Genomic DNA, 139,191 nt, shown 5'->3' on the forward strand with positions numbered 1-139,191 from the left:
AAATCCTGCATAACTGTCCTTTATAAAAATTGCCAAACTTATAGGGGACCCATGCTTTTTGTTTTTTCCCTGCCTATCAGGGTGTTGTGTCTGTTCTTCTACATTTATAAGGTCTTGAAAGTTAAAAAGCCCGAACTACATGCCAATGGGAGCTCGTCCCTCTCACAGAAAACACTGCTCTTGAAATGCCATATCAGTAGGCCCGCCTTAAATTCTAAATTGCTTCTTGACATCACTGCATCACAATATCACACATCTGGATGGTTGGTTCAGGCGTGTGTGAGCTGACCAATCAGAGGATACTGGGTACTTGGGAGGGGGGCCTTAAAGACACAGGTGCTAAAACAGAGCATCTTAGACTGATGGGGAATACAGTTCTCCAGTTTAAGACATTACTGCTACATTATCTGAATATAAAAGCGTGTAAAACTATTGTAGTAGTAAAACAAATTAAAACTATAAACTTGTAAATGAACATAATACGTCTCCCTTAAAATAGAGGTGTTAGCATACAGGCTACTGATTTAGCTTCCAACACAGTCATGTAATTTATTTAGGCTGTTTGTACTTTTAATGCTCCTGTTTGTACATAATTTCCGTGCTTGACAATTGATATATTGATTAATTTTATGTAGACTTAGATAGAGCGTGCCCTCGGAATCGATAACATAAAAATAAGGTTAACCTAAATTTACAAGTCCTGTCATATGCAGCATAATAATTCAATTAGAGAGCAGAGTTAAAGCACAAAAATGACTTCTTTGTTCTTTTGATCTCACTGTTTTGTCACATGTATCTGTGTTGGAAATGTTCAAGAAGCCATCAAAAAACAGAAAAGAGAAGAAATGGAGGGCAAAGACAACACACCCCTGCCACTACCTCATGTGGAAATCATACAAAGCATCCTGCAGGCAGCAGGTTCATTTTATAGCTTCATCTATTACCGCACTGTCATTGTTAATTGTCTTCTTTTTACCTCTGCAGGATTCTCCAAATTGGTCCTATCGAATGTGACAGGAGGAAGAGCATTAAGCATCTGACAAGATGATATCTAAGTTCAATTTCCTACTCCTCACCTGATTTATACCTGCAGCAGATCATTTTCCTTTCTGTCATAAAGACCTCTATAAATCAGTGGTGCTTATGGAAGCACTACAGAACAGGGTCTCTGGATTTGTATCCCCTGTGTTTGCTATTAGGAAGCCATTACAGCCACATTTTCCTCCTTCAAACAAAAATGATCAAATCTAATACTGGCAAGATTAGAGAGATAAAGAGAGAAAGCGCTGGCAGAGCTGTTCAACACAGTCCCCTATCTAAACAATATGCTCTAAACTCAATAAAAACAGGGCTTTTTGCTGGTGACACCATTATCCATCTGTTTGGACAAAATTGCTGTATCATGGTATAAATCTGCGATACAAGTGACATATCCTCTAAAATAAAAGGGAACATTAACTGCTCTATCTTCTAGAGGCCATGGGACTAGCTGGCTATAAGCTCAGTCAAGTGTGATGGCAGTTATACTGTGTTTTACTAGACTGCAGACAATTATACTTTGCTCCTCTCCCCTAAGAAGACAAACTGCCATGGCTTCAGCTGAAATGATTTCAAATAGATTTTCCAAAATGTCTGTCGCCAGATTGCTTCCATACATTATTTCACTTAAATGGAGGGAAAAAAAGAGGGAGCAAATCCACAAATCAATCACACCAGCCCACTTTACCAGATGGAAAGACGAGAGCTTTCAGTGGGTGCGTGCGTGTGTGAGTGTGCGTGTGTGTCGAAGACCTGCAGAGAAGGACAGTTATAGGATGTGCTCAGTCCTGTCTCTGCTATGTGTCTCACTCATCTTGAAGGATGACATGGAGTATGTACTTTCAGCGGTGAGCTGGCAGTGCTGTAAAAGTGGAATAATGTATAATGAACTGACCCGCTGACTTCTGGCTAGTTCAACAACTACTTCATTCAACCAATCATGTGTAAATGTCCGTTCAAATTAAAGGGGAAATACAATTATGTACACAGGAGGCATCACACTCCTATGATAAAAAGTAGGCTGTATACAGTCTGTGTTCAGAGTTGAATACTTCCTTTTAATTTTGTTTTTAACATATGAATATGCACAAAATAGATCCAGGTATCCAGTTACAGAAAAGAAGGCTTAAAATGTGTTTACATAACACTAAATATGGCAGTTAGAAACAGAAACTGAGCGAAGATGATTTAAACAGCTTTGACATCTAGTTATAAAAGCATATAAACTATTATTCATATACACACACACATACATAATTATTTTTAATAGGTATTTGTCCACAGTACCTCAGCATCTATATAAATATAAACAAGCCTTCATTTAGTATCAGCCAATGGGAACGCTGGATTTCAGTCAGTATTACATCCAATCAGGGCTGGACTTTCTCCGCACTCACGCAAATATGCATTAACGCTAAAGTCTATGACTGTGCTGTGGTCATGTCTTAATTTCATTGGAGAAGCTAGCTTGCTAACGTGTCTTAAATGTAGTAATATATACCATAGTGGAGTTTAAAAAAAAACAACCCGTCAGCCATACCTGTGACGTGGTTTAAGAGGAGATAAGGTTCTACTGGAGGAAAACAGCCTTATTTTTAAGTTAGCTAGCAGCTAACTTGCTCGAAATTGCTAATGCTAGCTAGCTTAACAGGTAGAGAGGAGACGCTTCAGTGAGTTTCACCCGATGGAAACAAGTTAAATGGTAACTTGACGTAATATATGTGAAGTTACCATGTGAACTTAAGTTGTACTTACTCTGGGTGAACACATTATCTTCATGTGTCCCTTTAGGAGCACCCATCAATGTATCTACAGCAGCAAGCAGCTACCGCACTGTGTCAGGGGACCATCTGCAGATCAGAGTAAGGTGCCTCCATCAAGGGCAGGGGCAAAAGTAAGTAAACATAGGTTTCTAAGGTCTATCCACACGAAAACGCTCTTTTGTGTTTCCGTGCAAAAACGCGCTTGTATTGCATCGCTTTGGCCGACCGTCCACACGGATCCTGAAAACGCACCTTTTTGAAAACGGGTCTCAGGGTGGAAAAATCAGCCCTCGGCTCCCGTTCTCGTGTGGACGGCGAATCCGAATACTTTCCGAAACGATGACGCCATCGCCATATCCCTCGAACTCTAGCCTTCGACCCCTGAACCCCGCGACGTCTCACAACAACAACAACAATGGCGGACTACTGTTTGTGTTCGTGTTTCTTGCAACTTACTTGCCTTGTAGTCGAGTGTGAGTCGCAGCAGCAGTTCGACCTCATTATCGCTCCACAGAAACGCCTCTGGTTTCCTTGCACTAGCCATTTTCGTCTTCTTCTTCTTGTTTTCGGATTCTCCTTTTACTGTCTATTTGTTTACAGCGCGCAAGCTTAATGCGCATGCTCAGTCTCTTCTTCTCCGTCTTTGGTTAATTTGAAGCGCTACCTATAGGGCTGGAATATGAACTACAGCATTGGAAAAAAGATCGTTTTGGTGCATGTGGACAAGGTCTAAAAGCAGTAGATTGTGTGTGACCAAATTTATCACCATGCTATCTGTGCAAAAGTTGCCAAGCTGAGATTTCGCACCTAATATAGCCTGTAGTCCTATAAACAATGTACATGCACTGGTTATTAAGCAAAAGAGGCCCACACTAAAACGGTGTTCATATTTTAGACCTAGAAACATGTAAAATAAATGCACAGCTCCTCATTCATTGTAAGGCCACTGGATTGATGCTGCAGATGTGCCACCAGAATAGAGCTGCAATGATGAGTTAATCGGATTTTTTTTTTTTTTAATTGCCAACTATTTTGATAATCGCATCATTTTTCACACAAAACTAGTAAACATTTGTGTCTTAAATGTAAAGACTCCACTGTGGGATCTGGGAAATTGTGATGACCATTTTTCACATTTTCTTTTACATTCTGTAAACCAAGAGATTAATTGTTCAATTGTGAAATGAAAAAAATAAGTTGGTTTCAGTGTTACAACACAAGGTGTCATCCACTAAAGTGCTGTGTCAAATTTAATCTCCTTTCCCGCACCCGGCACAACACAACAGAACAATTAGCAATTTTTAATGCAGTGCTGAGATTGGTATGAATGCTTGCTGAAACTTGCTGGCCAAAAGAGAAGAGTCTGTCACTGATAGGTTCAGTTAGCCTTCTGGGTCCCACTCTTCCTTAGAACTGCAACTGTGTGTTGAGCGAATACCCTCAATATCAAACGTGCTCAGTGTTTGCGTCGCTGACTCTGTCTGTATACAACACCATTTCAGTTGTGTGCAAGAGATGAATATAATCATGCATGCTCATTTAATTGTAGCTGCTAATTTTACCAGTCTTAGCAAATAAGAAACTAAAATGCAGACCGGATAAAGTAGATTTGGTTTGTTTATTTCGGATGTTTTGTTTGTGCACTTGTACGTTCCATTCAGTTCACAATTCAATTCAGATACTTTGTCCGTCCCCTGGGTGGCAATTTGAGGCAAGCTGGGTTGCAAGCAAAAGACAGACAAAATAATTCATGCACACAACTAAAAACAATTCAAAAAACCCCCCAAAATATAATCATGTAATGATAGAAGTATAATAAAAGGAAAGTTCAGAGACAAAATAATTAAAACCAGTGGATGATCCACAGCACACTAAGAGTGTTCAATACTAGAGACACATGCCAAAAGATCTTAAGTGCATCAATCAATATAGTAATTTGACTTTCCCTTTTAACTTGGCAGTTCACAAGTCTTATGACATATGGATTAAAACAACATGTATATTTTGACTTGCCGGCTATATGAATATAAATATGTATATATATGTGTATATATATGTATATATATATATATATATATATATATATATATATATATATATGTATATGTATATGTATATATTTATATATATATATATATATATATATATATGTGTGTGTGTGTGTGTGTGTGTATATGTATATATATGTGTGTGTGTGTGTGTGTATATGTATATATTTTAGAGATCGTACATACGCCACACTGTACATGATTTATGACCAAAGAAACCATACTTTACCACCAGTATGAAGACAGCAATCAAACCTTTACAGATGGCCTACAATGTCTGAAAAATTAAATTATGTGGAAATACTTGTGTGTGAAAATCCTGATGCCATGAGGTCTGCAAGTATTCCACCTTCTTTGCTGTTTTCTACAATATAAAGAAATTAAATAATGACATGAAATAAAATAATAACATTTTTTAATTCCTGGATTAATATGATAACTTCTTTAAGGTAACAGCATTTTACTGGCATCTGTTGTTGAATACATACAGTATGTTTACATGCAAGGAAAAAATGGTGTTTAATATATGATCTTTATAGTTTGTACATTTTAGAAAAAATTGCCTGACCAAAGCATTATGGGATCGACTCCATCAACCTGTAACTCTGATGAAAAAAGGTTTGTGTAAAGAAAATTAATGAAACAATTGTGAAAATTCCCAAAGGACATGTAGCCATTTCAGTTTTTGTGTGCTGTTGTCCTCAACAAATCTAAATGAGAAGAAATTATAGATTTTGAATAAACCACTGTGCACGCAGATGCACACCCAAATTGCACACACTGAATTAATCGTTACTCCTGACTAGAAAGTGTTCAAACTGACATACATCTCAGTCTCAATGACATGTAACCTGACACAGACCGTATCACACATAGGGACATGCTATGTGCTCAAAACAAGTAACTTTATACTCAATTAAAAGACCTGCACATCCCTGTTTTGTCTTCCAACCCATAAGGAAACAGTCACATACATTAAGAATCTACTGCAATTCAGCATTATAGTCATGCACATTTATTACATTTGCTCTGTATAGCTCAAACAGCCATGCATGACTCAATCCATCTCTGTTTTGTGCTTATAGAGTTGTATGTGAGATGAATATTTGCAAAAACTGCCACAAATGTGCAAAAAACCAAAATGTGCTGAATTGGAACAACAGATTAAAGAGCTGCTTCGCTGATTTCCATTTTCTAAATGAAAGAATTACTGCCTCTCATGGTTCTTTATCATCATTTTGACTTTCTCTGCATTCCTCCCATAATGTTTCTATTTTAGTGTTATGTCTCATTGAACATGTACCTTTGTCTGAACCAATATGTGATTGTCCCTTAGTTATTGCAAAGATTTTAAAACTGAAATGAACCTTAGAATTAGGTCAAAACAGCGCAAAGGAATATGACGATTTAAGCCTCAAAAACTGTATATGTGTAAATTTGGCAAAATGAAGGTACTGGAGAAAATGTTGAATGCTTTGTTTAAGGGATATGGCTGTGAGAAATTAGATACGTAAGATAAGTAAGTTGCAGGTGACAGTACACAGGGTTTATTTTCTGTGTACATAATTGTAACTCAGAAATGAGAGTGGTCATTTGCCATCATGTAAACCACTCTCTGTAAAACTCTACTAAACATGGTCAAACCAGCAGAATCTGTGCTGACTTTTGACCCCTTCTTACAAGAGATACTGTAGTATCTCTACAGTTGTGGTCTTGCGTAATTATGTCTTTCTTCTCACTGGTGTTTCTGTGCCTCATGCTATGATCTGATTTTCTTTTGTGACCCTGACATAAATTCAACAGTTAACACAGAAATGAAAGTCCCTAAAGTTATGAATTAATGATTCAAATTCTCAAACAGAATCAAAATACATACAAACACATATATTTAAAGTTCAGTTGTCTACCAATCATTATTGTTGATTCTTTACTTTAAATTATTTGTTTAGATTTTCTTATCCTTGTTCTTAGCCATTGACTTCACTGTGTAGGTCATGTAAATAAAATATTCCAAGATAAAATGACAGACCCAGGATTTTTTCTTTAAAATCGCAAGAGGTGAGGGTGTTTTATCAACATTTATGTTAGTTTCTCATGGAAGAACGCATGGTTGATGAAAAAAAAACATGGATATTTAGGTAGCTGGTATCTATGAACAAGTACAATTTGATGCAGATCCTAGATCTGGTGGTCTTAGATTGTGGTTATGCAGTTATGGGTGGTTTGCAATTTAGAGTGATACAGGGCTTTTAAATCTGATATTGGATTAGGCTTGATTGAGCTAAAGGGAACTGTTGGGCCTTGGCGGAGGTATGCACTCTACTGAGTGCCGTTCTAATTCAGGTTTAGATTGTAGCTGTATGATAGGACTGCTGCTCTGAACATGTACATTAGCAGTCGATCCACTCTTTGCAGGTGTTTAATCTTTAAGCAGAAATTTCTTTAGAAACCACAGAAATGCCAACAGTGATTGTTCCCTTGGTGTTTTAACTTGTGAATGTTCGCCATAAGAAAGTCTTAAGCATCTGTACATTATAGAGTGATTATAGAGCATATTTCCTAAAAAATCTCTCTGGGCCCTCTTTGAGTCGGAGGGAAAAAAAACAAAACAAAAACAAAACATCTGTGAGGATCGAGGGTGGCAGAACAGAGCGTGAAGATGGCAGTTCAAAACAGCTTTTAACAAAATTTAAATACAGTTTTGCAGTGTTTATTACATCACCAACAGTTTGACAGCCCCCAGACAACATTCATGAAAGTAATTATCTCAATAAAGCCAAGGTACAAAAACAATCCATGACTCTTCTTTGTGGACATTAGCCTGTTGGCACCGCTGTGCCGTGACTGTGCACCAGATAGTCTTTTACAGGGATATTCCCTGTTGCCAACCATAATTAATTGCTTTACAGTCTTCGAGGCCATAATGCTCATCAGTTATTAATTAGAAATTCATTTCACTGAATAAATAATGCTCATGATTGATGATGAAACTTGTAATTAGGTTCTTGGAGTAATGCACAGGGGAGAAAGCCTTTACACTTGGAACCAGGCTATTAAATACTGCTCATTTAAGGGACCGCTATACCTCTTGTCATAAACCTTGGCTGGCACATCTGGACTTGGGGAGCGGCAGCATAAGTTGTTATACACATAGGTTATATTAGACTACCTGCTTCAGCAACAGCTCTTGATCTTTCATGCTGCAGAGCTTTTGTTCTTGAAAACTAAAGCATTCATTCCCAAAGCACCAGGTTGGAGCAGCAATAACCTGCTTAGTTCAAAACAACAAAACAGATTAGGCTATTACTAATCTGTGTCCTTTCAAACATATAGCATTGTTGCTACATTACAAAAATCTCATGGGTCCTTCCAAGCATCATATAGCCTACAGTCTTTTTAAGTGACGAGAGAGAACTGTGAAAACTCAAGCCATCTATGGCTCACTATTGATTTTACACAGAAGACCCAACCATTGTTGATAGCCTTTTTGATATATTTTCTTGCAACCACCAGTCCCTTTGGAGTTCTGTGGAAAATAAACCAGTCAATATACACCTATTAGGATTTCTTGATCTGAGCCCATAAACCTATGGTGCACAGTGTTTCCGATGCTCATCGCATCATAATAGCACAGAGACCAAAAGCTATTACTTTTGGAGGGCGAACGATTAACAATTTAATGGCCTTCTTTGATATTCTGCTTTGTGGCCAATTAACATGATTGACCAGCAGTAGGGAGGAAGGTGCACCATGATACCCCTCAACATAAAGAAAAAAAAAAACAGCTGCTCATGATGGTGTAGCCTCATCAAGAAAGAGTACTACTGGTCCCTTTCACCTGTCATCACAGATGGGAGTGAGCAATGGTTACCCCCTCCATTCCCTCTCCCTTTGGCTAACCAGTATCTGCCCTATTAGCAATTTATAATGGAGATCAAGAAGTAGTCAGTGGAGAATGAAGACAACTGTCTGCACCCATTCCTAATTGGCTTTATGTTCTCTTTCTGATAAATGGCTCGCAGCTACTATAGAGTCCCGTGGATTTTATTGCCCTAATAGGACTCCGGAACTGGATTTACTAACAGATAGTGGGTCAAAAAGGACATAGAGAGCAAAAATGTTAATTAATATCAATAATGGCCAATTATTAGTTTGACAGAGGGATCCAAGCTAGCTGTGTGCTCTAATGACTCTGAGCTAACTTGAAGGGAAACACTGGCGAATTAGCATAACTGTGTATGCGCACTCCATGGAGGTGCCCAGCAAACATCTGTTATGTTAGAAATTCAAATAGAATTCCTATTAGTAACCCTCGCTGTGGTTGCATAATCAGTCATTCTTCTCTGGCCATTTTTGAGGCACTAACAATGCCCCTGTGACTGGTGGAACTCCTCCCTTTGGGCTTTCCAATCAAATCTGGCCCCATGTGGACGAGGTCCTAACAACAGACGAGGCAGTGTGGACTTGTGAGGGGAGCTTTGTGCTCTGACAGGAGCTCAATCTATCCACCCATGACACATGACTAAAGAAAGGAAAACTGTTATTTATTTGAATACCGAAGATACCAGTTAAGGAATTAATGTAGAAATATAGCTTTCTGACTTGCTGGGGTGCAGCTACTTATTCCCCTGTGCCTTTTGTGTTTTTGACTCACATGCAAAGTGTATTTGGAGGCACTAAATTGTTTGCAAGTTGTGTTTATGTCATGGATTCTTGTTCAATTCTGAATAAATACAGCACCAAAGAAGATTTATTAATTTATACTGAGGTCATCTGAAGATAGCAGCTTCTTTTGGATATTGAAAACAGAAAATATTCTACTGTGGAATTGATTTTCTATTTGGAGCCAGTAATGTTATTTCTCTGTGCCTTGTGGGAATTACTGCACACTACTGTATGGATGCTAGCGAGCATCTCACATTTGCTGTTGAACTATCTTAGTAATCAATGGCCGCTGTTATGCAGAATAAATGCACTCAAAGACAAAAATCATCAACATCCAAGATCCATCCTAGATATTTGTATACAGTGGCATAAAATCAAAATGAAATCCAGGCGGCTTGGCTGATCTTCACATTCCATACTGACACTTTAAGGTAGGAAAAGCTGGGATAATGAGGGCTGGACATTGGACTTTTCTTCAGTTCAAGACCTCAATAATACAATTTAATAGCATTGTTAGGTTTTTGAACATTATTAACACATCTAACTACATTTTGAATGTTAGATCCTAGGAAATGTTAATGTGCACACTGTTCACTGTAAGCACACATTAATTACCCAGTTTCCCCTCTACTCAGTAATGAACTAACATCACTTCAAATATTTTGAGATTGAGATTTTTGAGAAGTACAAGACAATTCTTGGTTTACCTACTGTCATTTCTAATTTGTTTACTTCTCATTTATATGCTTTTATGTGGCTCAACATATAATATGTGTTTGACCTTTATTGTCCTTGGCACCCACCCATTTCATGTAAAAAATGAAGATGTAGCAATAAGCTGATTAATCAGTTATGTTTAAATTATTGAATTAATTACCAACAATTTTCATAATTGTTTTGAGTATTTTTTTTTTTTTTTTTTCGAAAAAAGTCCCAAATTCTGTCATTTCAGCTTCTTAATTGTGAATATTTTCTGGTTTCTTTACTCCTCTTTGGGAGAGTAAATAACTTTTGGCATCACCTTGGGCTTTGGGAAACATTCATTGACATTTCTCACTATTTCCACACATTTTCTAGACGGATAATTGACAGATTAATGGCCTATGAAAATAATCATTATTTGCAGCCCTAGTAAAGATACATTCTGTATACTCTAGATATTTCCATCCAACCTTAAATTCCCAGCCTGCCTGATGAGGGTCGGAAAATTGTATTGTGCTCCGTTTAATGTCACCGCATTAATTCTTAAAGTAATATTAGCCCTCACTAGCTGCAGAGTAGTGTGAGACTGCTGTCATGACTTACAACTCGGCGTGACCTTCTCTGTTATAATCTGAGCATGTAATTCCCTCTAGTGTAATGTCATGTTTGATCAGAGGAGCTACCAGTGTCCTGATCTCTGCAGTGCACAGCGGGAGGTGTGGCGAGTCAAATGGACAACCAGAGGTTCCCCTTAAGGGCAAAATTGACTCTGTTTGCATATTCTCCTCTTGGTGAGGTAATGTTTTGAATTTTCGAGTCATCAGTAGTTTGTTATTTGAAGGTAAATAAGTGCCATAATAATGACTGATTCTTTAATTTACACTGATAATTAGGGGGTCCTCCTGAAATCTAAATTGAAGTTAGTGTTTGGAGGAAAAAAATAGCAACCGCCTATAATCAGTCCCTTTATTTTCCTGAGCAGATTACCTATTAATTCATATGGCTTTAGACTTCTTTGCTTTAACTGTTTTGCCTCGTTTGAAATAATATCTGTGTGCTGAATGATTATCAATGTGCTAATAAAAAAAACAACATATGTTTGGTGCACAGTGCTGCATCCAACAGATTTGGGTGCAGTATACATGACTGGGCGACTCCATGGTTGTATATATGAAATAGCTTCAGCTTTACGCTCCTCTCCATTCCAGGGCCTCCGGTGTATAAATTTAGTTGATGGTTTTCGTTTCTCTTTCTTAATTCATTGCAGTCGGATTCCTCTTTGATGCAGTTCTGTTGTCCCCCAAACAATTGAAGTGGAGACAATGGAGGCATAATGATAGATCCGTGTACCCACCATCTGTAAGAGCAGCTGCTCCCTTGCATCTGTACAATATGCTGGAGCGGGGAGCCTCAGTAATCTGCATAATAAGGAGAGGGCTTATCTCAGTCTAGTTAATAATCACAAGCAATCGATGCACTTCATTCCCTCACTCTTGACTGATGAAAAAAAAGCAACAAAGTTTTGGTATGTTCGCCGTATCCTCGAGATAGGCAGGGGTCACGGCGTAATGCCAAGCTGTTGATTTTGCCTGGAGCTACAGATTTAGTCTGCACTCTATTTCATCTTTTCATGAATACCATAATTACAGCAGGACGCTCTGAGTTATCATACTGCCTCTCCCCTCCTCTCTCCCTTATAGGGTTTACAGCCTCTGTAGCAACGCTGGAGCTCATATCAGAACTGGGCGCATGACTCAAAGTCTGTGATAAACACATAGCTTGTGGAGTGTTGATAAGAGTTGCACCTTATGAGCAATACTCTCAGACTGCTGAGAAGATTGGCCCCGTAAAACACTAAAGAAATTCATTGGAAATGTAACCTCCTGTCTGAAATGCCTTCTTAGACACTTCTGCTTCTGTGCAAGAGGCCATAACATTGCTATAGTAAGTCGTTTTCTGCTGGGCATCATATCAAAGCTCAAGGCAACATTTATCTCTGAATCCAGGATAGTTTTCGCTGGCCGCAATCTTACACGTTTTAACTTTAAACTTAATCAATTATCAGTCAGTCATCATTTCATTTTCCAACCACTTGCTGTGTTTGGGAAGTGCAGAAATGTTTCACTTACTTTCATCTATTTATACAAGGACAATGCACATTAATCAACATTTCTGTGTCAATATTAGCCAGCTGGCTCATATTCAAAAGTGATCCTTTGGTGAAATGTTTTAACAACTATAAAGTGATAACATCTAGACAACTAAGATGCTGTAAAGACAGCATCTAAACAAAACAAGAATGCTCAAGACAGAGTCCAAGCCATGCAGAAACAGTTAAACATCAATAAAATATTACAGTATCAATTAACATCACTTCGAAACAAACAGCAGTGCAAGGACAACACACAGCGAAGCAATGCAGACCAAAACCATCTTTTAACACATGCAGACATGCAGCTCAGCAGTAAACTGTAGACAAAAATAAAAACCATCAATCACTTTGTTGATCTTGATAAAATGTTAAAGGATGCAGTTCCAGGATAGTAAAAAGTTAAAAAAAAACAAAAAACACATAAGACATGCAACACAGCAATGTAAGACACAGCTATAGAATAGCGTACTGGATTTTTGATAAAATACAAACAAATATTCCACCCATACTGAAGCACTCAACCAAGGATTTTTTAAAACTTGGAATAATCAATATATAAAGAACTGATTTGGCTTTAAACATTTATGATACTTGATCATACTTTTGCTGAAATTATATTCCACTGGAGGATTTTAAAATCGATATCTGGCTTAAATGCTTGTTGACAGTCTGGGAGGACACGATCTATCCATTGAATGGCCTTTTTGTGTTTTGGCCCTATATGACATCGAACATTTCGTCATGCAATTTAATAAATGCCTCAGGGGTTTGTGAATCAGTATATTATTATTTTCTTAAACAAACCCTGTATTTATTACACTTGGTAATAGCCGCTAAGGAGACACTAAATTGATTGGATAGAAAGTATACTATAATATTGATCAACAGAGTCTCCCCTTGGTGTTCTCTTGTTAAATATGCTCATTAAATCAAGTCTATTTAATACTCCGCAGTGTGAAAGTAGACTCAGCTTTAATTGTTCATGTTCTTTGTTTAATAACTGTGAGAAGAATTCCCATCTTAGAATAGACTCAGTGCTGTTTGAGAAAAGCATAATACATACAGTATTTTCTAACAGCGGCATTTTAATTTATGCTGGAAGAGATCATTTATAATTCTTCTTTTAATACATCCTCTTTATTTATAAATCAGGTGCAGAAATGAAATCATACTGTTTTTACTTGCTGATGCTATACAAATGAATGGATTGTCATACAGCCAGGAATATATACTGTGTATTAAATATTGCCAACCACTTCCCATGGTTCCTGAACCTCCTAATTAAGCATGCATGATGTTTCTCTCCCAGCTGCTAGGCTTCTGAAATGCACTTGGCAGGTGTATTGAGCCCCCCAGTGAGGCCCGAGAATGAGAGCGGTATACGTAGAAGTGCAGGTGTGACATGTTAGGAGGAGTCCAGGTGCTTATTGAGTTATCAGAGGCAGCCACAGCACGTTTGATTTATCATCTGGGGTTTCGCATTGCCATATTTGTGTGGCAATATATCAGACAACAAAATAAAATGTTCAGAAAATTACCCGCCGGAGCGCTGTAGTCGTGATAACTTACGTGTAGCGCACTGTCGGATGTAGTGCGGCAGCCGCTGACACTTCATGTGAAAAATTGACAATGCTTATTGAATCTGTGTAGTGACAACACATACTAAATCATGAATGCAAAGCCTTTAGCCAAGCCAAAGATTCACCTTGAATTCACCCTTTAAGTGTTATGATTTGTCACTGATTTGTGGTTTATGGCTTGTTTGTCTGCACTAGAATCAAACAGTTAAGTTACTGCCATGCTGGTCTCACTGAGAGGGCATTACCAGATAGACCAATTAGAATATCTCATAAACCACATCCATTAGAACTAGTCTTCAGGTACTCATCGTACAACGTGCGCTCTTTGACATCAATGCCATGCTTACCTCTGCATTCCTCAGTGCCTTAAACTCAGAATGAGCCAGCCAGTCTCCATGAACACATAAAAGGTACCCAGATTTATGGGGAGGTTTTTATCCTAGACTCAGGCACCATCTGATAAACAAGCACTCTTTGCTTGAGGCTAAATAATACTCTTTGAGGTCCTGATTTACAATGCTGTGAAGGACCCATTTGTGGTTCAGCTCTGAGGCACGCACCTCTGTGATTGGTCATCCGTAAGCTAAAAATTTGGGCTCAGATCTACAGCTCACGAGCTTGAGGATTTCTAAATGGACAAATGCATAAGTGATGGTAGGTTTTTATTCAGAGTTAATAGATGAAGAGAAATGAACTTTTCAGACATGTGAAAGGCTCTTAGATTTAACAAAATCCTCCACAATTCCCTCTGATTGAAGCTAAAACTGAGGCAGCGTGCAGCCAATCTAATATTCCTGGCTTTTTAAAAGAGAACTCATTGGGGTATTGGTCCACTACATGGACTCCTAAGAGATCTGATTAAAGGGAAATCCCTCAATGTTTTACCCTCACCTTCTCCATAATAAATCAGATGCACATTGCAAATGCCTAAATTCATTTCACACTGCCTTCGTTGACATAGGAGAAAAGAAATTTCCAGTGAAAGGGATAGATGCTCAAAAATACTAATGGTGCTTTGCCCTTTTATAAAATCTAACACGCAACTATTTTTTTGTGTGACTGGAAATATAGTAGATAACAACTGACATTTGTTCAGCCATTTTCTGATACCATCTGTAGTGCTCAGTCTGAATGTATATTTCTTCTTGACACGTGAAAAGGCACTCTGTTTAAATATGGGAACCATTAGTTCTGGACTGGGAAAACTCCATAAAAGTTCCAACAGCTTGAAAAGTCAACAAGTACCACCATGTGCTGACTTTTACGTCATGTGTTTATGCACTGACATAGCGGATGAAAGGGAATATTTGGTTAATGGTAAGAAATTTTTATATTATTTCACTCATTGCATCTCATTTGTTTGCTCAGAATATTGTTTTGGCTTTAGATTTTGTTACATAATCGGCAGTCTTTGCTGTCATATATGGAGACACATGGTGAATTAAAGTAAATAACTGATGATGATGGTATTACATAGAACTGTTTGTAAACTCTTCATTAATTCATGTATTGCACAATTGCCTGTTCACATGTAATTTGTGCTATGGTAACAGGTTGGCATCCAATTAATTGTTTCTACATTGTGTGTCAAAAGAACGACTTCTCATAAGTCCCTTTCATATGATGTGGAGCATATTTGAAGTATTTGTTAGGGATGCAGGCTATGGTTTGGCAACGTTAACCAATGATTACCCACGGACACATAAGAAACCCCAATATTTCAAAATGTCTTATTTTTAAAATAAGTGTCTAACCAGTAGATTATGCACACCTTCCGGTAAGAAAAGGGCTAATATGTAGTGAACAGACCTTTTCCCCCCTCTCTGAGTAGCGGACTGTGTTCTGCTTTAAGGTGCGTAGTGTGTAGATGCTGTGTTTCTTAAGTGCGTTGAAGCTATTTGGTTTAATTCTTGTCTATGATTATGGGTTATGACTTCATCCCTCTGATAATACACATAATGTTACAAATTATATATATTGTAAGTCTCGAGTAATATATATTCTTTGCCGCATAACCTGCCAGTGTTTGAAATAAGATTATAGGACTTAGCGGTGAGCATCTCAACTAATTATCTGCTGAAGCAAATGGACCCAGGGTTACAACAGGAGCTCAGTTGCACTTAGTTTCTCCATTGCTGACATGCACTGGATTGTGTGTTTACAAGTTCTTGGTGCATGACAGAAAGTTCTGAGGCTTGGATATTAACCAGTGAGTTAACTGCTAATGATAGCATCAAGTATCATTAATGAAAAAAAATCACAGATCATTTGCCTCATGTGGATTGCCTATAAAGAGACACAAATGAGGATCTGATCTCATCAGATTTAATTCATAATGTTTCTCTCTTTATTGTACTGACGTTAAACATATTCATATTCATGCGATGAGGATTTGCTGGTAAACATGTTTTGTGCATTGTAAGCCGTATAGCCCAACCTATATTTATCACAGTCCTCATCTCATGTTGCAGCCTATACATCAGACCCTTCATTTACAGACCTTAACTTTAAAACCTCACACACTCTCTGAGGTATATTTATCCTCATATCAAATGTCACTAACACAGCTCCCCTCATTTTAACCTGCCTCGTTTCTGAGCTGCAGTTGTTAAAGAAAGCTCAACACCTGAGAAAAACAACTAACTAGACGATTTTGCTTGTTTGGTTGGTGGTTTTATAGAAATTTAAACACTGTCATTGTGGTTCAAGTATGTCTATTTTAAGCCTTGTCTTTTATGTGATGTTTATGGGGTTGTGAGAAGGCCATGACATTGTTGGGTCATATTTTGACACATTAATTGGACTACGGGCTTTTCATCACAGCTGTTGGGAAATTAAGAGGAGATTGAAAGCCCCTGATGTCTTGTAATTACTGTTTCATGTTGTGTAGCCTCACTTACGAACAGCAGCGCTCTCTGATAAATTGGCAGTAAAAGCAATAATAGAGCAACTACCATACATTAAGAGGGAAACGTCAAAAGTTTTGATAAGAAAAGAAAAATTATACTTGCATCATTTAAAAATTAATACAAAGTAATATGTTCATAATCCATCCAATCCATTAAAAGGCAAGTGAGAATAGAATTATGTGGTTAATTCTACTGTGATTACAATCAAGTAGTAGCACACAATTAACAACACAATTTTGGCTGTGTAGCTGCGTGCTCGGCAAAGGAAGTGTTTCGCCCAGTGTGTTTGTGGCCATTTTCCAGAGGGGGTGGGGGCTACATTCAAAACAAATCGCTGTCCTTGATATCAGCTGGTTAATCCTCTCCTTTTAGTGGCTTTATTGGTTCATTCAAGAGGGTCTGTTGACATTCCCCCTGCCCTGTTAAAAGGCGACTGCATCTCAAGTGAAATCTGGAGTGTTCTTTACACAGGCGGGGAGCCCCATGTGGCTCCTGCCTCCCAGTGGGCCTGTGATTTTCCTGCTTTAAGTGTCTACTGTCAACACTAATTTGTCCCACTCCTCCTCCGCCCCCTCCAGAGGGGGACGCTCTCCTAAAGTTTTAATAAAAGATCAGCTATAACTCGCTGTTTTCTGGGGGTGAGACAAGAGCTTTAAAAGCCACAGAGGCAATAAGATGCCAGGTAATGATTACAAGGCTTGACCAGAAGCAGTTACCAATACCACATGCTGTTTTACAAAGCACACTGAAAGTGTGTGCTTAAGCTAAAGGCTGTCTCCCTTACAGGAGTCATGACCAAATCTGAGATGTAGTCACAACATGAAATGATTGGAAATGAAAAGTAAAGTTCTAGTTTTCTTACAGTGTTGACAACAGACAGTGGTTTAAAGACATGATATAGATGTAACATTTTTGCATGAAAATGTCATAAAGAACTTGAACTTTGAAGTATATTTTGGTGAGTGTTGTGCTTATACCAAATGTTTTGAACAATGTTTATGATTTAGACTAATCCTAACTTATATAGAACTTTATACAGTCCAACAACTCAACTCTACTTGACAAAATAATCATTTTTTAAAATTTTTTGTTTAGTAACACACTGCACATAACACATTGAGATAACTTACTGTGTGTTTGAAATCTGGATTGTTGCATTGTTGCTATTCTGTGTTTTTCTTCCCTGCCAAAAATCTGCAGTGTCAACATCCTTCTCGTTAGATAGAGGAATCATTTTGTACCACAGTGTGCTCAAATACATATCGGTAACAACTTATTTCTTGAAGCATTTAAAATAATGAGTCAAACCCAATTCTCAAATGATGTTTGTGAAAAACATTGTTTAAAAGTAAGACTTTAATACTTCATTTTATTTACAATGTGTAACTGCGTGTGTCTCTGGCCACCATTGTGGCCTAATACAAACTGAAAATGTGCTGCGGCCCAGTAAATCCCTTCGTGGGCCTTCATTTATCCATTTTTCCTGTGGATTAATAAGAGCAACATGATTGCAAATAATAGTTTCTGACATGTTTTGCTTGAATACCATCTCAGAGCTCAACAAAGTAAATTGCTCCATTTCATTTGTCTGCTTTTGATGTCTAAAGGAAAATCAATGAGAAAAGTAATTTCTCTCCTGCCATTTAACCAAATTCCCATCTACCTGAATGATAGGTCCCAGGGAAAGCAGTCAGGAGACTTTTCTTTTCAATTATCCCTGACTTGTTTACATAGTGTTTTGTTCACTGGACTCAATGTTAACATACAAATCTCATATGGGTTTGGTTGTTATTGAGGAAGCTTAATACAATTTCACTTCTAAGGTGGGCAAGAACCATGTAGGAAATTGTTCAATATCTCAGTCGAAGCCCAATTTTCACTGCATTGTTTTGTCGCACAGTGTATTGTAGGGTTATGGTAATGTAATATGCATAATTCATACACCTTGGGCCCCCTCCTCATTTTTGATTCTGCTGTCCTGCCTGTTCATCTGAAGCTGAATTAATGCTACATTGTCCATTAGGCGGCCATAACACAGGGCAATGCTGTCACACACTGTGGTTGAACTGAAATTCCCTTGAGGCAAATGGTATTCTTCATTTTTCCATTTTTGTATATGGGCTATACAGGAATTGCTTTGCAAAACACCACATTTCTCAATTTGGGTCAAGACTGATGTTTTAGATGCCGAGATAATAATTCTCCAAAGTGATAGGAAACACCATTGTCACAAGGAACCAAATATGTTTTTTGAACCACTCCGAGATAGAAATTTGCTTTGTGCTAACTGTATTTTTGCTACTACTATTCTCAGGTGGATTAGTGGCTGTGAGAACACAAAGAGTGAGCGTTAGATGTGGCTTGTTATCCTCTCCAGGGTTCACTTAGAGAGCCCCAGACTGCTGCAGTTGTGACCTTCATAAGGCACTGTCTCCCTGCTGGGAACACACACACACACACTCTCACCAAGCACATCCACTCCACAGCCGGCACTCATTGGGTCATGATGGGGCTAAGCAGCCCCATTACAGCATGCTCATCTAGACTGGGATCACGTGCACAAAGCGTAGAGATGGACTCTAGCCAAGAGGTCTCGGGCCCATGGTTTCTAGCTCCTCAGCCCGAGTGTACTGTACTTAATGCTGCAGGAGGGAGTGTTCCAGTTGTAAGATACAATAGATTAATGCTCTTCTCTGTATTCTATATCTGTGTCATCTTTTCCTCATGATACCATTCTCGTGATGTTTCTGGCTGAGCTCACTGTATTATAAATCCATTTTTTGGACATGCCGTGGTCAGTTTAATGATCATTATGTGGCTCCGATGGAAAAACAAGGGAATAAGGTGAATCAATGATCGATTTTACAATGTGACTTGATTCATGGGCAGAGCTGTGATAAATGGCCATCTTATCGAGCCTCAGGGTAACTGTTGTGAAATAAATTTGTATGTTGTGAGAGTGAACTTATAAGAAATGCCTTTTGGCTTTGGTTTTTCATTACTTGACAAGTCTTAATAACATATAACATCTCTACTGTTCAAGAGAAAATAGTGCATTAGCTAAGGAAATACTGGCATTTAAAGTTGAAACAGACTAGTTGACTAGTCTTAAAGTAAGAATCAGAACGCATTAATATTTGATAACAATATAATCCATCAGTTCAAGCACTGTCTGAAAAAGGACCCGTTAAAACTAGTTTTAGAAATAGTAAACAGGTCTGCTTACAACAGCATTTTATTGGGTAAACACAACAGTAAAGTGGTGTTGCTTACATATGTAATTCATTTTTTTTAGAAAACAACATATGACTAGGAAAACATGACATTTCAATGGAAACTATGTCAACTTGTCGTCTAAATGTGTAGATTTATAAAACGAATAATATTACAATTTTAAAAAAAGCTTTGACAACTAATATTTTTGGTGCCAAGCAATGTTTAATCGACTAGTCAGCTAATAGCGCACCTCTTTGGTGTTAGCTTAAAACTACAGATTACAAAGCAGCATATAGTTTAAAGGTGACAATGAGACATTTCACGGATATATATGGAACTGCAGCTGTGCCTTCCAAAATCATTTGAGATCCAGATTTTAATTCCTCAAGCAGCACATCACCCAATGTGTTGTTTCCTCCCATTTCTATTGAATTAGTCAAATGAGATACAGAATTGCCTTTCTCATGAGGTATGTAGCCTCTGTGCCAGCTCTGTAAGAACACGGGCATGTATAATATCAAGCGGAGGATCTGTCTTTGATTCGAACTGATGGGAGGGCGAGCTTCACCTAAAGGTACTGAAGCAAAGAAATAATGGTATACTACACTGCTTGTGAAAAGCAATAGGAGAACGGAGGGGGGTTCACATTAAAAGTGTCTCTCTAGGTAGCTGACATGACGCGACTAGTCAGACGTAAATAATGACAGACGGAAACTATCATGAGGTCTGTGAAGCATCCGCGTGCTGCCATCATTTTCTGTCTAACCTTGCATTGCCAGCAGCTCACCAGCTCCAGAGATCATTTAAAAAGCGGACTAACGATGCTGCCAGACTTAACACCAGTCACAAGGATTTGCATGCGTTTAGATCAGCTAAATAGATTTTTATTTCAGCTAAAGGTGATGATGCCCACATGGCAACATTTTACCATCTTTTGAATTCAAATATAATTTTCAATAATTCATGCAAAATATGTTTTTTAATCACATCATTTTAAAGGGATTTCCTGTAGCTGTTTTTAACGAAACATGTGTCCATGCTGCTTTTCAGTTACATGTATGTTTGCCAAACTATTGCTGATGAGGAAAATAGGGTTCATTTTTCTCTTTAAGTGGATGTGTCACTTTTTGAGTGAGGCTAAAATGATGATACAAGAGGACTAAAAGTTAATATCAATTCATTGAATGACCCGGTATCGCCATGGTTTGGCTTTTTAATTATATTCTGCTCATATGACATACAGCTGCTTTACTACCTGTAAATCAAATTTAAATCAGGTACCACGAAGGGTACAATTGAGAAAGATGGGCCTAATTCTAAAATGTTTATTTTTGCATTGCATTGCAAGAGATGAGCAAAGTCATTTAGTTTGGGCAGAAGGCTTTTCTTCACACTGATGCACCGACCCAAGACACGTCTGAAATAACATTCATATAATTGCTTTATGGCTGTAATACCTTTATGGTGTTTTCATATTTCTGATTAGGTCATTCATTGCTTGCTTCAACCAGTAAGCACATGCACATATTTCATGCAGAAACTATGTGCGAGATATGTTGCATTTAAGTGATATGAAAAATAATTTGAATATCCGCATAGCCTCTCATTTATTGTCCCAGTTCACCCGTTCCTTACCAGAAGACAATAACAATGCAAAACAAGAGCCCATTCTGCTATATAATTAAAATCATCTTTGGGGACATGCTTTGCTCTGCACACAAAATTTGAAACTTAAAAAATGGCATAGTAATGTATTTGCATAATATAACAATGAGTCCCACTCAACAAATTTATTAGTCTAGATTCTGAAAAAGCCATGGCAAAGCAACTTGCGTACTATAATTGGCATCTTGTGGTTTGCTTTCCTGAGGAGAAAGTGAATTTTATATGCTTTTATAATAAATAGCATATTTAAGCACCCAGGAAATCACTGCAAGACATCCATCCTGCATCGTTTCATTTATTCTAGTGTGTTTAATTAAAGCTCGGAAACTACATGCAATTTGTGTCTGAACAGTGTCTAATGTCTGAGACTGGTTATTAGATATTAAATTGATGCATAATTCAGGCAATTAAGAAAGTAATCACACAAAGTAATGTAATGGAAGTTAATTATTACTGCATAAGCAAACAGTTCATCAATGCTAGTTAACGCTGTGACTGCATCCCTAATATGCTCACCGAGCACGGAAATTCCTCTCCCTCAATGTTTTGATGTGCTGATTAAACATTGTAGAGGCAGATTAGTGAAGAAAAGAAGCAGGGCCCTCTCACCTCCGCTGTTCCTGAGCGACAGGGTTCAGTGTGTTGTCGCAGCAGGGGGGTGGGATGACGGTGTGTGGGGGTGTGGGGGGACGTATTCTTGCCCGACTGCTCTTTAAGCGCCAGAAATGACGAGGAAGGTTGTTTCAGTGCAGCCAAGTCCATTCTACAGTCATGTCACAGGTAGCATGACTGTCGCGTCCTTTTTTTTTTTTTTTTTGTATTGAAACATGTTTTTCTTATATTCTCACATTCTTGTTTTGCACACTATGTACTGCATGAATGAACAGGGTGGACAGGAACACCTTACAAAATGATAATATAGTATGAAATTCAACACCATCTTTTATATATCTGTCTGTCTGTCTGTCTGTCTATCTGTCCATTTTCAAGGGGCACTGATTTTACATGCATTTATAGTGAAGTTTTCTGCTTCAGTTTTCAGTTTATTTTTAAACTTCAAAATATCCTGCTTCCATTATGTATCTTTTGTCAGTGTTTGATTTGAGGGTATGTGTATATTTATATATACTAGTATATTGGTATATTGGCACCAGAATTTGTTTTTCTACCTAATATCGGTATCAACATCTAGATGACTCTAAACTTGACCCAAACAAGAGACTAAATTCAGCATATTTCTGCCTCTACTCCCTAAATTGCTGGAGTAACTGTTTAATGAACACATAATCAACACATAATTAATTGCTAATTATTTTATATTATTTCTTCAAGCAAAAATACCAATACAATAGACCAAATCACTGACATCTATCTATCTATCTATCTATCTATCTATCTGTTTTTTTTGCAGTTTGCTCTTTTACCAGCGCAACCTTGTGTACCTGTCATTTTTACTTGTGCAGAAAAAAGCTCAGTGACAACACAGCAGCTTTCCTGTGTGGGTTCAAAGACCCAAAATCACGTAAAACCAACAATTGGGCAGCCAGACACACTCTCCCTCTCTCCCTCTCTTTTGAAGACATCCGATAAAACAAGACCTTCCAGCCTCGGGTTGTTTTCCTGAGTAAACATGCATGTCACAGTTGACCTTTCTCGGGGTCAGGCTGCTTTTATATTGGCTGACATGTTTCCAACTTAATAGAACTGTTTAGCGGAGATCCCCTGGGCCCCTATATTTATTAAGCTGCAATGAGTTGCATCTGTCTGGTTGAATCAAGAGGACCAATCAGCTGAGGTCAGACACATAGTAACAGAGAAATATAGACATATAGTGACACACAAACATATTCTTAATATGGGCACCCGCACCCACACATCCACACACACACACAAAGATGCAAACGTGTGCAGGTTTGCAGCATGTGCACACATGCAGACTCTAATTGTATTAGTTTATTTCTCACTCAGACAAATGATTATTTAAGCTCCTTGTAGTATATGTGTAGCATGGAGTAATACATGTAGTAGTAGCTGTTAGCAGAACAGCATGTGGCCTAGTGTGACAGTCTTTTGTCCTGTTTTCTAAGCAGTTTTCTGAGGTGTATTGATTTATCTTTGTTCAGCCTTTGTACAACATCCCATAATGCCGGTCATTTTCTTAGACTGATTTTAAACCCCTGTCTGGTAATCAGGGATAATTGTCAATTATCACAAGGAACCATCAGATCAATTACTACAAAATCAATGCAGTGCCACTTGGCTTGTACTGCCTCTTTTCTTCCAGCAGAACTACCACCTGGAGTGGTAAACAAAGCTTGTAAATCTAAAGATGCATATAAAACTGCTAAAATATGAAGTTTTTTAGGGTTGCTTTGTGTTGCTGGAGAATCATTGCGGGGTGACTTTTTACAGTCATGTTCTGAGATAGCGAGGCACCAGATGCATCTCTTGTTGCTGTTGTTTTATAACACCTAATGGAGACGAAACTATTGTTACCTCTTAAACTGAAGGCTGTGTATTATATCTTTTTCCTTTTTATGAGCGAGCTGGAGAGGAGCCTCTATTTCTGGTGGGTGAGATGACTTTTGTGATGAAAGTTAATGTCGGGGAGTCCTGATGTCCTTATTTTCCTCTCAGAGGCAAGATTCCACTTTCACCTCATGAAGGAAAGACACCATCCGCTGAATGGCTTCCGCTGTGTATGGAAACAAATGTGCTGCTGTAATGGAATAGCCCGGTCAGCAGCCTAATGTATTATCTCCTCCTCAACGTATTTATTTACACTCAACTACTCCACAAATTGTCTTGTCATCTTAATGGGTGAGGATTAATCTGTTGCCATGCAGGCTAAGGTGAACGAAAGAGATTTACTTTTTCCAAACTTTGTTTGGCACCCGAAAGGGTGAGTTAACGCTTTAAAGTTCATGCTTTGAAATGCTGTACACTCAGATTTGTTCCGTTGTATTCTGTGTCTCTGATTTAAATAGAAAGTAATCCTCAATGTGTAAATCATAAATCAGCTACTTATGTATTTGATTATAATTAACATGTAATCATAAGTCACAGGCTTGCACTATATAGACTTTACACGTTCCCTTTTTCATTACACCCATAGAGTGTTGTGTTCAAGGGCATACCTTACGTTTCACTACAGAGGAAGGACAAGCTATATCAAGACAAATGGTAAGGTCATCATTAAATCTATCGCAGTATCTGTAATGTTTAATACAGAGTATATTGTGTCTACATATTAGATATTGAATCCTTGTTTAAGACTGCTGCCAGAATCATGTTGTCCATTTCGATATATGTCAATTGTATTATAATCATTTTCAGTGAATCTAGCAGAGATTGTCATTTACCCAGTGTCCAAACTGCTCATATTTCATCCCCACCTGAAAGAGGCTGCCATTGAATATAATCACATACACACCTACTGCATCAGACCAAGAGAAAACAGAGTGTGCACTTTGTGCACAGCTATTTATATCAATAAGTCCCGTGCTGAGAGGCACAAAATGAGCGTTTAAGCTGCAGGGCCCAGAGAGCTCAGTAGCAGGTGGGCAGGCTTCTTTGAGGTGCCTGGGCTGAGGGGGTACTCGCTCTTTTACAGGTGTTGCCCATCTCGCTGTGCCTCCGCGGCTCTGGGAAGGTTTAGGTTTGGGAGGGAGCGGGACAGCTGGAGCAGCAGGCATTGGGGAGACAGAGAAAGAGCCTCCTCTCACTGTCGGGGCCTCCGCAGGTCAGTGCTTCTACCCAAAGGGATGGCGGAGCGAAACGCCATCAATTCACAAACAAAGGAGCCACTTCACCCGCCACAAAGGAAACATATGTGATAGAGCTGACTCCCGAGCCGCAGCTCACTTTAACATGTCAGGCTCCCCTAATTAGCTTTGTTAACTCCCTCTGCTGTCTGCCCAACTGAGGCCCAGTCACATGTGGCTTTGTGTTTACAAGGGCAAATGCTTGGACTCGCTCCCAAAACAGACATTTTGCTTTAACTTGATACGCTGGTTTGTTTAATCGTCCTAGAATGGGAATTATCCCCCAACAATTTCCCAATTATAGGTGGATTTTATTGACACAGTATTGATGTATGATGTATATTGATTTCTGTTTTGCTAACAGCTTAAACCTTACAGCCCCCCTATTTGTTTTCTTTAAAAAGGTTTTTTGCTGCAGAGCTTCACAATGCTTTTTATCCACTGCATGTGCACGTCTGTGTTTTAGATGAAAACAGCTGCCCTTCAATCTTTATCGGGATGTTTTGGAGTCATTACTGGCCAGCCTTCAGACTGTGGTCTGCCATGCGTTACATGTTGCAGTCCACACTGAGCCTCATGTGACCCCTGCTGCTTACCCACTGGCAGTGCAATTTAACCAGGCTGATGACATGCAGCATGACATCCCTCGGAGAAGTGTCCCGCTCACAGCCTCATTGGGGGGTTTGGACAGGGGGGATGTGTGAACTGCAGGAGCCCTCAGTGACCTCTCTGGAGCACAAATCAAATTGGCCTGTGATTCAGGATGGGTGTGTTTGCTTTGTGTAATTTTCATAAAACTGAAGTCATGCGTTGCAGATTTTCTTATTTGAAGGTAGGAAGGAACCAAACCAGAAACTTCCTCTCAACTTAGCAAAATGAAGGAGGCTTCCTGTATACATACAGTAGATCTTGCTGTGAATGAATCTCATTATCATAAGTCAACCTCAGTTAGAATTCAGCCATAACTAGATGTCTCGGGTCTGAACACTAGGTGGGTCTGACAACTGACACGGCTGAAATATTTATAGCCTCTATGTTTACGATTTGCTTCACTCTGTTTACCTCCCAACAGTGGCAGTAGATTTTTTTTTTTTTTTTGAATTTCGATGAAAAATAGCATGCAGCGAGGCCTTGATGTATTCGTACATAGTTTCATGTACGCTGCAGTACAGCAGGCGGATTCCATTGGACTTGTATTTAACTATACTATGTGAAATTCAGCCTCTGGCCCTGCTGGCTGCCAGACAGTCCAGCACTTGAGAAGCACCCGGCCCAGAGCTGTGTGACTGCTGCTGACTGAGTGTCATGATCCCAAGATCTCTGCTTTCTCTTTGACAGGAGGGTTTGAAATTCCTGGGTTAAAAGTTCTCTGAGATGATATCTCAGAAGGCTTTTGTGATGATGGTTCATGACAGGTATTGCTTTCAAGTGGATGAAGGAATTCTGCTGAATGTCTTTCCTGCGGAGAACTTCAGAGAATTGCATTAAGGACATAAAAATATGGACAATTAATATTACTCAAATATTTTTTTATTTATTTGATTGGATTCACTGATTGATTCAAGTTGAGGTTTATTTTTGTGTAAATGTTTCCAGACTGCACTCAATAAAATCTACATTTACATTACAGTATCAATAAATGTCAGGACATTAGAAATGCATTTCCCTTTCTCTGAAATAATGATTGTCCTGCTCTTAAGGGATCCATGAAAAAGAAAGCATATCGCAGTGACCTTATGTACCATGTCTGTTTATCTTCTGCCACTTATATCAGCAAGTAATACATAAATATGCATTCATTAGATAATACAGTGATGGGCCATATTGCATTTATACAGAAAATTCCCATTCTTTACGTTTACTTTTAAATGACAGATTAGTGTCAGTGTATTTTCAGCTACTGCAGTCTACCCATATTTTAAAGCACAAGAATATTTACCAAGCAAATGTGTATCAAAATATGGCATTATTCCCTGATAGGTGAAGCATACATACTTTGACATGCCTCAGCAACTCAATGTATTCTACACACTCACTGCCAGCCATGACAGCAGAGTCCTTTTTGTTCCTTTTCTCCTCTTTTTCCTGAACACTTAGAATAAAAATCACAAGTACTGTTGTGGAGAAATACCAAGGTAACAGTCTGGAGATGTCTGGCCAAAAGGGATTTGTCCCTCTAGGTACAAGGTAGGGAACGGTATGCCCTGCTATTTTGCATTTTCTGAATTGCTTAGCTGCCCAAGCATGCTTTATGTGGGCCAGGCTCTTGAAGTGTGTCATAGCATCATATGACCGCTGTACGGGAGGCTTGCTGTTGGACTTTACCCAACAAATATGGATTATGTTAAAATGGGCTGTGAATTGACGAGGATATGCTAATACGTCCCAGATGGCTATGTGAGAAGCGGACGGCGGGGACATGCAGACAGTATATGGCAGAGGCAGTGTTTGGCAGGTCCATCATTCCGTCATTAAAGGCCACATTATTACTTACAACAAGGCTTGCATGACAATTGCTGGAAAAAATGCAGTCCCTCAGAGAGTAGCCTGTTGTGTCCTTCAGTTCCTCTTTGCTTTTTCCTTTTTTTTTCTTGTTTGCTTCTTCCTTGCAAATCTGTTCTCAGCTGCTGATGCCGTAGATCTCTGTGCTGTGTAAGGGGGTTTGTGCTTACCTTGTTCAAACATCAATAAGACAGGCTATTACTAGCTGAGGCCATTCATTAATATAATGAGATGGGTTTTTTTTTTTGCTTTAATTGATAACCGATCGGTGTTGATGAGACATTATGCACTTGTGGATACAATATTTTGTTGCATTTTTTCCGAAGTTGAACTGAAGCACCTGCATATTTGTTTAAGAGAGGCAGGACTCTGGAGCTATTATTCTGTTGTACCACTGGGCTACCAACGAGCTGTCCCCTCTGCATTATTATTGAACTAAGGTATTAGGTTTTCAGCTGCACAAGCAGAAAGATAATGGTGGCTTATGTGTAAGTGTGCATTTGGGACAGCCTCTGTCCTTTTGATATAAACAGCCATATAAATGACAGGATTAAAGACAAAAGCTAAATGATGAGAAGTGTATTTCGCCTTGACTCCTAAAAGTGTAGTTACTCATCTTTATAGTATGCGGAAATGGCAGACACTATTTTAAAACTTACATGTAGAGCTAAAATGATTAATCTGGTAACCAATTAGTTGATAGTAGAGCTGCAGCAATTAGCTGATTAATTGATTAGTAACCTGAAAATTAACTGATTATTAAGATAGTTGAGAATTAATTGAATAGTTGGCAAGCAATTGATAAATTGACTTACCGCTGCATTGAATTATCAAGCCATTAAAAAAAAAATACTAGTTCCAACTTCTCAAATGGGAATATTTGCTAGTTTTCTGCTTCTTCTATAATAGTAAATGATTAATTGAGTGAATGAAAATAGTTGTCATCTGCAGCCCTGCTTTCAACTACGTTCTGTTTGAATTTATTGATAACGTGAAGCAAAATGTCTTCTTCAAAGGACTTGTGAGTGCCACAAGCCTGTGTAAAGATGTACTTCAGTACGCTACAAATGACTACTGACACCACATCCAAGCACATCAAGGATTATCATCACAAAAATGACAGAATTAAAGATGTCAAGATTGGCTTTGAACCCCTCTCTGGAGACGTGGCTGGGTGGGTGGAGAACGAGGGGGTGGGGAGGTGGTGTTAACATTTGTTATAGATCTCTACACTCTGTATTTGCTGGGGGCATTGTTAGCACACACCGCCTCCAGCCCAGGACTTAGGCAGGGCCCCCAGCAGATGCAGACAGCCCTGTACACACACACAGACACACTCCCTTACTACCACCACCCCACCCCTGGAAGAGAAAGAATAGATGCCCTGGGGCAATTCAGCTAGTGTGGATCAGTTCAGATGAGGCACATTAAGTGGCTAGTGATAAATTTGGCATGACAATTGCAAACACCATCGCTTTTGTCTGTAATTAATTCCAGTGGTGCCTGAGGCCTTCCCCGTGTTGCTACTGGTGTGGGCCAGCAGTGCTCTCCTAACGAGGGCACATTACAGCCAGGATTATAGCCCAGATAAAGGTGCTCTTAGAGGGAGGTTAGTGAGATGTATTTCTGTTGTGTTGAGCTATAGGCGAAGATCTGGAAGTAATTTTTAGAACTCCTGATGCAGGAGCAGGCACAATAAGACCAAACTAGGGCAAAACAGCCACTTGGAACTGGTTTTTAATTTAACTCAGTAGATTATTTACAGACAAGTTCACACAAGAGTCTTCAGTATCTTAAAAGCAGCCTAATTACATTCTCTTCCACCATACATAACAATAAGAGGTGAACAAATACAGTAATTTAAATCCTTACTGAGGACAGACTCTAAAATAGAATGATGTGCAGTGCAGTAATCAAAGTTTCACAATACTGGTATAACTGAAATGATGAATTGGCACAGAGCAGTGGAAATTATGAGCCCACAGATTGCACCTTTAATATTTGGTCCAATGGGTCCTACAACTCAGTTAGTCTCATTCACTGGTAATGTGGAGGCATTAATTAACGGCTTGTACTTCTGAGTAGTTTTATTACGGCTAATGTCCCTCATTAAGTGAAATATAGTTACTCAAGGACATAAAAGAATCCCTCAGCAGCACCATTAATCTTGATTTCACTTGTGAGAGTACTTGGATATCTTCTGCAACTCGCTCTCTGATGTGGTATCTCTGGCTATGGCGCGGGGCAGTCTTGTGTGTTCACCACCTCCTCCGTTGTCTCCAGCAGGGGGAGGCTGAACACACCACCAATCTGTGTCATTACTCTGTCATTGCATCAAATCACATGATTAGCTTCATGGGGCAGTGGAGGAGGCCTGCTTTGGTGCGGCTGGCCGTTGCAGTCCCTGGGTAATGGTCCGGTGGCACTGTGATGGAGGGTTGTGTGCTGTCCTCCATGCAGGGCCAAGGATGCACCATCATTCAGCCTGCCGGAGATGGCCTTAGGGTGAATCGTGTTCTTTACTGCTCAGATGTTAGAGTGTAGCACTGCAGTTTCCTTTGAGGAAATATTGCTTATTGGAAGCACTTTCTTTCCTGGCCATGCTATCATAAACATGGGAAGTGAGTTGTTTGGAAATGGGCTGTACTGCGGATCATTTGTCACACTCTTGGAGCTTGGATCTGTCACATATGTGTGGGTAGAAAGACAGGGGTCTTTACAGTGGATGTTAGAAAAAATTACCAAACCATTAAATGGAATAAGGAGTAGCCCATGCAGCCGTACCTAACAGGGCCTCTGTAGAAGGCCAATCCGACAGTTTGTCGATGCAGCCTTTTATAATGCAAAGGCTTATAATTATCTCACACTCGCTCATTTCACACTGACATATCGCTTTCCTAAATGTCAGTAGGAACAGCCAGTGCACTTCTCTTCCCCCAGCTCAGTAGAGCCCCTGCTGCACCCTGCACACAGCTATGATGATGGCAGTGCTTTAGCCCTGAACGTGTAGCCCCCCGCCGGGGAATAGCGGTTCAGGCATCACCGATCGTTGACCTGGCTATTGTTGTTTGTGATACTTACTGGTAAACTTTTGCAATCAATACAACATCAGCCAGCAGAGCCCCTGGGAATGAAAACCTGAAACAGCGCACTTAATCTTGGAGCCGGCCCCTGCTCCCTGCTCTGCCGCTAAACTAGGTAGTTGGCCTACTTGATGCGGCATTATTGCCGCAGAGGTCAGATGTGAGCTGTCTTGCACGGCGCCTGATGAATGGCTGTTTTTGATAAAGCGCCTCTCCCATCCAACAAGAGACATTTAATAATGATGGACCATAACTGCACACAAAAAAATCCTTGTAGAAGAAAGGAAAAAAAATCCCTCCTGCCTGCCTTTCCACATCTCAGACAGTGAGCAGCTAGCCATACTCAGTGCACATGTGGTTGTTCATACAGAGAAACCATACCTCTGTGGGGTATGCAATCACTGCTCAGTTGAAATCTTACAGCCAGGTATGCACAGGTAGGTAATTTTTAAAAAATGTTTATCCTTATCTAGAGGTTTAACCCATTCAAAAATAAACAGAAATTGTGCAAATAGTAAAACAGGTAATTATGAACTGCACTAATGATTCCAAACTACGCTTTTATTGAATATCTTGATACATTTTTATTACCCAAATTTTTCCTTTTCCTCCCAAATACTCCATTTTACTGAAAACTGCAGGTTGACAGTGCTAGAGCACAGTTTACGCCTATACACTGTTTTAAATTGGAAAGTATTCACAAAGGTAACAATGTTAAATGATAGCATTATGTCCACAGTAATGCAATTTAGCATCCACTCAGACTGCAGAACCCTCCTCTCAACACCCATCTCAGGAGGCGCCCATAAGATAATTGAATGTCTTTTAAACTGCGGATGATCATTTAACTAGCTCAGTGGTCAAGGCAACAGGCAGCAATTTTGCAATCTGCCATTGTGATGAGCAATCAAATCAGCATGTATTTAGCTTAAGCGGCCCTAAATGAAATGCACACCTTTTAAATGAGTATAGTTACGAAAGTATACGGTGAAATTAAATGCCATTCTCCAGAAAACAAAACCCAGAGCGCGGTGACAGGTTTGACATAGACAATGGCTTTAGTGACAGGAATAACAAATTAATTGGAACCATAACACATTCTCTCTAAAGGTGAAGTAAACACACCTGACTGTATATTTTTCACCATCAGTTAAATCTCAATTGGATCTAAAAATAAACCCCAAGACATTGAACAGTTTAATGGATTTTGACGTCTCTGCATTATGCTGTCACTCCAGTATAAATGAATCATAACTTTGCTCTGCACCAAGGAATTACCATGCATTTTGAGAAAATGCATTGTGCGCCAAGCTGTGAATTATGATGCGAGATCAAAATAAATGTGTAATGACTTTGGAGATGCCCAGAATAATTTATTGGGTGGAGATAGTTCCATATTGAAAAGAGAGCCTAAGTGGGATACAGAAGCTCTGTGCACTGACACTGCCCTGAATGTGTTTGAATTCTGAAATGTCAGCGTTAGATAGGCAAAGAGCCCAGCCTGTTTACTGAAGCTTGGTAAATGAGGGCTTCATTTGGGATGCAGCAGTATTCAATTATATGGTTATTTATTGATCAGAAACAATATATGTCTGTCTGCGGCATGTAAAGATGAATTCAGAGGATAAAAAGAAAGTGTCAGGGAAATTGGCCGATGAAGGATTGCATTTGATCTGGGTGGGAATTCAAGAATGGAGACAGAATACCCTTGTGTTAAAAAATGGGCCAGAAGTGTATTTGCAATTAAGGTTTTCCACAAAGAACTGTCAAGTGGGATTTCAAATGAGAAGGGGAAAAAAAAAAAAGTGTAACAATACTGAAATAAACCAGTGGGAAAAAATATGTTTCTAATAAAAGTTAGAAAAAAACCCAACCTATTTACTGTAACCCATGTTTGTCTTGTTAAGACTAGAAGTAACAGAATAATTTATAATAATTATGATCTGACATTTTTTTTTTTTTTTGTACTTTCTGCTCCTCTGTGCTTAAACTGGAGTACGTTTTTACATTTTATTTGTAACTAAGTATTTCTTCACTTTGGCATTGCAGTGTTAACTTTTGTAAGAGATGTGTGTACTTCTTCCACCACTGTCTCACTAAAGTTCAATATGTTCTCAAGTTGCATAGTTTTTTTTTCTTTTTTTTCCTACGCATTAATGTGATTATAATTTGTAGCTTGTTCATTTGAAACTCATGATAATACGATTTGTTTCTCCTGTCAATATGCTTCATAGGCACAAGTTAGCTAACATTTAACTAGAGTTTAAACAACAATAGACAGGCAATTGATCAGTGCTTTTTGAAGTTGTCATTTTTTGCTTGTACAAATTAGGAAATGTTTGATGGATTTCACAGACCAAACGATCTATCAGTTAATCAAGAAAATAATTGACAGATTGATTTATAATGAGAATTGAATGGTAAGAATAAAGGAATAATAATGATTATAATAATAAAAAAATAATCAAAAAAATGTCTTCTCCCCTGTGGTGGTCATCTTTGACCGTCATAGAGCTTTTTGAAGAATAAGGTGTGAAACTTTACATCTTCTGGCCCTCTGTTAGCTCATTTACAGGGCTCAGCTGAAGTGTGCTGGGGTGTGTGATGCACCAGCGCACTCACTTTACATCCCCACTGTAAACACTGTCTATTATATTATTCACAACAGTGTCCTCTAGAGAGATGGATCCCGGTGAGGCCCCTCTGAATATGGAACACCAACTATTGTGCTTACCTGCTGCCCCATATCAGCGTGGCTCACAGTGGCCCTCGTTCAGATCTCTTTAGCTGGGCTGGAGGGTAATCCCTGGGCAGCCGGGGCTTCTCTGTTGTCTCCTGGTTGTTTTCTGTGTAGTTCATAAATTATAGATGGGCCATGTCGAGGGCCATCATGCTGCCTGATCCCTGTCTGTGCTGACAGCTGTATGATGCGCACTGAGTGCAGCAGATTGGGAGCTCAGAGTTTCATCAATAAATATCACTCTGACCCTCACACTTGGCCTCGTGTCAGCGGTCAAGGTAATGGCTTTTTATTATCGTGAAGGGCAGCCCAGCGTGGGGTAGTCTTAAGGTTGCTCGTCCATCTCAGGTCCGGAGACACAAAGACAGACAGAGAGGGAGAGAAAGAGAGAGAGAGAGAGAGAGAGAGAGAGGAGAGGAGTAGCTGGTCTAAAGTTTAAATGGACTGGGATGTTATTATGTGAAGCCTGAGGATGAGTGTGGATGTGTTGTGTGTTTGACAGTGAACAGCAGGGAGCTTTTGTGTGCTGCTCCAGAGGAAGTAGTGATTTTCATGGGCACATTATTGGATTAAATTAACCTTATTAACCAGCTGTGATGAATTCTATTGAGCTCACTGCTTCACACACATCTCTAAAGAAATTGTGCGAGTGTGTGAAAGCGTGCCGGCTGTTTCTATTTTTGTGCATTTGTGTTTGATTGTAGAGCTTATCTGTCTGTCTCTGTCTGTCTGTGAATGTGTGTGTGTGTGCGTGTGTGTGTGTGTGTGTGTGTGTGTGTGTGCGCGTGTGTGTGTTGGCTGATGGTTAGCTCTAACTGCCTTGGCTCACAGATGACAGGGCTTGAAATGCCATGATTGTGTACTGAAAGCTCAGGCAGCTGTACATGCTGCATGATGTCTTCAGAATACAGGTTTTTAGACAAAACAATATAGAACAGAACAGCATTTTGTCTAAAGTTCATTCATCAAAAAGCTGCATATTTTGAAAAGGGTAAAAGCCCCACACAACCCTGTCAGGGAAGCGCAAAGGCTAGATACTATAGATTACTTTAATCCCCTGCCAGATATAAAAAGGATAATTACATATTTGTGGTGGAGGCTGTGTGGTGAAAAAATCAATACAGCCTTTTTTTGTATGACACTTCATTAGTGTGAAAAAATCTTGGAGCTGAGAAGAACTGCACTGCAATTAAATGGTTCTGCTACCTTAGACTTTGTAATGGCTCTATATTATTATCCAGTTTATTTGAAATAGTGGTTGCACTTGTGGAGTAATTGGAAACCATTGATTATGTACTTTTATGTCTACACTCTTGCACATCATTATGGAGAGAAGCAATAGTTAGTTAGCCTCTCTAATGAAGCACTAATTGCACTAAGTAGGTTAAGATGTTAGTCAAACTGCACTCAACTGAAATGACAGCACAAAGACTTTCAATTAATCTGCATGCACTGACTAGCAGATGTTGTTTTGGACTGTATATCTCGCAGATTTTATTTGCTTTGTGTCTGATCCTGGTGCGTAAATGGAAATTGTGTTTGTATCAGTGCATTGGCAGCAGATGAAATTGATTGGAAAGAGGGGAAATAAGAGGCAGCGGGGGAAAAAAAATCTAAGGTGATGGAATATAAAGTGGCCACTTTGCTGCTGTTTTCAAAAGGAGGACCATTTGTAACGTAGGTTCCCCTCCTGATAATGTCAGCGGTGTAACACTGGCTGGTAATTGTGCAGGGATGTCTGTTAACTCATACCACTGTGTTAACATTTATTTAAGGGTGTGAAGACCTTGCGCTTAGTTTAGCCTCTGACATGACTCCAATGTGTCCAGTTGTAATGAATGTAACACAGTAAGGACACTGGAGATGATGTAATTTGTGTCATTTTATCAGTGTAGGAGAATATCACAGGATAGTGAGGTTAGACAGAGAGAAAGCAGGAACGACACACAACATGAGCCAAAAGCCAGACCTGAAACCACAACATCACAAAGCACATGGTGTGTCCCCTAATAGTCCACTGAGCCGTGCAAATGTTTGCTTAAATAATTTCACTATTAACATCCTCAACCTCCAGTATTTCCAGTGTCTTTTGTGGTGACCAGTGTGGTTCCTTTAGAAATGTAATAGGTAGCACTGTCACAGTAACTACTTTTTTTTTTTGTAAAGAAAAAAGTCATAAGTCTCCGATTCCAGCTTCTTAAAATGAATATTTTAGTTTCTTCACTTCTCTATGGCACTGAATCAAATATCATTGGGCTGTAGACAAGACAAGACATTTGAGGACATTGTCATGGGCTTTTTGGAGACATTTCATCAACATTTATCATTTTGTAGACCAAACAACTAATAGATTAATCATGACAGTGAAACTTACTGAATTAATCGACAATGACAAAAAGTTCGAGCCCAACTTGAACAGTACTTCTTGACAGGCCTAGTAATAAGTTACAAATTATTAATAACCCTGTTTGTCATATAAATAATGTAATCATCTGAAATATTTGTAATGTATTTTCCAACATTATATGAGTTTTAAGTTTTAAAATCTGGACCATAAAGGTAGAAAGTTCAATAGAGCCAAATGTAAGTGTAAAGATTTTTAGCGCATACTGCCCAATAAATACATCTTGACTAGACCTAGAGACATCTCGGTTTACGCCATCCTACCCTTGATAGTGTCGCACTCACATTTGCTTACCTGCGTTGTCCGTAATTATGCGGAAAGTAGGTATTCTCTCACAGCGGAGAGATACAAAGCAAGAGAATGTAGCTGAAAAGAATATATTCACATATAATCCTATTTAAACTCCCAATATTTAGTTAGTAACTCTAATTTAGTTAAAATCCTTAGTAACTGTAACAAATCACAATTACATTTCTTTTGTATAATGTAACGCTGTTACATGATGACTGTATAATGTAATCTGTTGCTGTTAGATTTACTAATTATTCAAATACAATGTACCGCTTGCTCTTTTGATGAATTATATGTTAATTCACAGATACATGAATCTTCCATTTATGATAATTTACATTACATTTTTTTACCCTCAGATGAAGCTATTAAAGAACTGCATCAACGTGGTCTCTTACTAAATATCACTTATAGAAATTAGTGTGCATTGCTATTGATTTCCTTTTGAAAATACCCAATTATCTTTCAGGAATGTGTTGAAAACAAACCATTCAGCCCGGTGCAGAATTCGTTGTCTGCAAAAATGTGATGGATTGTCCATTTGTGCAAATGAATTACCCTGTCCAGATATTAGTGTAGCACATTACCCACTGAGGTCATTATGTGAGATGCAGGCTGCGTCCACCTCTGCAGAGTGGAGGATATGGTGTGTGTGTTGTGGGGGTGGGGGTCCACGTGGACTGGCCGAACACTGTCCCCCATCATGGTTCTCTGTGGAGAGAGTGATGCTGACAGTACACTCCTGGCAATCAGTCAGCTCGCCACCCACCACTATGCGCTATCCGAGATGTGGAGAGCAGGGTCTGCGCTGGTTACAGCTTAAACCCAGCAGCAGCAGGAGGACTTGCCGCCTTTGATCTTTTTTCTTTCAAAGGGCTCAAATGCTCACGCTTTTGTACGCTTGAGAGACACTTCAGCCTTCACTACCCAGGAAAAAAAAATTTGAAAAGTGCCGTCCGCTTGTTACAGATACGGAACAATTTAAATCAAAAGTAAAATGTTTAAATCAAATTAAATCTCAGAACATTGTTGACTGGTGTAATGAGAGTCATCTGTTGAGCACGTTGAGCAGGCTAAGTTGGTGTAAACTAGAGTATTAAATGCAGGGTGGAGACCTCTATCAGGACCTCTTATTAACAGAAGCATGTTCTTGGTGGGATCTTAAGAAATCTCCTGGCTTTTATATGGCTGTCTGGGGAGAGGGTCAGACCCTGTAAGCTGTCATTGCACATGAAAGGATTAATGTCATCTTATAAGAAGGGGGGAAAAGCCGTCTTATAGTTATTTATTCTGTTTCATTCACATTCTGCTGGCTCTGTAAAAGAAAAAAGGCTAATGTCTGGTCTAATTTGTAGCCCTTTAAATTCCAGACAGAGATTCTTTACATATCTCTGGAGCTCATGGCTCCTCTCGGCGCAGCCCCTCTCCTCCTCTCCTTCTGGGATTCCTCTTAAACCCGACCAATTTACTATCTGAAGCAAAGTGAAGATTTACATGAGTTTGTACTTGAATGGCTCCAACTCTAGCTTCATGCACTAAACACTCCCACTGTAATTACCATACGTGGATCCTGCTCTCTGATACCTCTCTCTCTCTCCTCTGTACCTAGGCCAATTGAAGGGGAGAGAAAAGGAAAATACTTATTCCCCAATGCTGATTCTTAGTGCTCCTTGTTCAGGATCTGTAATTGGATCTGTGTTTTCGACTCCCTGCTAATAAGCAGCTTACTTTGGCTCCCTCTAGACTTGACCCACCACATTTTTGTTTTATGAATTTTACAAGGAGATTTTAATAGATGCTTTAGGCTATGCAAAACATAGGCTGAAGGGGAGGCATAATGTGGGAGCCTTGACACAGAGTACGCCTGAGTGGCTGCTTATCATTGCGGACAGGTCTCATAACTTTCATTAAGATTGATGTAGGACAAAAGGGAATGCGCGAGAAGAGGGACATGAGAGAATATTAACCTGTGCTCCTGTAACTAACTATAATTGTTTTGCATTCGGTCTCTCCTCAGGCAGCCGCCCTCATTATCTTTACCCGTACATGACGGTGCAGCTGATTTTTAGTAGCCGGGCTTGTTAGAGGAGATTGGAGGTCAGGGCAAACTGTAATCTGCCTTTGGTTATTTTTATGGTAGAATCCGACGGCCAGGGGCTGAAGTGGTGTATCAGTGTATTTTACAAACATAACACCTCATTTCCTTTCATTTTACATCCGTGTAATTGTTTCTGAAGTTGGCTGCTCAGGGCGGTTGGAATTTGGATCAGGTAAAGAATCTGTTATTTTAATATCAAGATTGTTTTCTATACCTTTTTATAGGTTTGGGTCAAATTAAATCATATTTAATATGAAACTGAATCTGCCTTTCATTCCATCTTTTAGCTGGAAAGCTGAGCAAACAATTGGATGGGGATTTCCATGTCAGTTGGCTCTTATGTAGAGTCTCCAGCTAGTCCGGAGCTCATTTAAAAGATGGCAGAATTCCGGTGTCATCCTTACGGGGTCACTGAAATGAGAGAGATGAGAAATGTAAAGACAAGTGCTGACCCGTAACCTGCCCACAGCTTCCTCAATCATTAAAATACTTCCAGAAACCATGGACAATTCCATAATTCATTATAGGTTCTAGTATCTAAGTGATTTTTCTTATCATGCCTGTCTACATCCCCACATTAGGGTGGTTCATTTGTCTTAAAAAGAAAGAGAAATTAAGGAACATTTCCAACATTTCTTCAGATGAATGAGACAGGTGCAGTCATAGAGGTGAATATTCAGCGAAGATGGAGCTTTGCTCAACGGTACTAACTAAGACACTCTGTTGGGTATAGGAACACTAATGACCAACACAATCACCTATCTTGACATGAATACCAAAGATAACAAGGAGAGGTGGGAATAGGTGTAATGCTCTCTCTTTCATCCTCTCTCTCTGCTTCCTTCTCTCTCTATGGGAATCTACCGAGCACGCTTTACTTCATCACAAAGCTAACGTGGCATAGAACTTTTAAAACCCGCCTCGGCTTTTGTATCTTCCTCACCCCCTCTCCCTCCATCCCTCTCCTCTCCTCTCTCTCTTCTGGTTGGTAATTCTCCCATCTGGAGGATGTTTGAGAGAAACAAAGAAACAATAAGAGGAAGTTGGGAGAGGGGGTGTCAGGCTGTCAGTAATCTGACAGCTATGGTAACTACCCTCTAATCCAGACGGCTCCAGCCACGCTCCGGCCTGACACCCGCGCCTCTGACTGACAGCTGAAGACCGGGCACATTCCACAGGCAGAAGTGACATCCAGTCTATTAAGGCAGACAAGCACAAAGCAGAGATTTGCCCTGACTGCCTGGTACTGAAGCCTACTATGGAGGGGGTGATTGGAGAGGTCCTGGAGAAGGTGTCAGACTCAAGCTCAGATGATAACCATATTGTAATGATGCTGCTGGACAATGAAGTGCCATGATTGCCCATGCTGACAGCGGAAGTTTATGTCTGGATATCCCCCCATCCCCTCCCCCGTCTGCATTCGCAGGCAGCTCACAACACACACACAGTCTCCAGGTCCCAACTGCCAGTCAAAAGCCTGGCCGCAAACGGGTGCACTTCTTATTCCAGCACAAGAGTGCACCAAACAGTGATCTCTAATGGACTGACCCGAGGCATGCTGTGCTGACAGGGAGAGCAGTATAATTGTTGTTTATCTTCTTCCTCTTTAGATATCTCTCTGAGCATAAAGAGACTTCTCAGCGTTCATTTGTTGCTACAGAATAGCCCAGAATCCTCCACTTAGTTTCTTTATCAGCAAAACATACTGGAGAAAGCTATACATGATTGCTTTTGGAGGCGTTTCACGATGGCAGAAAAGTATGTAATTGGTTTCACTTAAGGTTAATTATTTGCACTGGCAGGTCGCATTGTTGTAAGCCGTTCATTAGAATACACATCCAACACACGGAGCAAATGAGATGAGCTGGCTGTGCTTTATTTTAGGGGTTACTTTAAAAGAGCTCCCCAAAACTGAGCCAGACCTTAATGATACTCTCAGCAGCCTATATAATGGAACAAGTTTACATAAATTAGACCACAGATCTGCAGTGGCATCAGACAGGCTTGACTGTTTGTATTTGACTGCTTTGGCTAATTAGAAGTTCAGAAAAAGTGGACTCAAAATATATATACTCTGCTTTGAATTCAGTCCTAAATCTGTACTGCATACATAAAACATTTTCCCCTCGCTTTCCTGTATCAAATGCGTTTGGATTCAACTTTATTTTTGTATGAAGCCTGATGGTTTAAGACGTAGATGATTTGATTTCCTCTGCTTGTGCTGTAGTTTGCAATGCCAATGCATGGCAGGAGATTTAAAAAGGGAAAAGATGAGCTAGAATAGGGATTTTCCTGTGAATGCTTCAAGTGCGAAGTAAATCCCTCAAACAGCACATACCCTAACATTCCTACAATAGAAATTATATTAAGTGTGTAAAAGACACACGCTCTGTATCCTCTCACCCTTAGCACAACATTCAAATAAGTCGGAGAGATTTTGGTTCCAGGCGAGTTCACCAAAGGTGGCATTTCCCGTCTTCTTTCCAGCCAAAGCCTGCTCGTCTTCCATCTTACTTAGCTCGTCTTGATGGAGACTCAGGGTGCATGCCTTGCTAAGTGACAGGGAGTTAAGTATACATTCACACCATCCTGGGCTGCTAGTTAAGTTGACAGAGAGGCTCTGCAACCAGTCGGTCAACATGAAGCTCATTCGCACTCCAATCAGACCAATGATAGAGAAGAGGGCTGTTTCAGGATCTCATTTAGAATTTTGTATTAAAGTGTTTGATTCCTTAACAATGATTTTGGTTGCCTTTATGTTTTCTCACACATCAAAATGATCAGCCTCATGATAAATGTCCTTTGCTACACATTTATGCATCTTGCCATGACTTAAGTAATAACAATTAGCCATTGATTTCTATCAACTTCAAGCTAAATGTCGGGATGCTCTATAAAGATTTCTTTCAACGGTTACCAATAACCAATAATGATGGGCTTCTCATGACTGATATCAATAAGATAACTGATTTTTTCACATTTTTGTAATTTATAAAGATGTTCAAAACCTGGAGTTTAAGCTCACCAGACAGTATGAGGCTAAGTAATGAGCAAAGGTGGATGATTTAATATTCCACATTCTAATAAGATTTGTTGTTGAAATTTTCAGACTTTTACCCCCTTTAGGAACTCTTGCGGAACATGATTTGCAAATTGAAGTTGGGCTGTTTATGTCTCAGAATGTGAAAACATCCACACTGTTGACGACGTGAGCGCGAAAAATGTGTGCTGTAGCTGTTTTTCTTCATCTGTTAATGGGCAGATTGCGAACCAACATGAAAGGTGCATACTGCCACCTGTGGTATTGTAAGTGTAAAAGTGTAGATTTTGCACTTGTTAAACCAGTGAAAGTGATTTGGCCTCATATTATTGGTTCTGTTTATTGGCTATAATTTACTTGTTCATCACCATCTATGGAACTACCTGCAAGAGGTCCTCCGACTGGCTACATCAATTTCTTACTTTATCTGGTGTTTACTTTTTATGTTTATTTTATTCTTGTTTGAGCGACACTATTCTTTATTCTGGACATTGCACTTAAGTCATGAAGTGCTCTTTTTTTATATACCTATTGTTTCTACCTTTTATTCTTAGTGTTTCTATGGTTTCATTCGTTGTAAAGAATTTGATTCCTCTTTAATACGTCATGCCAGCCTGTTTATCTTTACATTACTATATATTCTATTGTCTTGATTTGTGTGCTTGTTGCAAAGCACATTGTAACACTGTTTTTGATAAGTGCAGTTCAAACAAACTAATAATGATAAATAATGATGATTATTTATTGTTCCAATATAGTTTATATTGTGCATCCCAGCTTAAATGTAAATATGAAACGTCAACATGTAAAAAAGAAAAAAAGAAAAAATCAATAGAAACTTGTTTTTGTTTCTCATCTTCTCTCTGCTCTTTGTACATGCAGGCCAGCATAGCCATAATGAGATAGATAATTGAGGATATTTTTTATTCAATGGCTAGTTAATTGGTTGCCACCAGTGTCCCAGGAAAGGTTAAATTTATGGTTGCGTGTCACCAATTACAATCCCAGCTGGCTTTGTTCATCTGGAAATATTTATGGCAAAAAGTCAATGTTTTGGGCGACAAATGACAGGTCGGACGTGAACACATTGCACAACCGCGAGCCGATTGTTGCATTCTCTCACAGCAGCTCACAGTCTGGGCTGTGCATAATCTTTCATTTTTGAGCGCAGAATCAATGTGTGCATAATCAAATTCCTATTGACAGCACTCATATCCTTCTCCCTGTGGCAGAAAAGAAGATCTTGAAGTGGGGAAGGATGAATGCATTAACATCCTTTCAGTCAGTCTAGCAGATAACAAAGCTCCCTGCCTCAGTGTTAACACTGCAGATTAGGTCAAGTTTTTACCCCTCTGAGTTTCTCTCCTGTAAATGACGAGTTTTGATGTGAAACAAGCAACATGTCAAGGCGAGTTGAAAGATGTAGGCATTTTCTGCCATGTCACAATGACAGGCCGCTGAATATTTGGGCCATTAGGGGCTTATTAGTGAATAAATGACCAGATGGTTCAGTGATGCACAGAGATGGACAGAACTGGATGCTACTAATCAGCAGTGTCTGTAGCTCGGTGTCAAATCACACGACATGGTAACCCATGGCAACGGAATAAAAGTTAACATTAGCAAGTCAATTTGAGATCTGGGGTGGTGTAAACAGGGCTTCGAATAGCCCTGCATTTCTCGCTTGAAAACAGAGAATGTCTGTGTTTCCAGGGAGTAAATTCAATTTGAAACAGCTCAGATGTTTTCTTTTTGCACTTTTAAATCACACGTTTCTACATGTTTATATTTAATCCCTTATAATTAGATCTTTGATAGTCTTTGGATATAACTGACCTTAAATTACAGTCTTGTTATTAGCATATCCAGAAGGAATACCCCAATAATCCAACAGGAAGCCCCCTCAGTGTTGAATTTTTAAATGCTTCAAAAAGCATACCAATTTTTTAAAGCCTAATTTACCCACATTTACAAACACAAAGACAGTAGGATGTCTCACAACACCTCACACTTGTTTATTTCAACAGCACCTCACTTTTGTGATTGTCAATACATTCATTCAGATTCTACTTTTGAGGTGCTTTGATTAGTTTGATTCCGAGATGCCCCACCATCCTCTTTACAGGAGGTAACCAACAAATTTGAAAAACGTCCGTGTTTGTGCTTCAGTATAATTGGTGATGGGTTGTTTTGTGACAGATGTGAAAAATAAAAAAAAAACATAGTGTGGGTTGCATTACACCAAACACAATACAAGATGCTCCATGTTGGAGCTGCATATGAATGTGTGTGCGTAAACATGCGGGGTCTCTTTAATTGTATGGTTTTCTTCCAGACCCACAGCTGACACAAACAGGCAGCCTGTTTAATGGATGAGAAGAGCCGTTTGAAGACGGTCTGTCACTTCTGATTGCTTTGCCTCTCTTCTAAGCATATCACTTGTCTACTAATACCCCTCCATTTAATTCCAGTTCTCACTGTCATTAACTTTAATAGATTTATTTATAAATTAGGGATATAGGTAAGATCTGAAGAGGGCTAAAGAAGCCTCATTATTAGCCCATTTAGTCAGTAAGGTAGATATATAGATTTCTCTGCATACCATTGGACTCAAAGGCTATAACATGATAGTGGTAGGTCACAATGCTTTCATATGTTTTTCACATTAAAAATTAGATTAACAAGCTCTAGCTCTCAGAAATATGTAAAAACTACCTCCGGCATCATTGAGCATGATTAAACTGCAGTCAGGCTTTGTGCATATTAAGCACCTTGACTTATTGATGTATTGTAATAGTGATATTTCACAATAAACATATTAATTTGAATAATTTATGTACACGTGCAGCATCCCACTCCATTATACCTTTGAACAACCGAGTGGGCAATAAAACATAGATATTGTGGGCTTTATGTAGGGTTGAAACAGTGGGATTCCATGTTATTATCCTACCCCCCATTACATGGAATGGGAGTGCATTGTTATTATTTGTCATCATATGCTAATTACACATCATTAATGTTAGACCTTAATGGCCCCAAGAGTGGGTAATAGGCTGTAAGGCTGAGCTGGCTGCTTGCAGGGAATCTGAATCTGGGGGGAGAGAACACATGCTAATGAAGCTGAGACCTTTTATCTTTGCAGATTAAAAGGGAAAAGATCACAACCCTCAAAATAAGCGTTTTGACATCTGTAATTGGAAGAGACAACAAGCTTTTGTTCTATTATAGGGAGCAGGAGACATCAGGCTGGGTGTATAAATCTCTCCAGCGAGCTTTACTCCCTCAGTGCCTTCAGTCAGTTAGCCAAATGAAATCTCACTGCTGCTTTCATGCTTTTAGCTGCAGTTAGACAGAAGATGGAGTGCTGCTGCTTCCAAAGCAGCGCCAAGTCTGTGATCTGGGTGCGTACATGTGTGAGCATGGTAGCTTAGCCTTTTCAAATTAATGGATGCCCTTGTATGCTGAATGGGGAACACAGAACAGTGACCCTGCCAATTATTGGGGGAATATGGAGGAACTGTTTGCACACTTTCTGTGCTGTTGTGCAGACAGTCAAAGTTGGATTTTCTTTCTTTTTTTTTTCTTAGTGTTGCCCACTTTACCGCAATGATTTCGGCAAAATAATGCCAAAGCACTGAGGTCAGATGGTGAGACCCATGTTGCTGTAAGCTGTGGAAGAGTGACTGAGTGTGCGCATCTGGTCCTCTCCAGCGGGCCTGGCTCAGAGCTGGGGCGAACAGCAAAGCGACAGCTGGTCCTGCATGGCTCCATGTTTGACCCTCAGCACCATGTGTAGTCCTGGGCGGCCAGCGGCACTCCATACCCTGAAGACATGTATGCCATCCCGAACACCTGGTGGGAGGGAGCCCACCTCAGAGCCTAGGGTCTAGTTGTGCTTACACCAGGTTAGGGATAGTGTTTGAGGTGTGTGTGGCTAGATTTCAGGGTCCATGACCCTCTCAGCCCCTGACACCTCAGCAACCCCAAAGGCTCAGAAAGCAGGGGGCCCGCTGACTGCCCATTTGCTCTGTCTCTGAGGTCCAAGCCCAGAGGTCCTGTCATCACAGAGCAGCTCAGCTGGAGGCCATAGGTGTAACGACCTACATCTATCCATATATAACAATATGTACGTTATCATCAGGCTGTTTATCTGGCTTGACCTCTACCAACTGTACTCGCATTTCATAGCTCAACTGCACACTCTGTTCTCGTGAATATCCAAAAGATTTTCTCAGATAAACTTTGCAAGCTGCTGTGTGACAACACAGCTGGAGGGATGGTGTTGAGAAATCATCTTGCTGCAATTTATTAAATCCTGACTTTGATAGTCTCCATGACTTCCCTCCTTGTATCTGTTTATGATGAATGTTTTATGCATGAAAGCAGAAAATGTTGATCAGGGAAATTGTATGGAATTTGTCTCCATTATGCATGCTTATCATAATCACGGCAAGATTATGCAGTAACAGAGTAGAGCTGGTAATACAATAAGTCTCCTTGATAACGCAAAACATCTAAGAGAGGAAATGATGGTATACTTAGTCAGTATGTGATAGGCACATAGCCTCTAGGTTCCTCATAATTCATATCTTTCCCTCTAAAATGAACTCACTCACAAAAATACGCCTCTTATCATTCTGCTCTGCAATGCCAAAGATGAGAAATAATAGGGAAAATGGTGGTGCAAAAATGTCAGTTTGTTTAATTATTGCTAGTTATGACAATTACCTTCTCTTTGACTTTAGCATGTATGTAATAAGAATGTTCCTTAGTGCCTCAGAGAAATGTGAAAGGTCAGATGTCAGTTTTAATATGACTAGAGCACCTCTAATGAAACACTGTTGCAATATGTGTTGAATACGAATGCATTAATTTCTTAAATGTCTTTCATATTTGCAGGCGCCTCAGCCTTTTTAACTGGGATAATTTGACAGCAGCCCCCTGCCTTCCTCTGACAGCTCTGAGGAGCTGGGGCTCAGCACCTGCGTCCACCCAAGCATTAAACCTCAGATCCTGAACTCTCCTCACAAATGAACTGTCAGATCATTACTGCGCGTGATGCAATATAATCTGTCTCAGAATTAACATTTGGCCAAGTCCACACAGGGTTTTTTCTCCCATCTCTCTCTTCCGTACATCTAGCCCCCTCAGAAGGCACCGGTTTGAATATGCATCTCTTCACATTTCCATGAGGGACCCACCGGGAGTACAGGCAGAGAGCAGCTTTCAGCATTAGCATGTCAGGAGGGAAGGGTCCTTTTCGTTCAGGGTCCCACTGCAGATGCTATGCCTCACTTGTTCATTACAATTGCATTTCATCAGCTTGATGATGTCCACATGTCAAATGAGTGTGAGGATTTTGCACACAACGGAGCCTCTGGGAAAAGGACTTCGCTGGCTAATCAGCTGATTATCATACCTCAAATGGGGCTGTAGTGCTCTGTTACAAAAGCCAGCCAGAGAGAACGAGGTGCAGGAGACAGGCATACGACGGACGAGTCCAGATAGGAAGGCAGCAAGCAAAGCTGATTAACAAAGCTCTCTTATGAACACACATAGAGGAATGCAAAGTAAGCAAACAAAACGCAACCCAAGCAGGAGACAGAGGAGAGTATTAGAATATTTATTGTTATCATATTTTTTTTGTACTGGTATGGCTTTAAAGCCCACAGTATTAATCTGCGTGTTATTATGTTATCCTCGCATTCATTCTAAAGATGGACAAATTAGGCATCTGGCACAAAACTTGTGATTTTCTTGTTTGTGTATTTTCTTGGGTTCAGTCGTAATTTGGTTCAAAAAGCGCCTTATTGACCTACAGGAGATAAGAGGTGCATAAATCAAAACAGGATTATAATCTCACTCTGGCTCTTGAGCACTGTGTCCTACGCACCTGAAGAGGTTGCCACATGGGGACCCTGTAACTCTGCTGGGGGACTTCATTTCTTATGTGGATAACAATGGAGAGAACAAAGGGGTGTGACTGAGCGGACTGGCCTGGAAGGAGTCAGCACATGGAATTCAAATGTCCCTCTGGCCACGGCACACCAAACCGATATCAATCAATCAATCAGCAATGAAGGCCAAGTATTTCATCGCTTCACATTGCTTGTGTTGCTTGAATGCAACGCAAAGGCTACAGTGGACAGCCATATTCATTTCAAAAGGGGAAATGGAAGACTCAGGTCTGTGGATATACAAACTCTTCATTTATGTAATTTTCACATGGCTAATGCTAATGCAGCCACTTTTTATGTCTTAGTTGCAAATGGAACTGGAAAAGAGGTGGATGCCAAAAATAAGGAGAAACTCCCTTAAATGGGTAAAATCATGGATACTTCAGTGACATGCTCATGGGGCTTTCTTTTTTGTTCATTTTTCTTCATGTGCACTGATTCGCTGAACTGAAAAGCCAATCAGAGTAATATCTCTTACCAATGGACTCCATCACCAATTCAACATGCTCAGTCGTCCAATGGGTTTACTAGTACCACGGGTTCAGGACACACCACAAGAACTAAGGCCACAGACAGACTGACCGACCATCAGCCTGGTGTATCAGGACTTTAGCCTCCTTTACACAGGCAAGTGCTTCAAGTTGTGGGCTGAAGGTTGTCAGTGCCTGTCATGGTGGCACCCAAAGAGCAAACAGCCCTCAAGCTGAAGATCAAGCGAGATGTGGTAAGCAAGAGTTGGAGAAGTTAGGGAAGCCATGGCATCGACCCTGGCAAACCATCTAACCTGTGAAAGAGAAGCAAGTCTTTGCTCAAGTGGTCTCAGCTGCTAAACTCAACACGGAATATTGTTGGGTTGTCAAAGAACCATTTTGAGGACCTCCTCAACTCTACCAAAACTCTGCAGTGGCAGAGCACCAAGATGCTCACTGACATTGTCGGGATATCTTGGTTGACAAACCTCTGTTGTAAAATACAGATGTCAGGGACAGTGCTTGTGGACCAGCACATTCAACAACATGGTATGGTTGTTATGATATGGTAACTCAGAGGCTGAGCTTCTGTCTGCGTGTTCCATTGCTCAACTTTCCACAGGAAAGATTATGCTACCCTAAAAGAGGCTCTGACTGACCACCAAACTTTAGAATTAGCAATAATGTGCACTATTGTGTATAGGGCAGCTGTTTACTTTTTAATGACTTATTTAGGACCATTTCCTTCTCTGTGTTTTGGGGGAATGTTGTGATAATACAATGTTTAACGGGCAATGCAGGGTCAAGCTTTTTCCTTGAATAAATGGAATGAAAACTGTGAATTCTTCCAACTAGTCAGGCATTTGACGCCGGTGTGGGTGTGAGGCTTGGCCAAGTACAACTGTCCAGTTTAGTGACCTCAGGATTAGATATCAACTTTGTGCAGATGATTTCTCATCACAACCATGACCTCCAGTGTTCAGCTGCTTCACATTGTAAGCTGCTACCTCTTAGTCTGAAGCCATGGTAATGGTTGCTCTCATTTGAGTTGGGAGTCTGTTGCTGCCCAAAAAGAGGTTGTTCAAGTACCATGCAGTCTTGTCCATGTGAAAGGGTAAAATGGAGGGTCAGATTGGGCTGTGTTGGCAGTGACTTAATGATAACATGACCTTCGTAGAGACAGGAAGAATGAGAAGTTGCAAAAAGGATTTTCCTTCTCTTTGGGCTGTCTCTTTGGGAAAGGCTGAGGAGCTTGGACATAAGGGACAAACCCAGAACACGAAAAAGATTCATATCCCACCTGGTCTATTAACACTTCTGATTCCTCGGGAGGAGCTGGAGGACATACTGTAGCTGAAGAAGAAAATCAGGGCTCAGTGTCTGATGTTCTTGGGTCAACTAAAGTATTTTGGAAACCTGAAGTTTAGGGTTAGTTGGATCAATTTACTTGCCTGTCTTGCTAAAGTACAGTTCCAACACTGCTTAATCACTGGCAGAAAGTGTTAAGAAAGAGTTACTCTTTGATATACGATACAGATTTACAAAATTGTCTTCAGTATTGATGAATATGTGATTAAATAAATAGTTGTAGATGATCTAATTAGCATCAATTGATTACTCTTTTTTTTTGTTGATGCAGCTGTAGTCCAATGTCCTCAGTGTCCACTGGTTGCAGCTCACATGCAATTTTTTTTTCGCTGCTGTCTTTACACGATGTATCTATTTTCCATTTCGCTGGACCAGCTTACATCTCTGAGGTGTAAATCTTAAATGTGAATGCACTTACATTTCCATAATTATTGATAGTTACTGAAATGACCTTGCATGAATTGAAATGTGTTTTTTCTGTTGTTTTAAACTTCACGTCAGAATTTTTTAGAATTATAGGTAAAAGGAGACAAAGACATCATTTCTGCTTGAAACAGCAGATGTTATTTTAGGAGTAATTTATTGCTTGTTGTATATACATTTCAAGCTGAAGTAAGAAAAAGGAGGATGGAGAGAAAAACTAAAGACCAAGGGAAGGGGAAGAATAACGGAAAACACTGCAGAAAAATTCCAGATTCAAGACATCTATAATGCTTTTGCCTGAACAGAGACATGCTGTCTTTAATTGATGAGGGCATTGATATTCTGTACTTTTGTTACTGTCAGTAAATCTGATAAAAAGACCAAAACTAACAGTGCGTCAATCTGTCCCTCAATATGTTCATACCTGCTTGAAACGTAACCATCCTTGACAGGTCACAAAAATAAATACATTTTAAAAAAGGTTTAACAATTTAAATAAAATATGAATATGAATTTTGTCAATAGTGAAACCGTACTTAACACTCAAAATGAAATTGTTGTTTTAGCCAAATAAGTATTCCTATTAGTATTGTTGTTAAACGTAAAATGCATTAAATAGCATTTGTTTATAGGTTTCATTGGGAATATTACTGACATGTTATAGTCATAAGAGATCCATTATTTTGAAATCCATTGTGCTAAATTAAGTCAACAGTACTGCGTTGTTTATTTGTTGTCAGAATGTCTGTTCAAATCTTAAGCTTTATTATCTCCATCTATAGAATAGTTATATAGGTCTACAATTTATGTTGCTTAAATTTTTTTTTTATTTATCCAAGTCTCATTGGTGCATCTCATAATAATGAACATTGTCTAGCTCAGCGGGAATGTCTTTTTGTTATTGGCTTCTTTTGTTTGAATGGAGATCACCAGCCACACATGGTAGAAGTGAAGTCACAAGTGACCTGAAAGCCCAATTATAAAGTCTGCAATCTGCATTGTTCTTGGAGCGAAAAAGAATCAATGTGCTGAAGGCATATCCCCATCAGAAGACCTAATGATGTCTTTCTGGACCACAGCCTTGCACACTGCATAGTAATCTTCTGCTAATTAGGTTTATAATGCCTAGGCAGGCCTCTGCATCAGCACAATTCCAGGGAGGACAGTGAAGTTATTTATTTATCTCACTGTGGCTCGTTGTTATCGCAGTTATAATTAAAGCAAAATTATTTAGATTATTTAGGAGAAGGGTTTATTGGAATTAGTGTTGCACAGTGCAAGTGCGTACACTTGAGCTGTGTTTTCAATCATTAGCTCACATTAATTCAAATAGTTGTTTCTATTAGGAGAGGAAATGAACAGAGAGACATCCTTTTACTATAGCCGCTCTCTCTAACTCTGCTTAAATTTTCAAATATGTGTGTGTAATCTGAAGATCGCTTGTCCTGCGGGATCAATGACACCTGCCATATTCTATACAGAAAGCCTTTGAGGTCTATCCACTCCTGTGGCCATATTAAAATAGTTCTTAATGTCAGATTTCTTTCTTTATTCCATTGTCATATGCAGTTTGTAATTATTGATGTAAATCAGATTATTTCCATTATCAATGTATATATTCATTATGCTGTGAAATGGCACACAAGAACTACTAGCCATAACAACAAGACCAGTTCAAGTGACATATTAGCATTACTCACTTAATCTGAATAACTCATCAAAAGACAAAATTAGTTAATTTGTGACATGATGATAAGGAAAGCAAACAAGGGGTATATGTTTTCTAGTGATAAATCTTGAACAACTTATTGATTACAGTAATAGACAGAGTTGATTGAAAGTACTGGAAGAGAAAGAGTTGACTTACCTGAGAAGAATTAGTGATCATACTTCTACGTTTACAGGTGAGGTCACCTTTGTAATCTATTGGGACTCTTTCAGCTGGATGTTAAAGATGATGAAGAAAACATTCAGCCTGTGCACTCTAAATAATAAGTGCTGTTTAGCACCTTCAAAGGCTGTTGAGCTTGTCTTTTGAGAACCTGTGAACTGCAGGTGCAATGTAGAATTTTTTTAGTTTTACCCTTTGCTGGATGATTAGTATCGAGCATAATTACACTGTTCATACCAATATGAGTGTAAATGGTCAAATGTTTTGTACAGCTGTAATACAAACAGAAGAGAGGAGTTTTCATTCACATTTATTATTCATTTATTACTTTCAAGACAATTCTTTTTTTCTCTCTGTCATAGTTCAGCATGTATTCAGTCACAAATTGTATAGATACATAACTCGAAAGATGTCAACTCATGAAAACAAAGATGTTCTAGAAACACAAATTGTGTGATATAATGTTAATTTTGAGTCCATTACACATGTTTTAGCCTGCCCTGCTCTTAGCTAATAAACATGACCTATTTGGTGGTTAATTGCATTTGAGCATTGTAAACAACAAATCTTTAGAAACCAGGGTTCATTTGTTTCATGAAATATTTCTACTGAGAGTTTTCTTCCAGCATTTTGTACTATATTTCATGTTTAACTGTCAACCAAATCCTGTTTAAAGAGTAACTTTAGGCTGAGCAGCAGTCTTTGAACGTACTAGCGTAATTTACAGATGAGGTTTTGTGTGGCCTGAAATGTAGTCTTTTGTATGCAGAGTAGAGAAGTCACAGGGTCCTGTGGTACACCTGTACATGAGTACAGCAGGATGAGAAGCTAAACTTGAAACTTACTCGAAACCTACACTTCTACATTTTCAATGAGGGATAAAGAGTAGATGTAATGGAAAGAATTTTTAACAAGGCAATTGTTGAAAAAAGAATGCAAGACACAAATATTTATTCACCCCTAACCCTTTAAAAACCCAAAAAATCAACTTCTTACACCTTGTAGACCTTCAAAATGACCTTGCAAAAAAGAGCCTGCAAATTCTAAACTTACTTTATATTTGTCAAAAAAATGTTGCATGCCAGCATGGCCATCCTGTTCTTTCTTGCTGCCTTTCAAGTGCCACTCATGTATTCTCTGGATTGATCTACCAAAAAATCTTTGTCTCCTCCCTTTTATGTACAACAAACTTCCTTGACCGACTGTTAGTATGATTTTGCTCTTCATGCTGGGTTTGGAGTAAGTTGGCTAAAGCTATAATCTAAACCAGCAAACCAAAACAATGAGCTGAGAGTATCTTGAGGCTCTACAGATGTTAGTTTGCAGTGTGACCTGCAGTACTAGAAATACTTTTTTGATACTGATTGTGATACTGGAAAACATTTCATTTTATTAGTATTTATTTTAATAATTTGAAAAAAAGGAGATACTTTCATATATTAAACTGGAGAGCTTGAGTTATCCATTGAATGGAAAATTAGCATTTTGTTTGTTTCTCATTCAACCATTTAAAATACAAGCCTCCTTTCAGTTGGTGTTTCTGTTTATTAGTCATGTTGGTGGTGAAAGAAGTTTCCAGTCTTGTGTTTTGCATTTTGTTGGTTGGGCAACGTGTGTTTGCATGTGGATTGTTGACTGTGCTCGTAGTTGGTATGTAAAAAATATTTTTACTCATCAGATAATTTTTGTGTATAATACTATTAGTAATACTATTAGTTCAAACAGTATGTCTACATGACTTGTACATACTCTGCTTTGCAATGTTGACCATCTCAATCATTATTTTAAGCATCCCCAACAGAATTGGATCTTGGATGTTTGAACTAAACCACCCTTGCCTAGTGTTGTTTTCTTTTCAAATTATTTGTCATTCACACCATGTTATTGTTTGGTGAATCATTATGAATTAATTAAGTAGTTAGCAAACAGAAAGAGCCTGTTAAGCCAATGAAAATGAACATTTGCATGCGTAAATGTCTTCACAGACCCCTGATGGTGCTGGCCTGTGACTGTGTAAACATGCAGACAGACAGTTTTGAAAAGTAAACTTCTTGTAGATGACAGATGCAACTTGATTTAATGAAGACATAAGTAGCATCTGATAAATTCATTCTTTAAAAACTGGACATGTTGAAAATAATGTTTTCCGACTACTGATCAGAGATAAATGAATGCAAATGGCAATAAGGTATTAAAGTATCACAGTACTAGTAGAAGTAAATGATGAATGTATTGACATGTACAGTATGTATGTTGTGTACCATGGGGCACCCGACGATGAGCCTTGCTGATAATTGATCTGATAGTTAGCATTTTTCTGATTATGTTTAAATTGGTGATAAACCAAATTCATTTAAATCTTTTAAAGTAAAAAGTATGATATTTGCCTCCAAAATATAATGGAGTGGGATTACAAAGCAGCAGAACATAGAAATACTCTAAAGTGAAATTACCTCATTCCTTCACTGAGGATTGAGCAGTTCTGGTTCTCCAATCTATTAATATAAGAAAATAAATTATAAGCAAATAGTCAACAGATTAATAGACAATGGAAATAATTGTTGGTTGCATCCTACTTTCATTGCATTTGAAAACACATTGCAGTTGGAAGTGAGTTACCTTTATCTCTGTGTCAATAGCAGTGATTGCACTTGAAGAACTCTAAACTTTTCTTTTCTTGCCTTGGAACTTACTGTAGGTCTTTGTTTTTTCTCCAAGAGGTTAGTAGCTGTCCACCTCTTTCTGGCAGACTGTTAACTGACAAGCTTCGAGCATTTGGCAAGATGTTATCCAGCAGCAGAGCTCATCTACAGCTCTGACAGCCCGCAGCACCTGCCAAAGGATCTTCTTACCTTCACTATCTGCCGTGAGTGAGCAATGCTCAACGCTGAGGGAACTGTTTCAGCCTCCCTCATGCTGGAATTTCTCAGCTTGTTCCCGTGTTTCCTTTCTCTTTGATTAGACAGAGGAAGCCGAGGAGATACTTTCATGGATAATGAGACACTGGACAGAGGTTTTATTTGTTTCCCAAGCTAAGGTCTCCATTGGTCTGTTGGCAGATGTGCTGTGAGTTCAGAGCGGCAAACACCCTGTCATTATCCTGCTTTCCTAATCATTAAGTGCAGAATGCTACAGTGGAAAACACCTTTCTATTGTGGAGAATGAGAAGAACACGAAGACTTACCTCTGCACTGCTAGGTGCTAGTATTATCCTCAAGAGGACAAGTTTTTTGTTCTTTTTCTTTTTGACTGATGCAATCTGGACACAGCTGAGGAGGTAGATGAGAAGAATTTAATTTGCTCTCCTTTCTACTTCAGTGCCCGCAAACTTAAGGTCTTATGTCTAATGCAGTCGTGACCATGATAGATAAGCCTGCGTAAGTCTACAAAGCCAGCTTCAATGCATCTGAGATTAGCACATCTTCCCCGTTCTGCGACTGCGGGGACGACCCCGGCCTTGGTGACAGGACAGCTGGACATAAAAGTCTTGGAGAACCTGGGCAGTTCCTCACAAGAGCATGTGCCATAATTAGAGCCATAATGGCATCTGAATGCAGCGCAGGTTAATGAAACTCTGTCTCCGCGAGGGAACTGGGGGCTTTTGGGTAAAGAAAACAGCAGGGTTCTGCCAGGAGCCCGATGATAGCAATTTGCAGAGTGAGTTATGTTCTATAACCTCGAAGGAGCGAGTACTTTGAGCATGTTTTGTTCTTAAATGGGGTATAGTTTTCCATTTCCCATCCATTAATATGCATAGAACAGCTAATGAGGCTGAACCAACTAAGATAATAAGATTCTGAGGCTGCAGCACCACTGACTGCATTAATGGTGTATGACTTTGTGGTGAGGCATTTGTCTCTGGGTGCCTTTGGACATAAGCACAACATGGAAGCCTAAAGAAACTGTGTTCAGTGGCACATGGATACAGTGAGGCTTTGATCTGCATTTTGCAGTTATTGCCCCGTTGAAATGCTCCAGAAGAGAGGGCCTTTATCCATTGAGATTATGCTTTAACGAGTATTAAAGGACTCATTTAATTGCCTCATTTTTTACATTTTAATTTGCACATTGCTCATGATCTATAAATTAAAGCTGTTTCCATATAGAGCATATTGAGAAGCAAGAAATTTGAAATCCTGTGAGCATATTTTTGTTTTGCATTTTGCCTCAAAAATGTTTTGTATTCCGACTTTTAATCAACAATATGATTATAAAGATTATGCCCCTTTTGTTCCAGACAATTTTATTACAACACTTACCATTTTGTAGAGGTCTCTTTCAGCACGTATAACACACACTGACCCTATCAGTGTCAATATGAGTACAAAAGTAGAAATAAAACATTGATGTCTGTCTCCTTAGTTTACCACCATGTAGTTGAACCTGCAGAGAGAGGAACTGTGGAGGTCGTCTGGAGTTGTATTGGCAGATTGTGGAATTATATTAAACATAAATATAAATATAAAGAAGCGTAACGTCCTCCAGGAGGTTAAAAAAAAAAACTCTGATTTTTGCCCTCTTCCCGTCAGCAGTTTTCTGCAGCGGCGTATTAGCTGTTGTCTCCTCTCAGTAAATAACGTGTCCTCATTCAGTCACAGTGAAGAGAAAGAGCATATGACTACAATGGGCTATTATTGGCTATAATAGGGATGAAGCAGACTCTCAGGAGAGACTGGGAGACTTGTGAACTGGAAATGTCTGCTGTTCATCACAGCATTTTACAGCCAACGTTTTCTCTGCAAGAGCAGCATCACTGCCCCAGGATAACTTACACTGATGCCTCACTTCATTTACACAGTGCAGTTTTTGCCTCCGCTCGAACAGAAACTGCTGTTAGGTGTTAGCAAAAGGTAGACAACTAGACCACTAGACCAGCCCCCTGTACAGATCCATATACACCACTGAACACACTGCAAATATCAGGGATCCTCATCACTCTCCCTCACTGGCTGGACCTTCCTCTTTTTGAATGACCTAACCTAGGAGCTGTCTTCCTCATTCCTGGTCTCCCTTTTTCGTCTCCAGTATGCCACCCAGTCAGTCAGCATCACTCCCTTTATCCACCCTCTTTCTTACATCCTTCTTTCGTCATTGAGGCCTCCCTACATTTCTTTTACTCCACTTAATACAGCAGCAATCACAGCACAACTCGCCATCGCGCCCTCTTTAGCCGTCTCTCATCCCTCCCTGTTTGAAGGACCCCCCTCCCTCTGTTCCAGAACCCTCTCCTTTCCTCCACCCCCCGCCCCCCCCATACTGACCCTCCTCTCTCCACCCCCCTGGCTGGACCCCTCTCTCTGGTGCGGGGCCTGGCTGTCAGGCCCTCTCCTGTGAGTGCGGCTGCTGTGATTTCCTCTGGGCCATCAGGTGGGCTGCTGCTAACTAGCCAAGCCTGAGACAGGGTGACCTCAAGCCTCAACATGATGGGTCTGAATCAACAATGTGTTCGCCTAAACAGGGAGGGAGAGACCAAACAACTTAGAGGGCTGTCTGCCAGCAAGTAAACCAACAACGCTTGCATCTCAAAGTTATCTACCTGCAGAAATTTTATTGTGCGAGTAAGCATTTAATTCCTTTCCCTAAAAGTGCCTATTGGCTCTAACTTAGAGCTTTTTAGTCTATACTAAACTGTTTTTTCACTTGGGTGTGTTTGCTGCAGTGTTTGTCGCAGTGGTGCCTCGCAGTAGGTGTATTGTAAATCAACTGGGTGCAGCGTGAACTGTCATTATAGTGATCATTAACACTCGTGATATCATCAGCGCATGGCAGACACTTAATTATCGGATCCCTTCTTCTGTTTCAGAGGCCCTGGTGTATTTTTCTTTTTCAGAACAATTTCTGATGTCTGCAAAATCCATAAAAGCCTGTCTGATTAGTACAAGCTCAGTTTAATGAGTTTCTCCTGCGCTGCTGTTTCAGGTGGATCTCATTAAGGGTAATCATACTGTAGTATGAGTTCTAAGGAGGACTTTATACACAAGCCAAGGCTATCTAAATTGATTTTCCCTCTCAATATTGAGTATTTAACAGGTGAGATTCTGAAGAAAAATGTCATCCTGCTAATCAGATATAAAGACTGATCAAGTAAATGTTTCTGTCTACTGTCCAGTGTGCTGTGATTGTGCAGAGCATTTAGGTAATAATCAAATTTAATGATGGCATTACTGAATAGCTGAGGCTTGCTGCAGTCGTCCTTCCTCTGCTCCTCAAAATGTTTCAAACTTTTTCTCTTCCACAATTCCCTTGAGCTAGCCTCCCATCATATCTGAAATGCGCTTACAGCAGTGGCCGTCTTTTGCTTGAGAGCTCTTTGCCTTATGCTTCCATCAGAGGAGACTGAGTCTCACAGATGCACTGCTTAACAATGCCATCCCCTGCTCCCATCAGAGGGGGGAAGGTTGCGGAGCTGCGCCCCGCAGAATAAGGGGGGCAGGTCCCCTGTGATTGGCGAGAGCTGAACATCGATGCCAGCTTCCATCTGTCATGATAGCCTATCTCTGAACCTTCAATCTGTCAAAAGCTTGCTGCCTAGCTGAAGGCTCCAGGAGATTTGGCGTGCTAAACAGATTTGACAACAGGCATTATCACTGTGAGGGGCCCGGCGAAAAACGCCATCAACGTGTTAATTGTGGCTGGAGATGTAAACTGTCACTTCTCATCTCATTTAACACTTGCTTTGCCAGTTTTTTATCACCTCGTATTCCTCGCTTTAGAAAACATATGGAAATGTTTTGGCTGACGCTCTAATCCTTGAATAACAGTATCTGCTTTATGACTTTAGGTTGTGGTTTATTTCCTCAAGGCGATAAATCCTAAAAGATTAGCACTGTTTTGTCCTTGGGTTCACTGAGAAGTCAAGACAGACACCTCAACTGTTTCTCGGCTGTTTTGAGTAATTTAATGTGAAAAAATGTAACAGTACAACTGATCAGGGTTAACATTGTATAGTTAACACTGTTAACAATAGTTAACACCACTGAGGTTTCAGTTCTGCAAACAGGACCTCAACAGTTTTTATTTTGCACCTTATCAGCAACTAATACATCATCATCAACAGTTGAACCGTTGTTTGTGAAGATCAGAGCATGTGTTTTACAGATCATGACACTGACAAAAATTACATTTTAAAAACATGTTAAGTATTTACCACAATTTCAAAATGACAAATAAAAATGAAAGAAAACCTAGCTCTTCTTTTCAAAATGATATTTTCTGTGATTTCATAGTGCTTGCCTAAAAATAGTCAAAGGTCTAAATTTCTCTCAAATGTTTTGTTTTTGCCTTTATGTCACTATGTTGTCGCTTTCAGAGGCATCTCCAGAGTGTCAAGCCTCTTCCTATTATCACTAATTGATTATCCTCTATCAAAGCACCTTATTATTTGTGAGTTGTAGCGATCAGCCCTATTATTTGTGGGCTTTCCCCTGACAGGCCTTTAATGGTGATGGTTGGTTTAACCCCCGGGCCTTGCTAATAGGATTTAGCAGCAGGTGACTGGTAACACAGACACACACACCCCTCTAACCTCTTCACCCCCAGGAATATCAGATCCTCCCACTGCCTGCTCGCTGAAAAAAGAAAAAAAAGGCATCCAAACAGTGCACTGATACAGCCTCGTCATCCCCCCTGAGTAGATTGTATCTGTATGTGCCGTGGTGAGGCAGAGCTGTGGTGTCACTCCCGGCTCTTGGCTTTTGTTTTGAATCTGTGGAGTCAGGATGCATGCAGCAATGTATGCAAAAGCCAATGCAAATAAACCCGAGGCAGACGCGGCGCCATCTTGGAGATGACAGACGCCGACCAGACGAAAAGGCCACGGCCCCTATACTCTGGTCGTCTCATGACAGCGATGTCATTACAAGCCACAAGGTTTGCAGTGTCTTCTGATGTACATTTTAATGTTTACTATCCTTCAGCTTTGGAAAGTGTAAGTTATACATTAGACACAAATGTATGCTACTTTTAGGTAATTTAATTGATAGAATATGAAATGGAGTAATGAACATATTTTACCTGTAATTGTGAGAGACCATCAGTAGTATTGGGCTTGTCTTAAGGGTTTCCCCTGTGTATGTGGCTAACAGGGCTGTCAGAACTGCTAGCTTACCCAGGTGAGGCCTCCGTGTCATTATAGTGCCCCTGTCCATCAAGATCAGAGCTGCTAACCGAGGCAGGGCCATTCTCTCAGCTTTTATCACTTTATTTGGTGTCCATCCTTCCACTGTCTGCAGACAGCAGCAGAGGCCATCCATTTCTACCCCGACACTGATGGGAAGGGGGGAAGCGCAAGGAAGCCTGGGTGGTGGTGGCGTAGGCTGATGGTGTGGGGGGGGGGGGGGTAACATGAGGAGAACGGCACCATGAGGAGTCGGGAGGGGATGGGTTTGTTATCCTGGTAATTAAGGACAGAGTGGCTTCCATGCCGGGTGCGCGGACAGGATGTGGCAAATTACTGGAGTCTTTGTGAGGAAAAGCTGCTCCCTCTCTGCTCTGTCCGTTCTCAGGGGACCTCATCATCTTCTCTAACAGTCAGGATGGGATTTTGTACCCTCTATTCCCTCACCTTCTCCTTCCCTCTTTCTGTCTCTCCTCTCATTTCCTTTCACCTCCCTCTGTCACCTTGCTTCTGAAATGCATCTCAAAGTCTAAGGTAACATTGCAGCTTCTGAATTGTAGATGAGTATGCTGATGATGGACTTGTGGAGCGAAATGCAAAACTTTCAAGAGCTATTTTTGTCGATTTTATTTCCCCCGAAACACGTTTTCGTGATAAAACATTGGTTTCATATTTACAAATTGAAAAAGATTTCAATTAATCAATTTTTTAAACATCATTAGATGGATTTTGACAATTAACTGTGTGTGTGTTTCACATAGTGATTCCCTTGATATGCAAAGAATGATAGAGAAAAAACATAAGTGGGATTCATATGACTATTTCACTCCTATGAGATGTCACAAAGTGTCACCAAACGCAGAGACCACAAGAGAAGTGTTTTGGTGCTTTGGCATTGCTGTGTAAATTCTGAAAAGGGGACATTATCCCTTTTTTTCTCTTGACGTTTTGTTCTGGGCTCCTCCGGCGGTGGTGCTCAGGTGGGGCTTGAGAAAACGGTGGCCCTCACAGCGACACGCGGCAGCAGCAGCAGCAGCCGCAAAGCAAGACAGCAAGAGAACACTCTGGGGTTTAAAAGTACCCAAAGCATCCTGGGTAATTAGCCATTACGGCGCTGTCACAGAGGGTTCTGCAGTCAATACAGAGATAATTTGGGCAATGGTGAATGACAGTGCTGTCCAGGCTTTTGGGATGATCAAGGACAGATCCAGCTGCACCAGGCATCTGTCAGGCCCATGAATCACTCCTCCAGCCAGCAGCTGGGTGAGTGGAGCAGGGAGAATCGCTGGAGAGGCATGTGCAGACACACAAATAAACATGTTCCCCCTCTCTCTCCTCGCCACACCGGGAAATGGCTATTAAAGGTCTGCCGTTACAGAGCACCGAGTGGAAAAGGCTTGTTACCTTCAGTGGCAAATGAATGACATTGGGAATAAGGTGAGGAATAAAAGTCAGACCAAGGGGACATTTCTCACAGTTATTTCGGCCGTGTAGCTAAAACTGAGGAATGCAGTTGGCATGCAAAATTGGATCATCCAGTTCTCAAAGAAAAGTATAATGAGTTTTACACAAAAGCAACAACAAAGCTTCCTGTCGTGGTGCAAAAATCTGGAAACTTCTGTTTCTTCACTTAATGACAGTTGAAAAACAATCACAGTGTTGAGATTACAGCAGGTTTAGAAGATTTAAGTAAATTGGCATCATCAAAGACTTTATTTGGATCTTAGAAAGAAAAGGTACAAAGCAGCATACTTGTTGTATACATAACCCTCCAATTCTTTATACTTTATGCGAGTGGTGGAGCCTCGTCAGCCCAATATTTCAGCTAGTGTGTGTGAATCATTAATGACATTTTCTGCTTTAATGCTAACAAAATATGGTTTTGCAAATACAAATATGTAAAAACAATAATCACACTCTTTACACGATACTGTACGTAAAAGTTAATACTGTGAGGGAGGGCCATAAACCTCTGTTGATGTTTCACTGCCCACAATTATACCACATTTATTAATGTTGGGTTTTTCAGATCACCGTGAACATTTGTAAGTTACAAAAATGTGGGGGAATATTAAATCACTTTCAGAGGAAAAAAATCTGAGTAATTTACTGCTTGTCTCAATGGTGCTTCATCGCCTCGAAGTGTAAAATAATATTACATTGACTGTGTTGTATGTTATCTGAGTTGCTGCTTTTGTAGGATCCCCGTAGATTTTTAACAGCCTGTGTGAACCTTCAGAAAACCTTGTTCCTGTTTATTAATTTACCTGTTGAAACTTCTAAGATTTTACTAATCAGAACACAAGGTTATTTTGAGCACATAAATAACTAAATTAAAGGTGCTCTTCGTAACAATTTTGTGGCAGCCTGTATGAAAAGATTGTTTCCCTCCTTATAACTTTGAGTGAATGAGCTTCCGACAACATTTGACACTTTAACTTAACTGATGGGACTGATTAGTTCTATCAACTAATTTTTGGAGAGCTTTTCTAAACAAATTTAAATGCGACATCTTCTTGTTGGTGAAGTTATTGGTCTACGTGTGAGTGGTGGTTCATTTCAAGTCACTTCATTTGCATCCACAACAATGTCATTGTGCAGATTAGCTGCCATTTAATCATATGATTATTTTATCACATCATATTCACTATTGTACATTTTACATTTACATCTATTAGTATTGGCATTTGTTAGATGCTTTAATTAATAATTTAAAGGAGCATCTTGGAAAAAAAACATTAAAATCGTAGCAGTGTCATCCGAAAATGGGGCAAGTTGTTACTCGATTATTCTGAGCACAGTATCTGTATCTGCTTCGATATTAAATGTGCAGTTATCAGGATTTTGGAGCTCTTTAACTTTTTTTGATTCTGTAAAAGTGGTAAAGATAATTTGCTGTATATACCATAGATGCACACACACCTCTGTCTGAGATATAGGTCCTACCTCTGTGCAGCATATTTAATCATAGCTGTAAAGGCTCTGCTCTGGGACTGGAGCTTCTTCTTATCATACTTTAATCAATACCTCGCTCACTATGTTAACACAAAGCAGTCCTCTCAACACCGTAGAGGTGTGGTGTCCTTGCGCTGAGGATGATGAGTCTCCTGAAATACGTGCAGAAGTGAAATATAGTTTAAAACTGTACTTTTTTATGTGTATATATTTCTCAGATGAACATGATCTAGTTTTTAGTATGCATTTAAACAATCAGCCTTTTTGTATTCGTCTTGTTGATGTGCAGGATATCTTTAATTTGACTTCTGGTGATTTCCACAGTTTATGATGTGATTGCATAAAAAAAATGTAAAAAAAAAAAAAAAAAAAGCAGCAACCTATTACAGGAAAGGGAAGCGGATTTAAAGTGAGTCACCTTCCTTCAGCATAATCACTACCATTCATCTGAGAATGTTATTAACTTCATGATAGGCAGTGAAAGTACCTATCCATCTCAGATACAATGAATTCAAAGATGCACAACGCTGACAGTCAATTAAAAATGAAAGATAATCCACTCCTTGCTTTTTAGTGAAATTCTTATATTCAATTTCATATATGTGCTATAAATACCTGCCATGATATTACATCAGTTTTGCTATTTATCTCTCTTTTTTTGTTTTTTTCTAAGCGTGGAAAACCATAACATCTGAATATTTACCTGCCTTTTAGCAGGACGGGTAGCATCTTGGTGTTGTATGGCCGTGTTTTAGTATTCCTCTGGGATCCATTGCCGTATATGTGTCTATAAAGGGAATTTGCAGAGAGCAAAGTGAACATGTTATGTCGGTCATTTGCTGTGCAAGGATATTTTCCTCCAAACTGCGTTTTAAATGCTGTGTTTCTCCCCATTACTCTGCACCGAGAAACATTTAAATGCCCTTTAATTAGAGTGTCCTTCCTCTCTATCGATAGGCCACTGGTAATCACTCAGAGGACTAATGACTCCTAATTGAATTGCTTTAAAGTGAAACACAATAGGTCCTGTCGTCAGTACCCCAAACAGCAACGTTTGGGAGAGAATCCAAAACACGGGTCATTTTGTTTAGCGTTTCACTAATCGACAATACATATTTTCACAGGAGCAGAGAGGAACCTGACGTTACTGTGGTGATGTCAGATGATGCTCTCTCAATAGAGCCTTGGGGGGGGGGGGACTGGATGGGGGTGGCTTGTGGATCATCAAAATCTCAGTAGATATTGATTTGATCTTTTCATATTGTCAAGGAGAAATCTAATCATAATAGAGCAGCATAGCATGATATCTCCCTCAAACGCCTTTTAACAGCTATTGGGCCTCATTATCCAGCTTGCTTCTAATACAGTGTGAAATCCTCCTGAGCACTAACAGACCTGTGAGGGTGTCCTTTTCAATCACATGTGCTGGCCTAACAATCAAACACTTTCATCCGCGGTTCCTGCGCTTTCAAAACGAGACTCTTGAAATCCGCAGAATAGCTACATGTGGGCAGTCGTGCGACAGGACAAGCAGTGTTCGTGTATTTCTCTGGCGGGTCACGGCAGTAATTATGCAAAATATACTTCACAGGTAGTTATAGAGATAGTTAAAGTGGCTGCGTTCTGACACATCTCTGAAACAGAGGTAAGGGCTGCACCTCCAGTTAAACACAGCTCGGTTGTAACGGAATGAAAAGTTGTAATGAAAAGGATGAAGAGGACGAGCAGTTTTGTATAGATATGCTGTACATAGAGAGATTTTATATAGAACTTAATGATCCTATTTCCTGTGAGTGTCATTGGCATCGAAGAAACTTTTCTGTCCTAATTATCCATTTCAGCCTGTCTGTTTCACATCTCTGCAGTCCCTCATTATCCCCACAGCCACCTCACAGTCTGCTCAGTGTTACATTAGTAAAATAGAGCCTTTGATTTGTCCTCAACAGCACAGACGTTTGAAAAACAGAGCAGGGAATGAGAGCGAGGGAGTGAAACAAAGAAAGGGGAAGAGAAGAGAAGAGAAGAGAGGAGAGGGGAGAAAAAGTCTTATGTATTAGCCTGGACGTGGCCTCGTGTGTTGAATATATTGACCGTGTCACCCTCCAGTTTTTGGGGAGAAACTAAATTCAAGGCCGCTCCGGGGATTTGATGCATCACAGACATAATAGGGGATATTTTGGTTTGCTCTCTGAAGTATGAGACCCCCTCCCCCCCCCCGATGTAGGGAGTGTGAACTGCTGCCGGAGGGCATTTGTAAAACAAAATACTTTACTTGACTGTGGAAACAATGAGCGCCCACACCCCCCGCGGTTGTAATGATGCAGTGAAAACCAATTCAACTGTTCTTAAAACAAAAGTGGCCCTGATTCAGAGAGCCTCACTCCCGCCTTGTTTGAATGCAATGTTCTACATGTTAACCTGAAACTAGAAATGTCTCTGGGCTACATCTACAATAGCTGCCTCGGCCTCGCTCGCTGTGACATTATGTCGGTCTTATTAAAGCTCTCCGCGTGTCTCACTGGCCATATTTCAGCACAGAAATGACAGCAATAAGAACCTGATCATGTTGGGTCACTCTGTTTGAAAGCAGCTCCCGCCTCTGCTTCCCTTAATTAAACCCACACAGCGCTCTTTCATCTTTGCATATTCCTCGGCTGGGACATTGATACTCATTATTTCTTAAGTCTAAACACCAAGACTGTGTCAAGAATGCATCCATCACCGGCAAGCTTCTCAGAGTCAGCAGAATTTTTTTTCCACTCTGTCAGCAAATTTGCCAATTTGCAATTTTCTTACTGGGGGTTCTGACATGTTTTTATCTCTGAAGATGACTTTCAAATGCAGAGATCATGAGGACGGTGGCTTGTTAGTCCTCTCTCCCAACTCCCCCCTTCCAGCTCTAATGACAGTAATTAACAAGGCCACATTAGAGAGCCACCTCAGGAAGCATCTGACTGTTCATTTGCATGGCGTTAATACAGGAGGGTACCGTGCAATGAAAGACTTCGCCACGAGTGCAGCAGTGCAGCTCTGCCTGTTTGGCAAGCCTTCGTGTTCTTCACAGCGCCAGGGCCTATTCTCCCATTCATTATGTGCCTAAAGCTTGAGTTATCCTCTCCTTGGTACGGGGATGAATGTTATTAAAGGCATGGCTGTCTGACACAACTCTAATGAAAAATAGGATGTTTCTGAAGGTTATGTTGCCAGCTAGCTCAGAAATGCCTGCTTCATTTTTTCCCACCCCAGCACAGGGCAGTGTAATTCCCACCTCTTGATAGATCTTTTTTCTTAAGTTTTTTGTGGCTGTGTGCGCAGGAGCCTCATCATAAAGAGACCTTTATTATCCGTGTTTCTTGCTCTGTAGATGCTCAACAAAGGGCGAGACTAGACTTTTTGGCAGATCATACAATTGTGAAAAACTACATCCATGTGTCTTCAAGCGGTGGTTCTCTGCTTTGGTGGGTTTAATTGAGAGGCACTGCTGCATTTTTCATGCAGACTTGTTTTATTTTGCTGCATTTTATATTAAGATTTTGTACCTTAATTTTCACAGCTATTTTTATTTTTCGTGTAAACTCATATAAACATTATCGAGATTACAAATTTTGCCTTGCGGTCCTCGTTCAGATGACGTAGGCTCATGAACGAGAGGGACGACTGCTCAGCATTTAGGGTCAGATGCACTTTTCAGAGCTCTGTCAGAGGTGGCAGGTCACACAGAAGATGACCCAACCCGCCCACACTGACGGATCCCAGCTCTGGCCTTAAGTGTAAAGCCTCCCTTCCCCCCCAGTGTGGCTCCCTGCCCCGGTTTGGCCTCGCCAGTCCCTAACAGCCCCATCAGAGCCACATGGGAGGCCTGTGACAGACACGCAAGATACAAGGCTGCTCCAATTTAGCACCGTATTCAAATAAAAGACTTCTCTGCAAAGTCACCATGTCATCATCTTTTTATAACTTCATGACTGTTGCCAAAAACAAAAACAGCACTGATGTTAGAAAACTTACTGTAAAATACACATGATTAACAATTAATGGTGAGGAGATATTAGTGGACCCAACAGGGATTGGCCAGTTTTCCTTTCTCATAGGACATAAACATAATAATAATAATGATAAAAATAATAATAATAAAACTACAAGTTGAATTGTGTATAGAAGACAGGTGACATGCAGAACAGAGGTGCAATCATCAGATCATCATCTGGGAAATAAGGAATTATTTTATTATTATTTAAGGAAAATAAATAAATGAGAATATTCTTCTGAATCTGATGTTGGGTGATAAGGATGACAGTAACATCCTGTGTAAGTTAAACATTGGAAAGTGGGTTAATGGGGAAAAATATTACTCAAATAGAAAAACAAATCTCAGTCAACACTGCCAAATACAGTCTGAACTCTAAAAACAGTATTGCATTTTTTCATTATAAAAATACAGCGTCATATTCACAATCATGGAAAGATTTCATCGAGCTGATATTTCGACCATTGTAAGACTGATTTTGATGATAAATAATTGAGTTTCTCAAACTCTGAAACCCTTAAATTGAAAAATAAATGAATTTTACTAGTAATAAAATGCTGCCTGGCTTCAATCAGTGACATTATTTTTCTTCTCTTTATCGATCACTTTAAATTTTTTAAATTTAAATTTTTTGTCTGTTCATTCGGCTCATTTTATCTCAAAAGAGTTAATACGGAAGTTTTCCTTCAGGCATAAAGATCAGTTATTATTGATTCTTCTTTAAAAAACTAATTTTGTTCAACATCAGACAGCAGACTGTAACTCTCAAAAGTCTTTTTAGAGTCTTTTGCATATTTTCTAGTATTACTGGACCTCTGGGAATATTTTTTATGATATAACATTTTTTGAAAATCACACTGTTTTATGTTGCTGCCATTCAAAGTCAAATATTTTTCAGACCACACCGCTGCCAGGGTTGTATTGTCCTCTTAGCTGCCTTGTCTGCTGTGTAATCAGCAACAGACCCTAAACACAGATGTTTCGGGGTCAGCCAGCAAGACCTCTGACAATTGGTTACCACCTCTTACTGCGTGTAAATCACAGTCAACGTCAGCGTCCTATAAATCCATGGGTATGTGGGTGTTCCCTCTTGCCAAAAAAAGAGTTACAAGCTGATAGTTGTGTCGCCTAAATGCCTAATTGTTTGAACCTGAAACCAGGTTTTTAAAATTTTTAATGTTTGTTTTTTTTATTCTACATCCACTGGAGTGTCAACTGAAATCTCATAGATATACACTTCATTAGCACGTTTTGTGTATCACCAAAGGAACAAGACATGCTCATGTTAAATACCTGACTAATTTAATTTATCGACCTAGCTGATCTTATAGCTCCATCACCTGTGGAGCGTTTAAAAACATGCAACTATTGTCGCTGTTGTCTAGCATCGTGGTTTGTTAGGGATGTTTTTGAAGCGGCGACTCGCCGTGTCAGATTATGCCACATATCCATTTGACTTTCATAAGCTGTTTACGCTTCAGAAATTGTGGCAATGGCTTCTCTCTTGTGCAAAGGCTTTTACATATGTTGTGTGTCTCAGAAATGCTGCCCCAGTTATAGCTATCATTCTAAAAAAAAAAAACAAAAAAAAAACACAACAACCCCACAAGGTTACAGGAGGCTTGTCATTTTCAGTTTTCTTTTGTTATTTGCATCTGCTGTGGTGTTTGGATAAAGCTCGCAGAGATAATTTAAGTGCAAAAGGAAGAGGAGGTTAAAAGAAGCGATAGATTCTCACATCTGTCTGCCATGAAACAAACTAATTGTTATGATTTATTTGAACTTTCTTACTATTAACCTAATCACAGTCCAATTATTTCTCCATTCTTATATAAATAACTACCCTCTTCCATGGTTTTTTTAAGAGCCAGTGTTCTTCGACTGTATTTATGGCTTATGTTTTACACAAAGCCTGGTAATAATGTGTTTAATGTGGACAATATTGCTTACACATGGTCTCTTATTAGAGAGTGGTAGTCTGGTTGCAGGATCAGTGGCAGTATCCTTAAGGGATGGCCTCTCTTAGGGGAAGGATGAAACAAGTGCATGTGAAAAAAACCCCAGCGTGAGTCCTGTTCAAAGGCACAGACGAGTTCTGACTGGATTAACATTTATTGACCGTTCAAGCTTTACTTCTTTTTTTTTTTCCACCTCCCTTTTTTTTTATTTTCTCTTTCCTTTTTTTTTTTTTTTTTGCTGCAGGACAAAGATTCAAACTTAATTGCAGTGGCTGTTCCACCAACTGATCACCAATGTGCCAACAAAAGCCTCCCTAATAGGCGCTTCATTAAGGATTAGAAAGTCTCTATTACAAAACAAATTAAGCATGCTCTGATCTTAACCTATAGGTCGAACGGCATTACAGCAAAGTTTAAGCTGTTAGATGGCTGAAAAACTTATTACGGGTTAGCGCTGAGGTAGCAGTTTGGTATTGATTTTACGATAGCTAGGTATGATGATTTATGGAGTGCTTGTGTCAGTATAACAAGCTGAAGGACACACAATATCATCTCCAACATCATTAAAATTCAGAGGTCTCCAGAGCTAGCTCATCAAGTACTGTTCACCACCTTGGAATTTCATACAGACACACACATATACACACACACACACACACACACACACACACACACACACACACACACACACATATATATAAATATATATATATATATATATATAGTCAGAAATATCAGGATCAAGATGTGTTTTCACTCAGGCTTTCAGGTCTTTGCATCACTTTGATGCATTAAAAGCACATCTCTGTTTTGCTTTAACTATATTAACTCTTTTTTTTCTCTTTTTTAATTTGCACTATTACAGCATGCTTATGTTCTGATTTGCGTATAAGCTTGGTTAATGTTTATATCAATCGTACAGCACAGCAGTTCAAAAGGTCTACCCTCAATACAATCAGCGCCTTGGTCTCTGAGCAGCCGCTAACAAGAGTCTGGGCAGTAAAATGTGTGGTACACTAGAGCCCCCTGTGGGCACATGACAGTAATGCTGGCTGGTAGTAATGAGCCACAGCTACTTATATTTGGGTGTTGAGAATTTGCCCCAATGTTCAAGATGAACATTATCTGACTGTTGTTGTTTTTTTTTTTTTTGTGTTTCTAAGCAGTTTTTTTAATGATAATCAGTTGCAATTCTTCAGCAGTCAACTTTCTTATTATTTGATTAATCCCTACATTTTTTTTTTTTCTAATTTTGTAATTTTTTTTTTTCTTTGAATGCTAGAAGCCACTTATTCTGATTCTAATGTTGCCCACGTTTATACACTAAACAGACACCAAGCAAAAGTGGTGAAACTTTTTGCAATCACTATCACATAATTTTGGAAATATGTTCCATTAATTACTCTTAGAAAGTCAAAATTCTTCTGTAGTAATCAAAATGATAATGAATTGAAATTGCACCATTCACATCAAAATCAACATAAAAGCTACTTTTAGCAAAGAAAGACGTCTGTAGAATTTGCAGTGCAGTAATAAGGGGATAATAGAAAAGCAAACAAATCATTTTGCTGTCATCTCACAGAAAAACAGCCCCCCCCCCCCAAAATAAATAAATAAATAAATAAATAAACCCCAACAAGGAGACTTCAGACTACCATATCAGGTCGGGCTGTCCAAGGATCGGCCCGTGGGATGGAGGTAAGCTTCTGGGCTTCTGTCTGTCTCTCAGATTCCTCTGGATCCACCCCCCTCCTGGATCCCAGATTCTCTCCATCATCTCCTCCAACCGTGAGGTCTAACCGGCAGGGCAGGGGCGTGTGGGCGGACATGCTGGGCGCTGGCAGCGTGCTCCGTCTGCTAGTGAGTAATGCGAGTACAGAGACGACCCCCTCCACCCCCACACACGCACCCCCCTCCAAACACACACGCACACATACACACACACACACACACACACACCTCACACTCCTCGAAAGAGATGGGCCATAGATGGAGAGGCTGCTGCTCCTGCTGTGACTTGGCGCACCCCACTGGACAGCTGGAGACTTAGGGAAAGGAGACGCTGCCAAACATGCCTGACAGAGCAGGGGAGTGCCGGAGGTGCGAGGCTGGGCGAGGCCTGAGGTGGCTCCCATACCTGCAGCTGATCACCGGCCCATCATCTGTAATTATCTACACTTATATACCAGTGAGATAAAAAAAAAAAAGAGGGGTGGTGGACACACACACACACACACACACACACACACACACACACACACACACACACACACACAGACATACACATTAAGGACGCTCATGAAAACAGAATCACTGACCAGCCAGTGGAAAAACCAATGAGTTTGGAATGAATGCAGCTAATTATGTTCCTCTGATGAGGAAGTTGTATCTGCTGTAATTATTTTGATTGATATAGTTGTACAGCAGTAATTGGCATAATGTGCTCCTGCATTGTTTTGCTAATGCTAATTATATTGTATTACAACAACAATTTGCCTCAACTTTAAACAATAGTTATTACTGAACCCAAGGCAACAATAAGATCTGTTACTGTCTTGTATGAGTCATTTTTATGTTTGGAAAATGAAAGCATTGTTGACTTATAGCTGCAACTGACGGACATTTTTCATTAGCGACTCATCTGCATTCACAATGTTTTGACTAGTTTTGTCTGAAAAGGGAAAAAAAACATGTATATGTGTTTTTGAAATAGCCCTAATCCTGTAGAATAACAGTTAAATAACCCCAAATGTTTACTTTACTTTCATATGTCACAAAAAAGCAGCAAGTTCTCATTCTTGAAAAACCAAAAAATGTTTTGCATTACTCAGATCTGTTGCTGCCTAACTATCTGCCAATTTAACCAATAGATTAATTGACTATGTTGCCATCCGTGCACTTTTTTTTCACAACACATTATCATGCATTTTAAAACCGCTGCAGACTGAATGTATCCGAAGATGGCGCACAAAATGTTCTCCAAAGCCAACACTTCACCAATTCTCCCTGTCCGGGTCAAACAGCTTGCACACACCATATGCAGATTAGAGCAAAGTGTTGCAATCTACATTGAGACTCTTCATCATGATGCTGTCGGGCTATTTTACAACTTTAGCTTGTAATGCCGGATGGATCCAATGCTGTAAGGAATAACACCGCTTTAGTGTTATGAATATCAAGCTAAGCCCCCTGCAATGTGGCGGTGGCCCATTTTCTCCTCCTTCATTCTCAATCTATCTGCTTAATCTTGATTCATCAGTTACTGCGGCTTATTATGGAGCCCTGACAGCATGCTCGGGTTCTTGATAAATGACACTGCTCAGGCCAGATTCAAAATGTGAGGCTCAAGTGCCAATTATCTATGCAGACCTGGTTAATAAGGGGATCTCTTGTTAACTATCTGATCTCAGCATGAGCATCATTTGTCATGAAGGCCCGTGTTTACCTCAGAGACAGGAGTTCCCGAGACCTCCCCTGCCTAACATATGTAAAACCTGGATCTTTGTTCCTTTAATAACCTTTTATTAACAGCCTGACATCATGATTAAGTTTGGCCCAAACACGCGCACAATGAGGTACACAATTACCCTCACCCACTCACAGATCTGCAGCAGATCACAGTCAGGAAGAATAATGAATATTGAGCCGGCGTTTGATCCATTCCACATCGAAAGCCCAATTTGCTCCGGCACCTGGAGCCGAGCCACAGCATGCAGTTTTTTGAGGTGATGATGGATACTCATGGGAGCTTATTTCCATGAGCACATCTTCTCCTGATTTGTAAAGATGATAAGTGCTTTGACCTTAACTCATCATTACAGCCCATTAAAGCTTTTGTTTGTTCCACCTTGGAAGGAGAAGAAGAAGAAGACAAAGCTGGTTTTAATTCAGCTCCTCGCAAAGCATTATGGCTCTTGACTGTTAAGAAGTATGAAAGTGCTGCGTGTTCGTGTTTTAGTTTTCACTTAGCAACTTCTCTTAGGTCTCAAGGTCTCAGATTAATAAACACTCGCTGTGGTCAGAAGTGCGCAGCAGCTGAGGGAGGTGAGATGCCCCCTGTCCTCTCTGAAACCCAGCAATGCCATCCTGTCAGCCACATCTTGATGTCTGGCTCGCTCTTGGTGTGTATTCTCTTCCTGGGAAAGTAGCAAATAAAACATTTTGCAGGGCTGCTCAGCCAAGGGACTTTGTCTTCCATCAAGAAACACCTCTAGCTCGTAAGAGCAGAAGTTGTAAAATACTTCCAGACAGCACTTGGAACATTCCTTTTAACCTTACTTGTCCGGCATGAAATATAGAGGAAAAAAAATGATTCTTTGAAATAAATAATTAATCAGTGTGTTTTCTATTATTGCTTGGATATGGAGTCAGTAGGAAGCCAGGTGGAGCGATCAGGTCTTCACAGCATCCCCACTTCCTGTCCCCCCGCAGAACGCTAGACTGTCTAGGCAGCATCTGCTGAGGAAAATAAAGCCCCTTTTCCTTCTCATGTAGAGAAGATCATTTGCATAATATCCCCCTCTGTAAGGTGAAAACAGAATAATAATTGGTTTGCCCTTTTCTCTCTGTGTGTTGTAAAACAGTTAGGAATTAATTTGAGGATAACTGTGCAATTAATTCTAAATGCTAAAGATGGTGTGGGGGCTTTGATTCGAGTGGAGGGGAAAGGATACACAGACTGAGGTCATGAAACAAAGACTTTGTGTACCTGCTAGAACTTGAAGAGAGCATGTGGGGGTTTTTGGACTGTTTGGTTGACAAACAGGGCCAACTTGCGCGCTCATTTACCACTCCACATTTATTATTACTCTGCCAGTTTAGTCCCGACTTACTGTATATGCTCAGCTGCGTTGTTTGGATATTCTTGTCGTAATGATGAATAATAGTGCCGTGCTGAGAATGCTAGGATTCATGAGCCTGTTTTAACCTCGTTACACAATGCTGTAAATTCCACATGCATCCCCATTATAGCTAATGAGCAGCAGTGTAATCAGTGCTTCACTGGGTGTTGTGTTTTTTTTTTTGCACACGAGTGAAAGAACATGCTCCATCCTTCTCAGGCAGGTGCCAGTAACACCCCCTGTGTGTGCACCTTTGAAGGTCAACATCAAAAACCTTAGTTTGACATGACAAATAGAGTCAACCTGACATTAGAGTTAAGGCGATTTGACACAAGCACATATCTGTTGAGCTTTCATTTAGGCCAGCGCTGTGATACTGGGACATGCTCTCAGTGCTGTAGCAGTGGCCTGGACGTGTCTCCCTTCTCTAGCTTGTCCTATTAGGAGTTGCAGCTTCATTCGCCGATACTTCCACAGCAGAAAAAGGAACACGCCTCGCCATGAGTCCCAATTACACCTAATGATGGCGAAAGGATGGAGCACATGCAGATTGTACCGCAGTTCCTTTGTCACGCCAGGCTCCAGGCACGATCATTTATCACACCAGTCATATCCTGCACTCCTCCCTGAGCACAGACAATGAATCCCAGCCCATCATCCATGCTGTTATTTGTGTTTAACTGCCAGGAAAAGGAAAATAAAAGCCCAGTTACAAGGCGTTGCAAGAGCACGGCTGTATCCTGTAAGCAAGAACGTGAGAGTCTTCAAGATCAGTGAGGAAACGCTGCTGTCCTCAGAATAGATCTGTCTTGACAACAGACACACACACACACACAAACACACAAACACAGCTGCCTTTAACCTTTGTGTTTAGATAATTTTGTACGCAATCAATTTTGGCTTTGAAATCCAAATGAGCCGACTGTAGGTCTGTGTGTTACATGTTAAGAGGCGGGGGAGAGCTTAGTGTGAGATTTGGGAGGTGCTGTGCGAGTACACGTGCTGCCGCAGCAGAGAGGTGTCTCAGCGCTTGTCAGTGGCTTTCTCCTAATCCAGGCCTGATCTTTGTGTTTGATCCGCAGCATGGTCCTGAGACAGCATGAGCAGTAGCTATTGCTGTAATTTAAAGTCAATATTGTACTCATGATCCCTCTCCCTGGGCTAACCGAACAGCCTCTCACCGTGTTGGAGAAAGTCATCTCTGCTGCTTAAAGGGAATCCTCAGCTTGAGTAGTTCTCCTCTCTTTGATTCTCAAAAGAAACATGCTCCGTGGTTTGTGTTTGTTCCTGGAAAAAGAAAGATTGGGGATTATATTTAGCTGTTTTTCCTCTTTGCTGGTGTCTTATCTCTTTCCTGACAGCTGATGTGCCAGCTAAACCTGGAGCTATGAAGTGCTTGACTCCACAAAAACACAAAAATATACTGAATCCACTGCTTATAACGGCAGAGGAAATTTATACTTTAGGATTCATGTACAGAGGCACAAACTGTTCATTATTCCGTGACACTGAGCATGAGCTTAACATGTCAAAATTGTCACAAAAATATTAGGTTCAGACATTAATTTTTCCCATGTTTTTAATCACATCCAACCAAAATCACAATCTGTCTCTAACCCCCTTAAAAGTAGTTGTTTCATGACTGTTTGACAAATGGAAAATATTTTTTCCTAACCTTAACAAAAGTGCTTTTGTTGCCCTAAACCTGACAAAATATGGGAACAAACCCTCAATGTTGGTGTGCCGGCCACCCCACTTCCTTCTTGTACTTCCAGTGCAATTCACAAACATTGTGTTTCGAAAACAATTTCAAATCAGTGTCCTTGTACGCGAGTCCTGTACATTATATTAACTGATGGTTTCACAAACCTCTGTGACATCATTTGAAAGTCAACCTTGAATATTTCACATTTAATAGTTTAACCATCCTGCAGTTTAAAAAAAAAAATAAACAAAAAAAAACTAGATGTTACAATGGTCTTATATTTCATAAGCTAAATGTAAATATAAATAGCATATTCTTGCTGTATGTTTATATGTTTTAATAGACAGTATGTTTATATGTTTTAATAGACAGTATGTTTATAGGTTTTAATAGACAATATTACAGTTGTTCATAAAAAGTTGCCATTTGTGACCCTTCCTACAAACCCCATCAGAAATTGTTATTGACTTCAGGATCTAGCTAACAAGCCCATAGTGACATCAATAGCTTTGATGATTCATTCAGCAGCACTTTAATGGATCTAAGATTAGAAATGGGGGTTTCATCCACAAATCTCCTCCTGTGTTATTACACTGAGAGCTAAGATATTTATCCTGTGTGAACGACACAGATATATAAGGGTGGCTCAAGGGCCCATTAAATCCATACATGTCATGATCTGCAGTGTGTTACACTAAAACTTTCAACAAAATGCGTTGCTGACAAACACTTTGATTGAGGCTGTACAGGGCTGTAAATTTAAAAGCCAGGGTCAGTGAACTCTATAGATAGAGGTGAAATGTCAAAAATTGATTCCTTTGGTGGCCACAAATTGTTTTGATATAGTGTAAACCTTTTACTGTGGTGTTGTTTTACTATTTAGCGGGATCTCTCTGAAGGTTTTAGTTTCAACCAAAAGGCTGCTGACAGTAGGTATTACCATGTACAATCAGAGGAGGAAGGGACCAATCATTCTGATATTTGTGGCAGCATACATTCATTTCCCAAAGGTTAAAGGGCCTTGTCCTGTAGGAATACACTGAGTTTTCGGGAGATTGTTGCTTCATCAAACCATCCGTACATTCTTGTGCTCCATGATAGTGCTTTAGCATACTCTCTTATGGGTGATATTGACTAGCATTACCTCCAAATACACCTCCAAACTAAAATGCTAACACCCACTACTAGGTCTCATGAAGGTCGAAAATGAACAAGAACATACAAATTTCAAATAAAACCAAACTTTAAGCTCATACTGTTAAACCTGTGCTAATTTTGGTGTGAAAATGGTTGTCACCATATGAGCATGTCATTATTGTGTCATAACAACCTAAATTTTTTTACAACTGTGAAAGAAAAATTAATGGTGGTGTGAAAGTTTTCTTCTTTTCAATACAAATCAATCAAAACAAAAAGTTATAAACAGACTATCTATCTTGGAGGTTTTTTGTAGGGTTTGCAACGATTAGTAATTTTTTTTTAGTAATTTTTTGAAATATAGGACCAATTTGTTTTATTTCGACGTGAATATGGTTAACTATACTGACAGAGATTATGCTTAGTAAAACATTACAGCAGCATTCTTGACTTTATTACACTTAGTTTATGGATGCAAATAAAGCTCTTGTTAAACAATTGATAATTGATTAATTCAAAAGTATGAAATATGTTTGACTTTTTCGATTGGAAAACTGTTCTAACCACTGACATGATCCATGTTCACTGCAAAATCAGAATAGGCTATACAGGAGTCAAAAGAACAGATAGAGTAAAAACCAAATTACTTGAATGATAAACTGAATTACTAAAATTACTTCATTTTAATTGTATGGCCCCACGTCTCTTGCTTTAGCCACTGGCCGAATAAAGTCCAACCCATCTTCAGGTGACTACATAGCTTAAATGTCATCCTTCATACAAAAAAATAGATACAAATATGTTTTCTTATACAAATTACTTAAAAATTCCTGTCCGTATGATTTAAAACACTTTACGTTTTCAGATGCTACACTGCTGCATATTCGGGAAGAGTCGCACCAATGCAAAAAATACGAGAGCGTTTACTTGAGAATGTGTGCTGCAGAGTTAGCCTGTAGCTAATACTTGGAGAGAACTGTAGAAGTAGCTAGATACCTGAAATGTCTATTAGGTAAGAAAACATATATTCCACAAAGAAAAGCTTTTTATTCTGCAGTTTTTACTATCATGTTGTACACAACACATGTGGTTAGCTGTAGCACTCAACCATCTTCTGTCAGTCTCAGAACTTCAAGCCCCAACTAATTCTGTTATGACAATGATTATTATTATTTTTCACAATTTCTCTTAAACAAGAATCACGTCAGAATAGCAGCCCTATCAGATTTGCCATCTTTTTGATACTCACTAAACACACATATTGTGTCTATGGTGTCACGAAGATCTTTAGATTTTCACTTTTATTGTAATTTTTGAGGATGTTGATTTGTGGTCTCAAATAAGTACTTTCAATATAGGCAATGTATTCATTCACTCAGATTAATTTGAATCTGTGATTTGGACAGTTTTAATTAGTTGCCTGGCTTCTAAACCTTTGACTCTCTTAGTGGCAATATCATATAATTCCCCATTTAGCCATTGAACAAACCTTACCCTATAACACCAAATTATTTAAATCAATACCAGGCTAAATGTAGGACCATATAACTATATACGCCATACACTATAAACCGACTGGAGTTACTGCAGTGTAATGCATATCTGTGGACTCAGACAAACGCCAGTGGCCCACTTATAACTTAAATGACTAGTTTAGTTAACCTTGCTGTTTAGGTTTAACATATTGTTATGACAGCAATAGTGCACTGCATAATTTCCATGGCATTAGCATCAGTCATCGGCCCGCCTGCTATAAATACACCTGACAGCAGAACTGTTTCAGAAGTGTTCTTTCGCAGGATAGTGCACAGGACTCCAGAGGTGAGGTACTTTGATAGTACAGCTCATGAAATATTTGCTGACTTCTATCACCTATGGGACTACTGTTCTGATGGAGCCAATGATATGTGCCCCTATTAGTCTCTAAGGAGTTTTCCTAGCCCACTTTCACCCGATCCGTGCCAATTAAGTAGCAGAATTATGTATATTAGTTGGAGTCACTTGTACTTCCACGCACAGGAATGCATATAGGGAAGGATGACAGAGGGATACCGTTGAATAATTAGAGTGAATTTTCAGAGCCCTGGAAACTCAATCATATGCTGCCATATGCTAACTATTTTTAACCTATTCTTTCCTCCTCTTCTATACTCTCTTCCCCTCTTTCCATCATATAGTCCACTGCAGAAAGAACAAACTCTGTCTGCACTGCTGTTACTTTGCCAAAAGTCTACATAACAACGAAGTGCTTATTTTGTCAGGTTAATTTTTTCTTCTGTCAAACGCCCTTGTTAGTTTTTATTACATTTAATCAACCTCATACTATTTCTTTAGTCACATATTATTTGACAAACATTTTAGGCATTGTAGTCTTATCTTAGTCACAGAAAACTGTTACTATGTTCATAATAGTTTTAGTCATTGAACACTGGTGACATGCCAGATTATACTGAACATTTCAGTCAAATAAGTATAGTCAAAACCAATCATTCTTTGTCATTTAAGTCAAACTTGTAATTGTATTTTGGCACAAGATTGTATCTAATCATCATCTGATGAAAAACACAGGTTATGAATGATTAAGAATACAGCTCTGCAGAAAGTGGCTAGTCAAGTGTGATGACATCAATTTAAGGACAATATCCGATCATGGAAACTTCATGTCATCGATTTGGATATTTATTTTGATGCAGCATGATATAACAACTGGCTTGGGGCCACATGCTCTCTGTAAAATAATGAGAAAACAATGGTAGCTGTACAGTCATGCTATGTGAAGTCTGAACAAATGAGTCTTGAGTCTTTTGCAGAAAATGGAGATGAGAGTGTTCCACCCTCTGTCAACATATGACACCTTTTTATTTAAAATGTTTGTTTAAGACATTTAACTACTTTTATTTAAACGTGAGGAAATAACAGTTTTGACATTAGGTCGAAGACATCTATTGTTTTGCAGAGATATCTACAGAAGTGTTTACATGCTAACATACTAGCTAGCAACTTTTGTTGACTCAGAGCTCCAGTTGGGCAGAATCAGCTGATATTACTGCTACCTCCACAGTCAACTCATCTTAACGGCACCTTCAGTTAGCAGCAGTCAGCAGTAACTCTGCTGATCATTGTCATTATCTCATCTTAAAGCCTTCTCACACCAAGTTATTTTTTTTCCATATACATTAAAAAGTCTGTCATCTGGTAAGTGTTGCGTGCAGAAACCTAATTATTCCATCTGTTGGAAAAATTCAAAATACAAGACAAGATTGAAGTCATTAAGCAGTGGCGATGATTTTGTGGTTCTCTTACTTACACTTAGATACTGGGTCCATCCAATCCTGAAAACAAGACAAGAGGAAGAGGAGTTTCAACTGCTGCAGCTGCGTAATTATCCCAATCACTTCCAGGTGTGTTTCAGGATGTCCAGTGGTCCAACACTGCAATTTTGAAACAGGCTTACTAAGGCATTTAGTCATGAAAAAAAGGCAATTAACATATATAGACATAGTTTAGTTAATTAACTATGGTAAGAATACAATGAAGGACACTGGTAGGGTAAGAGTAGCCTCTTTAAAAAAATAACCTTTAGAAATTTTAAAAGTCATAACACACACTTTCTTAAAATAAACTTCCTTTTAATCATTTGCAAGTACGAAAACAACTTTCATTCTCATGTCTAATTCTCATTTTCCCTCCATCAGTGATAAACAAGTAAATGGATCCCAAAAGCTACGCATGAAAAAACATTAATTGCGCTCCTCAGACTCTCTGTAAACTCATTATGTCATGCTTGGTTTGTCATCCATACAATGCTCACAGCAATGGCTCTTTAGTCTTCTTTATGGAGCTGGGTGGTTTGTGGAAATATGGAGTGTCAGAAGCAGACCTCTAATCCTCACAGACACTTCCCACAGTCATCAGTATTCTAATGACTCACCACCGCCGTCCCAGGGTGTTTATTTTTAGAGATAGAGAGATTGATGAGATGCTCATATCATCCTTAACCACCAACTAATTAACTAATTAGGACATTCAAATGAAGACTTGCTCTGGATAATGCAGCGTGGCTTTGGCATGGGCAAACAGCTCTCGATTCTAACTGCTTGACTCAGCTTCGGGGAGGTTCAGCATCATGGTCTCTTGGTTCTTGTTCGCCTCATTGGTGCCAAATAGTTCTGTTACATTATTGATGAGGGTGGATATTGATCAGACAAAGTGATGCCACAATGGATGACCGCGGCAGCACCGGCGGTATCATCTTAACATCTTTTATATTCATGGATTTGTATACTAATCAGAGCACGTGTTCCCCCTCACAGTTTGTACATGATGGGGCCTCATGTAGATCAATGTTTTGTCCTCAAACTGCATCAATCCACCCTGTTCATTGTCTGAAAACAAGCTCTTATTTCCAAGATCGCCAATGATTTTCAATCACGCTCCACTTAGGATGACTTTGAACTCTGAACTCACCTGCTCTGGAGGAGAAAAACCTTGAAGGCTCGCCAACACAAAGATCTGTAGTATGTTATTTTTTCATTGACTTAGTCACCCTTTCACCTTGTTCTCACCATGTTTAGAGTGTCTCCGGTCAGATCTCCATCATTATCCATCTTTTTGCACTGACTGTTAGCCCACCAGGCGTAATGTGTCAGCATTCTGTAGACTTTAATTGGATGCAGATATGGATGATGGCTTATTGCTGTTGTAAGTCAGCTCCTTAAAAGGCTAACATGCACTGTGGTGCAGCAATGAGCCATCTGACCAGCCCACAGTCTCCTGATTATGATTGAAATGATGCACCTCGTTCTCAGCTTGTTTTGTAATGAAGGCCAAAAAAATGCTTTTGACACAACATTCGAGGGTGTAATCCCACATGGCTCTATTTTAAAGGTTAATAATCCTCTTAATTAAAGGATAAGCCTGGTATTGAACACAAAATGTAATCACCAAAGGATTACCAGAGAGATGAATATAGCCATAGCAATTAGTCCAATAATTAAGGTTTTAGTGCCGGACAGAGATGAGAGAGCTCTGGTGATGTGTCATAAAATTCATAGAGTTGTTAGGACGCCACGAGTATGTCGGTTGCAGCTTTACAGCAGCGCGTCTGCATGTGCACTCGGGTTGGTGGTGAAACATGGCGTCCCAGCGGATGGAGCCGCAACAGCTGTTCTTGCCCGAGCCTGGTGTTTCGCACAATATGATCGCTCCATCAGCATGCCCGCTCTCCGAACGGCCGCATCTGCATTCATCAAACACACTTATCAATAAACAACAAATAAATGATCTCTGAGAGGGAACAGAACAGCGAGCCTGGAAAAAAATGTCAGCCGTTCACTTTAATCACTGATGTTGTTAATCAATAAAACAGCTCCATATCTTTTAATTAAAGTTTTATTTGGAGCAAATGTTCGCTGAATCAGTCTGCATGTCTTTTGTTTTTTTTCTCCATTAATGGAACCAGTTGGTGCTGGGGAATGGAGGTGGCAGCTGCTGATGACCAGTCACGATGGGGCACTTGTGTTTGTAATTGCATTTTGTCACCTACAGAGGGTGTTAAGAATCCTTGTTAAAGGCTGGGGGGAAATCTCACAGTAACAATTATTGTAGAGCAAATTACCAGGTAGGCAATATCTAAGCTGTCAGGAAAGGTTAGGAGAAATGAGAGGAAGAAGATGGACTATTCAGACATTCATCATGGCCATAGTTGCCACTTCCAAATTGAAAATTGGAAGGAATGCATCCTTCATTTTCTCAAAATTTGAATGAGTTAGTTCTGATTATTGCGGTGATTGACAGAAAGGCCTGAATGAATAAATAGGTGGGTAATTCATTTCTGTGCTTGTGTCTCAGATCCATTCCCGCACATCACTTCTAAGTATTTCAACGTTAACAATAAATGATGAACGAGCTGTGGCCACATGTGTATCAGGACTGAACATGTATGTGAGTGGGCACATGAACATGTATTAATAGAAGTAATCTGGCCTTGGATGGTGTTGGGCGGATTTCTTCATTGGCACTGGCTGCAGTGGTACCATCACACAGCGTTGCCACATGAGAGTTTCACTCCACCATCTGTCTCTTTTAACTCTGTATATTACATTTATACCACACGCTTGGAAATGTAGCTTCCTCGTTTTAATGGGAATGTGAGGCAACCGTAAAATAAATATTCTCGCTTTCCTCTGGCAAATGCGCCGTCGCTGGAGCCAAAAGCATCGTCCGTGTTCATTTGCAACAGCATTGTCCTTTGAATTCCATTTATGGTGAGCCATAAATTGAATTATTGAAAAGCTATTGTTTGTTGCGTGAAATCAGTGAAGCAGTAAAGGGGTTAAAGTCAAAGAGTCATAAAAACAATAAGCAAGGATGTGAAAAAAATGTACTCCAATCAGGATTGGGTCAATATTTAGCCCCTCACCATATCACAGGATTTAATAGGACATGCTCCATGTGTATTTATAGATTGCAGACATCTGCTGGAAATGGGAAAAAGGTTTAGGCGCTATTGATTCTGGATTTTAAAAGTTTTACTCAGGAACACATAGGTAACTTTAAGTATTTGGGGGGGATATATTTTTGGGACATGATCTAGTTTGGTAGAAAAAGTAGGCCTGATTCTGGCACAAACGTCTGCTAGTCCTGTGGGTACAGCCCGAGTTTTACCTGCTGTCTGTCAGCTCGAAGTTTAAGTAATTAGATCCCTTTCTTATTTATTCAAAAACATATTTCAACATGTTGTTTACATATACTACATTAACAGTAGATCATAGAGCTGAAAGGATGATTTAATCATTCAATTGACGGCAACTATTTGAATTAAAATCGTGAACAGTCCAATCTAAGTGTTTGGTTCTGATGCAATTCACTGATGTCAAAGATCCATGTACCAATCCATTAGTTTGCATTACATAGTCTGATTGATTGAATGTCAGTTTCCCATTGCACTCACTGAAATGTATTTTTGTGTAGTTTTGAACTCATATATACATATGTACTCACTAGTAGTTGGTAATGCATTACTATGCACTTGATTTGTTCAAGTCTTTCAAAACATTTAAGAAGTTACCATGCGATTTCTTTTTCTGTACACCTGTTTCTATGTGAAGCTTACTTAACCTACAGTTTAAATCAAATGCATTGGAATATGTTTTCATTTGTTATGCATTTTTCTTTTAATAAGTAGTGTTGTGTGGTAATGCCAGTTGGCACTGGCACTGAGTAGAGTGCATACCTCCGCCAAGTCCCAACAGTCCCCTTTAATGAATTCAAGGCTAATCCAATTCCAAACTTGGTAGACCTGTACATTCCACATAAGTGCTTCACCGTAATTTAAGATCACCAGCTCTCTGACAGCCAACAACAAAACAATGCAGATGGAATCATAATCTACATTGTTCTGTGGAAGACAAATAGATTTTTACTAGGATCTGCATTGAATGGGACTCACTCACAGATACCAGCTACCTAAATATGCATGATTTTTTTCCATCAAGATCCATGCATTATTTCAAAAAATAACACCCATATTGCAATGTTAAAAAGAGTCTGTGGAACCTCTGTGTTATGCTTGGAGCCGATCCATTTCTCAACATGATATTAGCCAAAGAGGCACTGAGATGAAAAAAGACAATCCACCCACATAAGGTCAATAAAAAAGTGATTAATACATGTAAAGTGTTTTGTTTTGTTTTGTTTCCTTTTTACAAAGAGAGAAAGTGAGAAAAAATCCTCAATCCATTCCCTTATTTTGATTCCACACCCAAAGGTGATGAAGCCAATTCTAGGCCAAGACAGATCATTCAAACATGGAATCTGTTGTCTGGTCTTTGTGTAATCCTGCACACAAACCAACCAATTAACAAGTGAATTAGCAATAATATAATGATATTCATGGACAAAGAACTCTGGTATTGACATCAGTGTCAGTACAGGCAGATTTGATTGGAATCGATAAAAAAAAGTAGATTTGTGAAATGATAATTTTGATAATCAATTTCTTGCTTAAGTAAGGCTTCCAGCAAAAATGCCATTTATTCAAATTTAAATATTTGCAGGTTTTCTTTGTGTTCTTTGATTTTAAACTGAATATACTGTTGTTTTGTTCTTTCGGTCAGGCAATACCAGAAATTAAAAGACATTATTATGATGTTATATTGGGCTTTTTTTTTTCTTTTTTTTTTTACTTTTTTCAGAAATGTTATGGCCCAAACGATTAATCTATAATGAATATAATCGTTAGCTGCAGCCCCACTACTGTATACTCCCCTGTTAAGCTGCTAAGGAACATCTCACATGGGGCCCCCTGTCTCTGCTCTAATCACAGTGTCTCTGTTTAGCCATTTGCAAGCTGTGACCATTGTTGATTCAAGGTGAGACCTGATATTATTGCTACATAGGCTTGTGTTTTTATTGTTGTTATTTTCAAGAATGGGCCCATTTTGTCATTTAATTGAGGCTCATGGGCTTGGCTGTGAAACAGCGCACAGGGGAATAAGACGTCAAGTGGCTGAATTTCCACAGCCATTAACTGTTCCACACTCAATTAGAATGCATAGGATCCTGACATTTCATAACTTATGGGTCTCCAGGCTGATATAACCTCCCCGCTATAAAAGAAGCCACATTCTGAAGATGCAGAGCAGGATACTTACGTTCTCTTTGAGTTTTAAGCGATTGCATTTTGAATTTTTGCAGTGCAGAATCAAAGCTGACTAAAAGGCATGCATGATGTGATTAAAAAAAAAAAAATCACGGAAGCTCTGTGTTATTGGTGTAAACATATCGTTCTGCTCTGCACAGAGGATGCCACAGATTACAGCTCTTCTCTAACTATCAATTAAATTCACTTCCATGGCAGCATTCTCATATTTCTGTGTCTAATAAATCATGATGCGCACCAGAAATAACAAGAATGCAGGATACATGTATGATGCGGCTGTAATACGACATAAATATAAAATATGAACGCCCTCAAATTGAGCTACTTAATGAAATGTGGGATTTGTAGTGCTGCTCTGAGCCTTCTTGGGAAAGGTGATCCTTACAATCAGAATTATGATGATAGAAATGTATTTTGATTGCTGTTTAATTTTCTTTGGTGATCTCTCACCACCACTATAACTCAGTCTGAAAACAGACAGGTCCTATTTGCCAGGTAATTAATAACACACCGCTGCGGCAAGATTTAGCTATTATTTCTAATATGTTGTGTGATTGTAAAAAGCACCTTTTCCAACAGTACGATTGCATTCATTTATATCTTGTTATTTTGTAAATGCTTTTCCAGAGCTTTAATTTATACAAAGTGAAGGCAAATTTTCAGCGCAGCCATCAGTAATCTAATTTAAAAAGAGTCTGCTGCTATCTGAAGGGTTACCAATTAATTCAAATTGATTGCCTGTATAATTTCGTATATTACAAAGAGTAGTATCAAGCTTTCATTATGCTGGGCATGGCTGTTTGCTCCGTTGAGTTTTTCGACTTATTTTTCATCATAACACTTTAGAATTGGAGACCCAGCCTTATCCTTAATCACTCAAATCATGAATACCAGCATATAATGTCAAGGTGATGAGTTTTAAGAGAGCCACTCCTCATCATAAAGTACCTAACATGGATTAGGAGCGGAGCAAAGAAATTGAAGTCAGAGGTTGGGCAATAGATTACGCTTTCTATGGTTCTCCGTTGGTGGCAAACCAATAAAGTTAAAATAGGTGAGGCCCTCTGCCATGAACAACAAAGCGCCGTCAGCCGTGCCTCCAAGGTGGAGCCTCCAATAGGTCGCTGCTGCTGTGACTCTCGACAATATGACAGATTAACGACAACAGGTTGAGCCCTGCACTTTCGGCCGCCCACAATCTCAATTATGTCTGTCTTAATGTACACTGAACAGCCACAATCGCAGGGCCATGGACAGGGTAAACACACTTGCAGGAAGCAGACTAGTGACAGGATAATAAAGTGCCATGATTGATTCAGCTTGCTGTGTGCCAGATCGGTTTATTGTGTGGGAGGAGTGGTACCAGATTGTGAAGGTTTCTGTGGTGAGCTATCTGTTGTCTTGGTTCGAGTGGAGCAGTGGCAGGCTGAGTGATTATATGTGAATGTTAATGTTTCCTATAGCTGTTGTGTTGTATTGTTTTTACACTAGGTCTGCATTCTCACTTTAGGTTTAAAAACACATATTATGACTGGAATAATCCAGATCCTCATTAAAAGCAGCAAATGTGTAATCAAAAAGTACTCCATTACAATCAAAAGTGGCTGCAATTAAAATGTTACTCAAGTAAAAGTACTTGCTAACTAACTTGAATACATTTTCATATTCAGATGTATTTTTTAATTTGCCAAAACCCTAAATATTTAGTTAATTATCACTTAAGTATCAAATAGTTACATTGTATACACTGGAAGTAAAAGTTTGGCATGTTTGGTTGAAAAATCACAAGAAAGTCAATTATTTATTCGAGCTTCACAACATATCACTCTGAAAAGCATTGGAACAGAAGTACAAAGTAGCATCATGAATCAAGTAAAGTACATCAAATTTGTGCTGAGATACTTTATAGTTACATTCCAGCACTGCATTTTGTCCTAAACTTAATTATGCTCCAGTTCTGCTTGCTTTTTATTTCTACAAAGGTTTTTATGATGGCGAAATGTTTAATAAAGTGTAGAGAAAGGGTAAAGAAAAATCTGTTACCTGGCTGATACCAGCGACTGTTTGTCTCTGCTCGTACATTGCAAAGCGAGTTAATGCATATTAATGGGGCCTATAAAAGCAACTAATTGAGCATTCCGGATCTTGCTGAGTTGGGGATCTGTGAGTGACATTGTGCAGCACCAGGACCTACACCAGACTGCCTTTATTAGCTCTCTGAACTGGGATGTAGGTCAGGCCATTAAAAGCAGGAAGGGCTCTTTCGCTTAACATTGTTGTGACAGCTTCATATTTGACACCCCGAATCTGTGAGCGGCGCTTAGGAGACGTTTGCAGCAGGCGCGCGGCGAGCCGCTGGAAGTGAGGAGACGTTGTATAACTCCAAAAAGTTAATCCTAGTTTAAAGCAGTTTAATTGAGCACAATAAAACGCAGCCATATGCGCCCCATAAAAATCAACAGCGTTCCATATGAGTGCAAAGTAAACATGCCTTCGATTTCAGCTTATGTGTAACAAGTCTCACATCCAGTAATGAAATTCCGTTAATGATTGAAACAAAGCTTGTGTTCATTTTCGTGCTTGCATGTAGATATATTTTCTTTTTACAATAGTTAAAGAGAGGCATCTTGATGGAAAATACTTGTAAGGGTTAATGAAAGCATTGTGATTTTGAAATATAGATTTATTTAGTTTCACAAAAGAACAAAGCCTTGACAGCCTCCAAATTCACATATATTCAAATCAGAAGCATTATATTTAAGAACTAAGACTGAAATAAACCAAACTAGACAGAACAGCACACTAATTCACCACCTACAACAGTAAGTAGTAGGGCAATAATATTTCAACAGGGGGCAGCACACTGCCATTACAGAGTGGCCTTTAAATCATATTTAATTGCTCTTTTGTGTAGTAGTCTGTAACTGCAGTTTGATTGGAGCTTCAAACACACCGTTCTTCTAATCTACTATACTGTGTGCACCATATAGTGTCTGTCTATCAAATCCACCCTCCATATGCCGTCCTTAACAACCTTCTGTCTGCTAAAACTAACGTGCATGTCTTTGTTCGATGTTATAATAAAAACAGACAACAGTGCATCCTAGTAATGGACCACAGTGTGAGGTCAAGCAGATCCCTTGAAAGTGGCCGGCTCGTTTTCTTTTCCTGTCATCAGCTCTGGGTGGCTTTTTTACTAAAGTGTCATAAGCCATTTGATTGTAAATCTCAGTGACCTTGAAGTCACAAGAAAAAGCGCAGATCCGTAAACCAATCATCGCACGGCTGCCCCTGTCAGCCACGCTCCTGTTCACACAGTCACCGCCTGAATTTCCTGATGTTAAACAGAGGAAGGAAAGAGGAATAAAGCTCAGTTCACCTCAGTGTTTGTGCGAACGTAATGTCAGTTTTAAGCTTGATTTGGAATACAGCCAGTATTAGTATGATGGTGGGGCTGCTGAGGAATTATTTAGCAAAATCTCTCTGTCTGAGTTGAACATACCTAAGCAGAGGGCGTCCAGTGGATACAGAGGTGTTACGGACTTAGCTAAAAAGTCAGGATAAAGACTAATGATACTGCAAGCCTCAGCATTTCTTAGACCACTTGCAACTGCTCTGCTCACCAGCAGCACAAAGATCAGTGTTATTATGGATTTGCTGAAAAATCAATTTTGCGAATGCTAATGTCCTTTAAATCTTTCAGAGATAAAGAACGCTCGTTGCATTTCTGTGGGATGATTTCCAGCTGTATCAGATATCTGCCTGTCTACTCCTACTGTGGATTATTGGACCAGCTGCTTGAAGGCTGTCTACACTCTCAGTGAAAAGGGTTCTCAGGTTCTCCGCGTGACCCACGCAGGTTAAAGAAACTTGTTTTTCTGAAAAGATTTCACAAGCCGAGTCTCTGCGGCACTGCGGTCTGTGTGCAGGTCTTAAAAACGACTGACCTGGATTCAGTTTTCCACCTGATTTTCCACCTGTTCAGGGGAATAAAGCTGCAAGTGTTATCATGGTGAATGATAATCACTGTTGTAATTATCATCAGTGCCACCCAGGAGAAATGGCACGGCATATTTTTTAGATTTACTGGTTATTTGTAAGGGTTTCTTATGATAATTTATTGAACATCTACTACATTGCACTAAAATGTAGACTGTAAATTGCAATAAATACAATTTGAATAAGTCCTTTCATAACCCACTGCCATAAAGACTAATGTTTAAAAGTGATGTAGCCTCTATGTCACATCATAAAGAAATACAAATTACACTGACAAGTTTCTGAGGCTCAGTCCTCGTGTACATCTCTGGGAACCTAATAAAAATGAAAGTACCACCATTAAACAACTAAGAGTCTGCTGTGATCAAAATTATAATTCTACAGTGATATTTATTAAAGTTTGGGCTTAAAAGGTTTAATTTGTTATAATTACCTGAATTATCACAATGCCATTCAAGGTAGGGGGGGTTACATGTTGGGCTGCGCAGTTTATTGAAAAATGTATGAAGTCATGATTTGACAAAGTGCAATATCCAAATCATAGAAATAGCAATCTGAAGATAAAAGCCAAATCTGTGTCAAAACAGCATTATAACCAAGTAATGTAATGCTGCATTTATTCCCTGGTGTTCAAATCTTGTTATCCAGATTTAAGAAAGGTTTGTCTGGGACAGACCCCAACACTTCACTTTAATAGTTTTTACAGTGAAATTTAAATCCTTATCCTCACGAGATATTGACCTATCACAGATTTATTGGTATAGATGTCATCTGATACAAAAGTTTTTTCTCAAGTTTATAATGCGAAACAGATGCTTGGGGTAATTTATAATTATTAGATTCCAAGTGAAGTGAAAAAGTTTATTGTTAAACTTGCATTTATATAAAACATAATATAAACCTCTGTTGCATATGTCACAAGTATTGCAATCGACACTGGCCCCCCAAAAGTCAGCATTTAGAAAACTGTGATGCCGAAATCTGACTATTCGTGAATCAAATCACAGTCATCTGTCAAAACAATAGAAATATTACTGTTTTTTTTATCACATCTTTCTGGCTGAGTTTTATCAATGATTTATTTAGCAAAATATGAATGGAACCAGTACAAAATACAAAGAATAAAGTTTAAACCAAATTCAAACTAATCATTATGCTTCCCCAATAGGGGAATGTGAGTGAACATGTATGTGTGCAATGACTGTTCAATGTTAATTAATTTTCTCGTTGTGATGCTGTATAAATGTAATCTATTCAGAGTTTTTTTTTTCCCCTGCAGTAGAGATTTTGATCTCAGTGAGACACAGGTAAAGCTCAACCAAATAAGTACAAGTGTCCGGTGGGATTATCAGTTCGTCATGCAAATGCATGTTAAGTTGTTTACTTAGTTACTGTAAGTCTAGGCTGCTTTTTTGTAATGTTCTGTAGTTTATTCCTCTTCATTTGTATTTACCAAAACAGTCAACAAGTGTTGGGCTTCAATTCCTTTTTAGAAGAGACATCATGCAAGCCAAGACAGATGTTTATCTGATTTTTTATTAGCAGCTTTAGTTAATTCTTTATAGAGAGGCAACTGCCTCGAGTGATGTGCGGCAGAGTAAGAAGTCAGATGTAGAACGCAGATGAACTGCAGCCCTACAGGCTGTGTATCCTTGGTCTTGACAAAGAAAAGGAGCCTCAGTAGTTTCGTGCAGCATCCAGAAATGGAGATTAGCATGGAGCCATCAGCAGCGCTGCAGTCCCTCCCTACCCTGCTTCTCCTGTCAGACCGCCTCCTCCCTGCTTGTCAGGAGCTCCGACGAGGAGCTGTAAAAACCTTTTCCCCTCTCCTTAACAACTGCAAAACAACACGCACACACCCTGGCTGAGGTGCCTGCTTTTCTGAGGCCTCTGACAGGACGTGCTGCAGGCACAAATTGTAATTCATAAAGGTTAAGGGGGTCAATGCCTTTTATTACCAGTCTGAGTGCATCCAGCTTGATGGGGCGGGCATGCAAATGGAATGTCTCAGTGTTCTATGCAACTCAGACAGCGAGTGCGTGCGTGCCTCTGAATGGGAGGAAGTAAAAGGTGGGTAAAGGGTGGTGGTGGTGGGGGTGCGTGAGATCGGCTGCTCTCTCCACCTTCCACAGCCATGTAGGACCACACAGCCGCTGCCCGGTTAATTAGACAGTATGACATTGACCTCAGGTAGTTAACGGCCACTTTGATATGTGCCGTCCTGCAATTAATATATTGTAAATCTTCGTGTTTTATCATACGGCTGGCTCTGACCTATAAGTGGCTGCCTTACTCTCAGCCGACAATACATTCTTACATTTTACATTTGCATTAACAGAAACACGATATCAGCAGTGTACAATTAAAAATATGTCATGACGCTTTCAAAGCTCTCTCTTCTCACATCATTAACAGGAAGATTAAGAGGTTATATTCTCACAACAGTGTGTTAAAAGTATTTGACCAGTGGGATAATTATTAAGGTGTATATCAAGAGCAAAACCTTTGGTCTGGTCCGGTTTATCTGCAAGGGAATTTTAGAGCAATGCTGTTGTGCGAAGTCTGTGTTTCTCATCTCTTTTGTGTAGTTACTCTGAACCTGGCAACAAAGGCTGTGATCACATTAGACCCTATTGCACCCTCTGCTGGACCTTTAGGGAAACTAACACGTTCTTGCATATTCAAGCTATTTTCAGCCTCAGGCCGGACTTCACATATGATGATGCACAAACAGGTTTGCGGCTTTATGATACGCAAACAACTTGAGATGGGGTTCAGTTTTATCAGATTGTATTGTATTTGTTTTCTGGCATTACAATACAGACGTTTGGTTTGAGCTGTGTATATGCTTTAAAATAGATTTGAATAGAACAGAACTTAATTTGATGTGATGTAACAAAATACAACAGAACTGAACATTATAGAATAGAGTAGAATAGAACATGATTTAATGGGATAGGGTACTCTAAAATATGATATAACATCATAGAATGGGATAGAGTAGAATAAAATTGAATTGGAAATACCATAATAGAACTGAACTGAGAACAAAAGTATAGAATAGAGAAGGATAAAGAAGAAATGCTGTTTTGTGCTTTTAATTCTATAAGCTCTTTTACTTTCTTCGTCAGTGTCTCTGGTTCATGATCTCCTGACTGTTCCTCCACAGTGAGGTCAGTGGAGAATCTGTGGCTGCTTCATGTTCGCAGTCTGTAAAACTGAAGCGATCATACCTGAGGAGTCACTGGGACATTCCAGCATGCAGCAAAGGCAGACTCCCTGTGCTCATTACCTTTCCATCACAGACCAGCTGCTGTGGAGTCATTCATCACGATTACAAATCCGCCCGGTGCTGGTAGCCTACAGCTCCACCAGCAGCCGGTGAGAAGCACCGACAGGGCCCCGAGCCATCAGTCCCTCCGGGCAGAGTGTTAAATTCACACCACAACAGGTGATAGTAGTGGACAGTGGCGGGCAGGTTTTGTTATGAGGGAAAAACTCATTTTGTAAAACTAGTTGAAATTCGGCTTCTCCTGCAGCCACAAGATGAAGGCCATTTTCAAAAAAAGAAAATCATATCTTAGATGTCAGATTTTTCTCTTTGCAGGTGCCGCGCTAATCACAGTGTGATATAAAAATAAAATGCTTTTGAACACATATTTCTCCTTTTTCCAGCTACTTTCTTTACCCACTGAAAAAGGTATGAATGTGCTGTTGACTGTCCCTGTACTCAAATACACAGGAAAGGGAAGCACATGGTCTTTTGTGAACTAGTTCGAATCACGCTATCCTCATCTAAAATACCACTGTTTCCTGGTTTGAAGAATTGAACAATTTACAGCTATTGAACAGATCTTTGTTCCCACAGTTGAGTCAAGGTCGACTGTTGATGTGCACGGACATTTGAAAATGGGTGTCGCACTTTACATATAGACTGATTCCTTCTTTGCTATTAAAACACGTTCATTTCTGAATAAATTCCCCTAAAAGTCTGTAGCACCTTTCTCAAGTTAAGTTGAGTCATTTGCGTAATGGTACACAAATTCAAGTCATGTGGCCTTACAATCAGCCTACAAGGAATAATGAATATTATCAATGACCCATTCATACTCAAAACTCAGTGTTTTGTCATTTTGAGTTATCACTGTGAATGCCACTTAAAATAAATAAAGTATCCACTTAAAACTGCTAGCTTCCTTTTTATGAAGCTTTCGATTTTGGAAAAAAAATCATATTCGACACTTTCTGTAGGTATTACAGTCATATTGTTCATTTGATTGTTTTCACTCTACATTGAAGCTATTACATATGATGCTTATTGACACTGACCAAAGGGTCCATGTTTTGTTTTGTTTTTTTTATAGCTGGGCTATTCCCTCAATTATTAAATATTCCAGATCCCTTTCTATCTTATAAAACATTTTTTTCATAAACCCCAAAACTTAGCCTGACATAACTGGTGTTCTTGGACACTGGGATCTCCACTAGAATTTGAAATAAAGTTTTGTTTTGGGGAGAAAATACACACAGACGTAGTTGCTGAACCAAAAAAGACACCCTATTCATCCCAGTTCCTGGCCTCACAAAACAAACACTGTATTGCCTTTTGGGAATCCAAATAAATATGAATCTTTGGAGCAAAGCTAAACCAGCTGGATTACCGACCTGCCCCAGGGCCCCAGACACTCAGGAGCCCCGGGGGTAACAGATTCATTGTGTGTCAGATGATTTGTGGTAATGTGATTAACTGCAAATTTGCTTGGAAATATGCACCAAGAAAGCATAGTATCTAATGATTGTTGCCATAAAGTTTGAGGCAGGCAATTATCTGTGATCAAAATCAGGGCCAATATTGAAGATGGACATGGTCCGACCCATGAGTATTCAGCACTCATGTGTTAGTGTAATAATGGCAATCACAAGATGGCCACTAGTTGTTATTTCAACAGTTACCAACAATGTATCATCCATCTATCAATACAGTCCTTCTTTCCTATCCTGTCTGTGGCACTCAGCCCCAAGCTCATTTGTTTCTACTAATGTTCATCTTTAAAACAACAACAATAACAAAAAACAGTAAATGATTTCCCATAGCTACTTGGCAGTGTAGTCCTTGGATAATGTCACTCAAACAGGAGTAAGTGGTGTATGTTTTCAGAGAGAATTTTTCAGCCTCAGCTGCACTGCTAAGTATTAACAGCAGTAAGACAGTGTATGTTGTATTGATACATATGTAATGGCAAACATGAATTATTTGACCTTGAAATAATTGCATCAGTCATTCTGTGCCCTGATTCTGCAAACTTAACTTAAACGTAACTTAAGTCCGCGGATAGGATCTCAGCAGGTAACGCATGTTATTATGTCACATAAATAACACATACCTGTCACATAACTTTTTTAAATTCTTAAACTGGATTAAACTTCATTGAGAAAATCAATTTTGGATTTCCATCGGATGTATTCCAGCTGCTCTGCCTCAATTTTTATGCATTTGCAAAAGTTTCCCAATGGACAGATTAGCTTTAATGTTGCTAAAATGATGGCTGACTGCTGCTAACTGTAGCTGCTGCTTATCTCTGTTGGTTGTGAAGCTAGCTGACTGTGAGATTAATTGGTTCAGTATAGATTCAATATAATCTATTCTTATTTTTAATTATATATACTTACAGTCATTAATTGTTAAGTGCCTTTACTCATATGTGCTTATTTCTGTCATTGTGCAGCTGTCACACCTCAATTTCTCCTCGGTTAACTTGTCTAGTAACTGAATTGGGGCCTGCAAACTGCTCAGGAGCCTGCCTGTTTTGTCCTCTACTCTACTAGTCATTTTCTCTTTATATTAAATTATTTTTGGTCCACATTCCTTTTTATTCTCCATGAAAATAATTTTAATATTTTATGACAATACGTGTTTATCATCCTTCCTAATTGTATTCACACTATTCAAGTGCATCCATCACTTAACACGGTACATTTGGTATTGGCAATGAACATTGTCGCTGTGATCTTGTTCAATAAAGTTTCTGTCAAATGACCTTCCATTGTCATCATCCGGGCACTCTACATACGTCACAACGCGCATGCGCACTCTTCCACTGTGGTTCGACCTCTGCAGTCGGTAAGTGTGTAATGGCAGTTTGAATGAGAATCGTATCCTTACAAATCCCTTTTCATCCTCTCTCCTAACTTCTCATTGCGGCGCACAAGTGAGGATGGCATGCAGAATGGATGTGAATGTGCATATGAATGCCTTTATTTTCTCTGTGGAGCATTTTTACACTCGTTTGACCTTACTTCTCTCCGGTCTTCCTTCCTCAGAGAGACCCGGGCTTCATCCAGATTTGACCGTACCGGTTAAAACAACCTAAAATAGAAAATGTACGCCTGTGCAAAGTTCGTCTCCACGCCGGCTCTGGTGAGTTTAATGGTTTTCGTGTAGTGAATTTTGAGTCCTGCTTTCTTGGTGTTGCTAATAAATCCGGTGGGCCTCTGGTTGAACTTGACTGCAGCTAGCTGACAAGGGTATCTGCAGACTAGGCCAATAAGCTAGCACGCTAATGCATAAGAATGACAGACAGGCCTTTTTTTATACGGTTCCTATACAGCTCTAATGTTCATGAGTGATGTGCACGTAAGTCAGCTTATTAAATCTGCCACTGTGCCTCTGTTTGAGCGCACAGCGGACATTTTCTGCAATGGCCGTTAGCTAAGGTCATTGCAAGACTCCGTTAGCCCTATTTAGTGCACAGTTCACCTGTAACCCCGTGCACAGAGCTGTGCAATTGATACACTTACGACCACTTTGACTAATTAGCCATTCTTGGCTTCTAAATACATGTAGCCTGGGTTGACAGTCATCCCCCAAGGTCACATTTTTAGTCATAGTTGTGCTAGCAGGCCAATCAGGTTAAAGTACAATAGTTCCATTTGCTCATATGCTTGCTGTCAGTGTTCAGTACAATTTGGCGGCACCACAGACAGCAAAAAGTTAGCTGACTGACTTTGACAGCACAGTCTGTACTGTCAGACATTAAAGGCCACAGGTCATCAAGTGTGTACACTACAGTGAATGACACTGTTTGACAAAGTGACATTCAAGGTGCCTTCTGCCTGCTCGTGTGTCTGCAGACTAGGAATAGTGACCAACAATATGATTCATGTCTTACTGAGCTTGTGTGTTTTGTATAACAAAATGTGTGCTGTTGCCACAGGTCCGTGCTGGTTCCCGGGCTCTTTACAGACCCCTGTCTGCCTCTGTGCTGTCCAGGCCTGAGACCAAAACAGAGGTAAGAAGGAATTCAACAGAACTGCAACTGTCATTTTATTACGTGGTTATTTAGAACAAATGTTGGCAGATTTGTTTATAGTCATGTACTGTTTTTAAATGTCAGAAATGATGCCAAATGTTCATCACAGATGTGTATTGTAACTTTCAGATCAGACTGAAAAATAATTCAATGCCATGTCTCATGGTATTGATTTATAAACATGAAAGCTTACAGTTTGTATTTTATCGTGCTCCAGAGCGGTGTTGCTGTGATGCCACAGAGCCCTCTCACCCAGGTCACACTGAGGGGCATCCAGACCAGTGCTATCAGCAGGGACATTGACACTGCAGCCAAGTTCATTGGAGCTGGAGCTGCCACAGTCGGAGTCGCTGGATCTGGAGCTGGTATTGGGACAGTGTTCGGCAGTCTCATCATTGGCTATGCTAGGTTTGTTTTTACAAAATTATTTTTTAAAGGTTTACTCATTAGTTTTCTGTTGTGTACTTTGTTTTTCTATAGATGTATTGATAATTTGCTCTTGTTTGCAGGAACCCATCTCTGAAGCAGCAGCTGTTCTCATATGCCATCCTGGGATTTGCCCTGTCTGAAGCCATGGGACTGTTCTGTTTGATGGTTGCTTTCCTTATCCTGTTTGCTATGTAAAACTCTGCTGTCATAGAAACACTTTCATTACAGATGTGACTACATATTTTATTGTGGCTACCAAAATTGTTCCGTGTTGGTGTCATGGAAATGTACATTTTCAAGTCTTTCAGACACTGTCGAAATAAGAAAAACATGTATTGTACAAATGTAAGAAATTACGTGATTAAAATACATGTATTTGACTATTTAACATTGGCAGTAACTTTTATGTCTGGGATATCTTAGCTTACGCAGCAGAGAGCAGTCAAGCTTTCATGAATGTCATCCTTATTGTGAAGCGGCTGCTTATACTTGCCATGAATCAGCCTTGTTTTTTCACATCACATGCAAGCTTTTTGGGGTCCACATTAATGGGTTTTTGGTTCAGCTGCAGTAAAATGATCATGTAATTAGACGGCAAGTGAGTGCTTGCTTTTGTAAATGAAATGAAATAAATCTAGATGATTTAATTGAGCTATACAAATGGATTTTGACTTTTTTGAATGTCCTGCCATGTTACTACTGGTTAAGTGTTGTAGCAGCAAAAAGCACAAAAATTAATGAAAGCTGAAGCCCTGAAGTCAATTAAAAAATTTTTAAGTTTGAGTATTTGTTACAGGTCAAACACATCTGCCCACCATTTGCTTGTTTCAGCTTTTCAAGAGTAAGGATTTGCTATTTTTCAAGGTTTTATTTCATATTATAGTGAAATATCTTCAAAAACTCAAAAAGAAATTGACAGATCAATCCATCTGAAAGCATTAAATTGACGGTTGCAGCTTTAAACATGTACATTAAAATCCAAATTTACACATTGTTGTTAAAGACCAAAATGCTTGTGTAGCTCATAGTTGAGGATGAAAAAGGAAGGCAAACATGTTTGTGCTGATACATTTTTAATTAACTCAAAAGTAGCCTTCTAAAACTAAAAGATAAATGTCTGTCCATAGTTGTTAGCAGATACATTACTAAAACACCAAAAGTTTAAACAGAATGCCACTATGCAGTTTTTTAAATGAGATACATCAACAGATGTGTGTGGTACACAGAACCTCAAGTACCGTCCAATGAGTTTGCAACTTACATAAAGGAGGTGTGGAAACTTGAAGCCTGCAGGACCTGAATGGGGCAATGGGAAAAGGGTACATTGTGTTCAGTAACCAAACGAAATAATATACCTTTATAAATACACAGAAAATCCCTAACCCTATTGAAAACATGTACATGTGTTTAAAAACATGTCTGGAGGGCATATTTTATCACATTCCTACATAGCTGTCACTATAACTTTCTGATGAGGATCAAACATTATTAAAAAAAAAAAAAAAAAATGACATCTTGGCTGTCCGCGTGTGACGTTTACGGAAGAGCCCAAGCTGTTCTCGCGATAGTTTGGAACAGACGTGGGATTTTGGACATCAAGGGTTGTGGCTGAGGGGTAAGTGACCACATAAACTGATAGTGAATGACTACAAAGCGGTTGTAAAAGGCATAATATGTGTAACCGGGAGGGACTTGTGCTCCGGTGCAACGAAACGGCCTCGAAATAAACGTTGACATCTCCTCTGTTTACTGTGATATTTAGGTCCAAACATGGCGACGCTTGTATGTTAACGCAGGGGCTCAGGCTAGTCCATGGAAGCGACTGGAGCAGATAATCTCTCTGTAATAACGTTATGTGTTTTGTTTGACGCCTACTCATGATGAGCGGTGATATTTACAACTGTCAAAGGGTACATTTGTCAGCCGAGGGTAGTTAAAGTTGTCCCCCTCAGACGTGTATTTGTACCAAAGTAACTGGACCGAGAATTTTGCGTCTTTTTATGACACTGAGGTGTAAACAACCTCAGCAGCCGCCCATCATCGATATGCTTTGTCCATATTTCTAGCTTTTTAACCGTCTGCTGGTCAAACATTACTCGATATCACCTCTGTGCGTTTGCTGAAATAATATTTTCTATAATCACAATGTTTGTTTTATATTTTGAAGGACCCCTGGTGTCATTTACAAACAGCTAACTCTTGGTACACACATTAATGCACATCTTTTTGTCTGCTCACATTCACTTTTCTTGTCTAATTGCAGGGTGACACAACAGGAATCCCTTAATATGAGTGATGATAAACCTTTCCAATGCACTGCTCCTGGGTGTGGACAGGTAAGTCATCCGCGTTATCACAAATGGCACTTTGTGCCAGTATTTCAAATTACCATGTGTTTAGACCTATACAAGTACAGTGCACATAGGACACTACAGATGGCAGCCTCATTATATTTTGTTCAAAGACCAAGAAATCATTCAGTGCTCTTATACGTGGACTGAAATACTGCCTTGCCAAAGGTTATCTGTGCATCACTTAGTTTGTGGATGAAAACATAACTTAGTAGCACCACATGGTTATTCTAAAAATGCCAAACCCATTTGATGTACAACTTTACTGGTGCAGTTTACCAAACACATTTGCAAGTAATCAAATTTCAAAAGAGCAACCGGCATACAGGGAACACAGGGCTTTCTGAGCCACTGCTGGCGCTCAGGGAAAGTTCCCATGTCCAATTGGTACATGGTGTACATGCTGTCCATTACACACTGATTTGAAAACTTTTTCTTTTAGAGATTATAATGCAGAAAAAAAGATCATTGTGGTAATTCACAATTACACAATTCCCTGTAAAGTTTATTGTGTCAGTGCACTAATTTTGGATCACAAAGCTTATTGTTAGACTGTAAAATGTCCTGCCTCTTTTATGTAAAAATCTTTGTTTTGTCGGTGTTTGATAACATGTTCAAGGGGTCATTTAAAAAGATGTGTGAATATCAGCTGATATATTGACATTTGAATTATTTAACTCTCTAATATCAGTATCAGCATTGGTGCTCAGATCTACTATCAGTAGGGCTTTACCCTTAGCCCTATTAAATGATTTGAAGAAAGAGTGAATACATTCTTGAGATGATGTATTTTAATGTGCATGTGCAATCAATCAGGTCTCATATGTTGTTTACAAATTACAAAACGGTTGCATGTCCCATAGATTTCCTGGATAGTGTTATAAAAAGGGTTGCCCCCACACTGCCAGTTTTGCAGTGTATGTATTTGTTAATTTTTCTTGGCCTTAAAGGAATCACAGTCAGAGCTAGTGAGTACTCAAAGTAATTGTGTCATTCTTTTTAAGAAACTCAGTATGTTTAAGTGTGCATATCCAAAGTATAAACTGAACTTCAGGTCCCAGATATCCAAGAAAAAAGGTCTCACTAAATGTTTAAACTGATTTAGTGTTCTAGCATAAATGGTGCCATTGTGAATATGTTGACGAAACAAATGAACCCTGGAGCACACATTTGTGTTCCAAGCTAAAGTAGCAATGCAGCAGCTAATGATTTGGGCCTAACCTGAGAAATGAGAGCAAAGATGTTTAATATAAGATATAATTTTTGTCACAAGGTCAGTTGCTGCACATTTATAGGCACCATAAGCTTCAAACAGATGCTCTGGACTTTATCCAAACAGGTCCTTTCTGAGTGTCCTCCTGTCCTGTTTTCTTTTTTTTAACTTTCCATAGAGATTTACAAATGAGGATCACCTGGCTGTCCACAAACACAAACATGAGATGACCCTGAAGTTTGGCCCAGCAAGGAACGACAGTGTCATCATTGCTGGTGAGTTCTCCTGAAGTTTAGATATTTGGATGTAATTGATACTGTACCTGAACGTGATGTAAGTGATGAAAGTAATGTACTGAAGGTTTTCTTCCATCACAGACCAAACCCCTACACCCACCCGCTTTTTGAAGAACTGCGAGGAGGTCGGCCTCTTCAACGAACTTGCAAGTCCATTTGACCATGACTTCAAAAAAGCTACCGAAGACGACATTAAAAAGGTTGTTGTCATCGAACTCTGTCATCAAATCACCTGTTTGTCCCATCGTGAGCATTTCTACTGCTGATGTGTTTTACTGAGGAGATTTATTCTTTATTTACTGCAGTTGCCGTTGGATTTGTCACCTCTTGCAACGCCTATCATACGCAACAAAATTGAGGAACGCACACCTCTTGAGGCACATCGAGACAGCCCTCTGCCTCACCCTGAATCTACGACAAGTGATGACAAGGTATCGCTTTGGACTTAGCTGTTTGTGCTGACAACAGAAAGTTTACAAGGCTGTCATGAGTGAACAAAAGGTGTTCTGCTGTGTGATTGATAATTTACTCTTGATTTACAGATCCACTGGATTGAATATCAGTTTAATAATTAATCAAATGATTTACTGGTTTTAATTTGACTTGGTCTCAAAGATACTGCTTCATATGGTCCATACTGCTCAAACTTATTCTCAAGAAACCCTCTGGGGAAACATTACTCGACTTAAACAAAATAATTCAATTTGTTTATTTCTTCTGTTGCTAATATTGAGAAGATTACGGTGAGATTCAAGCATAATCTTGATCATTAGAAGTAATCTAGAGAATTTGGTGTTGATTAAACACTTGCTGAAGTTAAGGTCTTCTATGATGTTTTCAGGATATATCCTTGCAGCCAGCCTCACTGCCAACATCCGCTATAGTCCATCCTGCATCCCTCCAAGTTCCCAATGTACTCCTAGCAACCTCAGAGGCTAGTGTTGTTATACAGCAAGCTCTCCCGTCACCAACATCTAGCTCTGTTATTACCCAAGTCCCATCCACTAATAGGCCTATAGTGTAAGTAACTCCAAACATCCATTTTTAAAAATCGTAGTTTCATCAAGTCATCTTTTTTCTCTTTTAATTTATATTTGTGCAGTTTCGTCTGGTGAGCTCATATTTCATGAGGCATGTGCTTGTTTTGTTTTTTGATTTATTTTCCCTCTGCAGGTTTTTTTTTTTTTTTAATTATGTTTGGCTGTAGACCTCATCAGTCCCATCTTCAATAACAACACCAGCAATGCTGAAATACGGACTATTTCCAAATGGTGAAAAAATAAATAAGATGACAATAGGTGAACATTACTCAAATAAACAAGCTAGTTAGAGCTAGCCAAATGGATGCGTATGCAAATGAAATTGCTTGTGAAACAGAGTCACAGCTGCAGTAAGCTTAAAAGGTCAAAGTTGAAGTAAATTGGACTTTTAAATATCTGTCTTAACAATTGTGATTGCCTGCACATATGCAGTTTAACTCCCGAAGCCCAGTTACACACTTAAATGTGTAAAAGTGGTGGAGTTGCAGGTTACTTGGATAAAGGTATCCTCTATTTTAATAAATGCATAAAAATCACCTGTGTTGTTCCAAACCAGAAGTCCATATCTGGGCAAGACTGATGTCACTTATGGGGTCTAATGTAACAACATGTGTTCACCCATTGTTATTGCTTGAACCTGCTGTGCAACAGGTGTATTTTGAGTTGGATTTTGTTGTAGTTGCACTTTATTTCCATAAGCCGTTGCCTGTTTATGACATAATGTTGGTATTTTAGTAGCCATCACTGTATTTGATTAATGTGGAATTCTGCTTTGTGTGTTAATCACAAAGTTGTTTGTCATTTAACTCATTAGGATTTGTTCTCTTTCCCTCTTTCAGCCCAGTGTCTGGCACCTTCCCTGTGCTCTTACAGCTGCCTAATGGCCAGACCATGCCAGTTGCTATACCTGCGTCTCTTACAAGCTCAAGTGTACATATCCCAACTACAATCCCTGTGAGTGTTCTGCTGGTTGTGTTATATTCATCTTTTGTTTTAGTGTGTTTGGGTGGGGGGGACAGAGTTTTGAAATGAGAGTTTTTCTTGATTATTCTGAAAATGTAATGACTCTTTGACTAAAACAATCAGAGATTTAAGAATTCATGTAGTGACCTTTTACTCTCTGGCCCAGTAGGATTTGTTGAGAAGACGATCTCGTCGCAAGCTTCATTAAGTAACTGTTAACAAGCTTTCGATTATATAACATGATCTTCTGTAGGTAAAGTTTACATGGATGGAAGTATTTTTTTCGTAGCACTTGAGGACTCTTCATTCACAATGGTGTAAAAGTAGTGCCTTAAAGTTTGTTCTTGATCTTGAAAACAGTACCTGACCACATGATCTCTACTACAAGATCCATTTAGTAGTTGATCTAGAGCTTCCAGTCATCAGAACAGCCGCACAAATGAACTAAAGCATCTTTCTTTCTCCATCGAGTAATTTTAGATGACCTGTTAAGTCCAGCGTGTAGTATAACAAAACCACTGGACCATGTTGTTACTTTATGCTTTGTTGGCCACTGTTTGTAACTCACATTTTAAATTTGAATGGACAGTCATTCACTTCAGTCTAACGGAAGTCCTTCTAAAGTGACATTCAGATACATCATTACCACATATTTTCTTTGCTCTACTTGGACAGAGGGACTGTTTACAGTGTTGGCACCTCAGATTTGGCAGTCAACTCCGCGCTGTAGAGGTTGAGTGAAATAATCGACTTTCGAATAAAAACTGTGTGTCACTGTGGCAAAGACGATGGATTTGGCTGAAGCACAGCAGGCTCCAGTCCAGAATGCTTCGCTGCCATTTGTCCTTGTACAATTAGCTTTTCATTCCTGGCAGAGCCGGAAGATGATACTACTAATGTGTTCTGCTAAACAATTATAACTACAACTAGGATAGAGTCTCATAGAAAGTATGTTGTAAACAGAGGTCTTGTTGGTATATTTTTGAACTCCCCCATGTGGAAGCTTGTTTTGTTGTTCGCGGTAGTGCTGATTGTCTGTGTGGAACACTGAGCAGCAGATGATTATCTCCTGATAGCAGCACAGCGGGGAAAAAACTTCACATCTTCCCAGCCTGTGGGGACTGGGAAAGCCGCTGACAAGTAAAGGAGGGCAAAAGTAGATGGAGAACACGAGCCACAACTGAGCCTCCCTTTCACTCGATCACCCCCCCTCCCCTCCAGCTTTCCCCACCTCCCTCTGTCTCATTGTCAGCAGCAGCGAGAAGAGGCCCGGCTCTGGCCTTCCGACTCGTGTCTCTCCATCCTCTCCTCAGCTTCCCTGTCCATATGCTCTCACGCAGGCAGGCAGAGGTTCATTAGCGTGCACACTGCATCTCCATGTGGCGCTGCCTCCACAAAATAACAGGCCATCCAACGTAATGAGGCTGAGATATGAGGAAACTCTGAGAGCCTGCCGTGTGTGTCTGGTGTGTGTATGTGTGTTTGTGTTGTGTGGGGGGAGCACTGCCTGCCTTTTTACTGCCGAAGACTAATTTTATCTATGCTGATCTGTCTCTGTGTCTCTGCCGTCAGCTTGTCAGACCTGTCACCGTAGTGCCTAATGTCCCTGGGATCCCTGGACCTCCCTCGCCACAACCGCAGCCACAGCCCGTCCAGTCAGAAGCAAAGCTGGTATTAATTGTCTCTTCTTCTACATCAAATGTTATTTTCATGTTGTGTCTGTTATTTCCCATCTGAGAGAGATATAACAACCAAAGTAATGAGAGAGCTCGAAGATCAGTGAGCAGCTGCTTTCTTTGAGCAGAGGAGGGCGCTAGTGAAAGGCCACGTGTGAAGTATTACAAAAACAGCGTTGTTAGATTTTTAATTAGTATCCCTCTTTCATCAATGTTCACATGTAGTTTTTCTATTCTGCGATCAGTAGGTTAGTAGTCCGTTCAAAGAAAATGAATCGAATAAGTGTTGTAGTCATTTAAAAGCAAAATAAACATTCAATAATACTACTTCTACTACTACAAATGATAATAACAATTTGTATTGCACTTATTAGTGCAAAGATGCAGTCCAAAGTGCTTTACAAAACTGGATGCTGATTACAATACCACTGAAGAAAAGGGAAGAATCTTCTGCCTTTTCTTTCGTGTACCTGATAATACACTGAATAAGTTAATGAATCAATCTGAATAAATCAACAGATTGTGAAAATTAGCTGTAGTTGTAGCCATGCTGATTCAGAATAATCAAGCTACTAAAAGAAAGAAAGAAAGAAAGAAAGAAAGAAAAGATCTACATGAATATTCCAAATGTTTCTCTGTGGGGAGAAGACGGTCATAGCAGTCTTGTAACCCAGTCGTCCTGTGTTAAGAAGTGACGGTTGAAGGGCAGGGATATGAAGTGTTGTGTGGGAGATCAGTGGCAATGTGATGAAGCACGGAACACAGAACCTGTAAGTGTTCGCAGCATGCTCCGCCTGTGGAAATTAACAGATAAGCTGTGGTGAGGAGATCTGTGTGTGTGTGTGTGTGTGTGTTGTGTTGTGTTTGGAGGGAAGGATTGATCCTGACTGGCGAGTAGGAGGACAAGAGGGAGGGGAGGGGGTGTTGTTTGGGATCATGGGGTAGGGAGATGACAAACGCGTAGACAGCGTTGCGCTCAGCACGCCGTCACCGGGGCCAACCGGAGGGGGGCTACCAACGAGAGCCAGCTGGGGGCATCCTGGCACACGCTCAGCGAGGCACATTAAGTCGGCCTCACCCTGCATGGAACCTTTTGTTCAGCAGAATCCTGCCTGACCTGCACCCCCCCCCCCCTTACTGCTGGCACCTCCCACTGCACTCGGCTCATCAGCAAACACCTAATGAGCCCGCGTCAAGAAAACAGACCCCCGCTCAACCTGCCTGCTCCCCGCCCCCACCCGGCTCTCAAGGGGCGCAGAGACGGCACTTTACAAGGACTGATGATGCTGCAAAGACCACAATAATGATAATTAACTTGCTGAATTTAGAAGATTATGCTGTTAATTAGTTGCAAAATAAAGATAAGTAATATAGTAGCAGATGGTTGAATAACACCCATGAGATGGAGGGTTATTACACTGATGAGGTTTCCATGGCAGAGATGAAATATGAATCTGACTGGCTTTTCCCTCTTTCTATGGGCCATTCCAAGAGAATAATATCTTGTTTCTGCCAGAAGAGCTTCTGGAAGGGTATTACACGATAAACTAATTTGGTAGATAGATTGGTCTGGCAAAGGTAGTTGTTAGAATAATGTGGTCCTCTGTTTTCTCATGTAAATGTATTCCCTCTCACTTTATTATTGCTACGAAAGGCTCATTCACTTTCACCTTGTTTGCTTGGTGTTTGATACGGGAGGAATTGGCCTGTGAATTATGGACACCAATCTGCAGAGAAACAGTTTCTCTGAATGGGCTGTGTTTGTGTTTGCCATATGCAGTTCTAGTAAAAATAAACAAACAAACGTTTTTTCATAGTTGGGACCACATAATGTGCCTAGGATGTCCAACAACTCTGCAATATGGATAGGATTACAACCCCGTGCAAAATAACAAAAATCAGTCTGCTCAGTTTGTGCTTGTGTCTTTGCAAATTGTAATTGTACTTTTTAAAATCAGTTTCAGGTTTTGATTTCTTATTTTTTAGAATCCCATTCTATGACCTTAAAGGTCCAGTGTGTAAGATTTGCAACCTGCCTATCCCTCCTCTATAGTGGCTGCTAAAACCACAATATAAAGGAAAGGAAAGGAGCTGCTCTATAGAGCCAGTGTTTGGTTTGTCCATTCTGGGCTATTATTTTTTGTTTTAACTACAAAGTTTTGAGATTGCATTTTATTTAAATTAACAGTTTGGATTCCTTTTTTTCATTTTTAAATTATTTGAATCACATGCAGTCTTTTTTAATTATAATTACCTTCTTTGCCCGACACAACTAGGGATACTTTCTAAGAAGAAGGTATTCACAAGTGAAAGTCATAGTTTAATGTAGTAACATAGTTAATAAAGTGCAAGTCTGGTAGCATGACTTAATTTTTACCATGTTTACATGAATGAATATAGTTTTCCTTTCTTACCGACCATTTCTTTGCACAAACATTTCATGACTGCTGATTTATCTTCACAGAAACTGAAAGCCACGTTAAGCCAGCAGCTTCCTCAGGTAACAAACGGAGATGGTGGCGAAGTCCAGAGCAGCTCTGTAACCCACACTGCTGCTCCCGCTTCTCCTGTTCCGACCCCAAGTCCAACCCCAACTCCAACTCCAATTCCAACTCCGACACCAACACCAGCCCCGGCCGCAGTCCTGTCTCCTGCTCCTCCACTTCACCTGCCCACGACTGAGGAACCTTCTCCTCATTCCCTTCAGCAGCCGGCCACCTCCACCACAGAGACACCTGTAAGCATTCAAACTCCAGAACAGCGACACACTTCTGCTCACTGCACAGAGTGTTTTAATTTAGTTCAATAATTATAAAAAAAATAATGATTTTTATTATTATTTTTTTTTATACAACCATTTTGTGCAGCCCTACTGGCTTGTCATTTGGTTCAAATGTGTTGTTAAAAAAAAGGTGTTATACTTACTGTACAATGGAGGTCTTGACAGTTTAAGTCCAGGTTTTTTATCAGCGGTAACATTCAGTGTGAATAGACGGTAGATACATTTGTGGTAGCAAACTTTTTTCACGGTTAACTTTTAGTTAAAAGTAAAAACAAGTCCTTCTTGCTTATAAAGCCATGTGTAAGCACAACAACATATAATATGGCACTGTTTAAACTTGATGCCAATTATAAAGCTGGATTTGATGATGTCCCTCTGTTGGTAATCTGACATATCTAATTGGTAATTAGGTGAGATTACCCTCCTGAAAATCATGTAAAGGCAACTGAAGTGCATAATGTGACAAGTGACAGCAGCTACAGTATGATATGTATGTAACCACATCAGTTCAGTTACTGTGTATGCAATATCCAGTGCTGCACAGCAGGATATTACAGATATTGTCATGGTTTTGTTCTGCTAGTTATTGTCTTGTATTATCATTATTTTTCAGGCATCCCCAGTTCCCCCTGTGCAAAACCCTCCAAGCACAGGGGGTCGGCGGCGCAGAACCACAAGTGAAGACCCCGATGAGAAGCGGCGCAAGTTCCTGGAGCGTAACCGTGCCGCAGCCTCTCGCTGTCGGCAGAAAAGGAAAGTGTGGGTCCAGTCTCTGGAGAAGAAGGCCGAGGACCTCAGCTCCATGAACGGACAACTCCAGGTACTCCTCACCTTTCTACTGCATGTAACAACAGCCGCTTCATCTGTCTTTGTTTTCACGCTCTTATACATCGATGTGTCAGTTTGTGTGTGTATGTATGCATGCTTGTGTCTGTTTATCATCACGTGCCGTTAGTGTACGAGTGTGTACACAGACTTTTCCCTTCTGCGGTGATGAAGTCATTAAAGCCGATTAAGAAGAGCTGCCGTGTGACAGCAGCGGTGTGTGAGCCCTTTACATCGATACGTCCCTGTCAATAAAGATGTATCCTCCAGATGTCAGCCGCGCGCAAGCGTGTCTTTGCTTCTGTCTCAGCAGTTTACTGAATGGCCTCAAAAATCTCCCAGGGAAAGGTGTCTTTTTGAACCTTCATTTTGCTGGAAGCAATTAGGATCTGATGCTGACAAGTTCGAAACAGTTCATGTATCCGCTGTCTCTGTTGATAAGTGTGAGCCGGGGGTGCGGCACATCGGTGTTCCAGACAATTAAATGAGATGTGGTGTTTATTTGCTCACTGTCTTATTTTTCTATGAAAGCGGAGTAAGATGTGGAGGGTGGAGGAGGGGACAGACAGCGCTGGAAATGAAATGGGTTCATGTCGTTAATATTTGGTTCAAAAACGACTTATCACCACTTGTCATGGGTGCACTTGCTGAGCTTCTTTTTAAATATAAGTAGATGAAAGGGGGGAGGATAGGTATATGAATGGGGTTATAAGCAGATCGCATCGCTGTTAACCACAAAGAAGGGAACAACATGTGGCAGAGAATAAAAGGGCACTTTATATGAAGGCATTAATCAGCAGTGCAGTTTTTGTTAAAACCCCCATGCTGACATGGCCCAGCTGATCAGTGAAACTGCCTCTAATGATGCACAATTATTTTAACATCATCCTTAACTGGTTTTTTAATGAGGTGTCAGACCAGGCAGCACACAGGGCTCCCAGCATCACCTAAGGCCCATTTGCTCACTTTCGATTAATTCGCAAAGTTAGAAACAAGTTTAACTCTCAAAAGTCCAGATTAAAATTCCAGGTGTGATACAGTTTGAGTGTTAGCAGCAGTATTACTGTCATAGCTTTAACTGTAAATCAATCAAACAGTTTGTATGTTGAATTAAAAACATTTTGTAATGGATGTGGACATGTTGGACTCTTGCCTATAAAGTCTGTCTTATACACTCCTTTATGGCAGAGTGGAAGGAGAGTTTTAAAAGAGCACCAGTGTTTATATTGGCTGCAACTGGCAGCAGTTACGGAAGTGAGAGCGCAGTGAATATGGCATTGGCTACATGTGATACAGACGCCCCCTTCCAGCTGTGTTTAAATCTGTCTTACAATAGCTCAGCCCTGCCAGCAGCAGCAAGACTAAACAGATGGAATCAAATAAATTGGCTGCTTTTAGACTAATAGATTAAGCCGCCCATAGTCCTTTAAAGGAGAAGGGAAGGAGCTTAAATCTGCCATTGGGTGTTCCGTGGGCCCCCGGCCGCTCTAAATCCAGTTAAAGTCACCTTCAGCGTAATGTGGCTCCCTTTTACGACATGCAGAAATCCTCGGTTCCCCCGGGAGCTGTAACGGCACGAGAGTGTAAATCTCGGCAGCATCCACAAAGTTGCACTGACGATCCGAACAGCTCACCCCTGACAAACGTTCTGGTCGGTATCCAGTGAAGGCCCATAATTACTGTGCAGGAAAAGCATAAATGAAGAAGTGCATCATTCTTTATTCTGAATTCATTCATTGTGTTGCTGCCTCTCCCTGTGTTTTCTGTTTCTCAGGAAAGAAAATATGAGTTTCTGTGCAGTAATCTTGTGTTCATGTACTTACTGTACAATGGAGGTCTTGACAGTTTAACCCTGTGAAGCCATTAATAATAAGCATTAAAATCTTATGGCACCTCAGAGGTACAGCTTTTCATGTAGAGATGGTACAAAGCCACATTCAAGCTGCAGTTTGTTGTTTATACAGTATTGAACAAGAACTATATAGTTGCAGGTTTTGGGGTACACTTTCACTCAGGATCTTGTCATGAGTTGAAGTCCTCATCTATCTATTTTCTGGGTTCCAGCTACACCAGGAAGTTAATCAAGCTGACATTTTCTTTCTCCAGATAGTTTAGTTTTAGTTTACAGGAATTATGAATGCAAAATAATAAACACATGGCGATTCATGAGTAAAAAAGCCAGTTTAGCCAAAAGGCTATTTTTCATCTGTTGTCCCCAGGCCAAGGTCTTTATAAAAGGCCTCCAAATATACAACAAGGCAAAGAGAAAAACAAAACAAGTATAACAACACTGGGCACCAGATAAAATAACCCAGGGCATGTTGTTTAAACATTGGAAAGGAGCAGACAGTTGTTGAAGGGACAGTTCAGCATCTTATCTAATAAGCCTCATGCTGATGGAAAGTCCTAAATCTATGTATAGAAGATAGCTTAGCAGCTATAGTAAATGTTCTGGCTGTAAACGGGTAGTCACATGTATATGGTACACACAGAACGAGTGAGCAATGAGTGAGTTTGTTGTTGACACGTATGTCTGTTTAGCATTTATTGTTTTAATTACTTACTGAAAGATCTATACATGTTTTAAAAAGTTACACTGTGGAGGATTTAGTGGCATCAAGCTGTGACAAAATGCCCCTCCCATCATCCTCCCCTATGGTAACTTATGGTCAGTGATCAGTTTGTCCGTTCTGGGCTGCTGTACAAGCAGGACGATACAGATTCCACTAAAGAGGAAGCACTTTGTCAGTAGGCATAAAAGGCTCATATTAAGGGAATGAAAACACACTTTTTTTTTGTTTAGGTGATTACACTAATGAAAATTAGTAATTTTCATTATTTGTAATTTTGAATGTTATATTCCATTTCTGCCAATTGATCCTCCTGAATCCCTCTTATTCTCACACACTGGACCTTTAGATGTAAGCTATAAAGTAGCTAAAACCATATTGAATGCTGAAGTTGTTTGGGAAAATGTAGAAACAGTGTCATTGTTTGTCTACCAGTGAGTACAAATTAAATGAAGAAAGTAAAAAATTAAGAACGTAAAATCTGAACTGGAAAATCTTTTATTTTTACAGATCTGAAGTCCGTGTTATCTGTCTGTCTTCGTGTGGTAATCTGACACACTATATGCTCCAGAGTGACCATTTTATTGAGTGCCTGTTGTGTCTCGTCTCTCCCAAAGAATGAAGTCACCCTGCTGCGAAACGAAGTGGCTCAGCTGAAGCAGCTTCTTCTGGCTCATAAAGATTGCCCTGTAACCGCCATGCAGAAGAAATCTGGCTATCACAGTGAGTAATGCTCCATTATTCTCAGCCCGAGGCTGCCAGTGAGATGCTTCGAAAATGAGCTCCAGCTAACCACTAGAAGGACATGTCTTGCTTGAGGCCATGCAGACACATCACATCCCTTCTTTCTTTTATAAAAAAAAACATCAACAAAAAACTTTGAAAAAGTTAAAATATTTATTGGCAGTGTTGTTTCTGACAAATTCTCCCCAGCAGAAGTGTCTGAGTCCTTTCAGGAGGCCACAGGTGGTATCCACAAGAAAGTGGTTTTCTCCAAATTTGACACCCAAAGTAAACATTTGTCTTAAGGAGAATGAAGCTAAAAGTCTGCAGGAAGAATGTCCAAAAACTAAATGCTTGGATTGTCAAGAAATGGATGAGAAAGCATGATTTCCCATTTTGTAACACCTACATGTGATAATTAAATTCAGTTCCCATACAATGATCGTCTTTATGAATATTTGAATGTATGGGAAGATTCTGCCATTTGCAGCCTGTTCATTTAAATTTCCCGTAGTCAGCCTGTCGCCTCCATGCCAGTTCCTGTTCATCATGTGGTCTCATTTAGAATTATATCACCAATATTTCTTCGTTTGCCGAGACTGGAGCACTGTCATTCTGACTTTTTGGTCATAACTCACCTTCCCTCACAGGTGAGGCAGTATGCAACAAGAACAAGTGTGCTCCAAGCCACTTCTCCACTGTGCTCTAAACGCCTCCGCTGACTTGTATTGACAATGATTGCCTCTGAAATGAGTCCATTAAAGCAGCAAGCTTGACAAGACTGCAGAGCGTTCTCGTTGTGGGGTGTCCAGCAGGCTTGGCTGTTCATTATGCATCCCTTATTGCTAACCATCCCACTGACACACGTCATGTGTATTATGGGACTGATGGTTTCCAGGCTAGAGTGGGCTGTCAGAGCCAGGTCTCATTTGGTACCTCCTGAATTGTTTTTTCTTTTTTTTACGTAAGATCTGCAGATGAATTGGGTCATCTTTCTCATGTGTTTGTCTGTCCAGTGTTTCCAGACCTTTTCTGAAGGAAGGCATTTGGAACACTTTTTACCCTGTTCGGGAAAATATGACCTCATCCAAATACCCCAGTTCATCAGTTTGGCTCATGATGACAGGTTGTGCTGTTTTTGAGACGAGCCAAGAAAGAAAGTCAACTAATGTGAGAGTGAAAATAAATATCTGGTAAAGTGGCAGAATGAAATAATCCATTGGGTTCCAACCATGTCTGTCTGATGTCCCCCCGCAGCCCCATCAGTCACGCTCAAGTACCCCTTCATCAAGACCACCCATCGTGTTCCAAATGTTTCCTTTTGAACTGATGTCAAACTGGAGGTTGTTTAATGCTATTGATTATTTATAGGTGAATATTGTTATGCTATTTCATACAGTTATCTTTAGCAATCCTAACCATTTATCTTTATCTTAAACTATTTTATCCAATTATCCAATTTACTTCTAGTTATATATTTCAAGTTTGAACTACTTTGAGCTTTTGCACCATGTCAAGGACTGAATTAGGTTAGTTAAAAATATATGAATGTTTGAGCTATTTCAACTGTTTATACGTGTCATTTATCTATCTGAACTGTTTGTTCATTACTTTTAGCTAACTGTTAAGACATCTTGGCTTGCTTGCTAACTATATTTCACATAGTTGACATCTCAACATGTGCTTTACTGGTATTAACTTAATATTATTGATTGAAATTGAGATTTATGTTATTTCAAATTAGCTAAGCTGTTCCACTGAGTTGGTCTGTCATGTAGCCTACACCCTGGCAACTGCATAAGTACACGCTGTCCTGAAGCATGAGTACTCCTGGTTGGGAATCACTGAAATAATCTATCTTTCCAAATTACTAAAGCATATTATTTAATTGTGACTGATCAATGCCCCTCACTCTTGTAAAGGTCTCATCACGCCATTCATTTTGTTAGTGTTACATATCCCGTAAGGCTCCTCTGCCCTCCAGACCCGGTAATACCCTTCATCGTCCTGCCCAGGCGTAGCCGTGGCAGGTGGGGGGAAATTATCCAGACTACCCCACAAACAAGCCAGGACACGCTTTCACTTGGCACACCAAGCTGTCCATCTGCTTACAGCGAACCCCACTTCAGAAATCAGGAGAGCAGAAAGAAGCTCCGGCTGCCCAGGGAACCAGAATCTCTGAGTATTATGATATATCAGCTCGCCACCCCTTAATGTCGTTAGGAGTAATAATGTTCACTTGAACATGGAACAAAACCACCAAGCTGATTTATTCTGAGGTTGACCTTCTGTATAGTAAAACAGCAAGGGAGTTTATAGCGCTTTGACATTCACTCACACTAAATCACGCGGTCAAAGTCCAGTCAAGAAGGCGGATGAAGCCTCTAATGTGAAGACATTTGTATTGCGCGTTAATTGCTTCCTCTTGCTATGGAATCTGTATTTTACATTTCAAATGGGAAGCCCAGTCATTAATTACAAAGTGCCATAACAAGTGACTTCAAATCATTAACAATATTAATTATCACTGTGCTCCTTATTCCTTTACGAAACAGAGCATGAGAGTGGAGTCTTTTTTTTTCCATCAGGATCCAATTAATTCAATGCAACTGCCTAACAGCTGGTGGCATTTCGACTCCAAGTCTTCCCTACTCTCCAGTGTGAGCATCATTAAAATCAGGTGCTGTAATCATCTGTCGCTGCAGTAGTTGGCAAGGTAACAAAAAACAAATGAGAATGCAGTTAGGGGTGGGAAACACTGCCACATGCCCCAGAATGTAATGCACCCTTATGATGTGGGTTTAAATTGACATTGGAGCTTTAATTAAAGGAAGGGGTGCAGAAGTAGCATTATGGGGATTAATGAAAACCGTTTGCGTACACCACATGCAAATAGCTGTTTTACATCTGATTAGGCCTACGTGACAAAGCTTTCCCGAGCAGTCCCGGAGCATGAAACGTCTGTAAGAAACTCTCAGACCATTACAGCGCAATCATCTTCTTCTCCTCGTGTTTCCCACCACAGTCTCCGACAAAGACGAGAGTTGCGAGGAGATGTCCGTCCCCGGCAGCCCCCAGAATGAGGCCATCCAGCACAGCTCCATCAGCACGTCCAACGGAGTCAGCTCCTCCTCCGCCACCCCGGCCACCTCCGCCCCATCCACCACCACATCGAACCAGAGCACAGAGGAGAGCCAGTCGCGGAGGGGCGCCACCCCGTCGCAGCCTTCAGGGAGTTGATCGTCCTGAACTGTCCACGAGCGTCAGCACTGGGAGCGCTGTTGCCTCCTTGATCTCTCTGACACACAGAGGAAAGGGATTCTCTCTCCGCTTCAGTTTGGACCGCGTTGTTTTTAATTTATTCTTGACTAAGTTTGTTTGAGTTTGGTCCATTTTTTTTTTTTTTTTTTTTGTCCTTTGTAGGCAATGCTTTTGAAAATGCAAATGTTTTCTCTGGAATTGATGAAGACAAAAGAAACAGGCACTTTAGGTGTAAAATGTAAAACACATGGTTCTAAAATGTTTTTGTATTTTGTGTGAATTATTTATTAATTAATCTTCTCTATTTTTTTATTTGAAGGCAATCAGCCTGAAGGTTGATCGGTGAACCGTTAGAGACCATACCAAAGTGTGTTGTGGCTCATTTCTAATTTAGTTTGTGTTCATGTCTTTAAAAAGCACTATCTATATGATGTAGTCACTTTTTGTTAAAATGTTTGCTTTTTTTCCATTTTGCACATTTTGAGAGATGACGGGTTTACCTTTTTTAGAGTTTTGACAGTCCACATGTTAGGTACCGGCAGCTTTTTAGACGTAGATTTGAATACTGTCTCATTACACAAATGTAAATGGCTGAATCCGATTTTAAATCAGACAACTTTTTCTGTGAGATCAGCTGTAGTCGCATTGTGCAGTTTGAATGTTTGTAAAAAAAGAAAAGAAAAACAATAGTCTTAATGAGGAGGTGAGCTCATTAGAAATGTGTGTTATTTCATTGACATTCCATCTGTAGTCTGATTGTTCCTGAAGCAGTGATTGTAGGATTGCAGTACCTTTTCCATTACTCAATCATGGTGACGTTGACTCAGTGCCATTAATGTTTTTGTATAAACTACTTCTGTACATTTTTAATGCAGATTAGCTTGTTTTTCTCAGATGAAGGGTCTCATGAACATAGTTTCTCAGTAATGCTTTCTATGCTGTCTTTGCTTTCTAAGTGACTCTTTATGGCTTCAGTGTCTAACGCAGAACACTTAAGGACATTACGCTGTTTTCATGATCACAAATCTAGACGACGTTTTTAGAAAACATTGTAAATAACATCGATGATACATCATATGGGATCTTTCTAGGTGTTATGTACTTTTTTTTATAGAGTAGTCTGGATTCAGTAGCTGAGCCCTGTTGATCACATGAACTCTATCAGCAGTTAAAACTGATCTTAACGATGTTTCAATCATAGGCTAGGCCTCTCTCTGACTCATTGATACGGTGTCATGTAAAATTAAAACATTCGGATGTGAACTGGAATCACATCATATATATTAGAGTAACACTACTACTGCTTGTAAGAATTGTGAGCATTTCATCATTGAAATAATAGTAGGAAGCAAATCACACCATGAAGTCAATTTGCCTTTTTTTCTCTTAGTCTGTACTGGCTTACTACTGTGTAGTTTTTACGAGAAGCTAACACGTTGTTTTCTTACAGTATGATTTGTTTTTTTAATTTTACTGTTATGTGCTATCTGCATGAGGTAATAATTCTCTGCGAGAATTTAACTGTTTATTCGATAATGTCTCAGTCAGATAAATATCATTAAACAAGTTGTTACAACTTGAGTTGTTGGTTCGCAGTTTATGGAAGCTTTGGTTATTTGTTTTACCTTGGCTTTAAAAGAAGGAGGGTGTGATACTGTGTTGAAAGTGTACTTGTTACTTGTGAAAGTTCTGTATAAAAATTGAATTGATAAGTTGTTGTAATAAACCTTTTAATATCTCTTTAAAATCCGGTGTTGGTTCCATTTGTGTCTGCACTGTGGTTTCACCAGGAGAAATTATAGATGGAAAGAAACATATAGAAGAATATTCACATTTTCTGATAACAAATATATGGCTGTACACTGTGTTTCTAACAATGTGATGATAATGTCAATAGCTGACAAGCTCTGTCCTCACCACATACTATAGCAGCTATAAGACAAGACAGTGTCTCACTGAAACATTCATAGAAAACACTTCACACAAAAGTCTTGTATGCTGATTTGGAGACCTGCTTTTAAAAAAAGCTGCTGCTGGTGCACAGAAATATTTCTTGTGGTCTGTACTGCCCCCCTGTGGAAGATCCAGAGTCAACCATATTTCTGATTAAAATATGCATCATATTCCATTTGCTGATCATGTTTTGTGTAAAATGTGGAGAAAAAGTGCAACATTTCTGTCCACAATGTATCCCAAAATAGAAATATTTAGATAAAGTGTAAGAACCACGCTATTGGTATTAAGCACAGTACATGAGTAAATGTATTTAGATACTTTCCACACCTGATATTAAGGAAATGACTGATTAGAATGGAGGCAAGTATTTGAAACAGTCAACGAAAAGTGACTTAACACATTTAGTCAAGCACGGCACTGAAATACTACTGTGACATACTTGTACTTCACTTGAATATTTTTATTTGATAGCATTTTACATTTTTTTGTCCCCTAAGTTTGCAGAATAAGACTTTAATATGAGAATATAACAGATGATGACATGTGATGGGTTGTTAGAGCACATACATCTATACAATAACAACACATAATGAGTTCCTCATAGTGAGTTTTTGATAGCAGTCCTCTGTTCACATTCATTTCCAGAAAAAAAGGCAGTTTCTGTATGCTATAAAAAACCGTCAAGGGAACCAAAAACAAACATGTAGAGAGAGATTAGACAACCTCTGTTATAGTTGATATTTACATGGACATTAATACATGTATGCCTGGAGATTAATGTCTTTATGATAATGTATTCTTATCTTGCACTGCTGTACCATGGCAATGCATCTTTTATATCTTGTCTTTGGGCCTTTTTTCTTCCTCATGTAAATCACTTATGTAATGCCTTTATGTTGAAAGGCACCATACAAACAAACTTGCTTTGCTGAGTCAACACTGAGCTGAATTTTGTACCGGAACATAAAACACAGCTGAAGTGGAGTCACCCAGGTGATGCTGACGTAGTCAGAATGTAAACATGCTCCTCATACTGTATACTGAGACAGGGAATAGGTAGACAACACATACAGTTTACTAAAAAAAGAAAGAGTGTATCATGGGATGATGTAGCGCTCCATAAAAGGACCGTTATCAGCTATTGCCACTGCTGTGAATAGTTACATGTTACAGTCACTGTACAGGTAACTATTACAATGTATTAACAAGTTAGAGTGTGCTCATTACAACTGTCTGTCTGCTTAAAAAGAGGGAAAGATTTCTAATCTTCACTTCTTTCATGTATTACAGTATTTCTGTATACCGAAGAAAATGTGGCCTCACTGTTTGTCATGTCATACCAGTATGAGAAATGTGTACAGGGAGAAGACAAGCTACAAGAATAATAAGTCAGAGGGACAAACTGCTCCAAGTTTGTGTCAGTAATAAAATAAAGGGAGCTCAAACTTGATCAGAACCGATTTGTTTGTGCACACAGCAATCATATAACATTACCACTGAAGGACAGCCTCACACATTTTGTAAGCAAATATGACAGCAGAGCAGAAGATGATCCACACTAAGTCACAACTGGGCATCTCTGATGAATCCACCGGCACCGGCACAGAGCTTCCAGCAGGAGGAGTCACATCCAAACACATGCCTCAGACGGATGTGACTGTTGCTCTGCATGTATCTGCTCTTCATAACATCATTCAGATCATTATTGTGACGGCTCACAGAGACAGAGCACATCTCTGTTGATTGAAGAAATCAAAACAAGCTGCTCGACCTGAAGACGCGTTCAACAACAACAAAAAAAGAATACAAAGAAGATTTCACATGTTTCACTGATCCAACTCATAATTTCAATTTGAGAATTGTATTTTCTTTAGAGAGATGTCATCATCACATGCAGTTAATGAGAGAAAATAATCTCTTTTTCCGTTTTGCGTCTTTCATCATGTTTCAAGAGGCTGAGTTTTGTCTGTGTCACCACACAGCCGCTCCCCTCGCACTGTTTAACTAGGGCAGCCTTGATTAGCTGCTGATCACAGAGAGGGGAGAATTGTAAATGTTACTATGTAGGTCACAGCATTTCGCGAATAACAACACTTTTGGCTTTGTGCTGCATATTTACAAAGCCGGAGCTGAAAGATGCCACAGAGAGACTCTGCATCTTTGAAGTGGAATCAAAGGGGGAGAAAGTAAGAAAGAAAGACAGAAAGGAAGAAAGGAAGAAAGGAAGAAAGGAAGCGGAGCATCATCACAGAGAGTTCTCTCTATTCTTCCTCACCTCCACATGCAGACTATTAATTCTGATTGTTTGATTAATTAAATTCCCCCTGGCAAACAGCTCTGCGTTATTCATTATTCACTCCAAGATTATTTCAATGTTAATTTGAGGAGCTTTCATTAATGAAGGCGTTGAGAGGTAGCACCATTTTTTTTTTTCTCCAGGAGGAAGAGGAGCTGTGGTGAAGATGAGCCACACGTTGTTTGTGAAATAAAATCCAGCAATTAAGTTGCCTTCTCCCCTCTCCCAACACACAGGAACAGCCTCCACCAAATCACGAGGCGCACGTTAGGATGGCGAGCCGTCACACACGGCTGAGACTAATTGGGGAAGAGTGGCAACAGAAATAAAGATGGCCAGCGTGCTGATTGGGAGTCTCTCTGTTTTAGCCCCTCGATAAATGAGCAGGATGATAATGTGGAGCTGATCTGCTGACAGGCAGGCTGCTCCAGCTGTTCCCCATAATTCGACAGGTATTACGCTTTGGCCCTTAGCAGCCTGCCTCAGCAGACTGCCACTTAATTAGGCAAGGATTAAGGCCAAACCGCCTCATTTACGTGTATTGTATCATAAACACAAACTGGCTACCCTGCTCCTTCAGGGGGCATCAGGGGTAAATTTTTAAAATGCTGAGATTTGCAGAAAAGAAGATGCTCCAGGCCTCAAACTCTAGATTTCTCAACAATGAGGGCTCACCCCGCCCCCTGCTGAGGGGCGCTGTTTTTAAGCACACGCTTTAACCCCTCCAATCCAGGGAGACAGAGATCAAACAGCTTGATTTACATTTAATTCAGATTATGTAAATATGCTGGTCGTGTCCCAAACCAAACGTGGGACACAATGCAAAGCAGCCTGCAGCACCCAGCAAAGATGGCCCTCCATTGTCATTCAAATGTGAGGAATCAAATATGTTTTTCCACACATGGTCTGGCCATTTAATTGAACTCTTGATGAGATATAATATGTTCTCTCTACAAATACTGATAAGCACTCATTATTTTCACTTGGCAACCTCCACATACTCATACTAAGTCTGTTTGCCTTCGCTCTTGATTGGAGGGCGACTGGGCATGGCATCTGTGCTCTGCCACCAGGGATGTGCATCTATTTAATAGTATTATAGGGGTGTATCAGCTCAGCTATCTCAGTGTGCACTGCACCGGGTGGAGGCGAATCCCCAGTGGGTATGTGCACGTGCACCGAGAGGGAGCTCCACACTGCCAATCCCTCCCCCGGGCGCCGGCGCCACTCTCCGGTGTGTCTGGAGGCTCCAGGACGTCTCCCCCCGGTCGTCTGCGCTGACATTAGCATTCATGAAGGTCTACTCATGGCAGGAGGTCTGCTACTGTACGAGCAGGTCTAACTCCATTACTCACATATGTTTCCCATGTGAATTTGCTGATTTTGTTATTAATAATTCATTGTGTTCAGTCTCCATGCTTACATAGACTGATTATGAAACCATAGGCCCCCAGAAAGATGGAAAAGTTTCCCCCTACCATCTCATAAGCAAGACACCCAGTCTGAAATAGAGATGTGCTGTTTTCTAAAGGTTGTGCATTGTTTGTGATCATTTAACATCATTCCAGCTGTCTCTCTTTGTGGTTGGTGTAAGATTTTTGCATTTTTATTTATCTTTTCGCATCTGATTGTAGTCGTTTTGAGGCTTTTCCTTGTTGTGTCTTTGTGGTTGTTTGTGTCTTTGTGGTAACTTTCTCATTCAATTTTATAATCAATTCTGCCATATCTACAGAACACGTAGAGGGACCATGGTGTTAGCATATACATGAATGTAAAAAAACAGCAAGGCTTTTAAAACGAAGAAAAAAAAATCCGTACAAAGAATTTAAACCATCAGGAAAAATATATCAAACACAAATACGTGCGTGTCCCTTTCAGTGAAATGTTGCATCCTGAACCATCTATGGATGCCGCTGATGATACAAGGTGGCATGGCAAGTAATTTGGAACTATATGGAATAATATTGATATATGGAAAACATTTTGAATGTTGCAGTTGATGGATAAATGTAATGGAGTAAAAATAACCATATCTATGGAGCCACAGGAGTGCCATACAAATAAGAATGAGTGTGTAGAAGAATGAGAAAACAAACATGGAAATTTAAAGTGAAAAAAATACAATTCATTTCATTTTTCTTCTTTCCCCCTATTTTTCTTATTTATTAATTTTACATTATATTTATTCTTTTTGATGGCACTCCTATGTCTCCACAACTTTCCTCCTAAATGTTGTGCAGTGGAAGTATAGAGTGAGACAGAGTAAAAAATCAAATGATGGAAGTTGTTACTTGAAGACATGTCCGTCTTCCCTTTCCATAACTGACTGTTAGTTGTCTAGGTGCATTCTTACATCTTACAATTTTTTAAAGCTCTTATAAAACATCTTTTGTCACTCAAAATGATGCTGAAATGATCCTGTTTTTCCATCTCTGACCCAAAGAAATTTGTCCATCCTCTCGGCTTCAGCTGGCTTTACTGTTTGTCATCTGCAAGAGATCATGTCATAGTCCCTGTCTTCCGCCCTAACAGTGGCTTCTGGGTAAGTGACTTTAAAATGATTGACATCTTCCAGAACACGACATGTCCTGACCCCCCGCTGACATTTCAGACATGTTGAGTTCTTCCTTTATGTGCTGGATGTCAGATCCCTGACCGTGCATGTCTGCTGGTCGCTTGCTTACATCCATCTTTGAGGCGCTTGGTGGGAATGCTTTTACAATTTTTTTTATATGGAGGGTTAAAAGATGCTATTGTTGTGCGTAAATACAGCTATGGCTTAAATGATAAGGCTGAGTTATATCAACTGTCCCATGAAAAGATCCGCAATCCAAGATGAGCTGGTGCTACTAACATATATTGCCCGTATGGCAAAAGTCTTATAAATCGTATTCCTCTGTGTCATAGAGCATCATTGTTCAGAATCAATTCAAAAATATTGATTAGACATGTTCTTTCGCTATACTGGTCATGATCATTACTTGCAGCACACCCACCATCATGCTGTCACTGCACAAGTGCAGTCATTCTAGTACACACTTGAACTAAGGATTGATTTCCCATTCTCAAAAGGTTTCATTTGAAACACTTTTAGGTCCCTAAAGATGTAAAACTAGACACTTTTTTTGCACACAAAGTAAATAATTAAATCAAAAAATATAATTTACGAGACTATTTTGTAAGCAGAATTAAAGGTGCACTACGTAGTTTGGGGGAAGATATAAGAAAGTCTACATTCGCTGATGTTATTTTTATGTCTAAACAAAATAAATGAACAAACTGACCTTAAAGGACAACACAGTTACATACTGTTTTACTATGTTTACACGTGGTGGACCCCGCCACCTTTCTAGCTTCAAACTGTGTCCTGGGGACCTAATTTTCCTCTGAGAACAGCTTGTTTATTCAATTATAGTAAAATAAATATTTATGAGTTTGTGTTGTTACCTCATTCATGTTGTCAGTGTTAAAATTCTGAGGTTGAATTTCTTCTCCAAAACTACATACCTTTAAAGATTGTCATGTTTTCCACTCTAGAAACAATCTCTTGATCACTTGCTGAGTTTTTTTTCCTAAATGCAACTGCACCGGAGAATCAAAAATGTTTATTTCTATCCGCAGCATCAAACAGTCTGTGACAAATACATTGCTTCCCCCCAGTTAAGTGACATTGGCTAAATTCTACTGGAAATGGAAATGACTGAACCTGAAATTAAATGAGCTGAACTTTACAACAACATACATCTTCAGGAGGGACACATAGACTTGGGGCTGATGGCCACAAATAGCAGGATAGGGGTGACAGAAGGTACTGCAGTTTGGTTGGCAGAATAAGTTTGTATGTTTCTTATTTATCATATCAACAGTTTTTCAGACCACTATATAAGACCACATCGAAAAAACCAGCGTCAGCAACTGTCAGAAAATGTTCTTGTCAACTCTGTGGCAGCGAGATGATTGGGCGTTTTTCAGCCATCTTTTGGCTTGCTGTGAGGAATTAGAGATTTGGGACGAAGATTTCCTAATTGGGTCCATTGTCCACAGAAATCCTACATGGGTGTCACCTGAAATGTTGATAAGGACGATATAAAGAGAGGCCCACTCCTCCCTCCCTCGGCAGCTTGCGTGGACCCTCGGCTCTGACTCTAATAGAGGGACATCACAGGGACAGTCTGAGTATTTTGTTGCTGACTTTGGAACAATTTTGCCAGTTGCACTAATTTGTAAGCAGATTGCAATACATCATTGGAGCACTATTTTCTAATCTAGTTAAGTGAACATGCTTAAATGTTATGCAAGCTAAAGTTTCATATGGTAGTGTGCTTATCTCCTCACCGCTGACATGTCCGGCTTTGCCCGTCGTGCCCGGTGCTGTTTTTTTTTTTTTTTTCTAACCAGAAATTGGGCGAACCCTAACCCTCCCTGCTCCTTTCATTACTTTGTTCTTGCCAATGACAATCAATGATAACACTAAATTCATTCTAAATGTATGCATCATGTAAATACATATACATTGAATTTCCAGTGATATAGATTAGTAAGGTAATTGTTATCATTCGCTTGGACCTCCCCTGAGCCTTGGGCCAGGGTCATCTGTGCCCTTTGACCCCCTGACAGAGGGCCCGCATTTACATTTTCAGGCTGTGAAAAAACAAAGAATTATCTTTCCCAACCACACGGTTTTGTGCCTTAGCCAAACCAGACTGTAAGTACAGTATTACCGCTTCATTAAATGGAATAGTGAAAGGTAGCATTTTGAAATAAAAGTTTCAGCCTATCCGTGGTTTGCAGAAACATGCAGTGGTTTGAGTATTGAGACACTGACTGATGCATTTTAGTTTCATGTTACGATAAGATTTGTTGACGATAAGAAAAGTAAAGAACATCTCAAGCCTGATCTTTTCACTCAAATTAATCACACCTTCTTTGCTCTCACTTCTTTTCTCTTGCTCCAGTTAATCACCAAGGCTGTCCTCCACTCTCTTTGTTTTCATGACAGTACGTGCAAAAGCTGTCTTGATGTTTGCTTCTGTTTCATTATTCATAAACATCGATTCACTGATGACAACAGTTGTGGAATCGCCTTCTGATCTCAGCGTGAGGACAATTTTCTTTTAAGTGATTTCAGAATGTGCTGTGCGAAGGTGCCTCCTAAGGTGTCTCCTCTGCTGAAGTGTTGATTGACCTTTCACTTCGACATGCTTACGCGAGGGAATCTTCCTCGCTAACTGCTGATCGGCGCAAAGTCGTATTGATTGTCAGACACTTCAGCCGGGATCTGAGGATTGATTTAATCTACAGAGGTGTCAACAGGAATTCTTATTAATTGCAATAATTACCATATTTATATGCCTTGATCCCAAAGTTTTCACTCAAGTGTTTTATGATCGTGTTTTAGAATAAATCCTCAATCCATTGTCCGTGTTTAAAATGCAGCCGTGCTCTTTGAGAAGCCGTAAAACATCATCACGCGCTCTTGACATTGACTCGCATTGTCGACACCCATGTCTGTCCCCCTCCCCCCCTTGGGTCCCCCACCCCTCCCCCCATCCGCTCACTGACCAGTGTTACTTATTGCTCCTGTATCATTGTAGGCACAGTTGTGTTGATTTATTGGCTCTGCAACGATCTTGATCCCCCTCATTAGCTCCTTCATTACGCCGTCGATCATTTCATGGTGGGCCATATTGTACACTGGGTTTTATTGAGCCGGCTCCGGGAACATTCTTAATGGTCGGTGGTTATCATGATGGATTCCTTTCTTTTTCTTACATTCAAGCTTTTTTATTCACTTTGTTGTCAGGATATAACAGTTAGAGCAGCAGAGGATTTTCTACCCTTAACGTTTTGTGATATTTCATTCTCTAAGTTGGTTAATGTAAAAGGAAAATGATGATTTTTGGATAAATTGGACAAAAAATAACTATTGGACAGTGAGATAATGACAATATTCTGTTTAAAATAACGGTTTACCTCATGCATCATGGAACACACCCTTTACAATGTGACACGGACAAATCTAATAACTGCCTTTAATGCTACTAACTGATATCTAACAAGATACTGACAACTTCCTTATCTTCTCACTGAATTTGTCTCAATAAACTTTATAGTTGCTCGTTTTGCTAGTTTTTATGCTTCAGTTTGTATACTGAATGTAGTATTTCAGTTTCTCTCAGTTTCTCTAAGCTGAGCAGCTGTTTCCCCGCATGTGATTAATAATGTTTATCACTATCTTAAAGCAACTACAAAGAATTTTCATCAAGTTAATTCTGGCGGCCCCTGTGGTCAAATGCGGTACGACCACCACCACCTCAGGTTGAAATGATTCTGATCCATCTAATGTGCATTTCTTTTCGAAGTCAGTAAAAGCTGTTTACAGGGTGGATAGCAATGACGTAATGTATCTATTTTGGGTTGTGTTAAGATTGTAACTGTTTTGTTAACGTGGATAAATCAAGTCCACTCCTCTGGTTTGCAAGATGTGAGGGCCTAAATGCAGACACAGTAAGGCAGGCAGGTTGGAAACACGAAGCAAGCTTTTTTACAAAGCTGGCATCCAAGAAAAAGTGAGTGAGTGAGTAAGACAATCAAATTGCTGACATGAATGGCTGGCGACAAAAAGGCAATGAAAGAGAGTCCAAGAAAACACCAGGAACGCATAAACAAAGAAACAAACCAGAAAGTAGCTGGGAACAAAAACAGAACACAGGCAAATGACAGCAGGAAGAAAACTGGACCAGGGAACAGATGAGACACACAGGACGGATGTGAGGACAGAAACAGACAAACTGACTGAGAGAGAGGGAAAGGCAGACTTAAATACACAAAGAAGGGGAGACAGGTGAAACTAATGGGCCGATCAAAAAAGGCAGGAAGGGACACAACCAAAGAAAGTGGGAAGTAAAACACAGCACAGGTAATCCTGCAGCTAACAGAGTTGATAGTCTGGCTACAGTCATATTGTTGAGCTAAACCTAAAGCTACCAGTGTGATGCTTTCATAATACTAAGTCAACAATATGGTACAGCTCGGCAGCAAGGCCGACTCCAAATGTTGCGTGATAAGCCTGCCAAAGGTTTACATTCAGAATTGATTCTTTAATTAAACGTTTTGGTCTTTTGTTAGCTCAGCTGACATACTAGCAAACACATCGCACTGGTCAATAAATCCCGCTAAATATTAATTCAGCTAATCATTTGGGCATCATATGGAGTAGGGGGAGGTTTTAGTTTCTAATTTGATGTGATGCACAATGTAAGCAGCTTTAACAACATCTGCACAGAGCCCTGCTGCTGCTGCTGCTGCTGCTCCACTCAAGGTTAAACTCTGTTTTGCATGTGAAACTCATTGCCTTCTAAATGACGCTTGGCTCCATTTTCTCTGAACGTGTGAAGCGGTTGTCTGAGGTTTGACTCACCGCGATGCTAAAAATGACCTTGCAGAATAATGGTCAGAACGTAAGAAATACAGTATGCAAAGCGCCCATTTTCTACTGTCACTCTGAATTAAATCAATCAAGACACTCCGTGCTGTTCTATTTTCCCCCCGAATTGTATTTTATGGTGTCGATGAATCTTTTTCTCTCCATCAATGACCATAATGAGTCAGATGAACGGGCATCCATCTCCGTCCCCGAGTCTCTGATTGTGCTACCGCATTTTTACATTCATCATGAGCCATAAAAGAATGAGCCGAGTCCATTTTTGTCACAACAGCTGTATCTTCCAATTTCTACAGCACTAACTCAAGGCAGTCACCCTTTAATGGGATTTCCATAAATCTGCTAAATGGGTTTAAAAACAGCCTCGCCCTGATGTGGATTTCAGAAATCCTTATGTGGACTTTGAAAGTGTGTTCAAGATGCACACAATTTGACAGAATTAGTTCTGTCTGAGCGAGACTCAGCCCCGGCAGTTAAGTCGGGGCTGAGCTTGATGAAGTTAATGGGATTACAGACGAGGCTGCTAACCCACAATTTAACTATCCGATGTTTAAGAGCAGCGCCGAGCTAATGAGGGCATCTTCTCATCACACATGAAGGGGAGCGGGATTACTCTGGTTTATCAGATGACACCAGGGACTGTGAGGTCACCGCTTTTTATTGGTGGTATAAAAGTCTGTCTTATGATTCTCATGCTCATAAACTGTGTAAGAGAGGTGAAACGAGGACCATGTCTGTGTGGCGGGTCTACAGAGACAGCGTGAACTGCTCAGCTCTGCTGTCCCAGCTGCTGCGAGCTGAGAGAGACACACTCAGGATGTTTTGTCCTCGGCTTTCGTTTAATGAGCGCCCACTCTTTGAATCTGACGATATTTGATATTTTTCTTATTTACAGCAAATCCCCGGAGAAGACCAAAGCCAACAACTTGAACCCACTTAGTTTTCTCTGTGCTGCTAGAGTCTGATACAGCTCATTTCATCCATAGAGCTCCACTGTTGTCCAAAAACAATATAACATGTAACTGAAGTACAATGTTTCTACACTGAACACACATACTAGTTGTATCATTACTAGATGAATTGCTAAATAATCACAAAAGCACCAAATATGTATTAAAGGATCATTTCACCCAATTTTGTCACTTGTTGTCTCCTCATCACCGCGCCTGGTGCATGACAGCAAGTTGGGTGAAGTTTCGTAGTTCACAAAACATCTCTCAATCTCCTAAACAACTGAAATAGATGGGGACTTGTTTTGAAATGTCAGAACACAAAAAAACAAACAAACATAAAATGGCTCCATACAACTTGTCCAGTGTAATCCAAGTGTCTGTAAGCTCCGAGATCCGATCTGAAAATACTTTGTTTTTCAACCCTTGTAAGGTGAAATCTTCACTGTAGCTGCTGAGCTAAAGGCATCAGTGTGGAGGAACAGTTCCTTTCAACTGCTTACTATTATTAAGATGGTGATAGCCTAGTTACTTTTCCTGCTGGGTCCCTGTTGATAATACACATTAACCCCAAATGACACTCAGTAGTTTACAATACGGTCAACGGTAAAGTGAGATTTGAACTCTTATTTTCGTATCTTTGTCACGAGACACATTGCATTGTGGGATTGTTAGCACCAAGCGGTAAACAAGCTGTTTCATTGTAGGAATATCTGAGGGCACTATACTGCATATAGCCTGCACACTGCACAAAAAGAAATGTGACGCTCCAATAAAATATCCATTATTTAGTGATCTACATATAAACTGAAGATGAAGTGATTTCATACAGCCTTTGTAAATAATGGATTTTTTCCACAGTAGACATTTGGACTTGTCACTATAGGAAGGTGTTCCTAATAACACCAACAGTGGCTTCACTCATTAAAGTACCGCTGCGTCAGCGAGAACAACAGTTATTATCAAGGCGCAATTAATTACACCTGTGTTTTATACTGCAGTGACATGTCAAAATGTCAGCTTTAACAGGAAAGCTGTGAGGTGATTTAAAAAAAATCATGAGAGGCATTTAGGCATGCACAGTCTTAAAGGAGTAGTCTGTTTAGCCATAAAAAAAATCAGTGAAGATTGTTCTCTTAAAATCTGTTCCTCAAAACTACACAGCGCACCTTTCAAGAGATCTGCCTGACATTATTTTGGACGAGGGGACTGTGGAGATTGTCTTTATAGATCCACTGTCACAATATCTCTGGTGAGAGCTGTTATCTCGGCTCGACTAATTAGATCATCCAGTGTAAAGAGGGACGAGAGCTTGTTATCCACAGACATTAACAGGTAATCATGCACCATTTGCATCTGTTTACAAACATTTAGCTTTCAAAGTCACCTTCAACAAAGATACAGTTCACAGGTAATTACTGAACATGTCTTTGTAGGTGCTGGCAGTAGCAGAAACCCAAAATGTGCACACACATGAGCATCACACAGCTCCCGGACCTGCACATGACTGGGACTTTTTAGACATTTGGATGACAAATCTCTTAAAGATGCAACAAAGAAATCTGTTAGATTAAGCGTGAGTTATCTTGTTCCGTATTCTCACTCCTTTCGCCTCTTCTGTTTTCATTTCATTTTCATTTCTTCCCCATAAATATTTCATGTCGAATGGGATGTAAATGTGTGAATATTTGATCTATTGTCCCTCCGTGTGGCACATGCAGTGCACGTTACAATTCTCAGCACAAAGCAAAAGATTAAAATTTGAACAAAAGCAAAAATGTCTGGCACAATGAGCATATTTTTTTCTGTGCTTTAGGTTTTCAGACGTGTTTTTTTGTCCTGAAATCATGATCGATAGTTTGGATTTTTAATTTGCTCCATAATATCTTTCCTCCGCAGCAGACAGCGGTGAGGATGCCTTGTTGTGATGATTGTTGCCACTGATTAGCAGACTTGCAGCTGCTTGCTTTCACTCCAGCGAATGAATTAATCAACAACAAAGACAAGCTAATCACTGTTTTAACATTCGCCCATTAAATGAAGTGACGGCTAATTACTGTTTGTACTTTAAGATGGGCTTTCAGGATTTTTTTTTAAATTTGCTTTGAATTCAGATATCGTCTCTGATTGATTTCTTAAAAAAAAAAAAAAAATGTGCCTCTAACCTCACACTGATATTAGCATCTTTTTTACATTTCATCTATGTTTGTGTTACAAGCTCTTGTACAACGAAATTCTTCCATAAATACTTGGTATGGATCATGAAACGGTCCGTTCATCCAAATTACAATGGAACTGCTAAGCTTCAGTTGTATATGCTAACCAATAGTTTTTCTTTAGTTTGTCCAAGTTAATATATTTTTTTTCTCGAAGATTTATATAATACAGTGTTGGGGAATGGAAATGTATGTGTTCATTCACAGCGTCAAAGATTTTTTTTTTTTCAATAATGCATGTTCTTCTTCTCCAGGTAAAGTGACCAAAAACAAAATATTCAAGAATGAACTTTCACCTCAATTTTGCAACATCTACGAATTCCTGGGAACTGGAATGTCCATGTAATCCAAAAGAAGGCTCCAGTAAACCTACCTCATGAAGAACGCACTGTAGTGAGATTGTTTTGTAAGCTGTGTTTCCAAGGTCAAACATAAGCTCCTCTACTCTTCTCTACTCTGAGCTACAAATAATAAATTACAGATATTTCAAGATGTCTTTTTTAAAGTTACTGGTAAAGGTAAGTGAGAAAAAATATTATTTGTTTTGCTGAATGAAAATATTGACCAGCGCATGAAAAAATATTTTTGCATCGTCTTGAATATTCATTGTTAAAGGTTTGTTTCACCCAAATTACTTTTCATTTTTTCCATTTCTATAAGCAGTTTTGATTTGAAATATCCACTAAAGATGAATAATATAACTAACGACAGTGTGTTTATATATGTTTATATATAATTTTCAACCCCTGAGCACCACAATAGATATCCTTTTCATCTCCTTCATACCGTGGAGGCAGAAATCATTGAGGGATATCTCTGAACAAATCAAGAAAACATTTCCACCCCAGGCAAATGAGAAAATATGTTTTTCAGATGATGTTCGTAAAATGACCTCTCAGACTGTTCTAAAACATGTTTAACTCATTAGGTGATCCGATGGTCACCAGTTGACAGTTTAACCATAAACATATTTTGCAGTAACTTTATTTTTGATCATTCAACAGTCAACAGATGACAATGTGTTACCATTTATAGTATCTCTGTCAGCAGCTGTTTCTGTTGTTCTGACACAGTCTGCACTGTCCTTGTGTAAACCTGCAGCTCTGGTACATGTAAGCCGTGACAGATATTGATCGCTCCATGTGCTGATACTTTCACCTTTTTATTACATTTATGTCTCTCTGCAAACAAACCTAATGCCTTCTATAGTGGGTCGAATCTAAAATTGCAGCTCTCCACAATCCCGTGGTCAGGGAAGCAATAATGGGGAATTAGGGCGACTTATCCTCAACCACTCTGTCCACCTCATGAGCCAGGTAAAAACCCAATGTTCAGTCAACTGTGCATTTTATGCCACAGCTCTCCTTGACATAACATGCTAGAGTGCAGCCTGGACAGTTCACTCAACAGGAAAAAAGGTCTCAAATTTGTCTTCTTCTCTATCTACCCTATTTTCAATTAAGCACTGGAGCTCTATATGACAGCTGATTGGTAAATAATCCGAGAACGATCAGTGACAGTCTGTTGTGTTTGTCACGAGGAGGGGGCTGAGCAATCAGAAAGGATAATCAAAATGAAAAATGGTTTCTGCATCACTGCTCTTGAATGCTCTAGTCGATAGCTATTTACATGTCACATCCACCGCGCTCTCATTCCCAACTCCACAATACAACGCTTTCGATCAGTGGCCGTAAGCCTCAAACTATAATGCCATAGGAATCCCTGATGTTAATAATAATAATAATAATAATAATAATAATAATAATAATAATAATAATGATAATAATTCATACAGTCAAACAACAAAGCACCAATAATAGATCATGTAAGATTAAAGGTCATATTGGGTCACATTCCAGAGCTCGTGTAAAGGTTCAGAATACATTTTCTCTAAAAACGTTAGCATGATTGTGAGTTAAGAACTTATGACGGTTTGCTCACGCCTCTAACCTGCGTTGTCAATAATATATAACAGTGTTGGTATCACTTGATATCTGTGTTTCATTAGAAAGCAACAGTCTTGGTAGTTGCCAGTTTGCAGAAGCAAAAGCAAAAATGGCCACAGTATGCACCCAGCATAGTGTGCTGCCCTAATGTTACTTGTTAGAATTAGCAACATTAACATTAGCTTGTATTAGCAACAATAATGTTAACAAGCTGGTGTAAGCAAGGTTGTGTTCTGACGCCTTTGAAATATACAATAAGCAGCAATGCAGTAATAAAACATACCATGCACAACAAAACATCTGTAATAAAACATCTGTCCGGCTGCAGTAACAGTGAGTGGGATGGCTTAAAAAAGACGTGTTTTGACAGCAGTCCTTAAGTCCACAGGCATTGCCAACAAGTCAGCAATGATAAACATGCAACCTTTCAAAAAATAGTTTGCTGAGAAAACATTTCACATATTATACACTTTGGTCAGGTTCAGCCAGCTAAACTACTTGCTTAGGTCTTTTCTCGCGCTGAGACACTTCCACATGTCCTGAAATGGCACTCCAGAAGTACCTACAAGGTCACGGTCTGAGTCGTTAACTGAGCTGTCATTTGATGTGTATGGGGTGAGAACATGCTGATCAGTTCACATGATACAAAGTGCTTTTATTTGCCTGGACAGCTATTCATACATTGTTTTCACTCTCATAAATATTAACAATGGTGTTTGTGTCTTCATCTGTGAACTGGGGCTGCTTAAGGAAAGTACAAGTTCAGTAAGGTCAATAAGGTTATCATTTTATTTTTTGTAATTTATGCAACAATAGCCACAGGGTAGCCATTTATCCAACTGAGAACGTTATTGTAGAGTGGTTTTGATGTTACAGATAGCTGGGTTCAGGACCTTTGCTTATTTATGTCGAACGTTAACGCTGAGCCATCATGAGTTTGAGCGCACGTTGTTTACTCATCCGATGATACAAAGGATGTTACATGATCCCTGATTTTCAGGCCTCTGGAGGAGCATGCAGCTCTCTGAGAGCCGACAACCAGCCAGAGGCGAGCGAGGCAGCGTGTCGACAATGAGTGAGATTGTCCTCGCTTAACGGCGCAGGAAGAGATTACGTAGAAACTGACAATCTCACATCGCTTTGAAATAAATTCAGGGAGTGGAGAACAGGTCGGGCGTTCTTTGCTGCTGAATTACCTCGGCAGCAAACTTCCCCCTTTCTTCTCCGCTGTGTGTGTTATGTAGTCTCACAGCGCTGGGGACTCATAAATGAGGTTGGATAATAGGGTTAGTGGTGGGGGGGTTCTACCTCAGTGCTTGTAAACAAAGAGCAACTCTGTTGTCAAATCTTGGCAGATTACAGTCGTTAGCCTGCTGCTTGTATAATGTCTTATCCCGGATATTATGTAAGGTGAAGGTGGTTTTGTGCAGACTAAAATGTCCAGACACAACAATACTTACAAAAATACCCCAGCTCAGATGTTTATTTCTGCTTTCTCCTTCTCTTTCTGTCTGACAGATACATTCCCGTCTTTGATATGCTAACCAGCAGGCTGCAGGGGGAGAGCCTCATCCACACACAACAGTTTAACAGATGTCCACCAGTCGCTCTCTTCTGGGTAATGTTGAATGATTTCATATTCATGGGCCGCTGATTTGAAAACTGCCTCAAGCCAAATACACTGGATTGGACTGACAGAAAATACATATATATTCGTTTCTGACTGCTGGTTCACTGTTTATGCAACAATCAGTGCCAATCATTCTGCCTGGACCAGCTGCCATGAAACCACAGCAAGGAGAAGAAATACAGATGACTCGGGTGCCTCTGTTAAACTAAATGGGTTTTCAGCAAGGATGATTCAAGGTTTCACATGGGGCTCTTACTTTGGAGACCAGGGTTTGTAACATGTTTAGAACAAATCATTTTTCTTATCAAGTTCAGTTATAAGTTTCTGTTTCTTTTTAGTTTTCTGTTCCCTTCTTAGGTTTAGGATATACAATACTTAATCAGGTTTAAGATAACATAGTTTTTGTTTAAAATAGACGTTATTAAAACGCTAAACACAAAAGGATAACTTCTCCCATGTGTGTGTTTCTCCAGGCCTTTTCCCCCAAAGCTACTTTTTGTCAGTTTCAAGGTGGCCCAGGAACAACATTAATCATGAGGTTACAGTAACAATACACAACAATATCAGATCGTGTGTATAAGTTCCATGAATCTGTGGTTTCCAGCGCGCTGCCAACATTTTCCTCTGCTGACTGGGTTGAAAGTCCAGTGAGGCTAGAAACACAATCAGACAGGTTTTCAACAATTAAGCCGGATAATCCTAAACACTTTATTTGGCAGTTCAACCAGAACTGAGCGCACACATATTATCAGTAATAATCCTTAATAACTGTTGCCCTGCCATAGCAATGTACACACTCGGATAAGTTAGCGAGTGTAGTGTAATTATTACAGATAAAAATAATGGTCCACATAATGAATTTCGAATAACGAAGGTAAGATCAAAGCTGGGAGAAACTTTAATAGTATTTCAGTTGGAAGTATTACAAAGTAAGGCATTGAAAGCTGATCTTGAATTGAGGCACAGAAGCATCCTGACAGTCAGATTGTGAAAAGACACATGCTGCTTTGAAAAGGACTTGCTATAAAAATCCTTAAATAAATTGATTTTCACAACTTTTTCAATCTGTTGTCATGTGAAAAGTGTGAGAGCGAGAAACTGACAAATGATCACACAAGGGATCGCACGTGCACCCCTCGTTTGAGAGTTAATTGCAGTCAAGAAAGGTGACTGTTGTGAGCTCAGTCTATGTGTGAACGCAGCACAGTGAAGCTGTCTGTGTTTTCGAGAGAGGACGTTAAACTGATCAGACGAGGCAGTTCAGCAGCACCGAGTTTGGCAGCAAACAGTACATTTATCCAAATGTGTCTTGCATCTTGCAACCTTTCCTCAGCCACCACAAGCAACTATTTAGGTTCTGAGTGAAATGTCTCATCAAGCATCGGATGCATTGACATCTTTGTTCCCCTCACAATCAATATTAAAGGTGCAATATGTAATCTCGAGCAGGGAAGGGGCAGCATATCACTAGAGTAACTGCTCACTGGTGCTAACTGTAGCTAACCTTAGCAAGTTAGCTCACTTAGCTCACTTAGCAGTGCAGGTAGTGGGACTTGGACTGGGAGCTCGGAGTGGTATTATGAGAAAGGATGTACCTGGACTAGATTGTTAGCATGCTAACTTTAAACCATAGATGTCTTTAAAATAATGCCGTAACTCTTATATCCTCACATTCTGTTTATGGGTTCAGATATGTTCATATGTTCATTCATGTCTTTAACTACAATTCTTACAAATTGCAACCTTAATATTAAATTTGGTAACCCTCTGATGATTATCTCGGTTGATAACAGTGTTTGGGGGGTAATATTGTGAGTTAGAATAGAGGGATTTTTTTTTTTTTTTTTTTTTTTACATTGTCAATCAGTGCAGAGGTGCTGTTTCCAAAACTGTCAGGCTTTTTCATGAACTGAGCCCAGAATATTTTCAGGGATGATTGGAGCTGCTTGCCACAGTTTTGGTGGGCTCTGTACTGACAGATATAACTCTCACAGTATTACATTATCGTGTCTAATATTGCTCTCTCAGTGACAGCTTTTATTCTTTCCTCCTGGTGTTATTTGCAAATATAAGAAGCTTTGTGGTTTCACACAAAGAACTCACTCTGCTACTCAGAAAGCAATATGTTTGCAATGCAGTGTAGTATAAAGCGCGATAATCAAATTATTCATACATCAGCACCTCTAAAATATCTATTAACATTACCTCCTCATGGGACCAGTCAGCTAATTTGAGCTGGTAAGATAACCAGCAGTGTATAAAAGAAGTCCACCGGCTCAGAAACACTGTTCTCATGGGAACATGGCACACTAAACAGATGCTCTTCTTCTACAGCGACTGAGAAATAATAAGATACAATATGGTGGCACTCCACAGGTTTGTGTCCTCTTCAGCCGGAGCAGACACTGAGCAGATTACTGATCAGAGAGTCGAGCCCTGCTGCCAAGAAGTGACACTGGGCCACCTGTCCACAAAGGCTGGAAAATCTACCGGCACAGCAGCTACATTTTTCTACTGAAACATGCGTCCTAACAGTCATATAAGGTGCTGTATGAATCACATCATTTGGCTTCATGTATGCTTTGATTCTGTAAAAATAACAGGAGGACTATCATTATGCTTCTTCCTTCACAGTTCTCGCGCTACCTTACTCTCTTGTAACTTCTCAATCAGCTGACTGTGGGACTCATGTCTGGAAGATTGTAGAAGACACAGTGTCAAAGACTTATATTTTTCCCACCGAAATGTTTGTATTATTATAAAACAAGATGGTTTCCAAAGGAATTCCCTCGAAGAAAAGCCAAGTAAATACTTTTTCATCTTTGATTTATTATCGAAGCTTCATTCTTCATACAGTTAAGGACTAATTGGAATGAATTACTTGGACCCTAGTTTTTCTGTATGAAATATGAGCAATGTCAAGTTACATTTCGAGGGACTTACATTGAGGAAAATACTGGGAATATATTAGAAGCTTGAAGTAAAGTGTTACCCGAACAAAAGTTCACAAACTAGATGTAGAAGAGATGCCTGCTGCACATTCACTTCCTTTGGGCATCGCAGACCTCTGACCTGGATCCTGTTATTGAGACCAGCATTGATTGTGTAAGAGCTGATCATGAAACCTCGTCGTCCTTCAGGAAGCTGCAGGGACTTCTAGCTCTGTTCTCTCTGGGGATGCGGAGGAGGAAGGTACAGTTACATAACAGTGAAAAAAAAAGAGTACATTTTCTGATATAGCTGCTCTATCCCTCCATGATTATAAGAGCAGCATGTGATGTTCTGGACTCAGATAATTCACACTGGACGCTCACACTGGGAGCTTTTCAAGCATTTATGAAGCATTAATACATTTAAAGGCTTACGCAGATATCTTGATATATTTAAGAATAGCACATGAATGAACCGAATAACATGTAAATTGTGTTTTTCTTAGCAGTTGCTTCATTGATCATAGTATATAGTAGTATAGTAGTAGTATTGGCAATGTACAAGGATCATCAGGCACGATGACATTTGTATTTGAGTTTTAAAAAAGTCTCAGGCACATGATGAGATGACCAAGCATAGTTAGCTTTTTATGACCCCCTAAAATCTTAATGATTAACGAACAGTTTAATATTTTGAGAAATTGTCTTATTCACTTTGCTTTGAAGAGTGAGTAGAGAATAGGCCTGTCACGATAACTACTTTTTTCGACAATATATTGCCCAATAAATAATTATGAAAACCGATATAATGGTAATTTTAAGACCATTTATGCCACTGATATAATGACAATATAACTGCATAATAATTTCAGTACTCCCTTTGAAAGAGTAATGAATTGTTAATTCTTCAGAATTAAGAATTCAGACATTGAAATTGGAATACGAAAAAAAGTATTAGAAAATATCCATCATAGTCATGTTTTAGATGAGCTTTTAGGGTTAGTTTTAATGTCACTTTTTATGCCACTGTTTTCAAACAAAGTTGAAAAGACACTCATAGATGCCAACAAGATCTCCACTCTCATTCAAGAAAGCAACATTATGTAGAAACTGGCATTTTGTGCGATTTTGCGTCCCCAACAGTTTCTGAGTTCAACGACACTGTTTTCAATACAAATCCCAGGTCTGTAACAACTTGTACGATGTAATGTACGTGCTAACCGCAAACAAAACTCCTCACATCATAACAATGTTACGGGTTAGAAACTCGTATCTTAAAGTATGTGAGTATGTAACGCTGTGATCCGACCCTCTTGCTGAAATCACATAAACAAGTGACGGGGGGCGGAGTGGCTGTTACAGAGACACTATTCACCCTGTTACAAGACACTGTACCATCAACATGATTTTGAGGTTGTTATGCTAAGGTTATTTTGCTTTACATCTAATGTATTCCCACACTGGAGCTGTGCAGTGAAGTAATTGTCGTGAGAGACACCTATTAACCTTTGCGTTGTATGTATTTGTATGTATATGTAAGAGCTGCCTGAACCCAAATCCTATCCTATAACGATAAAAAAACCCTGCTGTTTATTCTGGGATCCCGCTGACTGAAATGTTGGGGCAATATCAAGATCAGTAATTATGGTGGAGGTTATGTTTATAATGTAATAAGAATCTTGCAAATAGAATCCAAGTCAAAGTTACTGTTCAAATGAAAATATTTATCTGACTTGCCATCTAAAAATACGGAAGTGTCTGTTGAGGGTGATTATACCTAAGTCTGTGCCATATTGACATTGCATAACCCTTACATGACTAACTCACCTCTAATCATGCAACCAACTTGAGCTGTTCGACGTCATGCGTGCTTGAGGTTGTAAACATGTTTATCTTTACATCTCTTTCATCCACCCCATATGACGCGAACACAGCATAACCCACAGGCATGAAACTGCGATGGATCCTCTCATAACAGAATTATTTTAAATGTTATTTTACTATTTACTATTCCTTTAAGAATGTACTGCTTGGCTGCAGTGCTGCTGCCGGAAAAGCAAACACACCCGATATCTTTAAATTCTCCTTCAGCAATCTTTTGTTATTCTGTTCAAAAACACCCAAAGACAGTCTGAATATCTCAGGCATTAACTAAATCATCCTATCCTGTTATCATCACCTTGTTGCCAAAATAGCCGCTGCACAATGAGTCATTCATCAGACTCTAAGCGCCGGCATTCAGACTGTTGTTGGGGGGGAAACTGCTCTCTGCAGCACCACACAGAGATAAAGGGCCACTCAGGCCTTTTAATTATTCCCCACAACCATTTGTCATGCCATATAATACAGTCGTTCTTTATAAAAGTAGGTGATCCCAAAGCAGATGGCTTTGTGGTAGCCAAATTGTTTCTCAGGGAAGGATTAATGGCAGCATTTGGACTTGACTGGCTGGTTAGTATTGGTGGCAGGATCCACTCTAATTCATAATAAAAATATATGAAGTCATACCTCTATTTAGTATTGTTATCAACAAGACGGTTAAGTTGCAATAGGGGATGACTAACTATTTCTCTTCTTTTTTTGTCTCAGTTGTGTCTCTGTGAGCGTGAAGCGTGACAGCAGCAGTGTGATCACTCATTTGCTTCCACGTCACTGAAGCACTGAGTCACTGTGATGTTCTGCACTGTGTTTCTGACATTTTCAGACAACGCTGTTACTGTTACACAATGCTTTCATCTATCAGGGCCTGGTTCAGTGAGCAAAGATTCCTCTATCGAAATGGATTTTTTTTTTTTTTTTTTTTAGAAATGGACCAGCCACGGCACCATATAAACTAGGATAAATCCATCGTTGAAAATGCAGCTGTGACCATATAACCTCACGCTACATTGTGCCTATGCATTGTAAAGAGTGTGTCCCACGCGTGTTCCGACCTTGCTGTGTGTGAATAGCAGACCGTGATAGTGGCCGACCATACATCACTGTCACAGCACAGACTGCTCCAGCCACATCCTGGTAATCTATTTGTCCCGGTGAAAATATGGTGTAATTTGTTCTTGGTTTCTTGCAAGCCCTGCAGAAAAAGCAAGCGATTTGAGCTGCATCTTATGCATGTGCGGTATTTTCCCCTGTAGTGGTGGCTGAAAGCACTCAGGCCTTTCTCTCTCTGTCTGTGACTCTGTCCTCTTTTCTTCAGGTCCAGAAATTACTGA

General features: G+C 39.7%; 2 protein-coding genes and 2 long non-coding RNA genes across 13 annotated transcripts; 3 read left to right on the plus strand and 1 right to left on the minus strand.

The window, feature by feature from the left end:
* The first annotated feature begins 2,176 nt into the window (after positions 1–2,176).
* Positions 2,177–79,912, plus strand: LOC119025375. Of its 6 annotated transcripts, XR_005076795.1 has the most exons (5): positions 2,177–2,740; positions 2,830–2,932; positions 24,854–24,921; positions 25,352–25,480; positions 25,969–26,787. It is a non-coding gene; the product is annotated as an uncharacterized LOC119025375 (long non-coding RNA). The 6 variants fall into 6 exon arrangements; XR_005076796.1 differs by lacking the exons at positions 25,352–25,480; positions 25,969–26,787 and adding an exon at positions 46,563–50,253 and having other exon boundaries at positions 2,183–2,740; XR_005076797.1 differs by lacking the exons at positions 25,352–25,480; positions 25,969–26,787 and adding an exon at positions 26,841–27,094 and having other exon boundaries at positions 2,183–2,740.
* Positions 70,705–79,895, minus strand: LOC119025376. Of its 2 annotated transcripts, none has more exons than XR_005076800.1 (3): positions 79,819–79,895; positions 74,851–74,956; positions 70,705–71,000 (listed from the first exon to the last, which is right to left on the minus strand). It is a non-coding gene; the product is annotated as an uncharacterized LOC119025376 (long non-coding RNA). The 2 variants fall into 2 exon arrangements; XR_005076801.1 differs by lacking the exon at positions 70,705–71,000 and adding an exon at positions 73,472–74,349.
* A 15,321-nt stretch (positions 79,913–95,233) lies between the features above and the next one.
* atp5mc3a (ATP synthase membrane subunit c locus 3a) lies at positions 95,234–97,562 on the plus strand. Of its 2 annotated transcripts, none has more exons than XM_037108870.1 (5): positions 95,234–95,293; positions 95,494–95,590; positions 96,387–96,461; positions 96,700–96,890; positions 96,992–97,562. In XM_037108870.1, exons 2-5 carry the CDS (start codon positions 95,552–95,554, stop codon positions 97,104–97,106), a joined length of 420 nt encoding a protein of 139 aa, XP_036964765.1. In that variant the 5' UTR covers positions 95,234–95,293; positions 95,494–95,551; the 3' UTR covers positions 97,107–97,562. The 2 variants fall into 2 exon arrangements, with proteins under 2 accessions (XP_036964765.1, XP_036964766.1); XM_037108871.1 differs by having other exon boundaries at positions 95,261–95,381.
* Positions 97,563–98,445: 883 nt separating this feature from the next.
* atf2 (activating transcription factor 2) lies at positions 98,446–116,352 on the plus strand. Of its 3 annotated transcripts, none has more exons than XM_037110622.1 (12): positions 98,446–98,526; positions 99,175–99,247; positions 100,654–100,750; positions 100,853–100,971; positions 101,077–101,202; positions 101,613–101,791; positions 102,651–102,765; positions 104,347–104,445; positions 106,915–107,187; positions 107,846–108,052; positions 111,245–111,350; positions 114,376–116,352. In XM_037110622.1, the coding sequence occupies exons 2-12, from the start codon at positions 99,200–99,202 to the stop codon at positions 114,588–114,590; spliced, it is 1,584 nt and encodes a 527-aa protein (XP_036966517.1). In that variant the 5' UTR covers positions 98,446–98,526; positions 99,175–99,199; the 3' UTR covers positions 114,591–116,352. The 3 variants fall into 3 exon arrangements, with proteins under 3 accessions (XP_036966517.1, XP_036966520.1, XP_036966518.1); XM_037110623.1 differs by lacking the exon at positions 98,446–98,526 and adding an exon at positions 98,546–98,753; XM_037110625.1 differs by lacking the exon at positions 114,376–116,352 and having other exon boundaries at positions 111,245–111,358.
* Positions 116,353–139,191: the final 22,839 nt, after the last annotated feature.

The sequence above is a fragment of the Acanthopagrus latus genome, chromosome 9 (genome assembly GCF_904848185.1).
Source record: "Acanthopagrus latus isolate v.2019 chromosome 9, fAcaLat1.1, whole genome shotgun sequence".
NCBI lineage: Eukaryota > Metazoa > Chordata > Actinopteri > Spariformes > Sparidae > Acanthopagrus > Acanthopagrus latus.

Excerpts from the sequence above, each read along its gene's own strand:
- atf2 (XM_037110622.1), top strand. The coding sequence starts at position 99,200 with ATGAGTGATGATAAACCTTTCCAATGCACTGCTCCTGGGTGTGGACAG. Across the intron at positions 104,446-106,914 it reads TCCAGTCAGAAGCAAAGCTG|AAACTGAAAGCCACGTTAAG; the intron begins GTATTAATTGTC and ends TTATCTTCACAG. Across the intron at positions 111,351-114,375 it reads GAAGAAATCTGGCTATCACA|TCTCCGACAAAGACGAGAGT; the intron begins GTGAGTAATGCT and ends TTCCCACCACAG.
- atp5mc3a (XM_037108870.1), top strand. The coding sequence starts at position 95,552 with ATGTACGCCTGTGCAAAGTTCGTCTCCACGCCGGCTCTG. Across the intron at positions 95,591-96,386 it reads TCGTCTCCACGCCGGCTCTG|GTCCGTGCTGGTTCCCGGGC; the intron begins GTGAGTTTAATG and ends CTGTTGCCACAG. Across the intron at positions 96,462-96,699 it reads GGCCTGAGACCAAAACAGAG|AGCGGTGTTGCTGTGATGCC; the intron begins GTAAGAAGGAAT and ends ATCGTGCTCCAG.